The sequence below is a fragment of the Sinohyriopsis cumingii genome, chromosome 1 (assembly GCF_028554795.1).
Source record: "Sinohyriopsis cumingii isolate HCF-2022 chromosome 1, ASM2855479v2, whole genome shotgun sequence".
Classification (NCBI taxonomy): Eukaryota; Metazoa; Mollusca; class Bivalvia; order Unionida; family Unionidae; genus Sinohyriopsis; species Sinohyriopsis cumingii.
The window spans coordinates 118356860-118501038 of NC_142961.1; the positions used below are offsets into that span (position 1 = coordinate 118356860).

The following is a 144179-nucleotide window of genomic DNA, read 5'->3' on the forward strand; positions in this document are numbered from 1 at the left end:
TGGAGGTATAATTCCTTCAGGGAGAGAAATTGCGATAGTAAAATCAGTCACGGGTATTAAAGCGTAAATCGACTGTATAGTTCTTTGTTACGACCAGTACTACTCGAGCACACCACCTGAAACAATGAAACATTAATGGCATTACTACGTTTTCTGACGAAAATGTTCTGGACAAAAATATCTCAGACCCCAGGCAAGATCTTTGGGTATCACTGGATACATTCGGTTGACGCTATGAGTTATGTAGACGGGTTTTTAAATTGGTGTATACGGTACGTACAGTAAGCAATATAAGTCCATATTCCGGAGGACCAGTCGCAGGTATTACAAACAAATCCGATATACGCTGCATCTACTTCCAGAGAGAGTATTTGTGTATTGATGGGATACTGCCTAACTGCATGGGGAGAAGGGCGAACGATTTACATCAGATTTGATCCACTCAAGTGTCACTCATACAATGTACTGCTCAGTCAGTAGATTTTCTTGGAGTAGCTTCTTGTAACATTCCATGGGGTTTTATTGGGTCTCTTTATTTTTTGTTCATATTTCCATTTTCAAGTTTGGAGATATATTTCGGGAACTGAATATAGGAACATTCTGTGGAAATGTGTGCCGTTTGCATATATTGTGTTCAAATTATCCATTTTGGCAGTATACCAATTTTTAATTGAGTGAGAGAAAAGGTGAAATATTTTGGTTTTTTTATCTGTCTCAGTCACGCTAGCTCAGTAGGAGGGACATATCTATTTTTTAACATGCACCATTGATAGTCATTCCAACCGGTGTGGAGCTTCAATTATTGGCATAACCGATCGTTTCAGCGACAGCGATCGTTATACGCCAACGTGACGAATACATGCCTCAACCGAATAATTAATTCACAAATTCTTGGATAGATGTGTATATAAATCAGCGCGGACCGCATTTAGTCCGTGTTGATGTCGCATATGTGTATGTTTCCGGGAAGTGAATTTTAAATCTGTGTTACTTTTACTATATGGAATATCTAAAATATTATTCAAAACACCTCAGTTATATTGATGTTGGATAAATATTTTGAACATATATATTTTCTACATCCATAAAAACTTACGTAAGATGTGAAGATGCTATTAATGTGTCCTGATTCTGACACCGGTAGTCGGCGTCAGCGTCGGCGTTATTCCGACATTTTATAAAAACATGTACAATGCAGTGTTCTGTTACAGTACTGACCAGTCTGCTACTAATGCTCTGTCACGTGACTGCCTGGATGGTCAGCAATGAGACCGGCCTTTTGGCCAGGGAGAAAAGAAGTAAGTAAATTAATGCAATAATAATAATAATAATAATAATGATAATAATTTTTATTATTATTATTATTATTATTATTGTCATTATTATTATTATACATGTCAGTAACCATATTAATTTTTGTTCGAAAGCAGCATATATATATATATATATATATATATATATATATATATATATATATATATATATATATTCTGTATGTACCTTTATATCCGACTGACTCTTGTAGGATAGATAGGACCTTATGAATATGTATATAACTACGTTCATCTACATGTATTGTTTTTCTTTCCGATGTGAAGAAAATCTATCTTCTATACCTTCCCTTATATATACAGTTTTATACTTTTGATACTAGCGTTTTGTACAGAAGAAAATATGCTTCACAATATTGTATTATACTACAAATGACCATGCATAGTGCAGTTTTCTAGGATGGCGCTTTGTTTCTTTGTTATAACATAACATACTTTATCTTCTTTTACGCCCCATTACGGGTTCTTTATCACACACTAATGATATTGAAGAAGTTGCATTTTTATACATGTCATGTTAAATTTTTAGCTGATTCCATTAGGTTCCACTATTTTGTTACTAATTAAAAATTTATACTCAATATATAGGCCTACACAGATCAGTCATTTCGAAATAAATTTGAGATTCCAGTTTTTGAGTGGAATTTAAACAAAAATGATAAAAATTTTGCCTAAAATTTGCCTAATTCCAAATTAAATTAAAATATATTTTTCTATTTGTACTGTCATGTGGAGTTAGAGAATGATTATCTTGTTCATGAACGGAGAAAGTTAATGATATCGCCTTTATCTTCTCTGTGTCCGTGTTGCTGGAAAGCAATATTTAGAAACATCGATAGAAAGTATTTTATTTCTATCTGTAGGCACGCTGTATGCTACGCTATCCCAAATTTATTATGTTCCCTTTGTCAAACCTAATACTTACTCTAAAACTTAATCATGGCGGTATCTTTTTTTAACATTTTGCTATCTCTCTATTCATTTCGAACAGCTACAACGTCATTCTGTCTACTTATTAGGAAGCAAGAAAACCTTGTAAAATTTTTATATTGGAATTCTATTAAATATACATGTATAAAGACTGCATTACCAACAGCTAATTACGTTTTAAACCTAGCCAATAACTACCAATCCGTTTGTGGACCGAGTTATGCATTAGATTGCTAGTGATGTGGACATTTTCAATCAAACACTGCCGATGAGCGAAGAAAGCAGACGACAAGGTTCCATACCGCATACAACCAGTACGAGTGCCAGCTCTCCTGTAGCCAATATATCATAGCACAGTACAGTCTCTTTTGTTCTTGTTTTTTTTTTTTTTTTCTTCTTAAAGTTTTCCTCTCGAACTAACAAAATATTCATCTACTATAGAATTAAAATTTTGGATTAGAGCTCTTCTCATTCTATGTGATATGAGAAAGTGTTTGTATTATTTGAAGAAAAATAATTAATTGTACAAATATTTTAAGAAGAAATAAAACTCCTTGCTTTTATTTTGGTGCATCAGATGGTTACTTCGTGTACATTTTCAAACTCCATGTGTCCTCCCCCCAACCCTAGCGTCACCATCGCTGTCGTATATGTTCGCACATACTGCAGCTCGAACTATTTTAATAACGAAAATTTATTAAAGGTATGAAATTGCATTTTAAAACATAAGCACGTATACTGTTCATAGTTTTCACAGCATAAGCTAAAATAACATATTTGCAAGGAATACATCGACAGCTATTATTTTAAAAGGCTACGGGACAAAAATGAATATTGATCATTTTCCCTTTGAAAAAAAAAACAAACATAATTTCAATACATATGTAAAAAAACGGTCAAGTACAATACACTGTCAAACTACTTTGTCCATCATGTGTTTAGACCACCCTTGATTTTTTTTATATCTTCTTTATAATGTTGGGCTGTCTCAGTATTAATTGATACCATGGCACGATACCGACTTCTTAAATATTTATTTTACAAGATGGGATTTATCTGCTTGAGTGTCAGATAATGCTTTAACTGAACCACACAATGACGCCCTCTAATCAGAATATTTGTATAAATGACGGTTCATTTAATTATTTTGGTAATAAAAGAGCTGCGAGTATACATCCCTGTCTCTTTTTAGATCCTAAAGATATGTGTCTCTCTTTGGAGTTCTTTATCAAAGGAATGATGCGTCAAAATATATTACACTAGTGATTAGTGCAAATTAAACTATGGTACCAGTCGAATAATATTCGTCTTGTGCAAGCCTTGTAGAGTAGATTATCGAACTTGTTCCATCGTGTTTAAAAAAAAAAAAAAAAAAAAAAACGTTTACAGTGAGCATACATTTACGGTTATTATATCACGTGACAAGAAATACCCCTGATTTTATTAAACGAAACCGCGAAATGTGAAGTGGCTTTGAAATGTAATTACGATTCCTCGGCTAGTGTACCTCTGGCTTCGGCCTGAGCTGTTACTGTACCATCTCAACTTTGACACTAACCGCACCCGCACCCCCACCCCCAACATGTATTCATTTTCAAATTTGTTTGAGAATGATTCATTAATCAATAAACAGATTGGCATGGCAAAATGTATCCTTCTGTAATTACCTCCTTTTATGATTACCTCTTTAGAGCCACACCAACAATCCTCCCCGCAATTTGTAACATCCCAACAAGTCTTGAGATTTTCAACTCTGTGAAGAAACTACACTGAACAATATCGGAGGTAATTTATGCATAATATGGTGAAATTGTATTACTTTTATTAAATAGTAAACCGACCACGTACAAGCCGATTTCCATCTAAATCGCAATGACAATTTCCATAAACCCACTAAATCAGAACTATCAGAAAATGGACAGCTACTCAAGTACACTGCAGGAAAAAACTCCAACCCGGTCAGTGTAAACATATTTCTTCACTTGAACTGTCGCCGTGCGCATGCATGCAACATGCAATCATGCATTTATAAAACCGCTATAATTGACGAAAGAAAAACATGTTGGGATAAAGTATGGCTGTCTCTTCAATCCAATATTTACCCTATTGCATAATGTCATCGATATGAAGCCGTTTATTGCTATCTTTGTCATACGAGTCTCGTTCGAACTGAAAGCTCGCATGGTACCGTGTGATCTACCCCAAACTTGGAGATCTCTCTAAGCCGTGCGAAGGCCTGGCAAGACGAAACTATTGCATCTCATAGCTCTGTATGGCCATTTTCACGCTCTAAACTTAAGAAGTAGGATGTATTTAAAACAATCGGGTGTAATTTATTTTATTTATTTATTTAAATAGTACACTTTCAGAAAATAGTAATGATTACACTGTGAAAATTCGTTTATGCATTTTAGGAATAGTCAAAGTTACTTTCTCTTGCTCTGTTTCACGTTCATTGTTTGCGTACACAGAGATACCTATTTTCGTAAGCAGCCACATTCGACCTCAGCATCTAAGAATATTGGGATAATCACACTGTGATCACCTCAGACTTAGTCAACGTCAATTTTGATACGGTAAACATAGCTGTCTCATAACAACAAACAATCACATGCCTTGCTTGTCTAAACTTCAGCAAAAACTTCATCTTCGGAAACGATTTCCTTCCGTCATCAAACTTGGTTATTTAAATGAGAATTTGTATTAAAAAATCTTATCGCACCGTACAAAACTGACTTTTCGTCGGTTTTTCAACAGTACGGTGGTCTAGTAAATTAATGTCCATCCGACAACAGAATCTCTTTCGTACACATATTTAAAAGAATTGCTACCAGGGATCATTTAAGTTTTTGTTTTTCCATTTATTTTGTATAACTTCACACACTGTTCACCGACAACGTTGTAGAGATAATAAAAATGTCAGATCGGACAAAAACAATCGGAATACATTGATGGTTCTTTTACCGTGTCTGTGTGCTCAGTGCAAAAAAAGAAATGTCCGCGTTTGAAGTGGATCAACCAATTTCTGAAGTTTTATTAAGACACTAGAGCCCATGGCAGAGAAGAAACTGTCATGCGCAAAGCGTTCCTGAGCAATCTTGGAACTAACTTAACACCCAACAGTTTCATTTAAATCTGAAACATTCTTAAGTTCACAAGTAAACGACTAAAAATTATATGGCAGTAAATTCGCACGTAAACTGCGCATAATGTGATTTGAAACGTCGTGAATAATTCAAACCAACAAAGGAAAAAAATGACTAACATATTTTGTGTCTTTTTTGGTGATAGTTACCTGTATCCACGTTGGTATTAACCTTCCATATGGAAAAACATAACATGAGAAAATCATCTTTTGTCCAACCCGGAATGCGACTAATAATAAAGCAAAGCATGATTAATGAGATCACGTTAATCTTAATGCGGCTAAGAGCACCGCAGATTACTGTTAGATCACACGAATATGAATACGACTAATGAAACTACAGACCAAGACTACCGTTAGATCACACGAATCTGAATGCGACTAATGACACACAGACCAAGATTACTGTTAGATCACACGAATCTGATTGTGACTAATAAAACAGCAGACCAATATTACCGTTAGATCATACAAATCTGAATGCGACTAATGAAACAGCAGACCAAGATTACCGTTAGATCACACGAATCTGAATGCGACTAATGAAACAGCAGACAATATTACCGTTAGATCATACAAATCTGAATGCGACTAATGAAACAGCAGACCAAGATTACCGAAAGATCCCACGAATCTGATTGTGACTAATGAAACAGCAGACCATGATTACTATTAGATCACACGAATCTGAATGCGACTAATGAAACAGCAGACAATATTACCGTTAGATCACACGAATCTGAATGCGACTAATGAAACAGCAGACCAAGATTACCGTTAGATCACACAAATCTGATTGTGACTAATAAAACAGCAGACCAAGATCACAGCTAGATCACACGAATCTGAATGTGACTAATGAAACAGCAGACCAAGATTACCGTGAGATCACACGAATCTGAATGCGACTAATGAAACAGCAGACTAAGATTACCGTTAGATCACACGAATCTGAATGAGACTAATGAAACAACAGACCATGATTACCGTTAGATCACACGAATCTGAATGCGACTAATGAAACAGCAGACTAAGATTACCGTTAGATCACACGAATCTGAATGAGACTAATGAAACAACAGACCATGATTACCGTTAGATCACACGAATCTGAATGCGACTAATGAAACAGCAGACCAAGATTACCGTTAGATCACACGAATCTGATTGTGACTAATAAAACAGCAGACCAAGATCACAGCTAGATCACACGAATCTGATTGTGACTAATGAAACAGCAGACCAAGATTACCGTGAGATCACACGAATCTGAATGAGATTAATGAAACAGCATACCAAGATAACTGCTAGATCACAGGTATATGTTTGCGATAATAAAACTGTCGACCAAAATTTCTGTTTGATCACTTGAGTAATCATAGGCTATGTTTTATCTGTATATGTAAACGAGCTTCCTTCCCGGAGTTTACTCATCTGCTCCAACTATTCAAACCACAGGAAGTCATGTCAAAGGAAACAAAACGTCGTCTGCAAGCGCTACTTTTCTTCTATTTCTGCGCCATCCTAGCATATCAAGTTGATCAGAAAAGGAAGGAATCATATGTACCTATGATTAGTTTTGTGGGTTTAACATCATTTTCAGCACATGGCGCCCAGTATATTTCCTGGAGGAAGAACCAGAAAAACTTCGTGAAGAACCACCGACCCACGGGAAACTACTGGCAAGCTCTCTCGCATACCAATCTTGACCGAGCCGAAAATGACTCCACGCGGACAGATGTGAGTTGTCAGTGATTGTCAGTGATATTTAAAAGCTAGTGCCTTAGACCACTCGGTCACCCGAGACCTCTCAGTGCAAATGAAAATGATTCAGATGGCGATCAAACCAAATAATGCGCAAATAATTTTTGTTATAGTAAGAGAGACTTAATGTTCGAGGTCATTAAAGAAACTAGTATACATAGTTCGCATTGGAATTAGAAAAACCTAAACTCTGAGTTCAAACATCGTCTTTAAAATATCTTTAAAACACGCAAAATGGACAAAGAAAGTGGCTATCAAAGTGGTGAATATTGACAGTTTAATCACAGTTCCTGTGGTTTCCAGCAAATTAGATATCCTTTTGTATATTTAAAAAAAATGTAAATGATGAAACCCTACTGTGTTTGTTTAACGTCAACCCTTGATGAAGAAATGACAATTAATGAATATATATTTTCACAAACACCACATTAGTGGAGGGCCATGCCTAGGAATAACGTATTTTTTTGCCGTCGTCGGTTACAATCTGTCAGTCGCCTCGCTTGATCTAGAACGCATTTGCACACCACTTCATCGATGCTGTTTTATTGTAGACTGCTTTCAATCAATTAGATCTGTTCAGTGGCAGTCGGCTCTCCATGACCAACGTTTTGTCTTTGCATCTGAAAGTCAAAGTCACGTGTCGTTTTATGTCTTCATCTTTGTTGTATCATATGAACAAGAAAACAACTTATTGATTGACCAACGTATAAAGTCGATATCAGAATGCTGCCATGGACTTTTCTAAAGCAGTAATAGGTTAATCTAGTATCAGGTTCGCATTCTTTCTCGCCTTTGTTAACAAAGTAATCACTTTTGAAACAAAAGGGAGTGTAATATTTTTTAAACATAAGGCAGAATCACAATGCAAGTGGAGTTGTTGTACCTGGGCTACGGACAATGTACAACAACTAGGACGAACTTACAGGGGTCAACAATGGTCAGGGGAATCCTTCGCCCTTACAATTTGTAATTCATAGGGGTCACTTGAGAATTTTTCCTAGGTCTTGCAAATCCTGTCCGTGGCTCTCTGCTGTACTAATAAATATATCGTCCATTTTTTTAACACTGCAGAGGATATACTAGATGCGAAAAGACTCCATTAAATTGCGTTGCAACGAATTTTGTCTGTATCGTTTGCTACCATAACTCATTGTACTGACCGTACCGTAATCAGGGCATGTCACAAGAACGACAATGTACGTTACAAAAAAAGTTGCTTTGAAGAACACAATTTAAACTATCCCTTAGGGCAATTATTATAACTATGTGCTCGGAAGAGATTTTATATCAGATAGCCAGCGATTTTGCTGAAGGGTAAGCTGCTTTGTTTCAGAACAACCAACGAAAAGGTGGGTTTTTTACGGTGGGATCTGTTTTAAACGAATTTTATATCGAATTCTTTAATGCTGATGTTTAATGACGGGAGAAACTTTGATGTGTGCCAAAAATAGCATGGTATGTGATAGTGTTTTAAGGCAATAAATATACCGATTACATGTTCTCCTTGATTTAAAAGGATATGTTTAGAGTTAGCCGTATGAAATACACGTTCACTAATACAATAATGTGGATGTACAATGTGATCATACATGTCTGCACTACATGGTTTGTTGTGTGCAAACGTTTGTGGGGGCACTAAGGTCGACATTTAAGCCAGAAGCCTTTTTATTCCCGATTGCTCCACAAAAAAAACCGAACACAACGAAACATAGTCCGATAAATCTGCCCCACCCACCCACCACTGTACTGACAGACCTGTTTTGATACTGATGGACGTCTTAAGGTGCGATATCACATTTTAACAAAATCGTGCAATTGACGGAGACATTACTCCGAAACAAAAACGTCTACATTCTTGACACTAACTTATAAAGCCACCTGGAGTAACATCACCATTTTAAATTTCACGTCTTCTTAGTTAATTTCACACGTCATTAGTAAAAACAAAAAACAAACAAAAAATAAATGGCGGATGATATTTGCTGAGTCGAGTCACGTTACTAAAGCAATCAAATTTTGCAAGCGATCGAATGAGTGAAAACTGTATCGGTATCTGAAGAAATAGTCGAAAGTAGCTTTGAAATTTAAAATGGTGATTGGAGGTAGGGTTGTGTTTGCACATGGACTTATAAGTTGTTAAAAGTAGAATTTGTTATCGATATATATAAGTTCCATATAAAAGCCCTTTTAACAGACCATAACTCGGGAAGGGCGACAAATACAGGTAAGTGTCTAAAAATGTAGACCTTGTGATGCGGAGAGGTCTGTCTCCGTCAACTGCATGATTTTATAAAGAGGCAATATCAGACTCAAAGCGTCTGATAGTATCAGAACGGGGGCGGGGGGCTGATTTATCGGACCTAGACAAAACCGTATATGATCGTCATTAGTACGGGATTAGTAACCTTCATGAGCACTTTTCAACAACAATCAAACAATCACCCGGAAAACGAGTCGTTTCGCACTGTTCACATAAAAATTAGACCACTAAACTATTAGTTGATCAGGGAAAGTCGATACACAAGCGTGACTTAAGCGGGTGATCTTGCCTTGCATTCAGTCTTATCTGTTATCACATACCCCTGTCCCAACAAAATAGTACCTTGGTCCACTTAGGCTAAAACATCAACTTCTTCTCCACCCTACAGAACTGTCGTCCGTAATTTACTTGAAACCGCCTCAGTGTCGGTATTAGTAAAAGAAAAATCGTGTTCACACAATCTCATACTTTTCTCACATTTGGAACATCCTTGGAATGTTCCGTTAAGTGGATAAAGAATCATCAGATATAATTTGCCGCCATTGAGAACACTATTCGGACCTCATTTTCTTCAAATGAAACAATAATAGGGCGGTGAAAGAAGACGATGTCACAATTGGAATATCTTCGGTTATTAACAGTGTGCACTCCGCTAGGAATGGATCACCAAACACATCACATTTATGCATATTCCTACAACAACGTGTGAGGTTATTTTTGGGGGCTAGACGGAAATGACTGTTCTAAGTTCCGAGTGACTCCTTACAGTGGGTTAACTCCCTTTGGAAAGAGAGCATACCACTGCCACAGTACTGTAAATTGGGTGATAAAATTCTACCTGTGGAAACCGTACACTTTGATAACTGCATCACATCAATTTACACTGCATTTTCTGCGATTTTTTCTCTACGTGGCTTTAGTGTAGCGTGTTACGATTTTATCTAATGTGCCAGAGGAAACATTATGGAATTCTTTACTTGTATGTATGGGGCACATGAATAATAACTTTACTAATTAGCACCCAGCAGACATCACAATATAGTACCATCACATCACAATGAACCGCGTCGGGATTTTTAATCCTTAGTTTTCATGCCTGATATAAATATATGATTAGAGAAGGAAGGAAGGTAGGTTCCAGTCTATATACTCGAGTTTGACTGCGAGGAAAACATGAACCAAGGGGTCAAAACAGTCTTATGGCTTCGATGTATTCTAAATGAGTATGTGCTGCGATGAGCGTGGCGTAAACTGTTCATCAAACAATGTCATAAACATCACTGCTACCTACACAAACCTTCTGACCCGGATGTCAGCCTCGTTTTGAAACGTCATTTCTGCTGATATTTAAGCAATGAATTTTTGACGTAAAGTTCGATACATTTAAAATGACGGCGATATATATGCTAGCTTAAATATTGTGATAAAAAACAACACAAACGCCGAAAATTCTGTGCGACTAGTTTCGCATTTAATTTATGCTTCTTCAGGCACGAAATGTTTTGAAAGTAACGGATGACGTCTTTTATTTTAAAACAACAATTACGTCATTACGTAACGTTATAAATGATATGCATCATCATAACAATTATATATGACATGATCTTAAAGATACACGAGTCTCTAATGAAACTTGAATTAGTAAAATAATAAAATAAAATAAAATAGAGACAAACAGTCATAATTATATTGTTATAAAGGATATACAATATATCAATTTAAATTATACAATTTTATATAGTGCATTAGCATTAAGTCCATTAGGATACAGAGTATCTAACTTATGAATCCAATAAGTTTCTTTTATGAGTCTATTCATGTCACCATGCACAATATCTATTGGCATGAAAGAAAAATCAAGTAGAGAGTGATTATTGGTGTTAAAGTGTGTTGAAACATTAGAGGAAAAATGAGGATCTCTATAATTTTTTTATATGAAAGCAATGATTATTCATTCTCTTAGAAACTTGTTGTAGTGTTTGTCCAACATATAGCATGCTACATTTTTTACAGGTTATTAAATAAATCACATCAGTTGATATGCAGTTAGTGTTATCGCGTAGAGAAAATACCTCTTTTGTATTAGTACTACTGAAAGAAGTACTTTCTCTTATGTTTGCACATTGAGAGCACCGGTGTCTGTTACATTTAGATGACGAAAAGTGTATTTTTTATTTTCTGTCTGTTTAGTTCTGATTAAAAAATCTTGCAAAAACAAATGATTGCAAGATTTTTTAATCAGAACTAAACAGACAGAAAATAAAAAAAATACACTTTTCGTCATCTAAATGTAACAGACACCGGTGCTCTCAATGTGCAAACATAAGAGAAAGTACTTCTTTCAGTAGTGCTAATACAAAAGAGGTATTTTCTCTACGCGATAACACTAACTGCATATCAACTGATGTGATTTATTTAATAACCTGTAAAAAATGTAGCATGCTATATGTTGGACAAACACTACAACAAGTTTCTAAGAGAATGAATAATCATCGCTTTCATATAAAAAAATTATCGAGATCCTCATTTTTCCTCTAATGTTTCAACACACTTTAACACAAATAATCACTCTCTACTTGATTTTTCTTTCATGTCAATAGATATTGTGCATGGTGACATGAATAGACTCATAAAAGAAACTTATTGGATTCATAAGTTAGATACTCTGTATCCTAATGGACTTAATGCTAATGCACTATATAAAATTGTATAATTTAAAATTGATATATTGTATATCCTTTATAACAATATAATTATATGTATGACTGTTTGTCTCTATTTTATTTTATTTTACTAGCTTAAATATAACATATAGAGGTCTCTGTTTAACCTTTATTTACGGACTTGAGACTAGAATACCCATATGCGTTGTTATTATACATTTATATTGCTTAGTTTACAAATAACTGCGTCTTGAAGTATGACCTTCACAAAAGTTGATAAGGTATCAGTGTTCCTGTTATGTATGTGGAAGTCACGTGTTACTAGAAACAAGCACTCGCTAATGTCGTGATTATTGTGTTAGCAATTTGCATAATAGGTTATGAAATGAACAATGATCCTGTGGAAATTAAAGAAAATGAAACGACTACTGATACACTTAAGGTCAATACGGTCATCTATATATGGAGAGAAAACAAATGATGGCAATTGTTGAAAATAACAGGTTCGTACGCAGATGCGCGGTCCCAGCGCAATTGCTAACATTTTTATTTCATAAGCCATTCAGAGAATCAATGTCATATCCCTATTTGGCACCACGTTATAGACAGTAGCTGTGCGAAAATTAACTTCACTTCTTTGAAATGATGCATGGGTGACCTCACACGCTTTATATGTAACCCCTATGCTCCCCCCAAAAAATATTTCGCCAGGCTTTACTTGATATTTGCAGCTCTTGCTTCCCATTATTAGACTATAAAGCAAATATTTAATGAAGATGTGTTTGCAATTTAAATTAGTGTACACTTTGATAGTATGCAAGGTTATTTGTAAATATTCATTGTCTTGATTCCCACCCACCCACCACCTACAGAAGCACACATAGTTTTGCCCCGACGATTGCTTAAATTATATGTCAAAATCATGTTTTCAATGTTTTAAGGATTTGTGATGATTTGGCCATCGTGCTATATGCCTGGAAAGATTTATAATGAACAACACAATACTCTCCAGTTGACACAGTAATTGGTAGAACCCTATTATATGCGTCTTTCTTCATTTAGTAAATGTAAAGAAAGAAAAAGACTGTCACTTTCTCCTTTCTATTGCATTTTGTAACTGCATACTGCAGAAACTTACATACTGCACAAACTTTGTAATTTTCACTTGATATGATCTTGCAACCAGTACACTTCTACATTTGAAGCTGATCGGTTGGTTTTTACGATGACCACAGAAATAACAGCAAACTGAACATTAATCAAGGGAAGTAATGCAGATGCCAGTTATAGACAATATCAAACTTCACCAGAGCCGGATTCTTTTAAACCAATCACTTCTATTTAGACATTATGGGATTGCGAACTACAAGCAGAATTTACTTAACCCCAAAATGGAAGACCTTTCGTTTAGTGCAAAACTACGCATCTCCGAAAATTAGGATTTAACAATAGACGTGTTCCAATAGGCATGATCAATTTTACGCTTTGCAAAAATACAAGGTCAAATAGTGAAAACCTTTTCGCAAGCATATGGCAGACTTCTACTTTTGCTGCCGGCATTATCAGAGCTGTAGGGAAAGGTAATTCTGCGTGGAATATGGTTTTCAGTGCCGTTTACGTCACAAAAATACCCTAACTTTATTGAAATCCTTTTTCGAGGGTCATAAGGGACTAAATAATATTTGGTAATTTATATATTTTCGCGCTAAAAGCTTTTTTTGCGATACATAATAAACCTACCTGACATATTTGCTGTATTATTTTTGTAACGGCATATATCCAATTGTTCTATAACATTGTCCAGTTTAAATGTTAAAGCAACGATACAAATCTACCTCCCAGTAACGGCTTAAACTAACGCGGGGCCTGATTTGGATAATTTTGACAGGGCCCCACTGGATTTACGTGCGGTGTCCCCCTGTGAGCATGACATTTGGAAATAAACTTTTAAGCAGGTTTTATATGATGTTGAACTTAAAGTTTTTTTTCCATCGCTTTAGAATCGCTTTCTCTTTAATAATATATTTTTTTGAATTACTAACGCGCGGAGCCCCTGTGAGCGCGGGGCCCGATTCTCTCTCCAATGCTGGAAAGAGCAAGACAGGTGAATACTTTTTGACATTTTAAATATTTAACTTCGATGGATTTCAACAATGAAACCATGTAACGGAGATTCCTTTTTGTTGTTGGTTTTATTCATGAAGAAAAAGAAAGGGCCACAATAAAAGTCATTAGTAGAAGTAAGGGAATTCAAAAGAAATGGGTCACGTTTAATTGTTATGCAACGTGCGAAATGGCAGTGAACCTACATTAAAACAGACTGCTTTAGAAAGTACATTGCTCATAATGAACCCTTTGGTATACTGGAAGGCAATCACTATTTATTTGTCCTTTATATAAGAAACGCCCTTGACTGTTTAACGTTAACAGCGGGCTTTCTGTCTCAGTAATGCATTGTTACTTTTGTACTTGTTGCACTTGTATCGAATTTATTTTGCAAACATTCAGGTCTTGCAATGAAGGTGCTGCACAATTGCACAATAAAATATGAATTCATATGGGTCTTCTCTTCTAAGACCTAGAAATTTTAAATTTATTTACGGATGATTAATTATTGTCCGTTTTGTTATGAAGGCCTATATTTAATAGAAATATTATCCATACGTATTTGAGCGCTTCATTTTGACTAGAACATAGTCTGTTTCAGGAAAAATTTTAAAAACACTTGAAATTACAACATTATCTTTCGATCCTTTTCATTCCAGTTGTCCTTTTATCCATCGGTAAATAAAAGTTGTCTCGAAGGACCTTGAAAACGCTCTAAAGAACGAGTTTAAAAAGATGAATAAAGTATTAAAAATATATGGTATCTTTTGAGAGCAGGTTCTAATTAAAGATACAGGATGTCAGTTTGTACAGTTGTTTTATTCGATTTGATTTACATAAGAAAATTATATTATAAATATTTTTTCTCTCACTTTGTGCACACTACAGTTATTGTCCCTAGATTCTTTTTGATTGTAAGTTGACATTCGGATGGTATACCCGACTCAATTGTCAAAGTTATTATGGGGATAATAAAATAAATTGCAAAATATTTTTAGAATGCAACTTCTATAAGATATAACGGTGGGTGAAACCTTCCTTCAGAATTCTTTTATTAGACTTTTCAAGATTGTTTTTCGCTGCCAATAAAAAATAAAGAGAATTTAACACATTCTCGAACTGTCGACTTAGTTTTCTTTATCTTGACATATTTATTTATTTATTTATTTGCCGAGTTTTAGGGCTAAGTAATCTCGATCTATTTATTATGATAAATGAAAAATGTTGTCGAAGTTTCAGAACTCCATGATTGATACAAAATAAGATGTCTTATGCGAGAATTACAATCACGAGTCATGTGGTCTAAGGCGCTCGCCTTTACCAATTACTGCCAGCTCACCTCTGTCTGTGGGTTCGAGTCTCAGGCTCAGCCAGTGTGGATATGTGAGAAAGCTAGCCAGTAGCTTCGGTGAGTAAGTAGTTCTTCGAGAGGATTTTCCAGGTCCTTCCTCCACTATATATACTGACCGCCATGTATAACCTATTGTGTGCTGAAAAATGGCGCGAAGCCCATAAACCACATCACTATCATCATGTATGACAACCCGGAATAATTGTGTGACGGATATGCAGTAATCGTGCAGGCACTCACTATAATAGAACATATAAACTTGCACTCAGTCACGAAGTACACACTTCGTAATTGAAAGCATTTTACGCTGTTCTGTTATAGTGTAGGCAAAAATAGTTACGAATGTTTCAAACGGGAAGTATGGAGACGTTTCTCACTTTGGTAAAAAAAAAATTGTTAATGAGCTAAGCGGCATGATTGCATGTTTAGAGCTACAGATAAAATCAAATTTTAAAAAAAGGCAATGGAAAACCGGAAAGCTTAGTCTTGTGTTTTATGGCTTGCCTGAGCAAATAGGTGGGAAAATGAGTGACACATAACTACAGATTAGGGATTAAATAAGCTAGAAACTTGATATGAATGGATCAGGCATTTTAATTGACAAACGGACTGAAGTCAAAGTAAACATCAATACCAGCTTTCGTGCCACTCGTGCGCTGTATGGATAAAGAACAGGCGTTAGAATGATGAAAAGAAAAATACGGTTAAATGATTCAAAAAGAGCGAGATAAGATGCAGGAGCAGGAAAACAATGAGAGCAAAGAAACTAGGGATAACCCTGATGCACTACATCTCTTGGAGCTAACATGCTCATTTCTCAAGAGTCGGACGTCAACGGTCAACGCTTTATCCGTTCATTATACAGTTGCTCGAAAAAGGTCATTTTGCGTATCTCCGAAACCATAAATTGACTCTTTTATTAAACGGGTCCAACTGCAGCGGCAATGGCCCAGATATGATGTCGCATCATGCGCCGGCAGGTCTGGGATTGTGCAATTTGTTAGGAGTAATCAGTAGAACAAACAACATAGACCTATATCTGCAGTCGCATTATGCTACGGCGGCTCAGAATCTATGCTGCTTTTAGTTTGACTTGACTTAAAAGCGAGTATATGTGGTAATCGATAACAAGAAATAATACCCAGACGATGAAGACAGGCAAAGCGCTATCCTCTCAAGCACTCACTAAAGCGTTGTCCTCTCGAACACTCAGTAACAGCGTTGTCCCCTCAAACGCTCAGCAAAGCGTTGTCCTCTCCAACACTCAGCAGTGATTAGGAGGAGGCTTATGGAATGCTACTGATTATGTATCTGATAACATCTAGCCGTTCGATTTATGTTTGACTCATTTTTCTTTGCCAAAGACATTATCTACATTCCCACAGTACACTTTAACGTTTATTATAAGAAGTACGAGGCGCCGTAGCGGACAAAATCTCGTCCAATGAGAAAATTGCAGTTGAAATTTTGATGTCGTATGTCGAGAAATCCAATATCACGTGTTGGATCAAATTGCATGTCCTTAAAGGTCCATTTTTTAGATCGAGATTTTAAAGTTTATATGTTGAATTTATACAGTGGTGGTTTAAATTTATATTTCCTATGTCGACGTTTAACAGTGTAGGCCTATAGTTTGAATAACACAGCGATGGTTGAAATTTCAATATGATATGTTGAGAATTCCTAATTCACATTAGAGGCCGACCGAAATTCGGTTTCGGTTTCGGCGCCGAAAGTTGGCAAATTGCCTCTTCGGCATAGTTTCTGTTTCGGCCGAAGCCAAAAAGTTAGCTTTCGGTTTGCTTTCGGTTTCGGCCGAAACGGATATTGACTTTCGATCATCAGCCGAAGATCTATTTTAACTTTCAGAATGTAACGCTAGTGCTGCGTCTATTACTCTGCTTGTCGGCCGGTCAGTCGGCACTAGGCAATTCTAGGCACTGTTGCATTTCAGTCTACTCGCGTGTTGAATACAGAGATTTCGAAGTCTGACAATATTGATAATTTCAGTTAGTTAAACTGTAGCGAATTAATCTGTGTAAAGTTGAAAATTGAAGTTCATAATAAACGGATTAGTTAATCACCGCAAAGAATGTCGAAAAATGCAGGGTGAAATTACTTCACAAAAATCGATTCTGATGCAAGCAAGGCGCAGTGCAAAGAATGCAACAAACTGTTATCACTTGGCAGTGATAACCCAAGACTTCAGACAGTTTCAGGCTTGAAAGGTCATCTGGCCAGCTGCCACACGGAGCTCCATGGTACGTATCTCAAGAGGTCCATGAACGACGGAGCAGAGCGTGCCTCGAGAAAGATGATGATAGAAGAGAAAGCGACTAAACATGCATTACAGAATTTTGTGCAGACGTCCTTGACATCAATGGTCGAGAGCAGAATGGTCTGGCCTGATGACCACGTTGCAGTTCAGCGAATTGATAAGTGCATCATGGACTTGATCGTTGTCGACATGTTACCCTACTCAGTTGTTGAAGTGTAGCATTGCATCATGACCCAGGCCTATTTAATAAATCTTGTGTTCGGCAACTTCGGTTTATCTTTCGGTTTCGGTTTCGGCCGAAGGTGTAGTTAAACTTTCGGTTTCGGGCAAAAGTTAATTTATAACTTTCAGTCTGGTTTCGTTTTCGGCCGAAACCAGAAATTTAGTTTCGGTCGGCCTCTAATTCACACATTGTATGCAACTATTTGTGATAAAAGTTCCATTTCTTATGGTAAGTATCTAGATTTCATCTGTTGAATTTCACAGCAACGAGAAGCAGCCTCCTTGCTTAAAAATAACGCGGTCCGTTCACGAGAGCGACCTCTAGCGAAGAAATTCATTGTAATTCTCGACCTGTGAATGATAACTTTCAAACTGTAAATGCATGAAATGTAATGGCACCTCATAATTGAATACACGAATGATGTATCTTAATACTCAATATTATTTTGAATTGTTAAAGTGGATATTGTGTAATGTTACTTTTAACACCAACACATCATTTCGCCATATAAAAATAAACAATTCTGACAAGCACAATACAATGTCCAATCACCGCTGTGTAATTCAACTGATACAATCTCAAAACGCAACATACAAAATGGAACTTTCAGCACAATCAATGTGATTCAATATATAAAACTGAAACTCTCGACATATGATTTTAAAATTTCAACAACCGCCGTGTAATTCAGAAGATGCAATCTAAAACTCGACATTGAACATCGAATTTTCAACCAGCGCTGTGTAGTTTACCAGATAAAAACTAAATACTCAGCATATGAAATGGAACTTTCAACATAAACACTTTGAACCAATACGTAAATTAGGAATTCTCGACGTATGTCACTGAAATTTCGACACAATCTAAAACCTCGAATTAGAAAATATAACTTTAACCACTACTGTTTAATTCAATAGATGCAATCTAAAATCTCGCCTTGAAAATGGAACTTTAACGACTATAACCTTTTATACAACACGTGAAATTGGAATTCTGGACATATGACATTAAAATTTCAACGGCAACGTTCTGATTGGAGAAGCTTTTGTCGGCTACGGCGCCTCGTAAAGAAGCCGATCGCATGTCTGACATCAAAGTCGCTAACCCTTGCGTCATATTGGAGTGTTCCAAAATTAGCTCAATCGAATACTTAGCCTGACTTTATTGCTCATGAGAACGGTTTTGATAATTATAACATACAATGTTTAAATGTTTTTACTTAGGGCCAATGTGGACTGACGGGACTAAAATCTGTAACGATGAATTTACTTAGATTTTCTTAACTGTCAGGTGTGAAAAGAGCAAATGACATGTGTTGCGAATGAGGACGTTGCAAGTTACCTCTTTGTGTATATCATCAACTAATTTAAGATAGAAGAGATGCCTGAATCAATGCACCTATGTAAAATTTTCATAGAATTGCTATATACTGTATTGAAAATACACATATGTAATATAAGGAAAATGTATAATCATAGAACATGATAGTATAATAGGACTTACGTAGACAGGGATATATTAAGTTGCTTGCCAGCTAGGTATTTTCCATATAGATAGATTAATGATTGAAAATTTTGAAAAAATAATCATAATGCCCTATAAACGTTTCTGCAAGTTATATACAAAGCTATGAATTATATGATTTTTTATATATAAAAACCCACCCCAAAACAATAATCCTGTACAACTTAGAAATTTTAATATATCGGACAGATTATAGTTTTGATTTGGTTTAAATTGTAGAATGGTCAAATGTCAGCCCTTTAGTGCACTTAGAACATTTTACACAGCCAATTCTATAGAAACAAAGAAAGAAAGTCGGCCCCACCCACCCACAGACCACGCAAGACTACATTTTGAGTCCCTCTCCCAATAAAAATAAACGTTTTTTAAAAGGGCACTTTTTGACGCCACGGGTGTCTTCTCCACTCCCCCTCCCACACACTGGTTGATTAGGTGGGTGATTCGCCATCACAACAATGGTAAACAAACATGTTATTTAGCATGAAAAACATTCAGGGTTCAGGAGTGGGCATTCAAACAGCTGAGAATATATTTACTTGATACGCTTTAGTTCGTAAATATGTTATAAAACCAAGAGGTAGATATTATACATTCATTGTTGATGATGAGAAAGCTTTTGAGAGAATAAATCGTTGTCTGATGTACTACAAACTAATAACCGAGAACACGAAACAAAGGTGTTAATAATGCAACGGACGATTTGTAAGCGATGAAGATTTGTGTTAAAACACCCATCACTTTGACTTATTAGTGCGATTGTCCGTCATTAGGTAAACAGGGACGTGTCTTATTTTCTATTCTTTTCTCGTTATTTCTAAGTGATTTGAAAGCAAACAGTTTTGAAATATTCATGGAGTTTTACTTCGGTATGCAGTACCGCTCTCACGTGCTTACGCTGCTGACTTAATTCTTTTTCTTTGTTGCCGATACTGTTGCTGTTGTTGTTATTGTTGCTGTTACAGGGTTTAAGGCCATTTTCAGCACAAGATAGGCTATACATGGCGGCCAGTATAAATGGTGGAGAAAATCCCGGGAAATTCCCGGAAAGAACCACCGACCCACGAGAAGCTACTGGCAAACTTGCTCGCGTACCCACATAGGCCGAGCCGGGGAATCGAACCCACGCAGACAGAGGTGAGATGCGTAACGGTGAGCGCTTTTGGACCACTCGGCCACTAGGGGCCCCTGCCGATACTGTAATCCAGTTACAGTCATCATTGAATAGGCTTTGCGATAATACATTTTAGATTGAGGCGGGCTAAAGCAGAAATGTAGGGGCTTGGGGTTGGGTTAGAACATGTGGTGGTCGGCTATTCATTTTTACGGATGTTGTCCAAAACATGTTTAGAGGGAAGTCCGGGAGGGGGAGAAAGAGATCCCCCTTGCCCCTATGTGAGGGCGCCAAAGAAGATTGAAAAGTAACTCCGATAATACTAGAAGTGTTATTCAGAGACGGTGAATACTTCAGTGAATATAAACATTAGCAAATACGTAGCAACCAAATAAAAACAGTTTCTTGTTATAAAGTACGGGTATATATTCCAAAATCTTCTCTTGTTATAAACTACGGGTATATATTCCAAAAACTTCCTGTTTAGCTTATTATGTGTGGAGATGTATGTATAATAGATCATTTGACTGACAATAAAAATGCCCTTTCTGTGATAGAAGATGGTTGTACTTTTTAATTCTTTATGCAGTGTGCAAACAGCTTTAGAAATTGTATTTGCCTTCAACAGTATGCACATGATCTTATTATGAAAATGTTAAAAACCACTTGAAAAGAAGCGATAACAATTAGTGTCTGTCTCCTTCATAATCTGCCTCCTTTACTATTGAACAGGATACAATGTGGGCTATGTTATAGTGAAAATAAAGATATTACGACTACGATGATGATGATGATGATCATCATCATCCTTATTGATATTTCTTTAGAATTTAATTGCCGAGGAGTCTCGATCATTTTGCTATGATAAATGTACAAGTTCATCAACATTTAAAAAGCCATTTAACCAGCAACACATGCAATGTGCAGAAGAGATCATCTTTACCTGCAAGGAAGGATGTATCGAAAATACTCATAAAATTAGCCAGATTTGCTTATCAAGCTAAGGACAACTCGTTCGAACGTAATACTGTGTAAATATCGATTGCTTAATTTGCTTTTTTGTGTGAAAAGTTACACTTTGTATTTACGTATGAGACGTTAATAGTAAGTTGCATAATAAGTTTGGACGGTCATATTGTGTATATTTCGTGTCGTAAATGTTCATGGTGTAATTTTAATGTATTATTTCAACTATTTACCCTGCTTATATGAATGTGTGTGCCTGTGTGCTGCTGCTCTGTGTGTGTATGTGTGTGTGTGTGTGTGAGAGACAGAGAGACAGACAGACAGACAGACAGAGGTATACTTGATGTAGGTTAAATTTTATTTTGCTAAAATTAACTGGATTTAAATTTGTTGCTTATCGTTTTTATTTGTGTCGAGGAAAAATAAATACACTTGAAACAGTATCAGAGTGAGGTAGTAGAAAAATAGATGGAAATTAACTCTTTCAAGGAATTGGGTCAAAGAAACTCATATGTGGGTAAGTTACACTGGTCTTACATCATTTTATAATTAAATTTAATGAATTTAAAATCGAAATTCTAGAGTTGGTAGTATTTGGCCGAGGTGAGAATTCCATCGGAGGATTTGCTTGTGCATTTATAACTAGTGTCCCATTTGTAGCTGGTGATCATGATATAATAAATGACAACTTTAACAACACGAAACAACCTCTCGCCGACATTTATTAATTGCTTGAGGTTAAGAACATCGTTCATGGGGACTAAAATCCGTGTTCTTCATAATCGTTCACTAGTTTGCCTTCATAATATATTGACCTCCAACACTGAAAACTGATTTTCTGAAGGCGAAACAAGGTTTCTTGTCCGCCAGACGGCGGCTGAAATGCTTCTTTGCCATTAAAACCTAAGTTACAATAATCTCTCTGTGCTAATATGTTGTTTTTTTAAATACAAAATTATAATCAAAAACGTGTCTTGACGGTACCAAGTTTAAAAATGAAGTTAGATTTTCACACCGGACAAAGGGCCGTTTGTAAATGCTTTTGCACCAATTTAAAGTGTTTCATCTTTCTCATAAATTGGGTGGGGGGTGGGTATACAGTTTCAGCGTAGGCATTTCTTTGAAAGAGAGAAAGAGAGAGATGGAGGAGGGATGACATAATTATCTTATTCGCTAAACCTTTCATATACTTTTATGATGGAACAAGGTGATTTTCAATATACTTTTAATGTCAGCTTTAAAAGTATCTGGAACCAGTCTTTCCAAAATCACATATTTCGATTATAATATCATACAAAATGAAAGTTAAAAATAATTTTTTCCAAGGCTCTCGCTTCCACGAAAGCAAATGTCAAAATATGATCAGTTGAATCTATCAAGTGCATATTCTTTTTAGGGTAACTTTAAAGGAGCATGAATTGAAAATTACGTAACTCCCATTCTCTAATCAGATGGATTTCAGTTTGATTGACCAGGTACTTAATCTCAGCAATTTAAAAAAAAATATTTATAAACAAACTTTCTACCCAGGGTAATTTTAAATTTCTAAACACTGTAGAGTCAGTGACAACTGCGATAATTATTTTCGTACATAAGTACTTCTTAAAAATACGTAGTATTTTATCCTGTAGTATGACAGTGCAGGTTTGTCTTGATTCTTCTTGGTACTGCCGTCTCGGAATAACAATAGCATTTCCATGGTTCGACAATTACGGTATTATAACAATCTTCTTGTCAATACATTTTCCTGATGCTCATTTAGTGTCATGTCCATGTTGCCGTCGTTCACATAATTATCTGCTATTTAAGATAAGCGGAAAATGAATAGCGGTGTCGTGGTATTGTTCGTGATTTTATGGCTTCATAAAGGATGTAGTAAGGATCTGGTTTGGAGTGAACAAGAAACAAAACTCATTTGCTGTTCGTATAGGTAGGTGTACAACATTGCTTTCAATAATCTCAATTCTAAGTCCTGTATTTTTAGGTAGCACAGACCAAAAGTGACATAAGGTATCTGATACATGTTCACACATTAATTCGAGAAGAAAAAAAAATCTCCCATGAGTGGCTTTAGCCGCAATTTGCTTTAATCCCATACCTCCGTTAATTCGTTACATTTATTTGGTTTACGTCTGTGGCAGTATTATTACTTCCTTTTATTCATGTTTCGCTTTTACGCAATTTAGGCATAATTACAGATTTTTTTAACGTTTCTAACGTGCAACTAACCAATACCATGCAATGAAACATGAAAAGACAGACAGACAGACTGAAAGAATATCAGTTATACCTAAAGGCTATTCTTCTGCCTCTAACTTTCAAATGTAAATGCTATGAATCTTGAAAGAAAGGGAAAAACAAAGCAGAGAGACGATTCAATATTGAAACAGAACTCACGCATTGACCTTTGTATAAAAGATACAGAAACGATTCAAATGAACGTATTAAAAACGGAGAAAAGTGTGCTGTACATTATGTCTTTCAAAGGTTTTCCTCAACATAACGGGTGTGTACTAAAGACTCTTTGGGCCATGCAAGACACTTATTAATTACGTGATATCACATCTTCCAAACGATCTTGCCGGGAAGATGTAAAATCATGCTTGCACGATACCACTGCCGGTTTCATCAATCTGGTTACTTGTACGGGCGTAACCTTTCTTCCAATATATGTTGTATCATAAAGAAAGCTTGCGGCCAAGTTCAGTAACCTCATACCAAGGACAAACCATATTTACATGTATAGAATCAGCTGCTAAATGGTAGCATGAAATAAAGACAATTTTATCTCAAGTTGTGCCATGTTACCATGCGGCATGTCTTCGCCAATTACCGGTACCAAATGTTTGCGTTGACATGCGCTAATTACATCTATGCACCATTTGGAACAGCATAAGAAAGATCAGTATAGTCGCCTCCGAAAAGATTCCGGGAATGTTCCCATTGACTAATACATAGTTACCAAAACTACTGCCCTAGATAACACTGGGGAAAACCTGCAGTACTTGTACATCTAGTTTGGCTCTTGTGTCACATCGTTTTGAGTCACCTTCGATGTTATTTTTGCAATACTTTTTGACGAGAAAAAGTAGATAACGAAGTATAGCAGTACTATATGTGAAGGGTAATTTTTTTATATCCTCCATTACTTTTATATATATATAGTTTTAATTAATTTCCTAAAAACTAGGGAGAATTGGGGAAAATGTGTTTGTGCAAGATTGTTCCAGAAATAATTATTATGTGTGATGGTAAGGGCGATTTAAGAGAAGCGAGGGCGCCATCTGGGGCCAAGTTTGCATATTTAATCTTAAAGCACTCATCATGGTTCTAACTCAGCTTATATAGTAAACGTTAGGAAGCACCATGATATTAAAAATTCAGTAGCTTTAACTTTCTGAATGCTGAAGATCAAAAGAAATATTTCTTAGAATAGACCCATGCTTGATGCAAGCTTCAGTGTAGAGATAACCATATAAACAGCGGCATTTGTTTGATAAACACGTGTTTGAAACCTGTGATTTCAGTTCAGAATATACAGAATCATGTGCTAAGTGTATTGGTAGATTCTCCAAAGTCATGCCAATAAACGCAATCAAATTCATCAATAAAACATAATCCATATTTTTCTAAATTATAAGTAGAATGAACTAGCAGAAGAAAATTATTTTTACTAAAATTGTACTTTTTATTTTCAGCCAGTTGTGACCAATCGAACCCATATTATTTCCTATCGGAACATGGCTCGGTCAGTTCCTTCGTGAACTAACTAGTTGTTGTAATACACATAAATTTGGGGGCCCCGATTGGCAGAGTGGTCGACAGCGCTCTCCGTTACGGATCACTGTCATCTCACCTCTGTCTGCGTGGGTTCGAGTCTCGGATTCGGCCAATGTGGGTATGTGAGAAAGCTTGGCAGTAGCTTCTCGAGGTCGGTAGTTCTTTCCAGGGATATCCCGGGTTCTTCCTCCACCATTAATCGTGTGCTGAAAAATGACGTTGAACCCTACAACAACACATAAATTTGCTATATGAACATGGCTCGGCCATTTCCGTCAAGTCGTGAAATAACATCGGAAGTGGTTGTAGGAATACACATCAGTTTGATCTGTTTGGTGATTCTCCTCTGGCTGATTGCACCACATATGTTACAACAACAAAGGCTGAGATCTTTCCAATTGTGACTTAGTCTCTTTCCGCCACCATATTATTCCATATGTACCAAAGTAGTTCAAAATATAGTTCTAAATAGCGACGAATTACATCTGATGTTTCTTTCTCGATTTAACTGAAAAGTCCGAGATTGTTATGATTATATTTGAGCCACACCCATCTCGAGACTGGTTCACATTTTTGCACATAATTCGTACCTTGAGTCATATAAAGAAATACAGTAGCCTCCGCGTAATAGGGCACTGACACTTCATGCAATGGCCACGCGCAATGTTTTATATATATATATATATATATATATATATATATATATATATATATATATATATATATATATATATATATATATATATATATATAGGGCCTCGGATGCGGGAGGTCGTGGGTTCTATCCCCGGCCGAGTCATACCAAAGACTTACAAAAATGGCGCTGCCTCGCTTGGCGCTCGGCATTAAGAGGCCAGTGTTAGGACTGGTCGTCCTGGTGTCAGGATAATGTGACTCGGTGGGACATCATGCTACATGTCTACGGCATGATGCACCAGTGCTAGACATTACTATAAACTGTTACACTGCAGACATCGTAGCGATATGACTGAAAAAATTGTTGAAAGCTACGTTAAAAATCCAAATCACACACACACAGACAGATATATATATATATATATATATATATATATATATATATATATATATATATATATATATATATATAAGGAATATCCTGATTTAAACAGCATCAGCCAATGTATCACTGGCATGACCGCTCTGACACTCCACTCTATAGTACTGTATCAAGAATAGACGACTTTTTACTAGTAAAGATCCTGATATATTCTCTAACTCAAGTAAGAGGCTAGTGAAAGAAAAGTTCAAGCTGCCTAAAAGGAAATCTTCTGATCTGGTGACAGAAAGGACTTTATTTACTTTGTCAAATTTACATATCGATAATTTCTCAACCATGTTCATTTAAACACACACACACACACACACACGCACACACACACACACACACACACACACATATATATATATATATATATATATATATATATATATATATATATATATATATATATATATATATATATATATATATATATATATGAGTACACAAGAGTGTGAGAGTTGATTTCTCATAAAGTAACATGTAAAATATGTTGTTGAGGTCCACCTGGGTTCTTTATGACCAAAGTGTTATACTTTTCTCAAAACTTGCGTATGCTTTTATTTTACAAACAAAAACAATTATTATATACAACATTTTTGTTAATAATAATAATAATAATAATAATAATAATAATAATTATTATTATTATTATTATTATTATTATTATTATTATCGCAAAGAAGGTAAACTTTAAGATTTCTTTGCTTGGTTCACAGCTAAACTTTAGCTTGCCTTCCAGTTAATTTTGTGTTTGTAAGTAGTTCGTTGGAAAGATATCGGTTGTTTAATGTTGCAATCGCTTCGCAGTATAAACAATAACATACAATTCACAGAAAAATATTCGCGTCTACTAACTATATAACCTTTTGAATGAGACAACTCAATTCGGCTTTCTTTGCATGTGCCTATATTATCCTCTTTATTTGTTCAGATCAGTTACGTTTACGAAATATAAAATTGAAAACAAAGATGGCGATTAGGGCTGTATAATGATTAAAAATAACAATAAAAATGTATTAGGTTGCTCCTATAATATTTGTCCCGAAATAACGTTCATGTGATCAATTTCTACTTGAAGAAAAGGTTACCAGCAAGAATAATTTCATTGTTTTGAGCAACTACGAATCATATGCAATAACTGCAGATTATACCTTTCCAAAGGTCTGGCGCTTTTTTAATAACACTTATGCTGGAACGATTGGCAATCAAATTTACGAAAAAGGTCAGGAAAAAACATTATATCATTGATAGCTTGCCATCAATCAGAGCCCATATTTCTGCCCATCAGTGCAATTGAAGTGATGACTTACTCTGTGTTTATCCTATATGAATCTTTACATTGTTTTTGCTGCATGTAATCCTTGTACATCGTCATTTTCATCCGGGAACTACATTATGCCGTTAATATAATATAATATAATATAATATAATATAATATAATATAATATAATATAATGGCATGGCATGGCATGTTATATCATATCATATCATATCATATCATATCAAACTGAGAATAGCTACTTTAGGCCTTCCATTCTAGTGTGTAATGACCGCTCCGGTGGCTTGGTAGTTAGAGAGCCTGCCTCGCACGCGGGAGGTCGCGCTGGCCGAGTCATACCAAAGACTTGTTAATATGGTACAAGCAGCTGCCTCGCTTGGCGCTCAGCATTAAGAGGTTACTTTTAGGAATGTTTAGCATAATGTGACTGGGTGGGACATCATGCTACATGTCTGCAGCATGATGCCCCATTACTAGACATCATTATAAACTGTCACACTGCAGACATCATGGCGATATGACTGAAAAATTGTTAAAGCTACGTTAAAGATCCAAATCACCCACACCAGTGTGTAGTATACACCGTCTGTACTCGCTTGTAAGTCAAGTCTAACTGCAAACAACAAAGATCGTGATCTCCCGTATCATAATGCACCTGCAGATTAGGGTCTATGATGTTTCTTTTATTGATTAATGCTAACAATCTACACAGATCTATATGTGCCCTTTCATTATGCTACGTCAGTTCTGGGTCTTTGCAGTTTGCAGTTGGGCTGGTCTTATAAGCGAATACGCCGTACCTTGGTTCTTGGCTCATATTAGCCGTAGTCCCCTAAGAACTAAGAATCATAGTGTGGTCATGTATATAATCGTAATATTTATGACTTATGTGATCGCCAGTGGACAGATTAATTAGTTTTTATCGCCTACCGAAAACACGAGCAAAGCCTCTGTACTAAATGGACGACTCAGAAATATACCGATTGATCAATATTTTTGATAGTAACTCCACAACTCCTGTTCGCCTGCGGCCTCAGCGATGTAGAATAACCCGGAAGTGCCCTCCGGCATGTAGACTCAGAACACAATTAATTTGACTATATAACCTCTACCTTTGTTTCTCTGCACTGAACTTTCCACTGTGCGACAATCAAAACAGATCATATGTTAATATAAAATACCTTCAGAGATAACGGGGAAGTTCTTGTGATAGGTGTAACGTCGCCCTCTTAGTAAGAGGGGTGGTTAATTGGGTTTGGCTGGCGTTATCTATATTAAAGCCCGGCGGGAGTGAAAGAAGAATAAAATTTCAACAGAAAACAGAGCGAGAATATTGGAAAGAAATAAAGCAATACGAGCCCCCTTTCACAAGAAAATAACAAATTTAATTAGAACAAATTAATAACGGCAATTCCAATTCAAGTTAGATTATATCAATAGAATTTAACCGGTTTGTCTAATTTGGATTTATTCATCCTCATAACGAAAGGTGAAAAGAGCGCAATGTCCACGATTGATTTACATCACCTTCCTCTCTTTTTGACCGTATATCAACGTCTCCTAGTTCATCCTTCCTAAGCTCTATGCGTTGTCCCTTCATGGACTTCCTGGTCCTTTTATTCTGACCTCGTCCTTCGTTTTCCTCGGACTTAAATCTTTGGACTGTCTCGTCTCTCTATCAGAAAGCTGTTCCTTATTGCTGTTCTCTTTCAGAATTTGTGCGTCTCAGCACTAAACCATGTCTTTCTTTTTACAAGACAGCCACCTGGTCCCTTTCTTGATTAACGAGGAAATCACTATTCTCTTTAGGCTTTCCACGGAGTCGACTACGTTTCCTCTTCCAGGAAAGTTTCAGGCTAAAGAATATCGACTAAGGTCGTCACTTTAAAGTCTGATTGCTCTAAAGTGTACGCCCAAATTTATTCTGCCCAATCGTAGGCAGCGGTCGCTAATGTTTCCCAAAGAAATAATTCATTTCATCAGGTTTAGACAGCTCTGAATCTGTGAATGAAAGTGCGTGACAATTTCCTTTTGAAAAAAATGATAAGTGGAGATAGGTTCCTACCAAGCAGTTAGTGTTGGTAGCTCAAATATTTACTTTCTAAGGACCGTGTTAAGATACCCCGGTCAATTTCAGTGAGTTGGAATGCTGCCCCTTTGAAGTTTACACTGATATGGGGGGTTGGGGGTTGCGTTGAACAAAGAAAGGTCGAAGTGCCCCTTCACAAAATCTTTTCTGGCTTAAATGCGATACAATTTTAATGATCAATGCATTCAGCTTTAAAGTTCACTGCAATGCAAAATTCGACACTTCACAATATGTTCACCGGCATTTCTCTGAGAGGCTGGACTGTAAACAAAGCAACGTGCAATGGAACACATATTTCACTTCCGGATCATCATCAATACCTTTTTACTCACTGTGCACTGTCACCGAAACACACACATACAACCACACCATAAGCTCCTATGCTAAAGAACAAACAATTACCTTTAAATCCATACCAAGAATGCCTTCATCTAACTCTTGAATCACCACCAAAAGTAGACAGGCATAAAAGTGTTCTAAATATGGACTGGGACTTAATTCGTGGGTACTGAACCGGAACTAATAGTTGTGATCTAATTCCATATCGGACGAGGCGACTAATGGACTAATGTTGCCCACAAGTCGGATAATCTCGGCTATTGATGCCATAAAAAAGAAAACATGCCATGGATGTATATCGGCGCAATAATTTACAGAAAAAAATCATACATTTTGTTCACTGAAAATAGCTGCACTAAAAAGAAACCGCAGGTTATTCTGACTGTTTCTACGATTGCATTGACTGTAGGCTCGATTGAGAAGGTGCAAATTAAAAAAAAATTGTTCGGTACCTTCGCAACTTCTCGGTCAATTCTTGTGTTCTATGTACCCGATGTGGTCCCAGTTGAATCTATTTGTGTACATTCTAGTTACAATCCACGTGATTAACCTCAGAGTTTGGAATGAGTTGCCGGGCGATCTCAGTGGTTAGTGAGCCGGACTCTTGAACGAAGGAGGCGGGTTCGAAGCATACTATTGGCTCCACATGGGCCGCACTCTGTGGCCTTTACTCGATCTAGGTACTTCACAGCAACTGGCTTTTTCACAAAATAACCCGCAAGTGTACCTGTGCCGCAAACACTAAACAAAACCAAATTAATAACTCCTAGAAGAGCTGGCCTTTGAGTTATAAACTTTTGAAACGGAGAATGATTTTTTTGCTGGAAACTTCATTATGTAACATTTTTCAGGGCAATTCATTAACTTTTCATTTCTATCTAACACCTGTGAACTGTATACATTGCAACTATACTAGTGTAGTTCCTTACATTTTTTGTGTGAAATCAGTGCATTATCTGTAGGTGCAGAGGAGTCAAAAAGATCTTACTTTTGGTAATATTGTAATTTCTGGAAATAGTTGCATTTGAATAAATTTTTTAATGAAGATGACCTTTCCGGAACCGGATGAATCAAACCTGTTGAATTTGACATTGTATGCAAAGGCCGAGATGCCGAATTCAATAAACCTATTTATTGTTTATTTATTGGAAACTCTGACAGTACATGGTCTGGCTCTGATTCATTAGTTTCTTTAAATGTTCGTTAATTACATATCGTTTTGTAAATCGATGGAAGATGTAAATTCCTCGGAGAAAAGGTTAAACTACCCTTTTATACAGGTCAAAAGAACCCCACTGTCGCTCCTTTACTCTCGCACCGACACTGGGTTTTGAAGTATTTTGCAATAGATCCTTTTGAAAGAGATACAATTAATATAGTTGTATTATAGCGTTTTATGGTGGTCTACTCATGCAGCTTACAAAGCGAGGACCTTTCAATATTGAAGAGTTTCGACAAAGGATGAATGCGTCCTTTATTGAAGCAATAACGACGGCTCGTAAACAAGGTCTGATCGGTTAATGTCAGACCAAATTTATTACATACAGCAATACAACCCCCAAAGCTGAAAACTAATTTTCTACCTCATAATTTGAGCCATTTATTATATTCCCGCACTGTTCGACAACGGCTACATGTTACACATCTGCACCACCTTGCAAATGACTCTTTTAAAATGTCTACAACGTGTGGGGCTGGAGTACGTTTAGAAAGCAAGTAAACCCATCAATACACGGTAAAAAGAATTAGTGCTAACAAGATTCGTTGGGGTTGTGTGTACTGCATAGCAAGGCGTACAAGCTGCACTTTTTAACACTTGTTGCATATGAGTCCTTCATCTCGTTATTCCATCACCATCTCCACCAGAACCGCTTGCACAGCTATAATTGACACTGATTGTGACCATGCTTCAATAAAAAGAAGATAAAAAAAAGACAGAGCGTCCAATGGATCTGTGAGGTTTTCAGTTAAAAAATGAATGTTTGTAATGTTGATATATACTTGTGCTCCGTTGCACATTAGATGCCTCTGCTTAGGAATATTATTAGTGGTACTTACCGAGCCAAGTCTATTAATGGACTGAGTCACAGTCTGACTAGCCCGTATGCTCACCCCCCACAAATATGCAAGCCTGTCAAAAATTTGAAATAAAATAAATACATAATCTGCGTGAGGAAAAACCTATTTAATTAATAATCTTTAAATTCATTTACAATTAAAGATACAGTGTATTACATGCCAAAGATTTGTATTCCATTGATTTCGTATATACTGATACACTTACATGTACAAAGGATCTGAAGCACACACACACACGCACAAACACACACACACTCACACATATACACACACATACATGCATACATTCATACATACATACATACATACATACATACACACATACATACATACATACATACATACATACATACATACATACATACATACATACGTACGTACGTACGTACATGCATACATAATGGAGTTTGCACTATTTACGAAAGACGACTATCAACGTGACGGTGAATATAGTAGCACTTGGAGCATCGCGGATCTTATACGATAATTTCTTAAGGTATTAAACTCAAATAAATGTCTAGTACAATTACAGTTCCTATTACATTTTGGAATTGCTCCCACGAGAAATAGATTTAGCTTTCTGTTTGATGCGTGCAATATAGTATATAGACCTGTATATGCTATATACATTTTGAACGTATTAAGTTCAAGAAAAGAGTACATTCAAGCTTGGAATGATGGGTAATTTTGAAGTTTGCATTTTCTCTCCTATTTTTACAAGATACAATGCTTTGACCCATATTTGATTAGGTGGCCATGGATATAAGTGCAGTTCATGCGCGTCAGTCGTGTTCTGTTATTAGTAAAATGTCATGCAATAACAAAACAGTATTGCAAATATAGTTTGCCTTGTCTGTAGGGTGAAAAAAAATCAAAATACAATATAAGAAGCAAGGTCGGCATCCTGTGGCGCGAATTGGGGGAGATTAGCCCCGGGCGCCAGGTCAAGGGAGCACCGTCGGGATTATTTTGTTTGTTATGTTTTGGCAGCTGAGATTTTCATAGCATTTCACTTTCACCTTGGTGTAACAAACGCAGTTCTTCACAAAACTTATGTTTAGTAGCGATGAGGAGGGAGGGTAGCAAATGACATCAAAATATTCTCTGTAACCAGGTACTGACGCTGCTAAAGAAAATTGCCTCCGGGATCGCCGGCAGTGGTTTCACTAAAGAACATTGTGCCCGGTCGATTTGAACCTTTTGTCAGTATGGGTTACAAGTAAGACCAAATGTATAAAATTAGCTCGCCACTGGTAGAAATGGGAAGTGTTAGTTTCAACGTCTCCCTGGCAGACTAGGGGCCCCGAGTGGCCGAGTGGTCTAAAGCGTTCTCCGTTACGGATCACTGCCATCTCACCTCTGCCAGCGCCGGTTCGAGTCTCAGATTCAGCCAATGTAGGTATGTGAGAAAGCATGCCAGTAGCTTCTCGTGGGTCGGTGGTTCTTTCTGGGGTTTTCCCGGGTTCTTCCTCCACCATTAATACTGGCCGCCATATATAGCCTATCGTGTGCTGAAAAATGGCGTTAAACCCCACAACAACAACAACAAAAAAATCCCTGGCAGACTACCTCTTAGAATCGAACTGCATCATATTCGTACCTTCGAGGTCAGTATTACGGATCACACTTAGAATGTAAACGGATCACACTTCAAATGTAATGCCGATGGCTGCCTTTCGGACCACCACGGCTATTAACTAACCAAGGATTGCCAGAAAAGTTTCCAGTGCATCGAACTATATTTTCATATTGACCTTCTGGGCGAACCCTACCTTCAATCAAATCGCACAGTAGCAGAGGTATTCCGAATGGGTTTCTTTATATATCAGAGGAATATACTTTTGCACCACGGAAATAGCCGAGGATGCCCGAAAGATTGTACTAGCTATCAGTTCGATGGTCCCGTTAGAAAATAATCCGGAGTGGTATATCTGATAAATCTAGTTCAGTAATAGAAGACGCCCCGTTGAGATGTTAAAACAGAGATCAAGGGCATCATTAAGAATTCTTCGTTTAAGTGTGGTTTCCATAACATTTATGACCAGGCCAATTTTTTTCAATCAAAATAGTTTGTATTATCACAGCTGATCTCACTCTACACTAAGAGATAAATTACATTAGTTTTAAGGTGCATCTGTATTCAGTAATTCCAACAAATAACCCACTTCATAGTGTTGATATCAGTTAGAATATTAACGCTCTTACTTGCTTTTCTTTTTGTTTCTTTGTTACCCTTTTTGGTTTGTTTTTTACTTTCACTCTCTCAGTTACCAACAGTAGAGAAGAATTCAATTGTTTCGGCGGCCTAAATGGTTACAGCGCCTGTCTCGGATACGGGAGGTTTCGAGTTCGAACCGCGGCCGAGTCATACCAAAGACTTATAAAAATGGTACTAACAGCTGCCTCGCCAGTCGCTCTGCTTTAGGAGGATAGTGTTAGGGCTGGTCGGCCTGGTGTCAGGATAATGTGACTGGGTGGGACATGAGGCTACGAGTCTGTGCCACGATGCCCCAATGCTAGACAATATTATAGAAATGCCACTTTGTTGACATCGTATAGATGTGGCTGAAAAGTCGTTGAAGCTATTCTAAAAATCATACGTACCTACTTACATACATTTTTGTACCTTTGTAACAAAATTCTTTCTATCACGATTCAGCAAAACCAACATCAGGTGAAGAAATTATTTTTTTTATTTATATGTAGATGACCTGATTATATTTTCACGGCATTATATCATTGGTCCTAATGTTCACATGTTTCTCTAAAATAATCTTTTTGAGATTTTATGGGTTGAAAATCTTGTTAACACAATTAAGCAAAATCACTCTAGGTAGAGAAATAAAACCTTTTCTATGCGTTTGTAAGTATATATAGATGACACAATTAGATGTCTGAGCTATTTTCAGCGGTTTGACCACCTTTTATCATTTTTTAACTTTCCTGATTTAAATATTACTTCCGTTGTGCGAATGTACGTGTTGTACATATGCATATCGAGTGTTTTTATTTTGCTTCTGAAATATTTTAAAAGTATTTATATGTTTTCTTATCCTTTTGTATTGTAGTTTTAACACTGTGTACTTAATGCCGCCTATAGCAAATTAACGTGTCAAACTTATTCCCAAGTGGCGCTTTTGCTCCTTTTGAAACGCCATTGCCACCGTAAGTTGCAATCGTCTAGCTGCAGTGCCTGCTCATAGGTTTAGTTAATTTTTCAAGGACTTGCAAACAAAGAAAAGGAAAATAGGGAAATCTGAAACCTTTTCGCAACATCTCGATCATTTTAAGTAATAGCTCACTTTCAACCTTTTCTCGCTACAATTTGACGCAAACAATGACTGACATGATAACTCAAAACGAGGCTGACCCTGGGGTCAAACGGTTTGTGCAGGTAGTATCGTGTTTGACTGAAATTCTGTTCGCCGAATCTTACTCAGAAACAATTTAAAAAAAGAAAGAAACAAAATAAAAAAATCTCGTACTCTATTCGAATCACCTTTGCTATTTATGCTATTGGTTGTTTTCACAGACTTCACGATTGAGTACGCAAATACCCAAAATGCAACGAGCGCGCTCCTTGCGCCGCCATTTTGAGTCCCTAACGAACCTTTGTCAGCATTAGTCATCACGTACCTTCAGTATATTAATCTGATTTAACTGTCGATAAGGACATTTACTTCATCGAAACGATACATAGATTATACTTGAAATTAAGTGCCCTATAGCACCAAAATAAAAATAAAGCTGGAAGTTCCCTTGCTTATATCGAAAGACAGAATAGTGAATTTGAACCGTAATCGTGTATATTGCTATCAAATAGAAATGCAGTTATTTTTTGTACAAACGGACACTAATGACATTTTTAAAAAGTGTTTCGTATCATATTCCTAAGCTTGTCATCTTGAAACAGTATTTCCGGACAATGATTTTCGGGATATTAATATCAGTTACGAATTAAAATTTCAGAGCATGTGTTTTATGCCAGAACTATTATGTACAAATACCTTTCGCGTCAACAGGTGTTTGTGCCAAAGACAGTTGACAAACCAATTTAATTAGTATGGTCAAATACTGTATTTATGGTGGAGATGAAGGACGAAGGATGATATCGAATGAAAGCGATAACCGTTCAAAGAAGTTTCATTTTCAGCGTATTCAAACGAAACATCTGTCTAACGGAACATGACTTTGTGTCGAATGTCAAAACTAAATATTCCTGAAATACTTTTAGAAATATGAAATTATATATCAACAATTAGCTTTTTAACTTGAACGATAACCAAATTAACAGATTTCAGCCTATGAAAATTAAAAATCATTATATGTTTCTATTTGTTTTTGCATCCATTTGTTTATGCGTTTGTTTATCGATCGATCGATGTTTATCGATTTGTTTATGAAAGAATAACAAAGATGGTTGATATTTGCATGTTTTACTTGAAGAACACAAATAGAAATGTCAGGCATTTAGTCTCGTGCGGTTGACATGCACAACAAAATGTGATGTATTATTATATTCATACGCACAAAATTCGACGCACCTTCGTAACAAATTATGCTGGAAGAACAACATTATTAGGTGCCGGTTTGCGGGGCTAGGGACTCAAAACGGCGGATATGGAAGTACGCACGTTTTGTGACGTCACGTGAAAAGAACGGATTGGACTGACTGTTGGATTAACTGCATTTTTAACTTCTCGGTCAATCCTTGTTTCGTTAATAGACAAGGTGGCCCGAATGGTGTCTGTTGAAATACGTTCGAGCTATATAGTACGTCAGAATGATCATGAAGTTGTGAATAACGCTAACAGTTCGTTGTCGACACTTGGGGCCTATACGTTCATTATAGTCTTATAAAAATGAAGGAACTGTGTAACATTATAGGAATGTAATGTTCATCAGAGGAAAGATTGTGATAATATGGAACAATCTGCTAGAGTTATAGTTGCCGTAATTGTTAACTACACCATGAAATCACGCTTATTAGTGTTATCATCATCATCCCACATAGTTTTATCGCTAAGACGTTTACAGTCATTCACGACTTCCAGTCCATCGCTTTAATTATGTGTATGATTTCACGCTGTAAGAAATCTAATTATTTTCAGTGAATTCTTGCAATTCAGATTTAATATCTGCACATATTAGTAACTCTTTTGGTTGCATAAAAGCATATGTTTACGAATACATTACAGAAAGAAATAATAAAACATTTCGAGAAGAAGAAAAAACATCGAAAACAATCCCATCCACCCAGAAATGTCTCCTATGATTATTGCTTCTCCGTGTAAATTATCACCTTAAATTAATAAAGATAAAAATTACCAGGAAACTGAAGCTATAAAAACGTGGATTACATTTTCCTTAGGTATTTGTATACCACATAATAGCTAACTGTATGATTTAGACAACAGTTTTCCAGTACCACAGTTTTCAACAAAATTGGTAATGAACAGTGTAACCAAGACGAAAAGCTCCGAGTCCAGGTCGGAAACTGGTGGCACCGGAATGGGACGTTTCACCGTAGAGAGCTCTGGTGCATTATTTCATTTCTCGTAAGATTAACGGCTCACACGTGAAAGCTGATGTCATCACACATAACTGCAATCTCATCGCCTAGACAATAAAATTGAAAGCGCATTATTAGAGATATATTATATTAGATGACAGGCTAAATAAAACTCTTTATTATCGAGCTGGGAAAGACACATCTTAAACGTAGGCGTTGGGATTGACCACAAACACTGAAAGCAGTCATACAGATCTCCGATTGATAGCCTTGATGTCTTCCGTGACGGTTTAAATGTCAGATTTATGAGAAAACGGAATATTGTTCTCACTCAGACTAAGCATGAGTCATTGGATTAATTCTGAGTCAGACAACATTCATATGTGATAGTACTGTCCTGCTATTTCAATGTCAAGGATATCTATTTTGTAATGTTGATTGAACAGGAAAATATGCCTTTTAGGTTGGAGCTTCTACATTATTCAGATCCTGTCTTGGGATTGCCGTTGCGTCCAGACACACACACGCACACACATACCTACCTACCTACCTACATATCTGCATATATACATACATACATACAGACAGACAGACATAATTACATGCATACATACATACATACATACATACATACATACATACATACATACATACATACATACATACATACATACGTACGTACGTACGTACGTACGTACGTACGTACATACATACATACATACATACATACATACATACATACATACATAGATACATACATAAACTCACTGTTGCTATCCATTGAGAGGTTAGTGTTAGGACTGGTCGAACTGGTGTCAGGATAATGTGACTAGGTGGGACATCATGCTACATGTCTTCGGCATGATGCCCCAATGCTAGACATCAATATAAGCTGCCACACTGCAGACGTCGTAGCGATATGACTGATTTTTTTTAAAAGTTACGTTAAAAATCCAAATCACACACACACACACACACACGCACACACACACGCACGCACGCACACACACACACACACACACACACACACACACACTGATGCTATCCTATATATTTTCACGCGTCCAAGTTGTTATTCCTCTTCCGCGTTTTCAACGCTTTTGGACAACACTAGATATTTATGTTTAAAATCTACAAAGAAACTGAAACTGATTTTTTATAACATGAATTTAAGAAAAAAAATATGTATACCACGATTCTTGTATTTTATAAGTAAATAAATCATGATATAACAAAGGGCAAATATTTTGTCTTAATATGGTTAAAAACTTAACGAATGCAAGATTATATTCAAGATGGAATTGATGTGAACATTCAATGCCTGATGCAGTCTTAATATTAAAGCTCTGCCGGGCAATTGACATGCATTGATCAGATTTTCGTCAAGATTTTGATCAGTCTGATTTCAAATTTGTAAAATCAGCGTTTTGTACTTTTGACAAATATCCCATGACTTCAGCAAGAAATCGATTAGAAAGTGGAATATTGAAGAAAATAAAAACATTTAACAAAATAAATTCACTTTAACATCACCATAAACAATTAAAAAATTTTTTTAAAAAAAATAATAATTACTGAGTTCCGAATATCTGAAATGAAGAAAAAATGTCTATTGAACAAGTTTAATATCTTGAAATATACAGAGATTTCAGATTGAAACGCTCTCTTTTAAGATAACCTTCAAGAGTAAATGTAAAACTAGACCCTTATATGACACCAACAAGTTTATAATTTCTGAAAAGTGTTTATTTTCATCATTATATATTGAGGGCACTATTTTTATATCCCTTTCCCTCGTGCAAGTTTGTTTGCATTTTGTAAGTAAGTTTGTTCTAGTGTAATCAGTGCCTTGAAACCAAAACGATCGCTATTATGGTATTTCGTTTATTTGTTTGTTTGTTTTCTGGTCATGGTTTACTGTTGGAATGGATGGTGGGTGGGTGTGGGACTGCGACACGTCTGCTCAGTAGAGCCTATATGGTGATGTTTGTAATCATTGGGCGGGCATGTATTCTTGATCTGAAGTTGTACTATTTGTTTGTCTCCTTGTCCATTCCCGCCTTCTGCTATGGCCGCAGTATTGTTTGATTATCTGATTGTTTATTCCTGTCGTCCTCATGGGCCAACTGCAGTATTGCTTCATTTTCTCTTTCTCTTTTCCTACCGGCTTAATGTGATAGATGTAGTACTGCTTATTTCCCCTTTGTATATTCCTACCATCTTCATGGGCCGGCCTACTGCAGTACTACTTGGGTTGACTATAGTGCTGCTCCATTTTCTCGCAGTCTATTCTTGCTCTCCTCATGGGCCGGCTTTAGTACTGCTTAGGCCAAGCACTGCTTTTTTTTTCGTTGCCTACTTTTGCCGTCCTCGCAATCGGCTGCAGTATTGCTTCAGCCGACTTGCTTCTTTTTCTCGCTGTCTATTATTGCCATCTTGCCATCTTCACGGGCCGGCTGCAGTACTGCTTGGATCGAATGTTGTACTTTTTTATTTTCTCGTTGTCTTTTTTTTTTTTGCTGAAGTAATGCCTGGACCGACTGCAGCACTCTTTCATTTCCTCGTTCACTCTTCCTACCGTCCTCATCGGCCGGCTGAAGTTCTGCTTGTCTCGTTGTCTTTTCTTGCCGTCTTCATGAGTCGGCTACAGTGTCATGGTGAAAATAATTGATAGAAGACGCACTGATGCACTGAACGTAATTTTAGAATGTATGACGTCAGATAATAATGTCATATTTCAGACAGTCTTAAAAGGCAAGACATTTTAGAACTGGTTCTGATCACCTGTGGCTTAGTCTGACCGCTTTGAGCTTAAACGCATTCACTTTAATTACCTAGGTATAAATGTTTACATATCTGAAGAAAATACATGCTTCATTGAATACTTTTGAAACTTTATCCTGAGTAATGTACCATCAGTTACAGAACTAGGACTGCAAAGTAATTTTCGAAACTTAAAAATCAATAGAAAATTGAGATTAACTTAAACATCAACCCATTGAGGAATCACCATTTGGAATATCTTCGGCCTTTTCGATCGCATGCTGAATACGTTATTCGAAAAATAGAAGACGATATTCTGAATGAGGGAATGACGTCAGAATATAATGATGCAGAAAAAGCCTGGCGGTGGTCAGTCCAAATTTACCGTTTGATGACTCAGGAATACCATCATGTCTTATAGAAACTGACATTGTTTGATGACTCAGGAATACCATCATGTCTTATAGAAATTGACATAGTTTGATGACTCAGAAATACCATCATGTCTTATAGAAACTGACATAGTTTGATGACTCAGGAATACTATCATGTCATATAGAAACTGACATATTTTGACGTAAATTTTGTTTGTGCCTTCCAATGCATCGAATATATTAATATCATTCCTCTCATTAATCTACAGCAGGTACGTCTTGTACTCTATCCATGAATGTCACTAAAATTATAAAACTTCTCCAATTACCTACATTCAATGCATAGTACAAGTAAACCCTGTCTTTAGATCACTCACTTTCATTTTGCTTGTGACTGATTGCATGTAATTTAAAGATGTATTGTTTTTGAGTCGTTCGAACAGGAGGTTTAATTTGTTTTGATATAGTTATCATATTTTTTAAGGGTTCGCTCAAATATTCTCTTTTGACGGTGTAATAAAAGCAGTGGAGAGAAAACTATTCATTTTTCCTGCTTTTCAGGGATTCATTTTGAAGATAAGAAGACTATATACCAACAATAAATTCCTCTACCTCCAATCCCCTCTTTTTACGCAACGTTTGTTACTTTGTTAAACATTGGAAGTATTTCACTCATAGTGATATATTTTAATTAATTTAGTGTAATGTTTTCCTGTTATAAAGCCCTGTTTGGCAACTTGGTTTTATAATGCTGTGACAAAAATAACAATATTGTGTCTGATCCCCTTAGTGCCTGTATGACTGGTACTTGACCAGAGTAAAGAGGGAATAAAGAAATACAGTAAAAGAAATGTATGCGCTAGAAGCCGATTAATTTACAGACTGTATTGAAAAACTGCAGTGTACCAAATGTGCTGGACTTTCACTACTTAATCTACAAGAATCTGATGCACGGTGACAAATACGCACATGGTAGCATCCAAAAGATAGCTTGCACACTAGTGTCAGTTTTATTAATTTCGGTATATTTTATCAAAATAATAATAATTATAATAATTTACATCACTTGTTTTTCCTATGCCATATCAGCAATTGAAATTATATCTGGGAGAGAGACGAGGTGAATCAGTCCAAGGCAAAAAAGAAGAAAAAAGACCTTGTAGAAATTCGTGTTTGTTCACCCCTTCTTAATTTTAAGAAATTCCCGTCGCAAATAACAAACATTCTCTCTCTCTCTCTCTCTCTCTCTCTCTCTCTCTCTCACGTCTTGATTAATTTTATTTGCTGTTGACCAGCGATGTGATTAGGTCTATTATATGGTGTCACGGATATCATCCGCAGCGCATTCTTTAGGCATACGTGAAATATTGTATTGAAGTGAAGGTGCAAATATCCCCTTAATTTAATTCGGGTCGTTATTAATATTTTCCTTTCTAACGTGCGAATGCATGAAGCAAGACAAATGTCACCCATGCGGTCCAACTTGCAATTAATTCGTCTAGAGCCAAATTGTCTGTGTTACAAGCCTTGTTCATATTCAGAAATGAAATGCTGGTCACTTTAAATTATGCAAGAGAGATCACAAGTCATTAATTTTAATATAATAATAGTAGTAGTTTCTGGACTTTCAGAGTCATTACATACTTTGAAATAGGGTAAGAGAACAGCAGTGGTTAGGGGTAATTGTTTTAGGAATACAAAAGTTTATGCTTTAGTGGAACCATCCTTTACTTAAATATTGTAGTTGTTTTAATATTTCATGGTGTATCATGCGAAAATTCTTCCAGATCGGCACAAGGTTTTACTGTGTAGTATACAGGATTCGAAATAAAGTCTAGCATACTAATATCAGTGAAATGCTTCAGCAAGAGGTTTACAAGAATTGAACAACAATATACATGCGAAAATACAAAAATTTGTCTTCATAATTCACGTTATTTAGCAGCTATACTTGCAATTTTAAGGTCTCCTACTCTCTTTAATCCTGTAAGTTTATTATTTTTATTGGTACATGGGAATGAACATTAATTTTTCTCGCCCATGGATAAATGTTTGAGCATGCGCATAATAATCCAGGTTGCTAAGAGGTTTGTATTTTAAAGCACTTGCAAATCAAGGAAAATGATCGATATATACATTTCAAATTGTGGATATATCGAATGAGTTACGATAGATTGTTTGTACCTTTTTGGCGGCACACTGAGATGAAGCTCGTGTTAAAACATGGGCATGGTAACTCTATTTCATCAGCAATACCTGCTTTCGTTTAAAATATTAAGTCCAATAAGAGGTTTTGACGTGTGTCTCCAAATACGTATGCAAACCGAAATGGTTGAGGCTGAAGAATCTGTGTTGAACACAGCTAAGTTCCTCGTCTCGAAACACGTAGAAAATGGACGTGGATGTGGTAACGGACCGCGTGTCATTGATTAAGACGCATGCAAAAACAAAATGATAAATATCAGTGCAAATACCGACATTTTACATTTGAAATTCAAAATACATAGGCGTGAATAAAAAAAATTCAAAAGACACTTCCATGAGACATACAATCGGTTTTTCTAAATTCAGCGTACTTTGGTGTTTATTGTTTGTCTTGTTTTGGATTGTCTTTGACAAAGACTCACTGCAAGTTTAAACTATTTATGCTTGTTAATACTCGCGTTTTCACTTTTCGTTGTCAGTGTGTGTGTGTGTGTGTGTGTGTGTGTGTGTGTGTGTTCTTATGTGCATAAAGAATGCTCTGAATAAACTCGTATCAGGTCGATGATATCGCGTTTATTACGCCTTTCAAGCTTAGCCCTGGCAAATTCTTGTACACGCAACTACTGCATTGATTTATATCATGGCGACGCAGACAGACGCATTTGATTGGGGGACAAGTATAATGCATCTATAACGAGCAATTATTATTGATGGTAAACTGTATTTTGTACAGTCATTTCTTGGGGCGGGTGGGTGGGTAAAGTGTATACAGATGAAGAACCTTAGTAGAATATTTTGGTAGAGTTATTGAAAAGTTAACTTTATTTGGTAAATAAATATTAAAGAATCGATACTACGTGACTTTTTGAACTAACTAAAGAATAGCGACGACTAACAAAAGTAACATGTGCTCAAATTTATGACTGAATTAAGCCAAGGTAAAAACGGCCTCATTATTACAGCAAATTTTCTAACATTTTCTTTGTAATCCTTTGGAATGCCTCTGACAATGTCGTCTATAATTATATTGTTAACTTTTTAGCTTATGGGTTGTCTCTAAAGGGTATAGTTTCATCCTCATTTCCTCAAAAAGGTTACCAGTTAGAACAATTCTCACGGAAACGCCATATGTATAAAGTCTGTACTCGAATTTTCTGTAAAGAAGTTAGTAAATCGTTAGTAAGTCTGACAAGTAGTTGTTGAGAACCATAATTACATTAACCGTCCTGTGACCAACATCTCGCCATACTCTGTTATTATTCACAAACCCATGGCATCAGATTTCCTTTCAACTAATTCTCTACATTACGTTCAAAGTTGTTGACTTTTCGATTAGATAAAACCATATTTAAACTGTACGTAAAAATCACTGGACCGTCAGCGTCATAGGTTTCCGGAACGTGGACACGTGTTACGTATGTATTCTTATAAACACGCTTTGAAATAGACTGCTTATCACCAGAAGTAGAGATATACCAGCTGATACCATTAATTTTATACCAGATCATAGGTGATTAGATTAATAAAGAATTAAAACAGGCCCTATGGTAAACATTTTTGCAAACAAAAACAAAATCAAGAAATTTGTTGTTTTCCTTCTAATAAATAATCACAAGACAGGGAAAATATCCAGTATACAATAATCATCACGACAGCCGAATTGTAAGCAACACCTATTTAACTGGACACCATTTATGTAACACCTTTTACTGGACGAATTAACTTTCATTTATTTAATTTTATGTCAGTTTTTTTAAAAAAAAACAAAGTTTGAAGATGTGCTAATTTTGTATTTAATTTCCCAGACAAAAATGTATGTTACATAATCGTGGAAATAGCCTTGCCATACGCACTGGCTAAGAGACACCATTCAATAATGACAATTTATTTGTATTTGATGCAGTAGAAATATCAACTTTCCTGTACAGGAACGATGTCTGGGATATATGACTATTCTACTGTACTAAATATGAAAGAGACGTTATATATAGTGTTCGGCTACGTTATATTTCCTGGTGGTATTCGACTTGTACACATTCGTGTGATAGGTATCGATTCTACTGACAATACGCGACATACCCTAAAAACTGTCGGGAACAAGTTTTGCACTCTCAGATATCAACTTTTTAATATAATTTTTTACGTATAGAAGACTGCGAAGATAAGCTAGGATCGTAGCATTTTATAAAGATTGAAACAAAACTTTACGTGATTGACATTTCTCACCTAATTTGAATTTGTCTCAAGGATTCGGCTGACCACTCAGATCTTACTCAAATTTCCTACTTTAGTTGATGAAATCCGCATTTAAAGAAAATGGGAAAATTAAATTTGTCGATAAACCATAAACACAAAAAATATAATTTTTACTTTATTTTCCAGTTATTGATCCCTTGTCTTACTAGATTCTTCATATCCTACACAATATTCAACAATTTACAAAATAGTAGTTTGGAATGATATGGTAATTTTACACGTATAATTCTGAGTTTTTAAAAATCTGCATACCTGCAGCTATGACGAAAAATCTGCATAATTCTAAAATATTAGTTTATATGGTGAGCCCTATGACTAGTTTAATAAAAGGAAAAATTATACAGCTCCATAAAATATGGGAAGCATGGAATTTTATTGAAGTCTCAAAACCGCTGACTTTAATCTCCATCATGACAATTAATGGAAATTTAGATAGCACCATTCGATAAACCATTCTCTTGTTTTCAGTTAAGAGAAGGTATGCAAGGAACATTACGCTAAAAATGTCCCTGCATTATTCTTTTAATTTTTTGTTGCAAAATCAATAAAATTATGTGGTGCGACTGGCAGTATAAGAAGCGGACAGAAAATGGCAAGGCAAATTTTAAAAAATCTAAGCTAATAAATAAAATCTCAAACAAATAATGAAACACTCACTGTGTTGCTTATCACAGTATATACATGTGTGTAAGTCGAATCCAACTGCAAACTGCATTGACCCAGATGTGTGTCTATGTAATTTGCTTGGGGTAACCGTTAGAACATCCACAATGATATGCCGAAGCATTATGCGACGGTAAACTAGTATCTGTGTTGCTTGCTATAACCGACTTTTTGTATGCTTAGAAATCTCGCTGCAAATTTACAAAATATTTCAAATACAGAAGCTAAAATTGTATTTCATTCCATTGTATCAAAGCTTTTATCCAGAAATATTATAACACGTGATCAGAAACTGTCCAAGGACTAACTAAAATCTATTACTTCAAACTCCTAAAAATATATAATTCTTAATGTCCATATAACATATATATATATATACTTTAAAGATATAAACCAAGCATTATCCTGTGTGTGTGTGTGTGATTTGGATTTTTAACGTAGCTTTTTAAAAAAATTCAGTCATATCGCTACGATGTCTGCAGTGTGACAGTTTATAGTGATGTCTAGCATCATGACGCAGACATGTATCATGATGTCCCACCCAGTCACTTTATCCTGACACCAGGCCGACCAGTCCTAAAACTAACCTCTTAATGCTGAGCGCCAAGCAAGGCAGCTGTTAGTACCATTTAAAAAAAAAAAGTCATTGGTACGACTCGCCCGGGGATCTAACCCACGACCTCCTGCATCCGAATTTTTGTTTTGTGTAAAATTATTCCAAGCTTTTGAATATGAAGAGAGAAATCAAATTTTGCGCTAGATAGATTTTTGACAGAGTGAAATAGAATGCAACTAATAAAGCAAATTGTTGTCATATATAATTTATCCCATTTATACTTGTAATTCGTTGACATATCAGTTAATTGCAACTCTTTGTACAATTTTCGTTTAAATGTCGTTTACAATGTTTGTTCCTCTCGAATATCTACCTCCGTCACATAAAATACTCAGGGATACCAGTATTCGGTTATTTACGACATCCATGCGATGACAGCGGTAATTGGTAAATAGTTTAGAGCTCCAAGTCTCGACATCGTCAGGTGCGTGTGGCCGTCCAATTATCGTGTTAATGACGAGATAATACGACACAGCAAGGTGGTTGGATATCGAATAACAGATGATTACCATTCTCAACGCAGACGTAATTTATCTGCAAATCACCTACTAATCATAGCCAAAACATATTGATACGGGTGAAGATATATCGCCAAGGGGAAAACCAGAACGACATCAAACACAAGAGACATTGTTTAAACATCTTTGTGTGGTTGCTGTTCAACAGTTTTGATTATTTTTACAGAATTCTGTAGTAGGACAGGTTAAACAACGACTCCTTTTGAATGTCGTTTACATGTTCAAATGATTCTTTGCGCCGGTTTCTGCTAAGCGTTAACAAAGGTTCACTTCATTAGCAAGGTTCCTTCAAAAAGATGAAAAGTGATTAACAAGGTATGAAGAAAAAAAAATAGGCAACTTAATTTGAAATCTGATACAAAGCTTGGAATGAACCACGCGGGTAAATTTTTCACGAATTTTTTATGTTCATGGAATTCCAGCCAACAGTTCATAGTTTGTTTCCTTTTATCAATGATTCTATGATTATCTTTGTATAATGCTGAGGTAACTCACTGACTCCATATTGGATTCCTTTATAACCATGTACAACATCAATTAAAAACATTAGGCTGAGACAGAAAGAAAAATACTAAATGGAAGCTGTGGCATCTCTCTCTCTCTCTCTCTCTCTCGATATGCGTGTGCATGTCTTTATAGAAGTTTAAAATTAAAAAGACCCAAGGCACATAAGCACATTATGTACTACATTTACAATGAAAATGTGGGGAAAATACAACATGCATGTATTTTGAAAAGAACAATATAAAGCTGAAGTAGGCTAGTCTAGTTATAACTACATATAGTTTCAAGAAATATTTAAAAAGTATCATGTACATTGGGCCATACTAAAAAGAAACATCACAGATTTGAAACATCTCAGATAGTTATATCCGTAGTAAGTATTGCATAATTTAACTGGATATATGAAACACACACAGACGTACTCGCGCGTACGCGCGCGCGCACGCGCGCGCACACACACACACATACACACACACACACACACACACACACACCGTATATACTGCAATATAAATCGTGCACAACGGCAAAAACATAGACCAGGAACTGCCTGCGCATTATGTTGTTTATTCAACAGATTACTCCTAAAAAACTGAAAATATCAAGATAGTACAACGGCAGATCTGAACCTGTGCAGTTTGCAGTTGGACTCAATGATAACACACATCTTACAGTAGCGTACCCCAAAGGCAATATAACAAAAACTATTGCGAATTTCCACCCAGCGTTGTTAGAAAAAGAGGTGATTACGTACAAACTGATGGACAAGAGGTAGGATATTGCAATATCCCACACTAAAACGGAGTGATAATAAATCCGTCTGAATTCTTTTCATCAGGCATAATGATAGACGTTTGAAAATGTGTGATACAGAAGTCCACTGCAATTTTCAAAGTGTGAATTAATATATGCCCAGTAACTGTACATATAAACTAATACAAAAAAAGAAGAATAAAAAATGGTTATCCATTTCAAGTTCTTGCTCACCTTGTTTTCATGGTTGACTTATATTTCAAACTGACAAATTTTAACGGAAAAGCTGTTGTTATTAACGGATATATGCTCACTGCATGTAATTAGCGTCGTTATAATGTAATTCAGTATCGGAAATTGAACGTACTTTTAAATTGATACATATGCTTTAAAAAAATGGCATCATAAAGTTTTCGGACAAGGTTAATGTCAAATGTAATCGTCGGATAGAGAAAATATGTTCATGAAATTCTTCATACATCCATTCGCATGCATACAAAGTGTTCATATATCCATTCGCATGCATACAAAGTGTTCATATATCCATTCGCATGCATACAAAGTGATAGTATTTGACGTGGCCTTTATCTTACACAATTTCTTGACACCCGCTCATTGTAAAATTCAAAGTTTGTTGGAATTAGACTGTGTATTTTTTCAAACACGGCTTAGTTTCAAGTCTGGCTTAATTTCGAATTTTGAGGGACATTTGACTTTGTAAACCTAATCGTCTCATTCAAATAATGCAAGAAGAGACAAAGTTCCAACTATAACTTTGTCCTGTAAAATAATAACACGATATTCCCTATAATTTGGTAATGTTGTTCTAATTACTGAACTACAACTACTGCTACTACTACTTGTATTATTATTATTATTATTATTATTATTATTATTATTATTATTATTATTATTATTTTAATATTCTAATTATTATTATTATTATTATTATTATTATTATTATTATTATTATTATTAAACCAGCCTGACCCGTAGCTTTTGTGACTAAAAGACGCAAACAATGGGAAGTCACAAAAACTAGTTATGGGGGAAATGTTCACGTTGAAGCTGGAAAACCCCCACAGATGATTAATGCTACGTTTATTAAAACTGATACGCAGATTAAAGTATTTTCTCGCAAGAAGTGGAAAATGTGACGAACCTATCACATAATGACTTTTGACAAATTTATGTTTTTTAACAAATAAGACTCGTGCTAACAACGCTTATAGGATACTAGTAGACATAAGTTGAATTTCTGTAATAAAGAAAATACGCAATCAATCAATCAATCCACAATCCATCCATCCATCCATCAATTTATCAATGTATCAATTTATCAATCCATCCATCAATTTATCAATGTATCAATCAATCAATCAATCAATCAATCAATCAATCAATCAAACTAACAACATTGACAACAAGAATACTACTACTACTACTAATAATAATATCCTATATTCATCCAAGGTGACATAACTAGCTAACAGCCAGATTACATTGTGGCCCTGTAATTAAAAGAAATACATAGCAAAGATACATATCACTTTTATAAAAGGAAACAAATATCGCAGAAGATAATGCAAATTATACAAAGTTAACACATTGTTGTCACATAAATATTTTACAGCTACCGCTAAAAACGGTATGCGATTATTATTAATTTTTAAAAGAAGGAGTTCTCATTCAAATTTTTATAGAAGTTTCATATCTTAAACGTTGAAACAGCGAGTTCTTGTATGATATCATGCTGAAAACTAGTTCGTAAAAATCTGTACCGGATTTCTCTGTCCAGTTCATTCATCCGTGCCCTCCAGGTTCTTATGTTCCTTACAAACTTAGAAACGTTGAGATACTCTTCAGATAAACTATTTAAGACCTTTGCAAGTAAGAACAGCGTTTCTAAACATAATATAATTCTGAATTGGCTCCCATCTTAAAGTATTGGAAGCAAATGTTTTATTTAATTGTTTCTTTATTTATTATTACGTTACAAGAGTTGACTATCTATATAACGTAGGAACTCAATCAATCAATTAATAAATGAATTACTTCGTCAATCAAAACAAATAAAAGTAAAAGACAGACAGTCAGAATAAATAAACTAGAAGACAAAGTGAACGCGATGGTTACCGTCCAACCTGACAGCAAAAATTCAACTATAGCGGTTGTTTGCTTAAGGAACTATGACGTCTAAGGGATGTTTCTTATTAATTAATCTTTCTTGCAATGTAAATTTATTTCCTCTTTAGGTTGCATTAACGAAAATTTTTGCGTCCAATAATCTTTTTTTTTTAGCATAAAAACAGCACATAACATTCTCCTATCAAACAAAAATTAAACTTTTGGCAATTATTTCTCTCTGCTGTTTGTTTGGCTGCCAGTCTCACTCAAGGAATCCAACTCTACAAGATACGGCTTCATTTTTGGATTCGCAAGAATTATTACTATTGCTTTGAAATTCTTGTCTGCCATTTGCCATGATATTGCCTAAACAAAATGACTGTATTCCCCTTTTAGCCAGTAGGATGTTAGAAAGACTTGTAAACGTTTCAACACTCCTGCAACATTAACAACCAGACAAAGACCTCATAACGGGGTAAAGTTTACCTTCTTAATGTTTCTAGCCCAGAAAACAGTGACTTTACATCTTCAAGTTGTCTTTGAAGAATCCCTGCAATGATCCTTTGTGGCTGGAATCGTTTCCTATTAGTCATGGCGCCCGCCGGGCAGAGCAGAATTTGGCACAAGTAGACACGGCCACGGATTTGAGTTACGCTAATGGAGAAAACAATTACTCGCTCAGCAGACAAAAGGGAGGAATCTAATGATTCTGAAACATTGCGCGGATATTTCACATCATTACAAGCTAAAAATAAGCAATACTGATTTGCATGGGAAAGCGAATACGTGTCAAGTAAAATTATTATTTCTTTTCATTGTACCGTTAAAAACAGGCATATTTGGCAGTCGTCTGCTTAAATGGAGTACCCATGCATCCTTTCGGCTGAAAACTGCACCAAATCGGTTACCTTTATCTTTCCATGTTGATTCCCATTTCAGATGTAATATAGGTCGGTGTTACTTCTCTGATGTTTTCCAAGTTTCGTTTTAAATCTGCTTGAAGTTTCTAACCAGAAATCCCCAACAATAACGATATCCTTTTCGCTTACTTCTGACAAAAATAAATAAAATAAAATATGAGAAGCATGGGATATACAGATTACTGTATTATCTTTGTATTATGCGCACTTATTTGCTAATAGCTTTGACCCATATCGACTGTTACAGAACGCAGCTGCAGATCAGGTTCTCTGTTCTACAAATGATTTAGAGCGTTCACTGTATACATCGACCTGCCCTGATTAGCATATGATACTGTGGCAGAGGTTGCTTCCAGTTGATTTAAAATATAATTAATTTAAATGCCTTGGACATTCTTAAAATCTTGAAAGAAATCCTGAAAGAAAGAAATCCTGAAAGAAAGAAATCCTGAAAGAAAGAAATCTTGAAAGAAAGAAATCCTGAAAGAAAGAAATCTTGAGGGAAAGAAATCGTGAAAGAAAGAAATCTTGAAAGAAAGAAACAAAGAAAGAAAGAAAGAAAGAAAGAAAGAAGGAAATTAACTGTGCCAGTTAAAGACTTGGGCTAATTTCTACGACCGATGACTATGAATTGCGACAAATTAATCCCCTTTCTAAAACCAACAATGCTCTTACACATTTAAGTTGCGGTATGATAAACATATCGATCGACTGATCAATAAATTAATAATCAGTCAGTTGGCCAATCAACGAATCCATCAACCAAACAACCAACTAATCAATAATGTAATACATCAATCAGTCAGTCAATCTGCGAGTCAGTGAGTTAGTAGGTCAGTCAAACAACCATTGAGTCAAAGAGAGAGTTAGTTTCTTGGTTACTTATTCCGGGAACATTTTTATCGCTAGAATAAATAATACACGAATAAAACTGGATGACTTAAAATTCGCAGCCAACAAAGTTGTACGCCGTTACGGATTTTGAAGTTCGTATACAGTTTAAGGCAGGATAATCACTCGTCCTTTATGTTACACATAGATCTGATAAAGAATTTATTTTAAATGTCTTCTTCACTTCTCTAATACTTTCAATAATTTTACCAGCCATTTTTTTCGTATTCAATTCCAATAATCCGTCTTCACTTTCATTATCGGTATGAAATGGAGATATTGCACGACAAGTATTATACAGACGAGTTTTCGTAATTGATTACAGACCAGCAGACTCTACCTTTTGAAAAAAATAATTACAATTTTACATGGTAGCTTATATTTTCTTTCACACTCATCCGTCAGTATTGCCTCGCGTCAAGGTGATTTGAATTGCGGTGTCTACGATACGACAGTTGGTAATTATCTCACCTTTTTTAACATGAGACAGGTAATAAAATCTTCACGTACATGATTGGAATTGCCATTCTGGTTTAATGGGCTGTCTGTCATTCAAAGGTCATCAATATTTTCCTTGAGGAGATTCGCAGACATTGCGATTCTCTTGATTGCCGCGGTTTAATCACACAAGTTGTAAATTCTCGTCTGGTGGATAAATCATATTCCAAATGGCCAGTCGACAAAGTAATAAAGCTGTTTAAAGGGTAGGATTTCAAGAAATATAATTTGTGCTTGAACGGAATGTAATGTCTGGCGTAACATATGAATGGGAATGATCTGATTTATTCATCGTTTATTACTATAGTTCTTTTTACGCTCTTATGATCGAAGGTTCTTCAAGTTCAATCTCTGAATAATGCATCCTGTCCCCTGCCAAAAACAGAACTATAGAATAGTCTTGCATATGAGCAAAATAAATTAGTTTAAGGAGGAAAGTTCCCTATTACAAGTTTCCTTTTACAAAGGAAGCGGTGCTGAAGTTAGAATGAAAACGTATATGGTCTGTCTGTAAGGCTGAGTAATTGATAAAAAAATTAAATATCCAGAAAATCAATTAAAATAGAGCATTTTGATCGCAAAAACATAGTATCCCCATTAAAGACGATGAAATATCTACTTGTGTGCAAGGTGAGCATTTCATTGGTTTATTTTCAAATATATTTCCATGTTATGAATTTGGTATGATCCATCCACCTGTTGATTAGTTATATACTTGACATTTGATTTGTTTTTGTTTTGTTGGGTTTAGCTGCAGAGAGAGGGTGTATCTGCATCTGAGATTTAAGGACCGAAAAGGAGGACGTGACCTCAAACATTCCGTCTCCGCATCAAGCCAGAGTTGGCGAACATAGTAAAAACATTGGTAAATTAACCGGAATCTTTGGTCTCACTGGACAGTTTATCTGGTGAAGTTTCATCCGACAATGACCAATTACAGAAAAATGAGAATAATTTTACACTGAAGATACAAATAAAAACAAACTAATGATTTTTGTAGAAAGCATACATGTGAGATTTTGACTGCAGTAATCAGGTTAATTCCTGATGCAACTGGTGGTTTTTATACTGAACCAACACTGCCACCAACCCCTAAATTTTACATTCATTTTTGACAAGAAATAGCTATTTTGAATATTTTTCTGTGAAAGGCAGGTAAAGGAATCAGTATGTGCCTTATGCATGAATAAAGTTCACTAGTACTATAACACATTAGCATACTTTTCATCATCCCTCAACCATCTAGATTTTTAGATATTTACCTCTGTAGCAGACACACATAAATACGTAAGCCAAGTCGACAGCTCATTTGCAGCCCAAGTTACGCATTTGATCTCCAATGCAAATCTAACTGTGACAGGCAGTTACCAACAAGCCAACCTATTTCCAAGCCTAACTCAAAGTAAGTCTACATCACATTATAGATTTAGGTTATGTGTGAATTTGTAAATGCTAGGCTTGTGATAATTAGGTTCATGCCTTGTACCTTAAAAGTTAGGGGGGTGTCAAAATACGAAACTATCCAGTGAGACCTTTGCAAATGAGCAAGCCTCTCAAGTTAGCAGCTTCTGACTAGTTGTATGACCGCGACAATGTAATGATACAATTACAGATTTCTGCTTCAGTATCTGTTTTGCAGGTCTATCGCAACAGGTCCCCTCAACCCCAACCCCCGAACAAACTGCAAATTTGAATTTTCAGAAAAAGGCAGGTGTTGTTCATAAGGCATCAAAGTTGCAATGGAAAGATTGTCCACTTTTCGGCTTAAGTTTTAACTGCTCAACTCTTTGATACACAACGTCGTGTTATTATACGTTTACATGAATTCATATAAGAAAAATTACACTTTTAAACAGCAGACTAAAGCTATGAAATCAACTGGTATTCACATTATAAAGAACATTAGAGAATAAATTTGTTAAAAAATGCCATAATTTCCTCCGAAATTTGCAAAGTGACAGTTTTTCCAAAAATCCGAAAAAGCAACAAGATGTTGCAGCCTGTCAAAATAATATATATGCGAGGAAAATTTAATTCTGTCAAGTGATTAAAAAATCCTTGTCATTGTTCTATTAAAACTTTATTAATGCTTCATTAATCGAATAAAAATACTTCTTAACTTTTCTCATTTTCTTTTTAAGTTGTTTGCTTTTACATTTAATCATTTGCTATGGCTTGATGACAAAACACTCATATTACACAATACAACCATTTTCTTTCTAAATATTTAAAGTGCATTTGCAGGTTTCCCAGGTTTAGTGACCAAATGTATATGCAGTTGCAGTTGTGGGGTTTAACGCCATTTTTCAGCACACGATAGGCTATGCATGGCGGCCAGTATTAATGATGGAGGAAGAACCCGGAAAACCCCGGGAAGAACCACCGACCCACGAGAAGCTACTGGCAAGCTTTCTCACATACCCACAGCGGCCGAATTATATGCTCGAACCCACGCAGACAGAGGTGAGATGGTAGTGACCCGTAACGGAGAGCGCTTTAGACCACTCGGCCACTCAGGGCCCCCAAATGTATATGCACGAATGAGCATTGGCGTCAGTTAAAGAGGTATATACAGGCCTCTCATGGATAACAAATCCACGTAATGAGCAGCAGAAAAACGGTACAAATTATCATAAAAAAGAATTCAGATGTATCTAGTGCACGAGTCGTTATCTCTCTATATATAATTTGCAACCTACCTACCTACCCACCCACCCACGTACGTACGTACATACATACATACATGCATGCATGCATACATAGATACATACATACGTACGTACATACATACAGTTTAAAGTGATGTCTAGCACTGGGGCATCATGCCGTAGACATGTAGCATGATGTCCCACCCAGTCACATTATCCAGACACAAGGCCGACCAGTCCTAACACTAGCCTCTTAATGCTGAGTGCTAAGCGAGGCAGCTGATAGTACCATTTCTGTAAGTCTTTGGTATGACTCGGCCGGGGATCGAACACACGAGCTCCCGCATCCGAGGCGGACGCTCTAACCACTAGGCCACCGGACCGGTCGAGGGTATATGGTGAAGTTGTGCGTATCTGCTAATTGCACAACAGAAAAAATGTTAAAACACTTCAGTTATACTTTCATACACTTTCTTTATACATGTGTGTGTTCTTAGCGAAACAACGAGATGTCTAAAGCAGACAGCTAATTCAAATAACCGATCTCGTATCTCGAGAAATGAACTTGAAATACTCCAAAGTACACTAACTTTATCACTTACTGAAACAGTAAAAATCAATTTACCAAAATAGTCAATACTAACTTCTGAAAGTGCAATGAACGAATTATAAAATACCGGAAAAAACAAACATACGTTATCCAATTTACCCCTGATGTCCAGAAACAAATATGCGCAGCTCGTGCCCCTTTTGAGGGGTTCACAAATGAAGTAACGATGTATAGATGCATGCATTATAACCCAAATTGCATCCAATGACCATACATCCAAATAAAGGGAAATAAAACTTATTTTATCAATACCTTACATCTGTAAGTAATATAATTATTACATTTTTGTATGTTAAAGCATGATCTCGCTGCACATTCAAAGTCATTCTTTAGAGCACGATCACAATACCAAACGCGCGGGATATTACATGAAGAGTCTTGTGAAGGAAACACAATTTTTAGCATGGTATGGTATGTTTTTTTTTGCGTGGAATAAAGACAACTTTGTCTCAGAAAACAGTACATCGGACCTCAATCGCATCCTTGACCTGTCTGTTACTTAAAGTGGGTTAGAAATCTAAGTAATTATTAAACACCGATTGGAATGTTAATTACGTCTTATTTTTGTAATTTATCAAACCCTAAATTCTTGAGCTTTTCCACAGTTATTTCAATGTTTGTCACCTTTCTGCTTGACGTAATGAAAGAAGTAACTTGAACATGTTCAACATGAAGGTATATACATTTAAGACGGAAATTACTTGATGTAATATTTGTTCGGGTTGCATTCGAAATACACTCCACAAGCCTTGTATATAATGTACTGCACGCGTATGCTGAGGACATATCGCGTTGTCCTTGTGACAAACTTCGAACGCGACTAAGCCATACAGCTGCAGAGCAGAGCGACACTACTTTGGTGACAACAGCGACAGAATCATTTTGGTTCCGCTCTATAGTTCTGAAAAATACTTTGAGAAAATAAATTCCCAGGTTTTCCTCACCGGTTAGCCTGGCTATTTTTTTATTAAAAAAAGACCTTTCATATGTCAGGTATTGATAAAATAACTTTTATTTCCCTTTATTTTGTTGTATGATCATTGGATGCAATTTGGGTTATAAAGCTTTCATCTGTACATCGTTACTTCATTTGTGAACCCCTCAAAAGGGGACGAGCTCCGCATTTTCGTTTCTGGACATCAGGGGTAAATTGGATAACGTATGTTTGTTTTTCCGGTATTTTATAATTCGTTCATTGCACTTTCAGAAGTTAGTATTGACTATTCTGGTAAATTGATTTTTCCTGTTTCAATAAATGTTAAAGTTAGTGTACTTTAGAGTATTTCAAGTTCATTTCTCGAGATACGAGATCGGTTATTTGAATTAGCTGTCTGCTTTAGACATCTCGGAAAGTGTATAAAAGTATAACTGAAGTGTTTTAACATTTTTTCTGTTGTGCAATTAGCAGATACACACAACTTCACCATATACCCTCGACCGGTCCGGTGGCCTAGTGGTTAGAGCGTCTGCCTCGGATGCGGGAGGTCGTGTGTTCGATCCCCGGCCGAGTCATGCCAAAGACTTACAGAAATGGTACTATCAGCTGCCTCGCTTGGCCCTCAGCATTAAGAGGCTAGTGTTAGGACTGGTCGGCCTTGTGTCTGGATAATGTGACTGGGTGGGACATCATGCTACATGTCTGCGGCATGATGCCCCAGTGCTAGACATCACTTTAAACTGCCACACTGCAGACATCGTAGCGATGTGACTGAAAAATTGTTAAAGCTACGTTCAAAATCCAAATCACACACACACACACACACACACACACACACACACCATACACCCTCCCCGGTTTCAAAAGTACACAATAAGCGTAGAGCTTTGTAGTAGGTCAGCCACATGGCACAGAACCTCAAGGACACACACGTGTCTGTGCAAACGTTGATATTGGATCTTTACGTCAGCCTTGCTTAGCAGTTAACACATTTATCTGGTAAACAATGGCCAGTGGAAGGACTGTCTATTTAGGCCTTGTATGGATAGTTGAATCATGTCATATAATGTGGGTCAGCCAGTGGGAAATGCTCCCAACAATAGACTAAAATCTAGGTCATGCATGGACAACTCCCGTCATGACGCGGTCCGTATAATTGATTTTTAAAGCAACAAAGTAGGATGTAAATTACTAGATAAAACCAGGTCAAATGCAATATCCTGTCCGCGGGCCGTATTTTACCCACCCATGGTCTAGGAAGTATGTAGTAACATCGAACCAAAATTGTATCGAGTCTAATTTTTTTTATTTTTCTCAATTCGTAATTGGTCTTTCTTTGTCTGTAATGCTGTAAATTTCACTTGATTTGACATTGTTGTATCCAACACTTCATTCAAGTGTTTTAAATTTGATGATTAAATAGTTGCATCAGCTAAAATGTACTGGACGAGCTTTTGAAAGCGAGACTACATCTAAGCAGTTAATTTACTAGCACAGTCATTGTACCAAATATTAGTAGAACCAAGTCGTTAAACTGATTTTAATCTGGACTTTTTAAGAATAAATTTTTTAATTATATATCTTACCTGCATTAAGAACTGACAAACATGCCATTCAGTGATACAGTTTCACTCAACCCGAAATCGTGCTAAAATTATTATAACCAATCAAAATACTACATTTTGTCAGTCTGGAGTAAGATTTTTCCAGCCTGAAGTAACATTTAGCACTTGAAATACCGAGTACAGTTTCAGGACGAAGGGGTCAGGGCTTTTAGATGCTTGCTGGTATCGTACAATATTTGAAAAAGCGTTTCAGTAATTATGATGCATTCATTTAAATGACTCGTAGATGCTTGTGTATTCAGCACACGGTTCTGAATTCTCGCATACATGTAGATACTAGTTTATATATACAACACCAGAATGTTAGCGAACAGTATGACGTTTTTGTTTTACCTGTCAGTGCATATTTTGCTCTCTCCCACCGGCAGTAGATGCTAGGGAAAGGAACGTTTCTTGTGGAAGAAAATGTTTGCTGTTGGTAACTTTATCAGCCGTCTGTCTTCCTACAGGGAGGTTGCCCAGGGGCAATATACTTGCAATATCAACAAATGATACTAACTAAAACGTTGCCTCGCTTGGCGCTCAGCATTAAGAGATTTATTGTTAGGATTGGTCGGCCAGGTGTCAGGATAATGTGACTGGGTCGGACATGATGCTATATGTCTGCGGCATGTTGCCACATTGCTTGATATCACTATAAACTGCCACAATGCAGACATCGTAGCGATATGACTGAAAAATTATTAAAGCTACGTTAAAAATCCAAAACACACACACACACACACACACACGCACACTTGCGAATAGGCAGGGACTTCGCCAAGTTGTGACTTGGTGGATGGAAGAGGGGTTCTTGTGCTTAAAAGTTCAAAACTGATTAATGTCACACTTTATTCTGGATTAAGGTTGTTTCGTGCTCTGGATGCATTAGCCTTGTGAATTATTCAACTCGACAGTTTTGCATTCAAAGTATCCTGTTGATTCGGACGTGGTATAAATTCGGTCTTTATCGTTATGGAGATTATCAAACCCAATGTATTCATTTTTGGAATGGAAACTAAGTCGTATGGCAAATTAGTCTACAGAAATTGGTACAGAAACACATCGTCTTTCAAATTTTAATATGAACATGTTTAACGGTGAAGACAAATGGTATGTTTGTTTCAAAGTTGTGAATACATGGCAACATTTTAAAATTCTTTTCTTTCTGGTGAACGCTTTTGGGAAACGTTTAAAACGTGATGGCTTCCATCACTATCACCTGATCTAGATATAGCCAATCAGTTACTTGCTAGCTGAACCAAGAAAGAAACGCTCGAATTTTATATGAAGGTAAAGAGGCACACACAAGAAAGAATAAGCAGGTATACAGCAGATTGAATTATAACAAACATTGCAGTGGTTAAAACCTCATTTTTTCTTCTTCTTGTAGAACATGACTTATTTTATGTGCACATAGTAGCATTGTAATGACACATGAAGGCAGAACGAACTGTGAACAGTTTTTTCGGACCCAAGTGTTGTGTTCTCGGGATTTCAGTTGTTGATGCAGTTCTTGTGTACATCTTATATACTGCTCAAGAGCACATAAATGGAGCCCATAACTGGGTTTTCGAATCAAAAGCAGCCTGAAGCAAAGATGCTATGCACGGTCTCGTTCATACGAATTTTCTTTTCTTTTTACGTGAACCACGGAACTTGTAATATCTACCTAACTATAAGCCCCCACCTACGTCAATCCTTTATTTACCTACGGGCCTTCCCATTTACCTATATTATATGCACTATTTAGAAAATTATATCATATTATATTTTCTCCTGATCCATGGAAGTTTCTCGTGTGGCCTCATATGTATGATCTGTCCTTCCCGAAGCGTACATTCAACTAAAAGTGTCAGAAATTGATTTCATAGCTGCATTTAAACAGTTAACAACTAGTGACCCAGCTAATAATTAGTTTTGCACTCCATAGGAGAAACGTGCATTGGGTTGCACAGTCAGTAGTGATTTGTTTTTGTTTTTTTGGAATAAGGCCAACAATTCTGCTGGAATGTTTTTGAAAACGATCTTTACATAATTCCAGTCCTGGACACAAATAATAAACATATTATTCTTGAAAATTAAAATAATTACCGGACACCTGCGTGAATGTCAATATATGCTTATCCTTGATTTATTTTAAAATGTAAATGTTTTCCCTAATTACAGCCCTGACATGAATAGTACCGTACTGTTACTTGATAAAAGATACCGTTTGCTCGTTTTGACCCCGATGCATGACATGCATCGTTCAGAGTAACTATGTATGTATGTATGTATGTATGTATATATATATATATATATATATATATATATATATATATATATATATATATATATAGAGAGAGAGAGAGAGAGAGAGAGAGAGAGAGATGAAAAAATTGCATGTGTATCAGGAAGGGCAAACCTACATTTCCATTTCTCACTTTGAAATTAGGGAAATAATCTGCATTGTTGCCACGTTTCCTGCAAGTATTATTCGATCAAAGGGGTCACACGTGGCACAGGTGAGAGGAAGTATTAAAAGGAGAATATTGCTCGTAATTCTTCTTAATCCCAAAGTAGCTGCAATACCTCAAAGCATATATATATATATATATATATATATATATATATATATATATATATATATATATATATATATATATGGTAATTCATTCATGCACCATCAGGCGCTGGTATTGTCTAGTCTGGAAAAATTAATTTTTCTTATTTTAAGAACTGATGAAGATAGTATACTGTAGACTAATTCAGGTTGACTTTTTTAGCACATGGAAGCAGTCATTTTGGTTTGCTATGCGCTTTGATTATATACAGTTTTCAAAAGTACTATATCCAAAGATATTTCAGCCATAGTATATGAAAGTAACATAGAGGTATGCCAGCATTCTCTACATCTTGCATGTTGGAAATGTAAATAATTTCACCTTACACCTGTCACTCTCTGTCTGAAGTTCACAATATCTTTAGAGCGTACCCGTTAGTATTATGCTACATTTAGGATACTGATATCATTGCCCTCGTAAGCGTATTGTATGCGATCCCCTGCAGTTGATTTTTTTAAAATTACAAATCATTAGTCTAAATACCTTGCTTCATCGATAATAAACGATTCCAATATTTCTAATCACAATTATTAAATAATTCAAAGGTTTGCTCAAAAGAGTCGCAGAGCAACTTCGATAGTGTTTTACCTAAAATTCTAATGCTTGCCATTTGAATTTCTTAGGATAAGTCAAAGTCTGTAATTGCATGTACTTTACTGATATAATACGACACCCACCCACACCCAACCACAAGTGCCCACACACTCACCACTAACCCAACTTACTTGTGGCTTTTTTTCTTCAAGTACGCGTAATTGTTGAAAATATAGCGTCAGATCAACCGTTACATTTATTAATATAATTTTCAGTTGTGTTTGATTTATTGAATATTAGTTTAAAAAATCTAGTATCTTGCATTAACGAAATGTGTGAAATTCTGAATTCAATAAAAGTAAAAACTAAATGTGAAACAATCCAAATATAATGGATCTTTAATGAGCGAGGGAGAGCGAAATTAGGAATTCATGGATCAGTCCGGATATAACACTATTACTTGTGCTTATTATATATTTGCTTTTAAAGAACAACGGTTATAGTGTGACATATTCCATAAGAACATACGTAATGTGATTGGACTAAGTAATCACAAAGGTTGTGGATTCGATGTCAACAAGACAATAACAACCCCCAGACCGTCAAAGCTAGGTACAGAAAATTTGGGTCAATGATAGTCTTATAAATTAGTGTTTACGTCCCTGGGGTATTAGTACCAGGGGGTTATGGGGTGTTTTTGCATCAATTTCAAATTATCACCTGAATTTTTTGTCTCACAAGACTGACAACTGGCATGACAGATTGGCACCTTAGGTCATGCTCCGAGACTCCCCCAGCCCCCTTTCCAGGGACTCCTTCACTGTATCATAAGACAGGAATATTTGAGATCCACATCTTAATATATATAAAGCATTCAGATATGAAAATGAAATTGGCATCTAGACCTATTCTAACCCAGTTGACTTAGACACAAATTTGGTAATTGGGGTTAATCAGAGATATTTGGGGAGATGTGTTTTACAAACCCTCTTGTTACATCGAATTGATATTTGGGAGCTGTCAACATTTACAGTATGATATATTTGTGTAACTATAGTTGTTATTTGGCAAATTTTAAAAACAACTGTCAATAAAATTAAAACAAATATATCTTCAGTACCGGACAAAGACGTTGAATGTTTATATTTATTAATTTGTTTGAAAAGGAAGCAAATAATTTTTGAATGAAAAACTTGTTCCAATATAATTTTAAAACAAATATTTGATGTGTCGGGTATTTTTTAGTCTGTAAAATTGATTTCTTTTTCGTATAAAAATCTAGATCGCAATACAATGTACACATAATTTGAAATAAAGGATATACATAGATTCTTTCGAAATTCGTTTTCGATTTTGTTGTTTGTTTGTACGGCATTTTTAACACGTCACTAGCTAGATGACACTGTGAAAATGGGTTCTAAGTCCCTTATCCAATGACATACAAATGCAGCCAGGGATCGTACGGGTCCAACGTGCTTCCACCTGAGTTACCGTCATAAGATGAGATAGGTACAGCGTTCATTCATATAAGAAAGCAAATGGATTTTTATAGCAAAAATATACACCACCAAAAAAAAAAAGCGAACAGTCGTTCTAATATATCTTCTTAAATGTAAGTTCTACAGTTTTATGAAGAAGGGGTGTTGCAAATAACATTTATCTTAGCCTAGTTTGTGAAACAAAGAAAGAAAACGACGAGCCCAAAAAGGAAATAAATGAGGGCAGATAGAATTCAGGATATCCACATGTTTGAGATAGATAGAACAATTTTGTACAAATAACTTTCGTAGCTACGATATGCTCTGAGAACAACTTTGTTTTGAAAGAAAGAAAGAAGGAAAGGAATGAAGAAAGTAAGTAAGTAAGTAAGTAAGTAAGTAAGTATATTACGAGCATTAATTTACGAAACACATTTAACGACTTAGTTCAGGGTGGCCAACATCCCTGTCAAAGATTCTATCCTTATGGAAACTATCATGGCGTGAAGATAGCATTAACGTTATTAACGTCATATATGAAATGATTATATGGCTGCAAAAGTAATAATTTCAGTACCGTTGAATGACCCCTTCCCTCCATTTTCCACTATTTATAGTTTTCAACTATTTTATGTCAGATGCAGTAAAGGTTTTGGGTTCATCTTACACGTTCTACAGTCTCTGACATTTTTATTTATTTATTGCTTCATAATAAACATGTTTCGCCAGCTTTGTTTGCTGTAATGCTAAAGTTGCATTATCTTCCATAAGGCGGCCTTTATTTTATACTAGCGAATGCAGTCGGGGCATCCTTTGGTTTTTCCGTAAAGCAACATTTCAGATATGATTTTGAGGCAGCCATTTTGAATTTCATTGATAAAAACGAATATGTCACTGTATGCATGCAAACTAATGAACCGAGTCCTTAAAAACTAATATTTAGCAGTCACAGTCAGTTAATACAATTTATCTGGGGGACAACTGATAAACAAGCTAGACATACAGTAGAAGATATTTCAGTTATCACGGGTATTAATTCGTCAGCTGTTTCTCATATATTGAAGACTGATTTGAACATCAGACTATTAAAGCTGTCTTCATCTCCGCGCGATTTTCTTTTGCTTTCACTCTATCGGAAAGTGTATCACGAGAAGACACGGTAGCTCATTCGCTTAGACGTAGCGACACGTGAAAGAAAGAGTCTGGTTAGATTCCCACAAACGGAATAGCCCATATAGGTTATCGATATGTGTCCTTGGGCAAGACACTGTACGTTGTTGCTATGGCGTAAGACACCAAAATCTCTAAAATGCAAACAAATCCACCTGATGTCTCATACGTGATCAGACTTTCTTTTTTGCAATGAACTTGAACTACACTGCTAGCTGACATAAACTTAGCAAAGTTTTACTTTGTACGTTTTTAACAGTGAGTGTATAGTTTTCAATTTTACCGGAGTTATGTTCTGCAATATTCTAATAGTAGAGCAGAATCTGGTATCGTTCAGGCTGATTTTCCTTTTGGAGACCATGTGTTACCGAACTAAACACATTGCAAAACTGGAATATTAAAGGATTTTGTCGATATAGAGGAGTACGATTACAGCTGCTTATGTGGTGACATCCGTTTAACATACACGTTCAACCCTATTTCTAACCTCACAAAACGGTTGATACATTTTTAATCATATTTACTTGAAACATTTTTTGTCAGAGTATGATATATCAATTTAGTTTCTCTCTCTCTCTCTCTCTCTCTCTCTCTCTCTCTCTCTCATATTAAATACATATGACTAGTTTTCACCATCACTACTCACACTACGTCAGCAGTCTTCTGCAAGATTCTTTTAGTTAGTGACTTGGTGCAGGAATTTTATCCATTTAAAGTATAATTTTAAATCGCTACCACTTCCAGTGGCGTTCTAATGGTCAATAACGCCTGGGGCCAGTGGCTTAAATGGCGCTCAGGGCGAATATTATGTCCCCAAAAGCCAGAGTACAAGGCCCGAGGGACCGATCCCTGGGGGGTGTTCTTTGGAAAGGGCTAGGGTGTGTGTTGGGGAGCACCTAGCTCCCCCAGCAGGCCGGGGGCGAAGCCCTGGCCGCCAACACCTTTCCTGCAATTTAATGCCATTTAGTGGCTTTTCGTGGAATATAAATTCTATTATTCACAGCAGTTTTGGTGCCCCAAGACCACAAGCGACCGGGGCAACCGCCCCTTCCGCCACCAGCCTCACGTTAGTATCCCCCCCCCGTAGTATGGTACTGACCACTTCGGACAGGTTGAGTTTTTTCAGTAATCCATGAATTACCTTAAATTATACGCAGTGTAATATTATATAATCTCCAGATAAGTACAAATTTGAAATGTTGATTTAATTCCCGAATCACATAAACATACAAAGTTAAAGAAAATGACAAGATCATGGAAATTAGTTTTTTAGCCGGTGTAAAAATCAATGCCATATTATTTACCGGTGTTAATACCAATACCATACCATTTACTGGAGTTAGTATGAATATCATACCGTTTACCGGTGTTATTGTCAATACTATAACATTAAATGAGTTTCGTTCAGCTACGTTTAAGTGACTTGGAGACAACCAAATAGTGCGTATCTATTTGATCCAGTTTCGTTGAACGGCAACGACTCGGTGATTGAAGAGTTGACTTTAGGAAAAAGTGTTATCCATCATAGAAACTCTTCATGGACTCGTCTCCTTCGGGATGTGTCTCCAGCAGAAAATAACTGGAATTCGAGATATCCGTAAAATCGCTTTACAGTTTAAAATTTAATCACATGATATGTGTTTAAAAATTATGTGCGACAACGTGATTGCAACTGTGTCTATTACAGTTGTATATTGGTTCATCATGCTGTATGGTTAGATACAACTCAAAGTGTACCTCAAATACATTTTTACATCAGAAATATGATAAAAACACTAATTAAAGGCAAATCATTACAAATCTTTCGAAACTCCTTTGTAGGGTACGACCATTCTACTATCGTGCTGTTTTAAGGTCGAATTTTCCCCCGTTTAATGTTTCCACCTGTTGCACGAGTGGCCACTGTTTTTTGTTTTCTTCTTTAATCTACACACATATCGATTTAAGGAATCGCTCAACACCTGCTAGAACTTACCATAATCATATTCCATTACGCTCTTGAAAACAAGTGCTTATTCCATGCTTAAATCAGACCAACGGTTGATAACATGAACATGTCGACCATTATTCACAGAAATATTGTACTCCCATGTTTATCGTTCAATTCTTATTAATAAAGATATTTATTGCATAGCATTTTGGCAAATTTACATTCCATCTCAATTTTTAACTATGGAAAAGTGAGCTATTAGCAGATAGTAGTAATCAGATGGTCGTTGCTGGACCAGTCTTGATAATTTTTTATTATTATGGCAACCCTACATTAAGAATATTACAAAGGACCAGTCTTGTTAATTTTTATTATTATGGCAACCCTACACAAGAATATTACAAAGGACCAGTCTTGTTAATTTTTATTATTATGGCAACCCTACACAAGAATATTACAAATTAAAGCTAAAAGTCAGTGATATTTTGACTATCAGTTTTTGAAATCACGCAGATTTTTGGATTTTTAAAATCACCAGAATCTATAGACAACTCAAACTATCAAAGTAATTAGCAAAGCACAACATTCATGAATATATTTTACAGAATATAAATAATGGCACAAAAGCTATGTTGTGTTGAATTCAACAGTTTTCAGTGAGTGAGTATATGATTTTAACGCGAAAACAAGAATATCGGTATCAATAAATAATATGTATTGTTTACAAGTTGGCATGGGTTAAAAATGTGGTCGAAGTTATTTGCTTGATAAAATGATATAAAATTGAAATAAATGTTGATTTATAAAATGCAAAAGATATACTGTATTGCATTACGAACGTGTTGATTTACTCTTTAATTTTAACGAGGAGCGTAAGGCAATCGCCAATCTGATCACCTCCGTTTCACCTCTGTCCGCGTGGGTTTGAGTCTCTGGCTAGGTCAATGTTGGTATCAGAGAAAGTTTGCCGGTAGCTTCCCGTGGGTCGGTGGTTCCTTCCATGGGTTTTCGGAGATCTTCCAACAACAGATGAAATGATAAAATGTATAACCTGTCATATGCTAAAAAATGGCGTCAAACTCACATCAGCAAGATTTCATGAAGATAATATTAAGACAAACCTCATCTAGCTTGACAGCAAGATGGATAAAACAGTTTGATATGAGAAAGCAACAAATTACATACTTGATGTAACACCGATTTTTATTCGGCTAAAGTTACAGCATAATTTGAAAATCATGTAAAGTTCACAAGGTCATTTTACGTTAAAAAAACCGGAAAATTTAATGAGAACACATTTAGATTGAAATAACAGCCGGTGACTAAATAATTTGAAGTAGTTATTTTAGAATGGCAAAACTGTACACAGATCTGAGATTGTACATGAAAGTACCGAAGAACGTTGCAAATAAATTTAAAAGTATCTGATGTAGATAACTTTTCTTTGGGCTTGTTCTTCAGACTTCAGAATTGGGTTAGGAGGCATAAAATAGATGTTTGTTTTCTTTAAATTATTTTTAAAAATGCATTTCTCCGCAAGACATGCGTGATAAAAAAATATTTAAGAAATTTTGCCACGATCAAGCAAGACCATTTACTTACAAAAATGTAAATCATTGCGGAAACAACTTTAACATGTTAAAAAGGAAAGAAAATATGCAGAAAAACCTCCACAGAATGCTTAACCACAATCAATCACGATACATATATACGAGATGTCTCTTCGCCAAACGAAGGTTTTGTTTAAATCACATATTTTTGCCCCCTCCCCAATGTCCCAATTATTGTGTGCTTGAAAGGAAAAGCTCTGCTGCGATGCTTGTGCGCAAGATTGATATTATTTTTAGAACACACACACGCACACGAACGCACACACACACACGCATACAGAGCCACATTGTAGATAACGACGATGACATTATAGGTTATCGTCAGTCGTTTTCTGAATTCGACAAGAACCACAAATTTTTAGGATTACAAGACATGCTGTATTTACATAAATTAAGTTACATCCGTATTCGTTTATCTGTTCAACTCTAGGAACTAGTCCGTTTTGCGGAATAATACAATGGTTAGATTAAATAAGGATATTTGTTGTTGTGGTTGTTGTTGTTGTGGCGGCCAGTATTAATGGTGGAGGAAGAACCCGGGAAAATCCCGGGAAGAACCACCGACCCACGAGAAGCTACTGGCAAGCTTTCTCACATACCCACATTGGCTGAATCCTATACTCGAACCCACGCAGACAGAAATGAGATGGCAGTGATCCGTAACGGAGAGCGCTTTAGACCACTCGGCCACTCGGGGCCCCTAATAATAATAATTTGGAGGCGTGATATTTAGAAAGCCGGTATGTGTGTATGTGTATGCCATACATATAATCGAACTGATTAGAAAGTTACAAATTGTTCAAAGCGGAAATCACATTTGCTCTCATTCACTGGTCATCAGTCTCGGTCACATTCTCGTGCTAAAAAAAAAAAGAAATTGCGCGAGGTTCACGGAAACCAATAGTCGTGGCATGCGAAGGTTAGCAATGAGATAAATGCACAAAACCACTGGATTTCTAAATAAAAATGATATGCATAACTATACATACATACATACATACATACATACATACATACATACATACATACATACATAGATACATACATACATACATACATACATAGATACATAGATAGATACATAGATACATACATACATACATACATACATACATACATAGATAGATACATAGATACATACATACATACATACATACATACATACATACATACATAGATACATACATACATACATACATACATACATAGATACATACATACATACATACATACATAGATACATACATACATACATACATATATACATACATAGATAGATACATAGATACATACATACATAGATACATAGATAGATACATAGATAGATACATAGATACATACATACATAGATACATACATAGATACATACATACATACATACATACATACATACATAGATACATAGATAGATACATACATACATACATACATAGATACATAGATAGATACATAGATACATACATACATACATACATATATACATACATATACGATAATTAATACGCAACTGGTGAATATTCTTCGAATCTGATAAGTATTTAAAATGTATATTCCAGCTATTAATCGTATTTTATTTGATGGTTTTGAGAACAGATGTACAACAGGTTACGTTTATATGTTTCCGGAAAACAGCAGCCTCCATGAAACGAGAAATGAAAGAAATCATTATTCAATCGCATTTTGAAGAAATAGATTTTCCCAGCAGGTTAGAAAGATCAACCATATTTCTTCAGTTTTAACAGATGTTTTATTCTCTTTCCGGGATATTTGATGAAATTTTCATGGGTAAACCTGAGGCTTGTGTTTCGCATCACCTGTGAAAGTCAGTTGATATAAACAACACCTGGATTTTACTTATCTCCAACAGGTTTCCGCTTCATTAACAATTAATATAGTATTATATGTGTTGTTATGTCTTAGGGCATTAATGTGAGCTTCTAAACTATTAATTATATTGAGAAACCCAGCTTTGATTACATGCGTTCCCAGTCAGTAACTCCACTTGAAAAGTAACACACACACACACACACACACACACGCACACACGCACGGACGCACGCACGCTAAACGATGCACGGAAAAAATAGATCGATTTATTGGAAACAAATAGAAAAGTATTTTTTTCTCATTTTCCAACAAGACTGTTTAGAAAGAAGAATTCTTCCCAAAGGGGCTGATTTCCATATTTAGCGTGACAAACATCAGCCTCCGGGTTTCGTCATACCTGAAGATTATCTATCTACACGGAGATAATGTAGCCCAAAGTGAGTTTATTAAATACATGAAAAGTTTTATGCCCTACTAAATTACGGTGGAATATCACCACATAACAGTTTATATCCGCGCATGACTTGTCTTGGATTGAAATATATAGCATTTTATAAGCACAGCTATTCCATTGCTGTTAGACCGGTGTCGTCTTGGCGAATCAAAATTATTGCATTAATTGTGAGCCACATGACTTTTGTTTACATTTATGCTTGTTGATCATATGATAGTTTCCGAAGAATTGTCGTCTTAACCACGGAAGGAGAAGAAGAAATCTCGTGGAATAAAATCGATACCACACTAATTTTGTTATCATATATAAAGTCACGTGCACTTTGATTCCTGAAGAATAATAGTGTTAAAAGATGAAAGCAAAAAACTTCGTTGAAGTGGAGGTTGGTGGGTTTATTATTATGGAAATTCCTTTTTAAATGTTAGAAAATAGTGTAAACCATGACATAATTCCTTGAAAGACATTTGACTTTCATGACGATGAATACAACATAATAGTGAGGCCCAGGAGGTTCAAGTCCATATATAAAAGCTAAGGAGTTTAGAAAGAAAAAATTCAAGAGCCATATGCTATCAACAGTCCATATTCGCTAGCTAAGGTTCCGACATGTTAACCTATCTACACTTTTGCCCTAGCAACATTTATTGGATTCCATGAGTTGCCTCCCATATTATGTAATTGCCAACTTATGAATGGCGTGCAACAGCGGTGCATTGTACCTCGGCCGAAAATGGTGGAGGAAACTGACTTCAACAGGATACTTTGCAAGTTTAACATCGATGGTATGACGTCGTACGAGAGAGTTGAAATCGCTTGTTGATGATTCCTTTTCTTTTGTGTGCTTCCCTTGTCTCGATCTTGTAGGAACAGTGTTCAAATTTGAACAACTTGATTTTCATTGTATGAGGTGGTTTGCCTCTTCATCCAATGAAATTCGTAGACCCGAAGCACCGAAATATCTAATCGATCCGTCAAGGTCTAGATAGGTTAACATATCGGAACCTTGGCTAGCTAATATGTCTACAGCTCGCAAGCCGCATCCAGCCGGCGACCAGATTATATCAGGTTACATTTAAAGCATAATGTGTGACTCAAAAATCATTATCCTGCCCGAGCCCTGAAGGAAGTGGCACATGCATATTTCATGAATATCCGGTGCCCCAAGATATAGATGATTATAACATTTAAGTCATCATTTGAATAAACTACACAGACACATACTTTTAGAATATTAACTCTGTATTTATCTCAGCAGATTCTCTGATTCAATGGACAAATAAGACTGCAACCATGGGCGTCTGCGGGATGGGGTGGGTGGGGGAGACATTGATCCGATAAAACAACTGTGCATTAATTTTGGCTTCAATCCCATTCACTTCCACCCCACCCCCGGAAAAATTCCTGCTGACGCCCATGACCATGACTGCAACACGGTGTATTTTGCTTTCGGTGAAATTTGTGTCTTGAAGGGCATTTAATTTCCCTGATGATTTAACCCTCATTTTAAACTTGAGGTGCGCAGTATTACCGGTATACAGGGGTATTTTTTTAGGTGGTACCTACTACAGTACTTTTTCACTGTATCAGTACTTAGGTAGTGTCTGTTAGTAAAGAACGTACGGAAATTCGCGAGTAATCTTGCTACGAATTTCACGTTTTCATTTTGCACAACAAAAGAAGTAAAAAAAAGTATTTTTAACATAGCAGCTGCATTTGTCTCAAATTCATTTTGAAGATTACATACATGATTATAGTCTTGATCGTTTAAATACATGTATGTTACGTGTCACGAGTGCAAACATGGTGCCCGATATGCGATGTCGTGAATTACATTTGGGCCAAATCAAAAGTATGCAAAATTTCAGATTTAAAAGATAATGCCATCTTCTTGTTATTTACTTACGTATGTTTATCAGTCAAGTACATAGATGTCTTCGTAAGATCAAAAATCATCCAAGCATTTTCAGGAGAGTAGTTGTTTTCTATTCAAATTTTACGGAATTTTACAAGCCTAATAAATATTTTCTCCTTTGCTGAGTGTTTTGTGTTTACCGGACCTCTCTGAAAAATATCTTGCCGGGTGCTGGCATCACACTCAAAATTCCGCTGGCTATCAATACAACAGTGTAGCAAACGAAGATAACGAAGACAATTTGGGGATTTTATGTCATGTGACTGCGTGGACCGGCATCGTTCATTTTAAGCCCTATTATATATTTAAGTCAATGATGTTATTTTATCATAATCGGATATCATTAAATGTAAAAGCATCATATCAAATGTAAGACATGAGTGACATTTACGTTTTTCTTCTGCTCTGTTATTTTGCATTCTGCGTGAAAAAAGTTGTTTATTTATACCGGCAGCATGTAATATACGGTTTTATGAGGGGACCATAATGCATTAATACAATTATATTTTTTCTTCATGTTAACTTATCTTATGGCACTACTTTCGGTGTACGCCGTATTTGTTTTTATGCGCGAGGTTGGAGAGGGATGATCTTTGAGCGGATGTGGGCTTACTACTAGAGACTAATGCATCTTTTGGCCTACTTTCACGCTATTTTTGTTGTGTCTTAATTACAATGAAATCAGGCATATAGTGATTTGTCTTTTTTTTCCATCCACTTCTCTGCCAAGATGCAGCCTGATATTTGTATATCAGATCTCGAAGCAACAATATCATACAGCGACACCAGTATAAAAGAGCCACCGTTGGGGTGATTAAAACTGCCTTGAATATTGGAGCTGGCTATTACATGGTGGTTGAACTTATATCACATATAATGTTTTATGTTGGAATTCTGAGGCTAGATTTGGTTGTAGTTTCTGTTAAGTCGGTTCAAGAAAAGACTGCAGGGCTATGTGCGTTTTGTGAAGGCGACTGTTTTATAGTTGTGTTTTGTTGCAGTAGGTTATAATGTAATTGACATTTTTTTTGCTTAGATCAGAACACGAAAGGAGTGCATGTCATTTCCACCATTACTGCTATTCTACTGCTCACTGTTTTTTTTTTTGGGTGGGGGGGTACTCGTCATCGGCAAAAGTGTTCAATAAATAATTAGGTAATTATGATCACGTGACTTCTCCATCTACGAAGAGAAACTCAAAATGAAGAACAAATGAACTAGTGAAAAAAGCTAATCAGGGACCATTGGCGACCAAATATCTGGTACAAAAACTGTTTGGGTTTTGTTTAGCATTTTCTATAACACGCGCAAGAAGTAGTTACAACAGCGTTTTTTGTTCTTATCGAAAACTGTAATTCCAGTTTGCCAATAAAAGTTGTAGAGACCTTAAATTCTTGCATGTGCCAAGTATAATGCTCGCTGTAAAAGTTCGCATTATGAGAATAGGTCCATTCTGCGAAATTATTAGGATGTGCGAAGACTCCACATGCATATAGGTGCAATAAATGGCGGCCAGTTTTGAGATTAATTTCTGATTACAGGGTTTATCATAGTAGATGGCGAGACCAGAAACATGTCATAGCTCGTGCAGTGCGACCTCCTCCCCCCCCAAAAAAAAACCCAAACAAACTAGCAGCCCATCTTTTTCTTTAAGACTGCAATAAATGTAATGTGGTTCCTTCGAAGACGAGCACTTCCATGTAATTAATTTGCAAATAGATTATATATCTGATGCTATTCAGGGATGTTGTGTTTGTTGATAAAGACAAAATACATGACTATCGCTGAAAAATGCAGGTATTAGATGATATGCCACCAATTGTATTGCATATATTTAGTACATAAAACTAATTTTTGTTGATGGAATTATGATGTGTATTGTGTATTACCTTTCGTCTGATTTGTTCAATATTTGAAAATGCATGCCAATGTTAAAGCGTCGTTCCTTCTCAGTCGCCATAGGCTACTGTCTGCAGATGTCATAATGTGTGTATGTATTAATGTTGAACGGCACATCATCACAATAGTGGCTATATGGTTCGAATTAAAATAATATTCGAAATATGGATAAATGAAGAAATGTACCAAATCTCAGGTGGTAAACTCTTTCAGATAAATATAAACATGGAGTACAACACATACAATATAAAAGGTTAATTCTGCAAAAGGAACAGAAAAGAAAAGATAAAGTTCAAATATGAAAACTCCTTAAAACAAATGGTCGTAGTTTGTTAATTGCGTTCGCCATAATCTGTTGCCTGTTTATGTGTAAGCAATACAATCAAACGCTATGGAAACGAAAGGGGACTTGAACTCGAATGTTTGCAGATGTCCTTCTAAACTCGGCTATCTCCAAGATTTCAATTGTTAGAAGTGGTATAGGGCATTATCGCAATTTTACTTTCGTTTTAAGTTTTATTGTAGCGACAAGAATCATGATTATTATCCTCTTACCATCAAATAATTGTCAAACATCGGCATTTCTTGTGAGATTTGTGTGCTAGACTAAAATAAAGACGTGGACACATTGTCAAAGTTATGATGGAAACGTGTTGGAGGCCATGGCGTTGGTAGGTTTTGATTGTAAATAACTTCCATTCGAACTTCGAGACCATTATAATTTTATAATGGAATCACTTCTTTTGCAATGGCATTATCTGGAATATGACTCTGGTTTCAGGGTTTAATACAAACTGTGCATCATCAATTATCTTCCCCCCTCCCCCACCTCATCGTGAACAATTTCTTCCTAAATCAGTGGAGTCACGTTAGCTCTGTTGGAGGAGCGTCGGACTCGTACTCCAAGGGTTGCATGTTTGCTACCTGCCCAAGTCAACCCATGTGGGCTGCCTCAGTTTTGTCTACATGATCTAGTCAATAGCATATTAAAAGTGCTGTTAAAAGAAAAACAATTTGCAACACCCCCATCTTTCTTAAATCAAAGGTGATCTCCCTTTGTCTCACAAAGGGAATACATTATGCCTGGACGAGTTGTCTCCTGTGTCGAAAATTTACGCCAATTCTCATCGTCGCAATCCAAGACAGAATTTCTGCAGCGCTCTCGTTTTGCCATTGCGTGGTCTGTGATAAGATTTTCTTATTTCTTATTAATAGGCTTAACCCTGCTTAGTCAGTCCATTCCAGCCAGAAGCTTGACCCAACATGATCTTTCAGTCAATCAGCTTTTGTCTTGCAAACATTTATCTATCGAAAAGAGGTCACTTTTCTTGATGTATAAGAGCTTATTTCGTTGGCTCGTCGATAAGACAGTTATGTTTATTTAGTCACAAGAAATGAGGGAAACAATAAATAAATAAAATACTAAATAAATAAATAAATAAATAAATAAATAAATAAATAAATAAAACAGGAGTCTAGTACAATTACACTGGACAACAAATTTTTACAAAAGTCATGTTACTGAAATAAAATTAGTCAATTCTTATCAATTTTTATGTGCTGAACACGAATATGACAGTCAAATTGCAAAATTGGCTCTAGTTTTTTTGTAATCTGCAAGAAATTAATGTTTACATAACGAAATGCATTCCAATAGTAAGAGGTCAACTGTAATAGCCTACCTATAAAAAATCAAGTCATTGACTACATCTTAGATTTCTTCGCCTGCCTCTTGTACAGCTGTTCGGGAGCATCTCTGAGGAGTGTCCAGCAGTAGTCAGCCAGCATTGTAGTGGACCATTTTCCCTGGTATCTTTGTTCCATTGTTACGATATCTTGATGAAAACGTTCGCCGTGTTCATCACTAACAATACCACAGTTGCTAGGAAAGAAATCCAAATGGGAATGAAGGAAGTGAATCTTTAGAGACATATTGCAGCCAAGTTTCTTATACTTCATCAACATGTCTTCTACTAGTTCCTTATAGTTTTCTGCCCTAACATTTCCGAGGAAGTTTGTAGAAACTAGGCGAAAAGCATTCCATGCTTGTTTCGCATCACCTTCCAGCAAGTTGTTGAACCGGTCATCTTTGAAAAGCTCTCGAATCTGAGGACCCACAAAAACTCCCTCTTTAATCTTTGCTTCGCTGAGTCGAGGGAATTTTTCATGCAGGTATCGGAATGCTGGCAAAGTCCGGTCAATGGCTTTCACGAAGTTCTTCATCAAACCTAGTTTGATGTGAAGGGGTGGTAGCAAGATTTTCTGAGCCTCAACCAGAGCTGGGTGTTGGATATTCTTCTCTCCAATGGCTACATTCTGCCTGTGAGTCCATTCCTTCCTCATGTAGTGCATTTCCCTTGCTCGGCTATCCCACTCGCATAAGAAACACATGTATTTTGTATATCCTTGCTGCAGTCCCATTAAAAGGGCAACTACCTTCAAATCACCACAGAGGTGCCAGCTGTACTTGTTATACTCAATGGAATTCAGTAGCTGCCTTAAGTTATCGTATGTCTCTTTCATGTGGACAGCATACGCTACTGGAATAGATGGAAGAATGTTTCCATTGTGCAAAAGCACAGCCTTGAGACTCAGTTTCGAAGAGTCCACAAATAGTCTCCATTCTTGTGGGTCATGAGTGATTTTTAAAGCATTCATGAGGCCCTCAATATCGGAACAGAATATCAGATTACTTTCCTTTCTGAAGAAAGGCTCCAATTGCTGGTGGCGCTTTCGATATGCAGTAATTGTGACATCTTCTTCTAGAAGATTCCATTGTTGGAGTCTTGATCCTAGCAATTCTGCCTTGTTCTTTGATAAGTCCAAATCACGAATCAGGTCATTTAGTTCTTCCTGTGTTATTCTGTGTGGGGTTGATGATGCACCACAGTGAAAATCTGGATCACTGCATGCTGATGGACCAGGAGAAGAACAGGTCGACTCACCTTTGTCTTCGTCAGATGAATCAAGAGAATATTCTGCTGGAGGTTCTGGAATAGGAAGTCCCTCACCATGTGGAACTGGTCTCAATGCAGACGGAATGTTTGGGTAGACTATTCTCGACTTCTTTCGCTTCGTTATTCAGCCAGAAAGAGGAGGAACCAAGCAGAAGTAACAGTCATTTAGGTGGTTGCTTGGCTCTCTCCACACCATTGGGACTGCAAACGGCATTGATGACCTTTTGCAATTCAACCACTGTGAAAGCTGTGTTGTACATGTAGCACAGCATATATGCGGAGCCCAAGGCTTGTCTTGGTCACCAACCTTGCATCCGAGGTAAAGATGATATGCCTTCTTCACTTGAGAATTGATACTTTTCTTCTGGTTGGCAAATGTCACTTCCCCACAAATATAGCAAAAATTGTCCGCGGTATTAACACACTTTCGAGGCATTACTGTTCTTTATTGTACGTAAATGGATAAAATAATAAGTTTTATGTAACAGTAGCTTGAACTGTCTCGCACAACGTCTAAAATATTTTAAATGCTGAACCTATCTGATTGGGCTTTATATAGTACACTGCTTACGTCAGCTTCAGCAGCCGCCTGGCATTAGTATAATAGGCCTACACATGTATAGTACACTGCTGACGTCAACTTACTTCAGCAGCCGCATGGCATTAGTATTGCATTGCATCAGAAAATGATGCAATCAACTGTGGATGATGTGAGCATGATGGTATTATGCAATGTTACATCATTATTCCGGATGTTGCTGCAGTCCTACTGGAGAAATTTACACAGTGAAACATAGAAAATGAGGTATATGAATATCTTCAAAACGAGAGCCAATACAAATTTTTCACGGTTATATTCGTGTTCGGCACACCAAAATACTACAGATTAGGGCCTTTTCAAGTCAGTAATGATTTCACTGTTGACCAGTGTTATAGGTGTAAATAAAAATAAACGTAATCTTAAGTTTCATACCTTTGCAATATATTAATTTAAAAAAAATAAACGAAAGAGGCAATGCTTAAAGAAATAATGCATCAAAGTCAACACACAGTGTTAAGCCCAAAGTCTCTCTCAGTCAATTTTAATGTCATATTAGGTTTCCTCTATGACAATATGGCCGATGAATGTGCTGACTTTCTAAATAACTAAATAAATAAATAAGCAAGAAAATAACTGGCACTTTAGAAAAGTAGCAAATGATGACAGGAGTGAAATCTTGCATGATACGTAAATGCAACCAAAAAGAACAATTTTCTTTTCTGTCACGTCTATAATCGGTAACAACTTTGAAGATTTGGGCTAAGAATGAACTAATAGGAAATTTTGTTGTACGATGTCTTGCCAACTTCGCCTGTATTGCACATGATCCAAAATATTTGTATAGCAAGTTGATAAGAAAAGTAGATCATTACAATCACAAGTTAAATTTTTTTGGTGTTAAAATATGTGAAAAATGTGAACGCATACATTAAATTGCATGAATATACAGGCAACAGTATTTAGAACACTGCGCAACTTTCTGTACGGCGAGGGTCGGATAAATGATTGTTAAAGCCACGCCCTATAATGAAATTAAGTAATAAATCAGGTCACGGGCTGGATGCGCATGCAGATCGTATTTCGCCCACCTCTGGTATAAAGCAACTATAGATAAAGAATCTCTGTTGTACTGTTTATTGTATATATATATATATATATATATATATATATATATATATATATATATATATATATATATATATATATATATATACAGGGCCGTCTTAACAACATTGTAGACTCTGGGCAAACCAATGCACTGGGGTCCCCTACCGGCCCTACCCACCCACAGGAATTCCTCTAGATGTCACTATTTTTTAAAACTGGGAAACGTGTTTCCCACTGCACTTTTACAACAAATTAAATTGCCAAAAGATCTTTCAATATTCATTAACAATATGGGTAGCTAGCATGATGCTCCTAGAAGCGTGAGGTCCTGGGCAACTGCCCAGTGTGCCCATGCCTTAAGACGGCACTGTATATATATATATATATATATATATATATATATATATATATATATATATATATATAGAGAGAGAGAGAGAGAGAGAGAGAGAGAGAGAGAGGTGGGGAGCGTTGTAGCGTAAAATTTTAGCCTGCAACATCCACTAACTCCCACGATCTCATTACACAACAAAGGACTTGCTTTATCGTTTGAGAATCAAAATTGCATAACTCCTTGGAGGATACACTCTTTTGTATTTAAACATTAAAAAGTCTTTCATTACCATCTAATTAAAGTGAAAAGCATCTCGAAGTCTACCCTCCTTTCGCGCCTCAGACGACACATGGAGGCATGTGACCATGTTGCTCATAGCCTAAACTTTACCTTCTTTAAGTGCAAGTGTCAGTCGTTAATTTTTGAACATTAAACACAGTCCTGATTTCACAGTTGGTCAACACTTTGAATCGAACAGGAAAACAAATTCCCTGTAAAATTGATAAAAATGTATGAAAACAATGCACCTTGAAACGTCGTCGCCAATTTTAGGTGCTAACATTAAGAATGATATTTTCTTTGGTACAAATCTATTTTGAACCGATCCTTAAAGTGTAAGATGTATTTTGCGCAGACACTATGAAACCATGCCCATCCTCCAACTCCGCAATGCATGCATAAAGTAAGTGGAAAGTGGACATGATGCAATCGATATGGATTCCTATTGTGTATACTATTTACTTCAGGAAATAAAAATCCAGACCCAATATACTCACACGTAAAATGTAATAAATAAATAAATAAATAAATAAATAAATAAATAAATATTAATAAGTAAATACATTTTATAACTTTTGCATTTGTATGTATATTGGTTGAACTTTTGTAAACTTGTCACTTGCTAAAACTTAGTATATCATTCTCTATACAAATAAAATCGTATTTATTTTTAGTGTATATTTGAACAAAATTAAATTTTGTGTCGACACTTCATTCACATACATAAGAATATTTTTAAGCGGGATGTTAAACATAACTCGTAGTAGGTCCTCACACATTGGGTCTCCTTTGTTCTACATTAATTCCGCAGTCTACGGGTGTGTGCCCGTTCTTAACCGAACATTAGGATCCACTATTTAAAAAGGGAAATAAATCTGTAAAAACTTGGTCAAATTTGTTATGGTTATTTCCCATTGTGTGACAAAAGAATAGATTTTATATGTTAGTACAACTTGTCGGTATAAAAGCGCTTCAGTACAATACCTATTAAATATAGACCTTAATTAGAAACTTTTAAATACATTATTCGACTTGAAAAGATAAATATTCTTTACTTACTTAGGGTGGATCCGTAAATGCTAAAGTATGATAGAAACGAGTAATTATCATCTACGGCTTATTCTTCGACACATACGAGGGTAATAATAATAATAATAATAATAATGATAATAATCATCACAACAACAACAACAACAACAACAACAACAACAACAATAATAATAATAATAATAATAATAATAATAATAATAATAATATTATTATTATTATTATTATTATTATTATTATTATTATTATTATTGCTGCAATTTTTTAAAACTAATTTCTTATGTAATTTTAATACATTGATCCCTTATTTACTCTTAGTTGCAACTATAACCAGAATTCCAGAGCCATAATCAAAATATTAATTCATTCCTCTAGATGGCGGTTATCGGTGACCCAATTGTCTGGTAATAATGTAATTTACAAAACAACGCTAAATAGGACATCGCATTGTCCTTGTATGTGACATACAGAGGGTACAAAGAGAGGCAATAAATATTACGAGTCTTTTTTAAAAATATTTTTAGTTATTATAATTCACAGATAATCAGTTACGAAAAGTTATATATTTTTGTTGCAACCTTCATCGACATTGCACGAGACTTGATGTCTAGATGTAATTTCCCATCCTTTCTCCTTAAGCTGAAGTTGTATACAGTCCGATTCCAGAACGATGTCGATTCCGCACTCGTGTTGGGCTAGTTATGGTTTTATCAGGCATTGAAAATGAAACAAAGGTTCTGGTTTGGGTAACATTTATAAACACAATGGAAATGTAATGAATATTTAAAAACGTTTGCGATTCATTAGTCAATGCGTATACATTATATACTTTAAGAAAATAATATTGTAGGCTTTGGTAAGAAAATCTGGAGCTATCAGAGATCAAAGCTGCTGACTGATTTTTTTTCCCGCATCTTGCGAATCATACGTTATGATCATGCAAAAAATAGTCTTAAAGTTGTAGAAGTCATGACTATACCCATGTGTTATAAATTATATTAATTTTCAGTTTCTTAGCATATTATCACCCAAATATATGTAAATAATGGGATAACGTTTATCGTTAATCGTACACTGGTATCAGGCAATTCATTTAGTGTAATGCAAATTGGTGTCTTATGTAATTCAGGCGCAAAGAAAGCTTTATGAAGTATGCGAAGGTCCCTGAATATTAGTTTATTATCTCCTAAAGATATGTAACTAATTAGAGAACATTCATCCTTAATCGTATACCAGTGTCACGCATTTAATCAAATATAATAAAATATTGCTTCATTACATTACGTAAACTGCAATCGCAGTCTTAAGAAAAAACCTATTCAAGTATGTGATAGTACCTGAAGATGATGAAGATGCTATGCTATTCTTATACTGTGCATTCTTCTTCTTCTTCTTCTTCTTTTCCTTCTTCTTCTTCTCCTCATTATTATTATTATTATTATTATTATTATTATTATTATTATTATTATCCTCATTATTATTATTATTATTATCCTCATTATTATTATTATTTTATTATTATTTATATTATTTTCATTATTTTCATCCTCATTATTATTATCATCCTTATTATTATTATTATTATCATCCTCATTATTATTATTATTATTATTATTATTATTATTATTATTAATATTATTTTTTATTATTTTCATCCTCATTATTATTATCATTATTTATTATTATTATTATTATTATTATTATTATTATTATTATTATTATTATCATCATCATCCTCGTTATTATCATCCTCCTGATTATTATTATTATCCTCCTAATTATTATTATTATTATTATTATTATTATTATTATTATTATTATTATTATTATTATTATTATTATTATAAACTAAAATAGGTAATACATATTATGCTATTTTAAATATTACATACAGATTTCTTATTAAACAGTATAGTAAGAGAATATTCATATTATCACACTATTATTTACTGGAAACTAATATGTCATGTAAGAAAATGATTACTAATATTTAAGTGTTAGAGAAAAAATTAGATGTCTAATATTTGTTCTAATGTAGAGAAGTTTAGGATTTAGTTTAAAATTCAATATTTTACAAATACTGAAGAATGAATGAACCTCATCTAATTGGAAATATTCCGATGGCGTATTATTGGTTTTGCTTATATGTAGGACGTCGGTGTAATCTCTGTCAATGTATTTCGTGCCAATTTTTCGTCTGAGAAACAACACGGTTTATTTGGAAACGAGAGATTGCCTAGGTTACCCAAAAGAGTAACAGTTCCCAACCATTAATGATGACGAACTCGTGAACTTTTGACTTTTTCTTTGGAGCCCAATTTGCGGAGCCAAAATAAATTTCATCCAGAACTATATCAAAACATGGAAATATATGTTATCAACATTTTGTGCAATTCCGCCAAATGTAAGAGAAGAAGGAATGATGGATCTTTGTAGGGACACACTTATGTACAGCACGAGGACAGATGGACTGACAACGGTTTTCAAAATAACCCTTCAGTCTTCTCGCAAAACCATCAATAATTATTATAAATAACATAGTAATTGTTTCTTTTATTCTAAAAATAAAAAAAGCACAAAACAACCACATGACAATCGTTTTGCGAGAAAGGTGAAATTATTTTTGTCTGTAGAATATATGGAGAAGATATATATATAGTACGTACGGTGATTCAGTGATATACCACGAGAAATATAATGCAGTTTTCATTAAAAGGAAACTAGGCTTATCTATTTGAGATTATGTTTATCACATAGTTTTTATTTGAATGGATTTAGGAGTGAAAGAAGAAGAAATAATTTTATTCAATCTGACTCGGATGATGAACCCATCATTTGTTGCACGTAAAAAAGTAGTCCCTGGCATTTTTTGCGGTATTCTATAATTAGTAAAATTTATTTGTTTAATTTTGAACACAGTGTGATTGAAACAGCAACTGTCCTTCCGAAGAATAAGAATATTTGACTTAAACAACGTAGTTGTTCAACAGAGAATGCTCAGTATGATGTCACATAAAGAATTTATAAAGCGACTGTGACACACTCATTTTCACTTCTAAGCATTCGAATTGTTGGATATGTGATGGGATGATTATGGATGCAGATATTCCAGGATTACAGTAATGCATTTGTGACCGGACAGTTTGCCTTACTCGATTTTGGAACAGTAGACTATAGACAAATTCGGAATTGTATCACATGATATGAGATACTTTACGGCGTAAACATGCTGTGGTTGGCTAATGTTCTTTCAGTTTGAAGGGCGTTTTATGTCCACATTGTTCTGTGAACAGAGGTGAGTTTATTTACTCCAACAAGTTAACATTTAACCACTCTTGTTTATAGGGTGGATTCCATTTTACAGATATACCCCACCTCTTTTCACACACGTTGTAAATTGATCAAGCCCGTTAGTTCTATTTTGTTGCTGTTGGTGTTGTTACATGTTTAACGCCAATTTTTAAGCGCATGATAATATATGCTATGGTTGAACAGAATTGAGTTTATTTATCTGCATAAGTTAACATTTAAAACGCATGTATATAGTATAGATTCCATATTACAGGTATACAACCAACCAACCCCTACCCTCATGGCAGATTTCGTTTGACCAATACCCTTAGTTTTATTTTATGTTGTTACTGCTTTGAGGTTTTACGCTGTTTTCTGCGTATGATATGTGCGGTAAACTGGCCATATGCAGAGAGACATGACCATTTTGTCCCAATTTCTTTTGGGCAATCGATTCAGAAATGGCCACCAAAATGTTGACAGTAAAAATAAAACGTTGAGGAAGGCGGGTTTAGCAAAATTCCCAGCCAGTCAGTAAAGTGAATACTGCGCAAGAATTCATATGCTTATTTGGACCAATCAGCATCATATAAAGTGATGTGTTAACTTATTGTCATATTAAAAATATTAAACTGTACACACTATATTTAACGTGTATCTACTATGTGATAAGTATATCTCCATAACAAACTAAATTAAACAAGTTATCATGATATCTTTCTATAAAGTGATCGCTAAGCAACAACAGCCTATTCCTCAGTTGTTTTAAAGATAAACATGTCACATGTTGTGATCCACTGTAGTCACTGAAAACTCCGTTCCCTCTTAAGCGTGCGGCAATGGTTTCATAAAAAAAGACAGCAGCTGTTACGATCGATCTGAAATGATAATGAATCGATACATATTTGAAAAACTTGCTTGTCCTAAATGACACCAGAATAGACAAAATATTGGTGTTGTTTAGTTGTATCTTGAACAATCAGTCAAGGTCAAACTCATCTGATGACGATGTTTTTGTCAGTTTTGTTAAATTTGCTTTATTAAAGAGCACCGTGCAACAAAGCCGAGCACGTTTACTCTGCAGTGAACATATTTGACTATTGTGATAAACCTTTTTCAAAAAGCTAATTAATAAATTCTTCAAAATTAATCAAAAATAGCATTGGGAACATACCTCACGTATAAAACAAAAGACAATCCACGGTATCCTGCCACTTTAAAAAGCCTTACTGTTCTTTCAGTAATGGTTCGTAATACTAATGAAGTCTGGAGTATTACTATAGCGAGCATTACCAATTGCATGTATCTTATTCGATCGCCTGACCAGGTCCAGTTTTCATCGATATGCGCGCCCACACCCACAGCCACACACAAGCGAAGAAGTCCAAGATAATTGCGCAGACTTCAGAAGTTCCTGTTTTGTTTTCGAAAACTGAGCACTTCTGTTTAGGTATTATGGGATAAGGAACTACAATCGAGATTTGTTTACCTTCGAAACTGAAGATCTTTACAACTCGCAAAACTTCTCACCTCCGAAAATGAAGATTTGACAAGGGAAGTGATCGGCAATTTTAAAGTTTGCAAAAACACATACTGACACACGTTTTTGAAAGAACTTTGCTTAGATTAAAATTACTTCCAAGAGATTAGATTGAATTCAGTAGGTCATGAAATGTAACAAAGTAATGGGGACACATGATTGGAACTAATTTGTTGCTCTTAACATACAAACATGACCTCAGAGCTGGTTAGCGTGGGGATAATATCTAAAACTGGAGAATAAATCGCCAGAGCAGAGCAGACAATCGCGTGCGAAATGAAGGAAGATGAAGTTTCCTCCCTGGGAAATAATTTTTTTTTACTGTAGGTGTGTGTGATTTGGAAATTTAACGTAGCTTTAACAATTTTGTTCAGTCATATTGCTACGATGTCTGCAGTGTGGCAGTTTGCAGTGATGTCTAGCACTGGGGCATCATGCCGCAGACTTGAAGCATCATGTCCAACCCAGTCACATTATCCTGACACCAGGCCGACCAGTCCTAACACTAACCTAATAATGCTGAGCGCCAAGCGAGGTAGCTGATAGCACCATTTTTTATGTCTTTGATATGACTCGGCCGGCGATCGAACACACGATCTCTCGCATTCAAGGCGGACGCTCTAACCACTAGGTCATCAAACTATTGTAGTTCATCCAGTACAACATGCAAATATTCTTGGCAAGGGAGGCATCCTAATTTGGTTTTTCAAATGGTCTTCTAGTCTTCATGTGATTATATTTTATTTCTATGCTGTGTTTATTGAAGTTCCATATCAACATTTGTAAACACGAATGATTGAAAATGTGACTTTTAATCTGCTGCTGTATTATTTCATCAAATATATGTTTTGCATTTTAGCTATTAATGGCCAGGACCTCACCTGCCCCATCGGCTGCACGGATTGCTCGGAGTACAATGGTTGCACGTCGTGTCTGTCGAATTTGTACTTGCTGTTGGTCCGGAGCGGCATGCGTCAGACGGGAGAATGTGTACATGCGTGCCCTGATGGCTACTATGGTGTTAGACGAATCATATACAACAGATGCTACAGTACGTCCATAAACCTTAATTATTCAGACATTTTAACTGAGAGACGGCGAGTAAGCCATCATGTCAAAGGGAGACGGAGACTCAGATAAAGATATTGACACTATTGACACGTGCTTTTACAGATACATACATACATACATACATACATTAATACATACATACATACATACATACATACATACATACATACATACATACATACATACATACATACGTACATACATTCATATATTCATCCATCCATCCGTGCGTTCGTGCGTGAGTGCCTGCGTATGTATGTATGTATGTATGTATGTATACATGTATGTATGTATGTATGTATGTATATATGTATGTATGTATGTATGTATGTATGTATGTATGTATGTATGTATGTATGTATGTATGTATGTATGTATGTATGTATGTGTAAAAGCACGTTTCAATAGTGTCAATATTTTTTTATCGGAGTCTCCGTCTCCCTTTGACACATACATCCATACATCCATCCATCCATCCATACATACATACATACATACACCTATCTTGTGCTGAAAAATGACATTAAACCCTACAACAACAATAAAAACAAACAACAACAACAAAAGCAGCATACATTTACATCCTTATGTGGATAAGTTTTTATATGTATCCATCAACACCATTCATCCCGAACTACTTGCATACACCATCCTAATATGTTGTATAAGCCAGGGGTATTTGATTGACCGAGCGTTGTCAAATTCTGGCGCGATTCCGATAGAAGTCATAAGTTTACCCCCAGTTTCCAAAGACTTCCATACAACTTCAGTTATAAAAATTAGAAAGCCCAACGGGTCCATTCTATACATAAATGTTACTCTAGTCAATTCAAGACCACAAATCTCACAACTTTCCAATTGTCTATCAACCGCACATCTGCACGGTTTCTCTTCATCAACTTTCTGTAAGGTCAGTATTTCACGCCTCAAAACTACAAAACTTCCCAAAACACAGGGAACTATGTTTATCTCGCCACCTTAGGCCAGTCGAATCATGGTTTCGGGTCACATTTCGCCTGTAAATTGCACCACATTTGCCACCAAGACGACATAAACATGCCGAGTCCCTTCCTGTTTATTCCACTGTGTAATTTACCGGTCTCCTTCCTTAAATACTGCACCTGCAGTCACACAACAAAAATACACCACTTTATTTTAATAGGGACTATGGAACGACAGGGACACTCATGCAGCTCCGACCTGAATTCACCAAAAGTAAACTCACTAACACTTCGTCACTCCGTGACGTTTGCTCCTTGTAACTGGCTAATTATTTCGGGGGTAAGGAATATTTCCACTGGACAGAGTTCCAATATTCAAACAAGTATCCACAAAAATAAAAGAATTTCTTAAGACGGGGCGCTATAACCAATAGCGGATACTCTCATTTTATTACTTTATCTATCTATCTATACATCTATCTTATGTATGTATGTATGTATGTATGTATGTATGTATGTATGTATGTATGTATGTATGTATGTATGTATGTAGCTATCTATCTGCCTGTATATATATATATATATATATATATATATATATATATATATATATATATATATATATATATATATATATATATATATAGTCGGTCATCATTGTGCCGCAATAATTTGTCAGTCAAAATGTAAACTGATTTCTGCCTATTTCAGAATGCCATACACCTCACTGTGAATCCTGCTTTAACAAACAGTACTGCACACGTTGTGCGTCACCATACATCTCCTTTAGAGGCCAGTGCCTTGGAAAATGTCCGAACAATCTCCACTATGCCAAATACTCAAAAGAGTGCAAGGAAAAGGGTGAGGATATTTTCTGTGAATTTTTTTTACTTTTAAAAATTGAGGGATAGTGATATCTTTGAGCATCGCTTACCCCCCCCCCCCCATCATGCTTTTTAATGACTCAATATCTCTCTAGTACAAAAAGTAAGATATGCACTGAAAAATAAATTGCATGCAAAAATGTCAAATGGACTCATTTTGTGAATTGTTTGTTTTCGTAGGAAAATGTTGACATGTTAGGAAGCGGAATTTTCGCTTTCATTATCTTTGTATTTAGGATAACTGAAGATCCACTATTCACATGGCAAACAATGAGAACTACAAATATTTTTTTTTTTTAAACGGATAGCTTAAAGATCAATAAAATAATATAGTAGGAATAAACTAATTTTGTATGAAATATGAGTTTTTGTATCCCCACTGTCTAAACCCATGGATATCGTGACTTGGTTTTGTCTGTCCCGGAATTTGTTAGCACTTATTATGAAAAAGCGACATGAAGTAGGTAAGCTTATTTTTTGCCTATTTAGCCGGTTTAATAAAATCTTCATGCCATGTTTCCCATGTCTTTATGTTTTTAAGCGGTTTAGACCTTTTTGCGATGCCTTTTAAGCATGAATTGTGTTCCGATTTCGGTGATTTTATTCAGGATGTTTTTTTAGATAACCTAATAAATGTTGATTTCATTTAGGATATTTTTTGGATAACCTAATAAATGTTGATTTCATTCAGGATATTTTTTAGATAACCTAATAAATGTTGATTTCATTCAGGATATTTTTTGGATAACCTAATAAATGTTGATTTCATTCGGGATATTTTTTAGATAACCTAATAAATGTTGATTTCATTCAGGATATTTTTTAGATAACCTAATAAATATTGATTTCTTTCAGGATATTTTTTGAATAACCTAATAAATGTTGATTTCATTCAGGATATTTTTTAGATAACCTAATAAATGTTGATTTCATTCGGGATATTTTTTAGATAACCTAATAAATGTTGATTTTATTCAGGATATTTTTGAGATAACCTAATAAATGTTGATTTCATTCAGGATATTTTTAAATAACCTAATAAATGTTGATTTCATTCAATCAATTTTTGCAAACACATACCTAGTGAACTGTAATTTTAGCAACACATTAGTTAATAAATTTATAATTACAAATGTTTTACTAGTTTTACTAGACACTTCAGGTGACGTCAAAAAAAAACGATAAAACGGCGAAGAATTATATGCGTCCTACGTCAGAATGTCGTTCCTTTATCACTGAATAAATGTTTATGGATATATTTGAAAGCAAAGATAGTTACAATCAAAGGAAGACGTCGAAAAACTAATCACAGTGGTCCAAAACAAAGTCATAACCATTCCCATTTGAATGAAAATGAAATACCACGTAACATGGCAATTTTGAAACATGAATATAGAACTTGTAAAGAAAAATGAAAAGCATGAAAGGCAAACGTTAGGTTCAAATCTCCCTCACAAATAATACCAAGTTCTTCAGGGATTGGAATATTAGATGTACTGTATTTCTGCACCTATTTACCAAAGAAACATCATAAAAATGATTGGATGAAAAGATAAAATCTTCTTCTACCCGTGTTATTTCCTCTTGCAGTAGTGTCAATGTGGTATTATTGTTTAACCTTTTTGTGTTTGATATTGGTCACATCCCTCTTTTCCCCATGACTTTACGGCGAAGAATTATATGAAATACGTGCGTCGTTACGTTATCATCGAATGCAGTATTTACGAAAGTGCGTAAATCCATGCTGAGCCTACCCCGTGGGCATACATAAGCGAAGTTACTGTATTAGTTGTCACAGTAAGGCCAATACACAGATGTAGCTAGAACTGTGATTACAAACTGCAACTATACTGCATCACAAACATAGTATGTTGTGATTGTTTTCTCTGTGAGAATATATATCAAGCCGAATCTATCTATCTATCCATCCATCCACACACTCATCCACCCATCCATCCATCCATCCATCCATCTATCTATCTATCTATCTATCTATCTATCTATCTATCATCTAATATGTAATATATTTCATACAGATTGTGTGAGAATAAATTATATTGGAGAATTACTGCGGTATATAAATATAATGGCAAAACTACCGAGATTGATGGTTACATCTTATTTTTATATATACATAATTTTTTTAATAGGATTTATCATTGTATCTAATACTTACATTATCCGAAAAATGGAGCGTTTGTAACGCCACATACAAGATCAAATCATTATTTCGCTTAAATGCTTCATACAAACTTGTTAAAGAGGCTAAAAATATAGAACTATTGTATGATTATTTAAATGCGTAAATTAATTAACTTAGAGATTGCATTAGAACCATAACGAGTACATTTTGACAAGCCTATAAAACAGAGAAAAGTCGTATGATATTGTGTAAGAAAATTATAAGTTGCTGACGTTAACTAGGCCACCAAATGTAGATAATGAACCGAATAGTGAGCACGCCAGTGATGGCACTGAAACAATTCGTGAATATAATAGCGGTAGCTAAAATCATTTAGGATACGTTATTCAGAGAGATGCATTTAACATTATAATGTATGGAAACATTAACGATACGTTATTCAGAGAGATGCATTTAACATTATAATGTATGGAAACATTAACGATACGTTATTCAGAGAGATGCATTTAACATTATAATGTATGGAAACATTAACGATACGTTATTCAGAGAGATGCATTTAACATTATAATGTATGGAAACATTAACGATACGTTATTCAGAGAGATGCATTTAACATTATAATGTATGGAAACATTAACGATACGTTTACCCGAGTATAAGAAGTATTTGGAAACGCAGGAGTCTAATCGGCAGAAGTAATGGCAGGAGTTTTTCGAAATTCACATGCAAAGACACAGAAACTATGGAGTGCAATCAGTGCAAGACATTTGATGTCATCGGATTTCATTGTACAAGCGGTGGCACAGTCAATTACACCATCTGTAAATCAATTAAAACAATCCCCTCGAGAACGTGGAATATGATCAGGACTCGTCCAATCGCATCCTCATCATTCCAATGGCCACGAGGATTGTAGTATATCGTGGACAATGAAGTTACGTTTATTTTTATCCATGTTGATCATATTACAGTTTCGCTTCTAATGAGAACTGTAGGCTTCATGCATCCTTTGATGATCCATCTAGCGACATTTTCTGGGAGTGTAGGGTTGATTGCATTGCAAGTCATGGGCGAGATCTATATCAGCATGTTGACGCGCACTGATATCACTTGATGCCTGTTACTCAGGATTATGTCGGTAACATGCAGCATGGGCACGATTTATAGGTGTTTATCCAGGCTTTGATTGGTTGTTAGAATCGTGTCTCATACCCAGCCGTTATCCAGGCTCGCAATAATTGTATCCGGTCATATGTATCTCACTGGAATATTGATCCACGGTGTCCGGTTTAGCTTTGTTAACGCGGTAGCGATATCACCGCCGACTTATTTTTAGACTAGGAGGTTTCAACTCTGCTAATAGACTTAGAAGGTCTGACAAACGTGAACTTCTTTGCACCACACCGGACGAAAATTTTAGCGATCGCAGCTCGATCATTACGTGATTTAACCCCATTCTGGATTTGCAGTAAAACAAATTATGCGGCATTTCAATCAGTATGAAAGCATGATTGTGTTATATAACAATCGATATCTATCACTGCATTATGAAAAAGAAAAACATGTGTTTCAATGGAAAGTGCTTCAGAGTATCAGCACCCATCATCAGTGTCGTGGTAAAGCTTCGACATTTTGTTTTATTTTGACTGGTGCGGGCCTGCACTGCTACTTGAAATTCTTGATTATTTAACCCAAGCGGTGGATGACGACCACCATTTGAGTCCACTCTCCCGTTTCATACACGGCTAGATGGCCCTATATATGAAAATTTTACAAATGAGTTTGCTGGTGCATTCACCAACAATACGCACGTTTCTTCATTTTACACTGTCACTAAGAAAGTACGCTTAATAGCATATAAAATGCCTATTTAGTTTTACGGATTCTACTTATTCCAACGCGGCGCTGATGTGGATCTGTGTTGGTTTGACATCAAAGCGGATTTGACCTTTTGAGTTTACCAGCAGGGTTGTTGTTGTAGTTGATCTTGGCGAGCATGCATTTTTCCAGGATCAAACTAGAAAACTTCAAACGTTAAACAAGTATATTCAAGATGCTGTTTTGAAGTTGAGATGACTCATCAAGAAAAACCCTGCCTCAGATCAACGAAACTTGGTGAATAATAGCTTATTAACCAAAGCAGGAGAGTAATTCTCAAAAGTTGTTTTGATAAACCTAAACCTCTCATCTTAAAGGTGCGCAAGTCCGGATCATACTTGTTTATTTCAACCGGATTCAAACGCTGGCGAGGTAGAATGGGGACACTGATAGCATCTTGTTAAATTTTTGATAAAATCAATTTCACAAATTGACATACCAGACGATGTTGTTGCAGAACATTTGTAATATCAATATAATTTTTTCGCAGGAGATGAAATTCAGTTTGATGGACTGTACGTTGATCTGGATGCGTACTTAATGACCTTCGGAGTTTGTGTTTTTAAGATCAGATTTATCTATACGTATAAGTGATAAATTCTGACCGCACTGATTCGGTTGAGGAATTCACCGACGGCATGTTGAACCACCTAACCTGCGATGCCAACATCGATAGTGATTTTGTTCCTCTTGTCGATGTATATCTGAAATATTGCTAGCAAATCCTTAAATGAACTGAAATGTAATTTAAGTAAGGATCAAATGGAAATGAACAGTTCGGACCACATTGGTGTGGTAATACCAACTTGAAGCCACATTATAATCATCGCACTAGCACGCAAAAATACATGGTCATTGACTGCAACACCGGGCATGAAAATACCCAGGAATTGTTTCTACAACGATGATGGTGGAATTCCCCTGCTAAATCGACCCCGGTTGTATTCCCAGTGGATTATGTTGCACTAGCAATCAGTCAGCCAAGAAGGGAAATTCTCGACTGTTATTCAGCAGGGACTTAATTGTCCATGTAACATTTTTTGGACGAAGACGAGAACGATCGTTTAAAAACTATTCAATGGCGTTATCAGTATGGTTTTATATGAACGTAACACCAGGCTCCAAGAACGCATAGCGGCCGAAGACTTATGGGATGACAGTTGTAACAGTAAAAAAGAGTAATTGGTTAGAAATACTGTACGTGTGGCTCGTGAAGGAGGAGAAATTGTCGAGCAATTACATTTCTCGATCACATTATTATAGAAGAAATGTGGTGGACACCGAAAGTTGCCGACGTGAGAAAATAATCGAAGCGAAACAAATGCGAGATGAAAGCATCAAGAGAACTGGGCTGCTTATGAAATACAAATGCGTGTGTTTTGTCACTGATGCAGTTTGTGGAATCGCCGTGGTAACCACCGTTGGTCTGAGTGGGTATAACAACAACAGCGACTATCATATCGGAATTGGCATCGGGGTTATATCGATAGTAACCGGTGTCTGGCAAAATAATTTCGATACAGTTGCATTCAAGAAGTGTTTATCCGAAACTTTTTGCGGCAGCACAAATTTGTCTTAGGACGATTCATAAACTCTACTCGAGGTGTTTCGAGGATAAAATAATTATCATGACCGAGTTAGAGACCATGTTCGTGCGCAGATAAGGAACCGAGGAGTTAGCGACCAAAACGTTGTATTGATTTACAGGTAATGAAAATCAAGTAAATGTTTGACAGTGTAAATTGTTCTGCTCCGTTGTGTATTGTCCTGACGTTTGTACCTAGCACAGTAACTTTTCTTCTGAGCGTTCACAGGTTGGGGTTGTGCGTGTGTGGGGGCTGAAGTTCACCACAAGTTCGAGGTCTTGCGTAAATTATGCACTCACGTTTGATTCGAGGGTAAAGCCATGGGGTATAGAAGACTTTCCGTAAGATAAATAATGACAATGCCGCTGACTTGTACACCATTACTTTGAACCTGCGAAAATAGTCGATGTCTATTCAAAAGATAAATACTCGTAATTTCACTAAATATTCCAATGTCTTGAAGAATATAATTTACTTCATTTTGGCTAACCAAAATTCCACGGAGGTAGTAGGTTCTATAGACTTAGCGAGTATGTCAGAGTTTGTAATTGTCCTGTCATCGCTATTTTATGTCGTTCCTGTACAGTGCACATTCACACTTATTTCCTGTTTGCCTTCAAGTTTTATTCATTTCCCCACGTGTGATTGGTATACAAATGTAAATAAAATTATTGATTCAAATAGGTCAATCAGAGTAGGAGAATGCCGTGCAGACGTTAACTGCCAGTCCCTATTCACTTGTCTGAGACGATGCATCATTTTCAGGGTGGAATTTAGAATATGTGTGTGACTTGGAGTTTTAACGTAGCTTTAACTATTTTTCAGTCATATCGCTACGATGTCTGCAGTATGTCAGTTTATAGTGATGCCTAGCACTGGGGCATCATGCCACAGACATGTAACATCATGTCCCACCCAGTCACATTATCCTGACACCAGGCCGACCAGTCCTAACACTAACCTCTTAATGCTGAGCACCAAGCGAGGCACCTGTTAGTACTAATTTTGTAAGTCTTTGGTATGAATCGGCCGGAAATTGAACCCACGACCTCCCGCATCCGAGGCGGACGCTGTAACCACTAGGCCACCGGAGCTGTGTGGAATTTAGAAAGAATATCTGATAAAGTTTTTCAGTGTATGGCAGATCTATCAGAGTGTAATATACTCGTTGGATTTAATCCAGAAAAATGCGAATACAACACTTCATGACCGAATCGGGGTTGGGTGGGGTTTCCAACCCCCTCCGGCTAAATAACGTACACACACAAATGTACAGTCGCCTGTCACTTTAAATTTTACTATCGTTTTATTCTTGCGCACGTTTTTTGGGTATGATGTACACTTTAAGTTAAATTAGACATATACTATTGCTTTTGGTGTCCTTTCGAGGAAAGTCAGCGCCATTTTGAAATTTTAGATACTTGACCTGTTCCGGGCCTGCGTTCAGTATGGAAGGGAGAATTATCTGCCCATATGAATACCGAAGGGAAATAAAGATATCGACTCTCCGTCTGTGTCTATATTTCCTCCAGAAAAAAATGGGTACACCATCTCGTATCAAGCTCATATGTCCAGTTTATCTGGGTAGAGACTATGAACACTTGTGTCGAATTTCACGTGTAGATTCTTTTTCGGCTGATAGGTCAAGATTTTTACGCAATTGTAGACATTTTTTCTAATGACCTTAAACTTTTTCTTTGACGTTTCTTTGCTTTTATTTTAAATTACCTCTTTTTTATTTGGCTTTTATTTCCCTGACTTTGATCGGTTGTTGTATCAATAATTTTAATTGGTTGTTTGTTTTAGTGGATTGCATGGTGGGCCAATGGGGACCATGGGGCAGCTGTACACGTGACGGACGCACATGTGGTTACAAGTATGGCATCACTATACGTACAAGGGAGGTCATCGAATACCAGTCCCCAAATGGGGAACTATGCCCCTCCCTTCTTGAGAATAGGTGTTGTAGAATGGCAATGAGACATTGTTCAGGTTTGTATCACCAATGTTCTGGAAATGCCATTGTCTTTTAAATTTTTTTAAATAAAAACTTCACGGTCTCGATACATAAAACGAGTCTATCTGCTATATTTTTCATCTTATTGCCAATACAGAGATGTCAAATTCTAGTTTTGCGTCTTAGCATATTGATTTAGTTATCGAAAAATTAGGAAGAAATTTAAAACCCAGTAGAACTTTTGTCGTGATCAATATAAAATGTGACTTCAAATGTTTTCAACCTTTGAACTTTAGACGTTTAATCTGTTCTACAGACGGATAAAGTTAGGATAGATTTGTCTGACCTGTGCATACAATCGGATTTATAGTTTTACGAAAACTTTAATTTCAACATCTTTTTTTTAATGTCATGATCCAGATCATAAGTATTTCATTTTCATATTTAATTTAATTTTGAGAAGTTACATACTGAACATAAAATAATTAAGTGAAAAAAAACCTTTTTTCCTTCAGAAATCAATAAGGCACCAAATAATTACATAACAATATACGGGTCCTTTTTCCTTTTTTTTATTACTGAAAACCGGTTTTAATATGTCTAAATTTACATTATGCAATTTATATTACAAATATCTATGAGGCAACACACACGTGATAACATTAAAACTGGTAGGCACAATTTATAATATCAATTATTTCTGGTACTGGTTTAGTTTTGGTCACAATCTTGTCATTCTAGCCAGTGGCGTAGCTAGGGTACTTATGATGTGTACGCAGGACATATTTAAAAAAATGAGGATGGGTTGAAGCAATATATTTGCGATGTAAATTTTGGCAACACTGTGTACTCACATGAATACCTGAGTATGCCTGGCTACGCCACTGCACACATTAGTTAAGAACGGATATATGACAATTTTCGTATCTGACATATATAGAATACGATTTTATTCGTGTCATGACTGAATTTGAATAAATAAAAACCAAATTTGTTTTAACAGTCATATATTTGCTCACTATCCATGCTTTATGAATTATCCAGAAATTGCGACGATAAAGTTTCAATTACACGCCAAAAATTTCATATTTTCTTAAATATTTCTATATTTTCTCAACAACGGCGGATGCAAGACAATTGCGCATTCCGGCCTGCCGATATTTCTTTGTTTATTTGGAGAAATTTATTCCACCATTTTGTCGGTGTATCAAGTGTGAATTTGTTCGTTCACCGTGGTTGCCATTTGACGACAGCCTCTGCTGTTTACTTTTCCAGATGTGGCAAACAATAATTCTGATCTAAATGACGTGAACAGAGTAACCCGTGTTAATCAGTCAAGCAGACGACACAGAATAAAGAAACGAAAACATAGAAAGGACAACAAACGCAGAAAGAACCGAAAACATCGAGGGAGACAGGACAAAAACAAAAAGAGAAATAAAAAGAAAAATAAAAAGAGAAATGAAAAGCGAGCCTGGGGGCGTATTTGTCGAGGCAACGTCGTTTTTAATGATATTAATGAAAATGTATATTTATTTGACTAGTGGTTGTAGGACTTTAGACTGTGTTCTGTGACAAGTGATTCTTAATGTCACGTGATTGACACGTGCTGGTGCTGAGAAGACTATTATTGTATATTATTCAGGTACAAGGTCTTCTGAAAGGTCTGTACCGCCAAATCATGACTCTGCTACAAACAGTACTGTAGACTCAAATCACGAATCTGCCTCAGACAGTGCCCTGCAACCAAAATATGATCTATCGCCGGACAGTGATGTCCAAGAAAACGAGGATTTGTCTTCCTTTGATCCAGACAGACACCCTGGTGGTATACATCGTATTCGTTGCAATTCACGTTCTCAGATTCAAGAACTTGATCCTACTTGAAAATGGCGTTAAATATACGTATTTTACGACGTCGACACATCATTTTTCACATTCATGATGCTTCATCACCACGTGGTCAGAAAGGTTTGGAATGCATCACGTTAAGTTGTCTCAGCATTTCGGTGAAAAGGAACCGTGGAACATCGAGCCGACACTGTCTTCTGTATATGACCACCAGGAACGTACTTTACAACTATTTTCGTCTGCAACCAAATGATCATGGAGTCATCCCCAGTAGTAAGGCATTTTTGTGTACGCCTCTTTCTATACAAATCAAAGGCGACACATTAGTCTAGCATCATCTTTAGCTTTTTGTATCATGCTTAAAACTCCCCACTGTGGAGGACCATTTGAAATGAATCAAATTCTTTGGAGATGAAGGAACAACAAGTAAAGTCAGTGCTGAGTTTTGTATGGTGTATCAGTTATATCCAGCCTCTCTCCTATTCACATAATATATGTACTTCATCTTTTCTCAACGAAGTACACATTTTCTATGACTAGCAACATGTATGTTTTAAAAACAGAGGAACTGTTTTAGAAAAAAAGTGTTTTGAGCGTCTTTTATTCTGACAAAATTTGACACTTCTGTTTTTACGACTTATTTGCAATGTTTTAATTTTGCGCTGTTGTTCGTACAACGTTTCTTCTTTGGGTAATTGTATATTTCATACTGGATGAAATTGTCACGGATATTTGGTTTTCTTTTTCTTTTCACGGATGAATAACCGATTGTAACTATATATAGAAAAAAAAATTAAAACCACCGCTAAAAAGTTATAAAATTATTACTTCAATTTCTTTTTTTTTAATAAGCACTTACTGCGTTTTATTTTCTGTTATATTAAGTATTTCTGTTAAATTTTAAATTGTATATCAAACACCATTTCACCTAGGCCCGGCAGACTTTAATTGTGACGATTAATTTTATTAGCTGGTGTAAGTGAGCCCTGTACACTAAAAAAAATTTGGTAAAGAAGAAACTCGAACTTAGGCTCAGAGCCCACAACGTTTAACGCATTTTTACGCAGGTGTTTATTATGGATTCGGATTAAGCGTAGCTACAGCTTTCGGGGGTGTTAATTTTTTTTGGTGGTCAAATGTGAAATCGACAACTCTGAGCGACCATGCTATGTCTAGCGCATTTCAAAGAAAGTAGGATTATTGACACCTCTAACTAATAATAAAAATCTAACTAGTCTGTGTTAGTACTAACCGAATATTCAGCGTGCATGTACGTTTGTCTTCATGATAAATCGGCTCAGCCTGACAAAATACAGTCTGTTACATCGTGAGAACTTTCACTTCATGGCTTCTACCTGTAATAGGAGGCAACTCAAAGTATTCACAATGATTGGATCATCGTTTATATAGTGTGGCTCGATATTTTTTTGGGTGGGCAATCTGAATTGGTAGTAGCTAAAATTATAAAGCTTGAGGGACTCACTTTACTTTGTATTTTTCTTGCAACGTAAATTTTATTGACATAGGTGTTCTCACACCACTTTTTCGACACACTTATGTGGGATGGGGTAGGAGGTAACATAAATTCACGAGTTGTGCCCAACACATTTTAGGCATATTGACAACAGTGTGCTGTTTTAACTTCTTTGGGTTATGAACTCGAAACATGATTGATCTTATGGCGATTGCATGCTGGCAACGATTGAAGAATATTTTGAAAAATATTTGAAAGTAAGGATTTGTTATAGTACATTTCAGGGGAAAACCGTAAGCATCTCATTTTTAAAACGTATTCCGATGACTTAAAATTCTTCATAATCGACATTGATTACCGCATCTATGGAAACCAAAAGCACTGATAATCTTTGTCAAGAAACAGAACAAAAGAAAAGGTTACGTATTTATATTTGTTATATCTGTAATAACAACTGATATATCGTAATGCTGCAAAACTACTCAGTCAAATGTAAACAAGTTCTTTTCATCTCGGTACTATTTGTTAATTGCAGAGACTCAAGTAACATGTATTAAATACGCGTCACTGTACTGACGTATCCGTCTTTTAATGTATCACTCTTTGAAACTCTTTGACCCAGTCTGATTAAAATCAGATCTCCACTTTCTTAAGTGTAGATCGGACAGCACCCGCTTAGGGGTCATGTTCTGGTGACCTATGTTATTATCATAATCACTAATTTTATTAGCCAACCAGATGAAGTCATATGTCTTTGCGTTTGAGAGACTGAGCAGTATGGCTTAAGCACATCAATGTGTTCCGAACGATTTGGTTCACTTTAAGATTTTTGAAAGCTTCATTTCCATTGGCTAATTCAAGGGTCACCAGAACATGACCCCTGGGCGGTCGCTGTCAGATCTTCACCTAGGAGACTGGAGATCTTATTTTTAATCAGATTGTTCTTTGACCAAGCATTACAGTATGTGCTGTTTGAATTTATTTACTCAACGCTTGTACATTTGAAAGAAAGAATGGTAATGGTAAATAGGTGATAATCAAACATGTACTTAAGAAAAGATGGAGCGATACTGTTGATATGTAATGTGTGCTTTAGGGTACGCCATTTTCTTATATTTAGCTGTATATATTTTGTTATATTTTGTATTTATATCAACAGAATTTGTCATCTGCCTCTGGAACAAATGAAATTTTTGTACACTTGTGAATGTAACATATGTATTGTGTTATATTTTATTGTACTTCACACGTTAATTTGTGATATTGTTGATACAATTATATTCGCTTGCTTTGCACTCCCAAACACATTTTTTTTCTGTCAATATATTTGTAACACCAGACCAAAGACGAAAAGCTATGTACTCGTGTATAGGGGTGACAGACAGAGTCTCTTTGTTGCGGAATTCGCGTTTTAGCATTTGGCTATAGGAGTCACATGAACACGTTTCACGCGATAGTGATACGTCTCAGAAGCAATATCACACATGTGATGTAACGCTATTTGCATATTCTTAGCTTGTTCAGGGATGGGTTGAATGACGCAGACATGGGTTTATATACGCACTGGCAACATTCGTGAGAATCATGAAATTTGGTTCAATTTTTGTTTTAATTGTTCAATAAACATTAAAAATGAAATGTGTTGTTAGTATTAACTGTGACGTATATTTGTAAATTTAGTTCCGATCACAAAGCCATGGAATTGGACACAGACGGTAATTGCCCCCTCCTCCCACCCCTGACTTCCAAAACAAAGGGAACTCAGTCTTCAATGACTAATGTTCCCTATTATGTTATCGGATGGCGTGCTTCTATCTGATATTTGTTCTGTCATACAAAACTGAAGCAAAGTATTTAAACTCATTGTCTATGATGTAATTCTATAATTATTATTATTATTATTATTATTATTATTATTATAACTGTTCCGGTGGCGTAGTGGTTAAATCGTCCGCCTCGGATGCGGGAGGTCGTGGGTTCGATCACCGGCCGAGGCATACCAAAGACTTACAAAAATGGTACTAACAGCCGCCTCGTTTGGCGCTCAGAATTAAGAGGTTAGTGTTAGGACTGGTCGGCCTGGTGTCAGGATAATGTGACTCGGTGGGACATCATGCTACATGTCCGCGGCATGATGCACCAGCGCTAGACATCACTATAAACTGTCACACTGCAGACATCGTAGCGATGTGACTGAAAAATTGTTAAAGCTACGTTAAAAATCTAAATCACACGCACATTATTATTATTATTTAATTAATTTGCAGTAGTGGGAGCAGTAGTAAACGTACCTTTTTCAGGTGCCATGGGTGGCCAACTGGTCTAAGGCGCTCGCCTTTACAAATCACTGGCATCTTACCTTTTCTGCGTGGGTTCGAGTCTCTGGCTCAGCCAGCGTGGGTTGCGAGAACGTTTTGCCAGTAGCTTCTTGTGGGTAGGTGGTTGTTCCCAGAGTTTTCTCCACCAGATATACTGGTCGCCATTCTTAGCCTATCCTGTGCTGAACAATGGCATTAAGTCCACAACATAAACCTATTTATTTCTTCGAAAGAAACTCTTATGGGTTTTCTAAGCATACAAAAATGAATTGTCTGTCTGTATAGAACATGAAGATTAGCGATGATAACATTCACTAAACGCTGCATAAATTTGGAGTCGCCTCTTTCAACCAGACTGACGAGAGGCATATTTGAACCACACTGTCGCGAGGCCTCGTTCAACCAGACTTACGCGAAGCCTAGTTCTACCAGTTTTAGCGTTGTCCTAGTTAATCAGAATTGCGCGTGGCCTAGTTCAACCGGACTTACACGAGGCCTAGTTCAACCAGACTTACGCGTGGCCTAGTGAACCAGATTTGCGGGAGGCCTATTTCAACCAGACTTACGCGTGGCCTAGTGAACCAGATTTGCGGGAGGCCTATTTCAACCAGACTTACGCGAGGCCTAGTTCAACCAGACTTACATGAGACCTAGTTCAACCAGACTTACACATGGCCTCGTTTAACCAGATTGAAGTAAGGCTCTAATCAATATAACTACACATTTGTGACATGTCTTTACAACACGCGTTTATATGAATTCAAACCGTCATGTGACGCATAATACTATACATTATTAGTTAATAACATCAGAAAGGAACTTCAAGTGTATTCATACACCCTTTTGTGTGCTTTGACAATATTTGTAACAAGTGGTTAAAATATAGTTGTATCATTTATTCCTGTATATTCATTTTTATTTCAAGAACTGTTTTGTAATTATCATAATTAAATTTCACATTTGGTAGAATCTTTCGTTTGAAAATCGATTCCACGCGTTGTGTGAATATCCTACGACTGTTCACATAGTGTGCGATCTATTTTCAAGCCTCACGGCTTCACGATTGCTATAAATATGATTATCGTTCCTTCAGTGCCTCGTATAGAACTCCCAGAGTCACGCGAGAGTCTGGAAATTGTCTGAGCACAAAACTGGGACTCGGATTCAAAACTAAATCGTACTTACATGCTTTCCATCATTTGAATAATTCCAGCCCACTTGCAGCAAAGTTATAGACGATCCAAAACTGATGAACTATGATCACAGATTGAATTTTTGTGCTCAGATAGTTTCGTGGCTTCGGACCTGGTTAACATATTCAAGAACGAAGATTCTTCAGTGTGCTCCTGATGGCGTGGAATTAAAACAAACGGCGTCTCAGTACAATCTTTGCAAATTGTTCATGCACTTCTCAAAATGGGACAATTATTTTTAAAATGAAGATATTCCGACGCCAGTGATCAACATAGTCTAACTAATAATTTCCGAGGTTTCACTTTGTAATCGATTGTGACAAGTTTTAGCTGATTTCAGGAATACAACTTGGTGACTTCACCCGACAGTCTCGAACACTAGATCTTCACATATCCGATATGAACCGGGTTTAATAGTACATTTGTGATTATTAATTAGATACGTTTATTTTTGTACTTGCAAACAACGATCATATACAGTTGTATTTTGGGTTTAGACATTTCCTCAATGTTCCGGGAAAAGTTTAAGACTTGTCAAACCATGTGTAATTTATGTATCTGAGGCACTTCTCAATTCCCCAAAACGTATTTGCTTTCTTCTAATAGACATGTTTACCTGTATGATTTCTCTATTTGTGGCAGTTGTATAGTCCTCAAATCTGTTTGATTTATTCTAAATCACAGGTTTACGTGTTTGTTTTCTATATTTGTGACGGTTCTCAAATCTGTATTTGCTTTACTTTAAAACACGTCTGCGTGTACTGTTCTTAAGTTCTTAAATACGTCTTTGCTTTATTTTAATATCCATGTTCACGTATATATATATATATATATATATATATATATATATATATATATATATATATATATATATATATGGGAGATTGCAAATCCTCAAATCTGTCTTTGCTTTATTCTAATATACATGTTCACAGTTCTGAAGGTTTTAGTCCACTGTTAGCTCTATTCTAATACAAATATAACACGTGACCCTGCATAATAACATTAATGGATTCATTTCTAAACGATAGATTTGCATATTTCTCAGGTCATGGTAATGCGGAGTGCTTGAATCAAACATGCGCAAGGTCAATGTTAATGTGTCCTCAGCTATAAGAAGAAAGTGGGCTAACCATCACGGATGTAATGTTCAAGCGAACGTGATGTTACAGATGTTATACTACAACAATCGTTTTTAATTGGATTGTATTGCTAGAATTATAAATTGGCTTTTATGGCACCGAATGTTCTCTTTAACGTTTTGAAATTACTGTAACTGTTTATCATGGTAAAAATTGGTAAATTTTATAAAGAAATGTAGCTTTTAATCTGTAATGGTTCAAAATAACAATAATTACATGTATTATTTTTTTAAAAAAGGAAGTGAACATGAAAATAGTTCCAGTCGTGTTTGCATTTGTTTTAAAGCTGATTAAGGTGTACATCACAAGTGCCAGAATAACGATTCTAGCTATGCCTTCAAAATTGACGTCATCCTTTGTATTAGTAATAAGATATCGACATTTTTTTCTTCATTCGAAACATGGTGGTATACTCCGTAGTAAAGCGTGAAGATCCTTGAACGTCATTGACAAGTCCACTCCTGAAATGACGTTACTTTTGGTTTTTAGTGGAAATATGTATCATCAAAAGAACTTATAATTTGATTTCCTTCGATTTTTCCCGTTTTAGTTTCAAAATAATTGGGAAATACTGAATTTAAACAAGTTACCTCTGTAACTATATAAAGTTCAGAATAAATAGGACTGATCGGAAACAGAGATTTGATCCCGTATGTGGAGGTTACGGATTATAATCAGATCCGTTCCTGATACGGAATTTTTGAAATTGAGTTTCTTGACTAATACTTTAAGTTGATTTTTATTTGCATCTAGGAACCAGTAATAATTGGTTTTGTTCGTCCGTTCAATCTTCAAAATTATGTCGTGTGAAAAGAAATTGTAACTCTTATTCGAGAACTCTCTCGAATATTTAGAACAGATTTATGCACGATTTCCTGTAAATATCTAACAACATTAAAATATTACCGGGTCACACGAACCTAATAATAATAAAACTAATTCCTTTACAGAAAATAAGATATAAGTTGTATCTTCCACTGTACTGCCGTAATGTTACCTAAATAAGTGAATAGTGATAATAACGTACATCTTAAGAAAGAACATATAGTCTATAATATAGACAAAGTAAAGGCAATTATTCTAAAACAACAATTCCTACAAGTATATGTCCACGTCACCTTTCTCATTAACTCGTAAGGTAGCAAGCTATGAGACTATCAAGCCCATAGTCTTTAAACTATCTTAATGTAGAACTCGTCTCTATATTATCAATTCTTTTCGAAAATTCCGTTGTTGAGGGTAAGCTGCCTATCTACTGGAGATGTACTGCGGTTGATGTGTTAGGAACACGAGCACGGTGAATAGCACATTATACTCCAGGCTGTGTATAATAGTGTTCTGTCTAGACACTAGTAGGAGCATGGTTGACACTGGAGATAATTGACCACCGGGTCTCAATGACCCGGAGCTAATGCAGTTTTCAGCTAAATATAATGTGCATGCATCATTCATTTTTATTACCGTAATGTGACCATGACCTCTGATCTTAGAACTTAGAAAACTATAGGTTTCTTTATTACACTAAATGCAAGACACACATTAAGTGTGATCAAAGAATGTATTAAAGAATAAAAATTTATTCTGCCAAGCATTTGTCTTCTTTCAGTAACAGATTGGTTTTCGACCACGTGACCTCGAAATAAGTATATTCCTTTCTTACCCGACGTGTAAGTCATCCACAAAAATTGGTGAAAGGACGTTATAGATAAGTTAAATTTGCATGCAGAAACGATCTTTTATGTTAGTTGCACTGACATCGAAACTTGACGCTTTTATTCCCTAATCACCAGGTTTCTTCCCTACATGAAGTTGTCCACGGACCTTAGTTCAGGATTTTAATGTAGAACTAATGCTTTTATGAGGTGAATGTTTTGTTTTTTTCTACCTTCAGTCACAGTGATCTTGAACTTCGACCTTTAGACTCCTAAATCAAAAGACTTCTTCTTTTTTCCAGGCCCATGGTGTACATCCACTATTCTTGTGCGAAAATTAATTTATCTTCTTTAGTCATAGTGATCTTTGGTTTTTCAAAACTCAAATCATTATCCTCCTAACATGTCACAAGGGCAAGTCATTCACAAGGTGTTCATGTTTTTAATGCAGAACTGATGTTATTACGCCAAAATCAATTTTCATCTTCGAACTTTTGAACCTGAAATCACTAGGCCTCTTTCTTACTCAAGTGCACGCGATCCACAACATCCTGACAATACTCTCCTCCTTATAACGGAGGTCTTACAATGATGACAATTCAAGCTCAGCAGCAGCAGAGAGGGTGCACAGACAACTTGCTGGAAGGCCCATCTTTGAAAAATAAAGCTTCCTACTAAAACGAACAAACGTAAAGTCAATAACGTCAAACCTAAACCTCTAACTTACTGAGAGGTTCTTTAACTGAGTTACTCTATCTTTGTCGTTCGTGTTTTTTTAAAGTTTTCAATAAGAAAATGTTGACCTGTTTGTGATGCTCTTAAACGAAAACTTCAAGAACGCCAAGATGCGCAAATTGATTATGCAGAAGGTACGGAGTTTTTTTTTAAAAACCTGTTACAAAGGTTACTGAGAGAGTTGCAGAAGCTACTGAAGGTCTTCTTCCGGCAGGAAGAGAAACTGCTGAGCAAACTAGAAAGAAAGCAAGAAGAACCAAACGTATGGAAATAATTTTAAGAGATCTTCCGGGTGAAGTAGCTGCTGTTGGAGGAGAACCAGGATGCAAAATAGAAAGAGTTGAAATGCTTGATAAATTTACTGAAGAAGCTATTAAAGAAATAAGAAAAAAGCAAAAGGTATCAGATTTAGCTGCACCTGCTGATGCGATTTATGGTTATAAGAAAGATATTTAAAACCTGAATATGGTAATAAGCCGGTTTCAAAAGACACTTTGTATATATAGATATTTCGAATAAATAAAGAAGATAAGAATCAAGCGAGGTTAAGTGATTTTGATCATATTGCATTTATGACTGAAATAAATAAATATTTACCGCTAGGGCAACAATTTAGAAGACGCCCTAAACTTAAACCTGAAGTTACTCTTCAAGATAAATTCACGAAGAAATGTTTTAATGCTATCGCAAATGCAAACGCAGAAGTTTATGATATTGCTGCAAAATATAAAAATATAGGTAAATATGTAAGAATCAAATATGCTGGATCTTGGACAAAAGATGGTTTGGTTAAAGATTTATATCTCAATTCTACTAAAGAAGGTTCTCTCAAAGCCGATGATTCCTAGTTAAAAAATAACAAGACGAAGCAAGAAAAAGAGAACAACCTCAACAACCACAAATTGTAACTGAAGATCAACCACGATCTCCTCGTCGACATCTTCCTCAAATTCCTCAACCAAAACAACCTGAACCTGTATAAGAAGTTGTGAATTAAGCTATCAGTAAATGTACACCTAAGGCTTTAAAAACTATCAGGGACTCAGATTTTCCTGGGACAATAGATATTGCTGCAAAATGTGATGAAAGAGATAAATATTAAAAACCAGAATATGTTGGCTCTTGGTCAGAAAATAATTGGATTAGAGATGTAGTTTTCGTCAGATTTGATTATGAACTTTTAGATGATAATGATTTTATCCAAGCATATGTAAGTAAAATATATGAAGAAAAAAAAAATAACAATAATTACAAGAAGAAGATATACTTGCTGAATTACTTAAAGAGAAGCAAAGCTATGAACCGAAAACAGGAAGCAGATAAGGATTTTGTCCTAGATGTTTTCTTGCCGATGTTGAACGATTATAATTTCCAATTAGAGGAAAACACGCAGGAAATAATTCTCAAGACATTATTAATGAAATATCTTATATTTGTCGAAGATTATTTACAGGCGGTGTTATGGATCGTAATGTTTATCATTCTCTCATTAATGAAATTGTTGGTGATTATTACAGCGACTGAAAACAATTTATTAATCAAAATGTAATTTTGAAAATGATTATAGATTATGCTTAATGCGCGCCTGTAATAGTTAGAGTAGTAAATTCGCGATTACCAGCACACAAAGCGATTTACGGAGATGGACTTGGTGATGTTGTTCAAGGTTTATTTAAGAGAATACCTCCAAATGCAAAACAATTAGGAATGAAAGCTATTGACGCTATTCGCGATAAAGGTATCAGTGTTGTTGGTAATGTTGCCGGTAAAGCATTTTCAGTAATCAAAGAAAGATTAGCTCGATTGGTACGAAGAAAACCACAGCCAGTAAATTTACCCAGTACTAAAGATATGCATGCACATATCAGTAAAATATTCAATCAAGCTGCCAATCAGAAACTGGCAGAGTAGGCTGTTAATGAAGTCGTTCCTATAAAGTTGACTAATGAAATTATGCCGGTAAATACAATTATTTTCTTCAGGATGTGGACTTCGTGTTAGACGATATTAATTATAATACAAATATGTAAGCGTATATTCGATCCAGCGTTTGATATGGACGCACCAGTTCTCAAAGACGCATCTATACACGATTACCAATATTATTCTTATGACGCACATGTACCAGATCAATTTGGTCGAATCGAATTACAAGTTCAAGATACAAGCAGATATTTCTTACTTGCTGAAGCATTTATTTAAGTAGAAGGATAAATTATGAAACTAGATAATAGTGAATATGGAGCTGATGTTAGAGTTCGTTTTGTTAATAATGGTATTATGGCGTTGTTTGACAGCGCTAAACACATGATTGACGGATTAAATATTGAAACAATTTAAAAATACGTTGAAGTTGCTTCAACGATATTAAATCTTAGCAAGATATTCAGATGATTATACAAGATTAACTGGGCCGTCAATGATGTTTGTAAAAGATTATTTTAATAGCTCTGATCACATAGCATTTTTAAAGGTACAAGTGCCACGGGACACTGCAACTGTTACACAACCAGATGGAGCGATAGCCAGACCCGCCGCTGAATATTTGATGTTACAGAACACCAACGAAAATCATAACTTAGGATTTGCTACACGTGAATCAATTTTGCAAGGTGATCGTAGACGAGATTCATGTGCAATTCTACTGTCTCATATCTTTGGATTTTGTAGAAATGTCAGAAGAGTTATCTTTGGAGCTAAACATACATCGTACTTATAAGAAAAACTGCTGATGATGATAAATTTAAACATGTTGCAGGAGTTGATCCTGCTGCAACTGCTACACTTCATCGAAAAGTAGTAATAACAAAACTTTCACTGTGGATGCCAGCAATGACTCCAACAATTGCTGAAGAAGAAAAGATACCTTTAATCAGCCAATACTAGAAAGAAAGATATCTTACTACGAGCATTTCAAACAGCAATAATAAGATATAAAGACATCTTACTAAGAGCATTATAAAAGCCAAATGCTTGATAGAACCACATGATATTAAGATTATTTCGAACAGCCAATATCAGATAAAAGTACATATTAATAAGAACATTTCAAACAGCAAACACTAGATAGAAAACGCATCTTACTAAAAGCATTTAAAGCAGCCATCACTATATAAGATCATTGTAAAAGAATTTCAAACAGCCAATATCAAATATAAAGACATCGTTCTAAGTGCATTTCATACATTTAATACGTGACATGATGACATCTTACTACGAGCATTTCAACCAGCGAATACTAAATAGAAAGACATTTTACTACGAGTATATCAAACAGCCAGTACTAAATTGAAAGGCATCTTACTACGAGCATTTGAAAGAGCCAATACTAAATAGAAAGGCATCATCCTTTTTGAACTTCAAGCAGCAAATAATAGATATAAATATATCTTACTAAGAGCATTTCGAAGCGATACTACTAGATTGAAGAAGCATCTTACTACAAGACTTTTGAACGCCATATTCTTGACCGAAATAAAAAGCCAAAACTTGATAGAATGCCAACTTACTAAGAACATTTCAAACGGCCAATATCAGACAGTAAGACATCTTAATAAGTGCATTTCAAGTACACAAAACTAGATAGATGAAACATCTTACTAAACGCATTTCAAACAGCTAATACTAGATACAAAATATTACTAAGAGCATTTCGAACAGAATATATCAGATATTAAGACATATTGCTAAGACGATTGCAAAGATCCAATACTAGATAGAAAGACATCTTACTAAAAAGCATTTCAAACGGACAATGCTATATAGAATGATATCTTGCAAAGAGGATTGCAAACAGCCAATATTAGATAGAAAGACATCTCAATAAGAGCATTTCAAAAGGCCAATATTAGATATAAAGACATCTCAATAAGAGCATTTCAAAAGGCCAATATTAGATAGAAAGACATCTTAATCTTAATAAGAGCATTTCAAACAGGCAAAACTAGATAGAAGAAACATCTATTAAACGCATTTCAGCAACAAGAACCAGAGCGCATTTCCAACAGCCAACATTAGATATAATGATTTCTTACTATGTGAATTTCAAACATCAATCACTAGTGACATCTTACTAAGAGCAGTTCAAGCATCCAATACTAGACAGAAGAAACATCTTACTAAAAGCTTTTCAAACTCTAAATACTGGATAGAAAGACATCTTATAACTAGCATTTCATAAAGAAAATACTAGATCGAAGGACATCTTACTAAGAGCATTGCAAACAACCTATACTAAATGGTATGACATCTTACTAAGATAACTTCAATCAGCCAATACTAGATAGAAATATATTTTACTACGAGCATTTCGAAGAGACAATATTAGAACAAAAGACATCTTACTAACAGCATTTCAAACAGCCAATACAAGATAGAAAAAGATTTTCCTAAAAGTATTTCGAGCGCTAAATGCTTGCTTGAAAGATCTCTTACTAAGAGCGTTTGAAGCAGACAATACGGTATAGAGAGACATCTTAATAAGAGAACTTCAAGCAGCCAATACTAGATACAAATCCATCTTACTAAGAAGCATCTGATTAAACGCATTTCAAACGCCGAATGCTTGATACAAAGACATCGGAAAAGGAGCATTTCAAACAGTCAATACTTGAGAGAAAGTCATCTTACTACGAACATTTTAAAACGATAATACTAGATCGAAATACACTTTGCTAAGAGCATTTCAAACAGTCAATACTAGACAGAAGAAGCATATTACTAAACGTATTTCAAACGCCAAAATGCTTGATAGAAAGAGCATTTCAAGCAGCCAATACTTGAGAGAAAGACATCGTACTACGAGCATTGCAGTCAGCCAATACTAGGAAGAAGATGCATAATACTAAAGGCATTTTAAACACCAAATACTAGATAAAAATTCATCTTTCTACAGGATTTTCACACAGAAAAAACTAGATTGAATTACATCTTACTAAACGTGTTTCCATCAGCCAATACTGAATAGAAGTATATCTCAGTAAGAAAACTTCAAGCAGTCAATACTATACATAAATACATCTTACTAACAGCAGCTCAAACAGTCAATACTACTTAGTAGAAACATCTTGATAAAAGCCTTTCAAACGGCAAATGCTTGATAGAAAGTCATCGTACTAAGAGAGTTTCAATCAGACAATACAAGATATAAAGATATCTTACTAAGAGCATGTCAAACAGCCAATTTTGGATAGAAGAGCCATCGTTCTAAAAGCATTTCAAACGTTAAATGCTTGATAGAATGACATCAGACTAAGAGCAATTCAAACAGCCACTAGTAGATAGAACGACATCTTAATACGAGCATTCCACACAACCAAGACTAAAATAAAAGACATCTGATTAAGATCATTTCAAACGCCAAAATGCATGATAGAACGACATCTTATTAAGAGCATTTCAAAGAGACAATATTATATATGAAGACATAATAATATGAGTATTTCAAACAGACAACACTAGATAAAATAAACATTTAATAAAAATCGTTTCAAACAGCCAATATCAGATATAAAGACATATTACTAAGATCATTTCAAACATGCGAACACTAGATAGAAAGACGGTTTACTAAAAGCCTTTCAAACAGCCAATGGTAGATAGAAATACATCTTAATATGAGCATTTCAAACAGCCAAAAGAAGATAGAAGAAACGTCTTAGTAAAGGATTTGAAATACCAAATACTAGATAGAAAGTCATGTTATAACCAGCAATAAAAAAAAAAAAAAACAAATTCCAAAAAAACAATACTAGATAGAAAAAATCTTACTAAGTACATTTGAAGCAGCCAATGGTAGATAGTAGAAACATATTATTACAAGCATTTCAAACGCCAAATGCTTGATAGAAAGAAATCTTACTACGAGCATTTCAGACAAACAATACTAGATAGAATGACATCTTACTAAGGGATTTCAAACAGTCAATATGAGATAGAATGACATCTTTATAAGAGGATTTCAAAAAGCCAATGCTTGATAGAAGAAACATCTTACTAAAAACATTTAAAACACAAAATACTATTTATAAAAACATCTTATAACTAGCATTTCCAAAAGACAATACTAGGTCGAAAGACATCTTACTAAGAGCATTTTAAACAGGACTATACTATACAGAAAGACATCTTACTAAGGGAACTTCAAGCAGCCAATACTAGATAAAAATATATCTTATTAAGAGCATTTCAAACGCCAAATGCTTGATAGAAAGAAGTATTGCTAAGAGCATTGCAAACAGCCAATACTAGATAGAAAGTCATGTTACTACGAGCATTTGAAACAGAACAGAATTAGATCGAAACACATCTTGCCATCTTGCTAAGAGCATCTCAAACATTCCATTCCAAACAGAAGAGTCATCGTACTAAAGGCATTTCAAACGCAAAACGCTAAGTAGAAAGACATCTTACAAAGAGCATTTCAAACACCCAATACTAGATAGGATGACATCTTACTAAGAGCATTAAAATAGCCAATAATAATAATAATAATAATAATAACAACAGCAACAACAACAACAACAATAATAATAATAATAATAATAATAATGAGGACTTTGTATAGCGCCTAATCTTTAGAAGCTCTAAGCGCTTTACAACATAGACAACACCTTTAACATGAAAACATGTATAATTATGCTTACAAATTACACGTTAGAGGAGTCAAGAAACACGAACATGTGAAGTTATGAATATAGGCAGCAGTGTCCTTAGAACTGAAACATCATTCTAGTTTACGCCTTATGGCACCAATAAATGAAAATATGTATTTATACAGAATATCTGTGAAAATTCATCCTTAATATGTACATGTAACACTTTCTTCGGCCAAATATGATTTTTAACGAAGTATTTCGGTTTATTGCATTTAAGACTTTCGAATAGAGTAATTTGTTGTCCGATGCGCGTTACTTTCGAAAAAATGAATCTTGTTAGTTTTCGAAGTTATATCTAAATTTGCGTGATCCATTGTAATCCCAAACAAGGTTATCACCAGATCATACATAACTTTAAAAATGTCCACACCACTTCGAAAGCGACCGTAAATCTCACGTACTATGTACTGGATAGTGTTGACGTCGCATGTGAATATGTAACCTATGTTGATATTGTCATCACGATATATCGATATATTGTCCCTTCCAAAATTTCGAGTACTCAGTGATAAGTTCGCCTGAGTCACTACTGGAAGATTTTAGTTCGAATCCCACCATCATACCAGCCTGCGTTAGCTATCGTGGTGCGCCCATGACACGCTTTTGACGTTGTTCCGTAAAGCAAGAAATCTGAACCTTAATAAAATGCAACAACGTTTTAAATATGAATTAAACGTCTTGAACGGGTCTGGATGTAAAGAAGGAGAAAATGTTGCAGCAAAATCTATTTGTATATCATGCATACTATCATTATAAGTTTATCTGAAAATAAAGCCAATGTTTGCCAGTATATCGTGTGAGCCACACATACCCGCTGTGTTAGTTCGATCAACGTTAGCTGGACATTTTCACAACTATGTATAATTTACTAACAAGTTTCAAATGGATAGTAATGCTAAATGGAAAATACATACGTCCGCAGGGAATGCAAACGTACAAACAAAATATTTGCTTTAAATCAATGGCTTAGAATTCGTCGTATAAATATGTCTAGATGGGATCTTCTGACTTTATATATCTGTTCGTATCTCAATATTGAATAGTCCGTAAATATATCAATCTATTTCTAATTGTATCATTGGGTGTTTATAAAAAATATGCGTTAGTTCGAAATATATTTCTACTCAAGGAAATAAACTTGTATACTCTCGGCTAAAGCTTTATAAAACAGAGTGCATTTTTATCGAAATTAATCAGATTTTACCAATATGTTTTAATTAAGTGCAAAATATTTCCTATGATTCGTAAAAGAGATAGCTAAAACGACTTAAGGATAAATTGTCGTCTTCGCATGATCAGAAATCATTTCTTTGCCCACAAGGAACACGCAAATTTACATAGTATTACATAGTATTGTTGTAACTCAACTGTTTTGTAAACTTCAGCAAATAGTTTACTTAGGAGGAATTCAAAGTCGAAAGGTAGAAGGAGCTTGCATTATTTTGCAGTAAATCCCATAAAATCATACAAGATAAATCACAAGTCCAAAATTAGTGTTCGCATGGCATTTCAGGTGTGTTCTGAATTTAGGTCTTTTATCTGCTGATGCACCAATGGCCTTTATATATTACAATAATATCACCTAGAAAATCTCTGAATGAATTCACAATAACCCCAAAGTAATGTCCGGGACCGAAATGGCAAAGAACACTTTTGTAATTCCAATAAATAATTCAAAGAAATGAATCCTCTTAAATTTTAACTGGATACAACTAATATTAAGATGAAATCGACAAATTGTATTTACTAGTGAACAGTATATAAATCATAATACACAGCAATATGACCAAACCTCGGGTCATTTTCCCATCAAACTCGTAAAGAATTTCACTCCTGGAATGTTCTAAATTGTTTTAAAAAAGGTGTTAACGTGTCGTCAGGTATCAGTAAGCAACATATTTATAACTTACAAACAATGCAAACAGCAGGTTGACCATATAATTTCCAATAGAAAATCCAACCTCTTTCAATCAAATCCAAGTTTATTTTCAAAACTAACATTAGTCAGATAGGCTCAAGCTTTTACTCTGAGTTCCGTAGAATGGTAAAGCACACAATACGCATCAAATCTACATCACATATATATGAGGATTTCAGAGCACTGTAGGCTAACCTTATCGGATACAACAGTAGCATTAACAGTATATTTCAACGGTATTCAAGACACATTAGAAGACTAAGCATTATATATCATGATGAATCATCTGTACCTTTAAAGAGAGATTAACAGTTTTGTGTACTAATACTAAACTCGCTGTTCAAATCACATAGACGAATATAACTGAACTATTTGATGGGTCAGAATTTGTTTGCAAACATTTGAATAAAGGTTATAAATATTTAAGGGCTGTAATATCTTCTAGTAATAACCTACACAGTGTCAACGTTGGATTCAAGGAACAGCACGTACACTTTCACACCGGTTGTTGATGGTAATTTATCCTATAATTCCAACATTGATATCATTTGCAAATTGGGCTATCAGCTGATTGGGAGTCCGTCAGATCGGTGTCTAAACACAAGTCAGTGGAATGGAGAATTAGGAAAATGTGAATATATGCATCAAACTTAAAATATCTTTTAAATGAAACGTTTTTCTAGCGTATACAGTATCAAATATATAATAATTATTTGTACAGAATGTCCATAACAAGATGTTTCAGTACATCTAAAAAATAAATTTGTGAATACTTTGCTCAGATTGTCACGCTGTTTTGTGAATAATATAATGTTTAACATGAAAGACTTTCGAGAACCACTGTTTGTCGTTAGATGCACGTCTCACACAGTTCAAACAAAGATATTAAATTTACTTATCTTTAGAGCAGTTATGTCTAAATATGTGAGGATGTCTGAAAACTAGGGCAGTTATGACATGTAGTGCATGCGAGACACCTATGCTCCTTACATTGTTTAGATCTATTGTTCTGGATTTGATTTAAAAAATATGTATACTATAATAACACATATGGTTGTATTACGTAATGTGTGTGTGTGCGTGTGTGTTGTTATGTATATTTGGTTCAATTTATATTTTATTTAATCTAATTGTAAGTTTTAGTTTATTTTTGTTTCACTATTTGTTATTGTAATGTAACTTTATTTACTGGAATATAGCTCAGGTCTGATTCATTTTTTTTATCGATTTTGTATATTATTTGTGACGTAAGCGGCTTTATAAAAAATTTGGACATAATGATGTCATAGTTCCTGACCTTGATACAGAACCAGTGAAAGTTTGTAGTAAACAGCTTTTTTCTTTTTTTCTTTCTCAGAGTAAGATCCCTAAAGTGATGTCGTGGCCATACTTGGAGTACATGAAAAATAACATGTAGCAATTGTTACAAACTCCATCCGGGAATCTTCTTTGCGTCGTAGTTAGACGTATTACTGATGTTTTGAGAAAGAGTAGTATTCTTGCCTTAACACTTGAAAAGTTAAAGTGTTTTATGTTATGATCAGTTTTAGGCTAATTATTTTGATTTCTTCAATTTGTTTGGATTCCTAGTTTGATTTCCGTGAAATAACTAGTGTTCTAAATTTATTCTTGGACAAAGGCATTTATCGAAATTTACACATAATTCAAAATTTGGAATATTATTTTCTATGATTCAACAAAGTACTGTTGACAGATCAGTACGACGCTGACCGCTAAATACATCATTTCCTTCCATTTTAGATTTCATCTGGATTTGGACTCAGTTCCATTTAGGACTTTTTAATAATAGGACTTTTATTTGTTAATTCTTAGATTAATTTTAGATTTGATTCGTAAAACAGTAGGTTCGTTTCCTCGTTTTTACCTTGCCTTCTAGGGAAATAAATTATGTATTAAATTTACAAAGCTTTTTGTCTTTACCGTTTTCTTGTTACGGTTTGTAAGAGCCTACTCGCGTAACAGTGTGTGTGTGTGTGTTCGTGCCCTATCAGGGAAAATAGAATCCTTTACAATGTAAGCAATCCTTACCGACATGTTTCATGGTCACTTAGTCATACAATACTCGCATTACCAACATATTCCATTAAATTGCAAACCTCATTCGATATCCATATATTGTAAGCTTTTTTCTTCAATATATTTAGAAATATGATTATAACTTTTGATACTAATGACAAAGGCATTGATTATATTGTATAACCTAATTGCAAGGTTTGCATATCTTTTACAGAGAAGATTACATTTTATAATACATATTAGATACATTTTAATATATTACAACATCTTTTAGTCATAAGGTGCCCAGTGCCAGATATTAACACGACGACAATGTGATGTGATGTGATTTGGATTTTTAACGTAGCTTAAACAATTTTTCACTCATATTGCTACGATGTCTGCAGTGTGGCAATTTATAGTGATGTTTATCACTGGGGCATCATGCCGCAGACATGTAGCATGATGTCCCACCCAGTCAAATTATTCTGACAACAGGCCGACCAGTCCTAGCACTAACCTCTTAATGCTGAGCGCCAAGCGAGGCAGCTGTAAGTACCATTTTTGTAAGTCTTTGGTATGACTCGGTCGGGGATCGAACCCACGACTTCCCGCATCCGAGGCGGACGCTCTAACCACTAGGCCATCGGAGCGGTTGATACGAGGACAAGTACGTACACTTTTTAATGGGTATTGATGGAAACTTCTCCTAAAATCCAAAAAGTTGATCAGTTGCAAAATCGGCTATCAGCTGATTGGACATCCGTCAATTTGACGTTTAAACACAAGTCAGTAGAATGAAGAACTAGGAAACTGCCTAGGTATGGGTATAGGTAGGCGCATAAGTAGCAATGAAAGGTCATTATAGTTTATAGAATATCGATGAAAAAGATACTCCAGTATGTCGATAAAATGACCATTTTAATACTGTATTCAGAATAACCTGTCTTAAGTGAAGTATCTTATACCATGATACTAACAGCGTTGATTGTCGCATGCGCATACCGTTTGGAACAAAATATATTAAATTTGTTTAACTTTGTCGTAATTAGTAAAACATTTGTGAACACCAATTTTGTATTTAAAACAAATTCATCGCGAAAATCTTGCATACCTCTAGGAAGAAGGTAAATACTTCGAAAATCGAAGTATATTTCACTTACTATGAACAGGATAGTATTTACGTCACACATGAATGATTTCTGTAGTTCATCACGATAAATCTATTTGTTGTTACATTCTGAAAACGAAGTTCCGTTAGAAAGATAAATACAACATACAGATATTGCCTGGATGTAACAAATGGAGAAGGTGTTGTAGCAACATGTAAACTGTTACTTAGATTAATGCTGGCTGTATTTGTGTACAATATGTAAAATTAACTAAAACACATCAAATGAGTATTGTTAAAAATACATCAGTTAAAAAGTTAAATGATTGAAATAGAATGACTATGTACAATTAATGGAATATTTATCTGTTTGTCTGTCTCTCTTTATATATATATATATATATATATATATATATATATATATATATATATATATATATATATATATATATATATTTATATATCGGTATAATGCATTAGTCTATTTACATAAATGTATGCATACATGCATACATATATAAATATATACCTACCTACCTACCTACCTACATACATACATATATGCATACATATATGCATACATGCATATCTTTCTGCTGGTGCGGTTAAAGTCTCAGTTAAAACAGGCGGTATAATCCCAATTCTTTCAGCTTGACCAGGGTTAATAGCCGTTGCAGCACCAACCATTGCAAAAACAGCTGCACTTGGTGTTTTAAGTTGTGTTGCTGGAGATACTGGTAATAAGCGTGCTGAAAAAACAGTAACGAGGTAGAATAAATAAAGAGGAAGAGGCCTTCTAGGAACTCCTTATCGATACGGTAAAGGTCTGAGACTTCCAGGAACACTTCGTTAATCCGCCTAATGTTTAATTATGATTTAATCGATTTAGTTAATAAACTGAAAATAAAGATCTTTAGAGGAGTTTTTATGCGTGATCAATTATTATAAGAACCAAATAATATCGAAACAGGAATTATTAATCTTGATAATAATTATGGGTCTGATACTCATTGGGATGCATTGACATTTGATCCGAGTGATCCTATTTATTTTTATTCATATGGGCTTCCTCCGCCTATAGAATTTTTAAAATGCCCCAAAACCATTCCATTTTGGTATTCAACATTACCAACACAAACACTAAATGATTTGCTAAAATGTGGTCATGAAGTAATTAATGTACTCGACGCTATATCTTTATCAACTTTACCACCTCATAAAGTCGTGCACGAGTATACAAGCAGCCGTTCATCGTTTTAAACAGATCTTAAATTATAGTGGTGGATATTTATGTAAGATCTTCTTCTATCTAAGAAAAAAAAAGATGATACTGATTTGTCCAATTACGCGACTAAAGATGAGCTTGCGGATATTATGAACCTCTCTGGAGTTGACCGAGATGATGTTGTTATTTTGCAAGATAAATACGGTGTTTTATAGACGAGTAATATCAAATGGAATGACATAATTGGTAGTTCTCGGTTCTACTGCGGATAACTTTCCAGTATTTACTGACAGTGGTAGAATCAGAGACTCAAGTATACCAATCGCAAATGACAGGTGAACTCAGCATAAATAGAAATAAAATAATTTTTTTTAAGAGATCAAACATCTAATGAAGATGCATATATGTAGACAAGAACTATAATGCAGTAGATACTAAATTAACCACGCTGCGAGCTGAGTATTAAGTTCACGTAAATATGTTCACAAATCTTCTTTTGAAATTTTCGAAAAATTAATGAAATTGCAGAGGAATTCTTTGGACGTCCGTTGACTGTTGACGTAAAACTCGTTGATATTAACACAAATTTCGAATATATTAAAGCAGCTATGTCAAATATTGAAACTGTTAATAATCGATTTGGTATTATCGGAGATCCTACATCATTTTCAGAGTTAATCACGATAGCGCAGAGTAATATCGATGATATTAGAAAAGACTAGAAGATGTTATAAATGGAATATCTGATAGCAATAAATAAAAAAATCTGATTAAAATTCCACACAAGCAGATTATCAACGTGATATATACAATAGCGTCTGACCAAGCATTATGGTCACCACTCAATAAAACCTTTAAACATCGTGCTGAGGTTACCGTTATATACAGGCTCTCATTATCGGTGTTTTGACATTTATAATCTCTGCGACGATTTCACGGCTTTATCCACTGACTCCGTCAGGTGGATCCCCTGGATCTATGTTAGTGATGTTAGATCAAAACGACGAGGAAACATTTATTGTGGAACCCGATGATAAACATCTCGGCCTGATTTGTTATTGGTGTCTTGAATTAGTAGTTAAATTCAACGATTGCAGTCAATCTTGTAAGTAATGCTATTGATTTTTGTTATCGGAAAGATCTTGAAAAATCTAATCAAGCTCAAAAACGATATATTTTATATACGTTTACACCTCAAGTACCTCCTGGATATTTGATTGTGCAAGAGCCTATTAATCCCGTTTACCTGTGTTGTCATAAGCCGCTATTATCAATAATACATTTCAAATTTACTGACCAATACGGACACTTAATTGATTTAAGAAATGAACATTTGAATATAAATTTATATGTAAGAGCTCAACGATTTTTGATCATGCAGAGTGTTTTACAATTAATTATTTAATCAAGAGGTATTATGTAATATACCATGTAAGAGTTTTCATACACGTCAAATATATACTTGAAAACGCCATAAGAACAATAATGACACCGCCCCCAGTCAGTACAGACCAATTTAGTGTTAATATAATTATTAATGAATACGGCAATGCAAAATGTTTGTTGACGCAGGAACAATTAAATGAACTGCAGCTAGAACATATTTCTATGATTACATGCGATGGAGATCAGATTATGAATTATGCACATTCTTGTACTGAAAGATCAGCTTAAACTATTGTCTAATTCTTCAGATTAATGTGTATATTACCTTAAACGGAGATAAAAACAATTGTACAAGTCAAGTCTTTATTTATCAGGTAGAATAAAAGTCAGAGGACAATTAACCACGACATTGCCGTTACTTTCATTTTCATCAGTGACATTGTTATTAATACTTTCATTTTCAAAATCCTCTTTACAGTTTTCACTTTCGTCATTAGTTTGAAAGTCTTCTTTACTATTTTCATTTTCACGATCTGACATGAACGTTTTTAACCGCCTTACACGCTTGTTAATGAATTTCTTCGTTTCGTATTCGTGAGCTAATTTTTTAACATCCCTGTTTTTTACAGTAGCCAAAGATTGGAACATAGCTTGCTGGATAATCTTCATGAACCTGTACTCTGCTGGTAGTGTATATATATCTTCAAATTTATGCGTTTGCAGCTTAAAAATATTGTCTAATTCTTCAAATTGATGGGTATATTACCTTAAACTGATGATCACAGATAATTTTACCAGTATAGACATTTTATTGTATCGGTAATTATAGAAAAACGGCGAGTACTGCCACCGTCGACAGTATGTCCAATCAAGGGTTTCGAACGCCGACCCTCAAGTATGACAATCAGCCGCCTTACCACTGCGCAATTCTCTAATCGTACTGGCATATGTTTCAGAAACTATTATAAAGTTACCTACACTGGATGTTCCTACAAATAACCACTTCGTGGATTTATTTTCCGCATCGTATTAAAATAATCTTATATTGCATATATTTCAGCCTTTTACAAAGTCAGACTTAAAATAACAGAAAGATCAAAACATAACTGAACTGTATCGTACATGTGACGGCGTGTGTGACCTGTTTTATGCCTTACGTATTCAAGTAAAAGCACCCTTCTACTAATTTGAACTATTATACAATTATGTTATTCCACTTACATTTATTAAAACACGGATGGTTAATAATTAATTAAGATGATAAAAAAATAAGATCTACCGGAGAAAGATATGCTACAGAGTTATGTCCCTTCTTGAGATCAATACGTAGAAACAAGCAAGGTAACTATTGAATTACTCTGCTGGAGAGAGTTTTAGCTTGACATAGTTATCTCTCTTCAACAATACTAATCTCACAACGAGTATAATATTCTTTGTATTGTGGCATTTTTAAAACACAAAACTACCTATACACTTTGCGACTGAACAAACGGGACACAAATTATAATAGATAACTGTCCATTTTCTCATCAACGATAGAAGATACTGATTGATAAATTGACAGTTGTATCATGACATGTTACCAGATACAAAAATACCTTACATAACTGCGACTGGGGAAACTATCCAAAATATTATATTACATATTTAATTGTACACTTTCCACATCATCGATAGAAGCGTTAGATTGATAAAATAACTGTTATAACACTAATTATTATAACAATGAATATAATAACACAAAATATTAAATTAAATAAAAAATAATTTAATATTAGTAACAACACTAAATTAATCTACTGGAAAGCGACAGATTTATCTTCTTTCAACAATAATGAAAAGTTATATTTTGTTTATATTTGTTAGAGAAAGCAGATTTGTATATTTTATCAGCTACGTTTATTCATTGAAATATCATTTCTTCGCCAGTCTCTGTATTTATAAATGTAACCGCCCTTTTTGCAATTGTTTTATGCATACCAGTTACACCAAATCTACAATGTTGGCTCTGAGTAATGGCTCGTAAATTATATAAAGAGTTTTTTTTTGTGTGGATTTGAATCAGTAATGGTCGATCACACGTGAAAATGAATGCTGACCTGTCTTGAATGTGTTAGTTTACAGGCGTGAACGCGGTGGTTATTTTGTGTCTTCAGGAATTACATGTAATTGCTCGCGTACAAATCCACGTTGAGGAGCAGTTGAATTTAATCTATAGATCACAGGTCTACCTGTGGATCTTACCACGCTAGAAATTGTATATGTTGTAATACTCCAAATCGGATAAGTCGCTCTTTTTTGACCACCTTCAAGTTCAACAAGTTCATATAAATATCTTACAGTCACATTACCTAATACCCGTTGTTTTGAGAATTCATGTCATTGTATTGGCATGTGTTTGTTTTTGTAATTGCAATAATGGGTTTCATGGCAATTGTTCAAGTAATTTCATTATTTAAAGCAGCTATCACACTTGGTAATCTTGCAACCCATTCACGAGATCTCATATCGTTCTGAATTATTTCCTTCGTATATTGATATCCAAATAGCCGCTCAGCAAGTGTTCGATTAAATCGTTCAAAAATTGCCTGATCATGATGAATTGCGGTATGTCCTCGTCTAATTTTGACACTATGTTTCTTCATCAGAGATGTTACTTTCCAGGATCAGCCTGTAATATTTGTGGCCATCGCAAGGGTCCTGGTTGATAAATTCGTTCAAAAGCAGAAGAAACTTCAAATTGCTGTTTAGTTGATAACGGCTCTGCTTCCTTATATCTACTTGCAACGTCAACGACAGTTAACGCGTATTCGTATGTTAATTGATGTCTTTCAATTTTAATAGTATCAAGTGGTAAAAGTAAAATATATGCTTGATTAACTTCATTAGGAGTGCTAACATCAAAATGTGCATGCGGAAGAATTTTAGGTTGTGGTAGTTAAATTCTCCTTTTTGCTTGTCGTGCTACACCTTTTGCAGCAACAGAACGTGTAAAATTTGCTGCATCAGCGAGTTTACTAATCGCTGCTCTACCTTTCCAATATCCTCTTGGGCTATAATAAATCGATTCCATTATTTTATATAATGGGTTGATTAATTACCGCGTCATAATACTAGTTTACCTTCCATCGCAGATCTTAACAACCAATTAGTTAACAATACTCTGAGATATTAACTTTTTTAAAAAAAAATATAATTTTACGCATGAATCAACTTCACATCTGCAATATGTCGTTGTTGTAAATCTTTAGTTTCATAAGCTACATCATGAACGTGACATGCTTGATCAATAGCATTTATTTGATAATTTCCAGGTCTTTGTTGCTCTAGCTTGTCAAATCGGATATCAAGTCGGGTTCCAGGACCCAATACTTATATCCAGGAATATCTTTTTCTCCTGGTTATTTAACCTATGGAGTTCCTGGTAATTTTCCTAATGAAGTATCGATATCATTACCAATTTTATTATTATAAATAATTTATATTTATCTGTACCACATTGTACATATTTACCTGTAAGTGCACACTTTTTATTTTTTGTTATTATTGTTGTTAATCCACTTGTGGGAGTGGATGCTCTATATCGAACACAATTTAAATCCGTATTATTTATTATATTTACACAACATGAATGTCATTGATTTCTCAGCGACACGAAAACAAGAGCCAGTAAAACATATTTTAGTATTACCGAATTCCATCAGAATGATATTAATAGGTCCATCTGGATCGGGTAAAACACAATTACTGCTTATTTTGATAATGAGATGACTCAAGTGGGATAAGTTTTATTTAGTAGCTCCGTCAATTGATAATCAGAGATGTTACGATGTATTTAAAGATTTTAATGAAAATGCAAGATTGTTGGACGATGTTGATGATGACAATATTAATTTTATCACCGATATTGGCTAAGCCCCAACTGTAGATGACCTCGATGGATTTAATAATAATTTAGTAGTACATGACGATGTAATGCTGGAAAAACTATCAAATCCGGCTTGAATATTATCAAGTGCTAATGTGCAGAGCATCAACCACGGTTACAATTAAGATACGTTGATATTGTGGCTGTTTGCCAGTGCAATCATTTCTTTGCTGTTATACAATCGCGATAATGCTGCCGATGGGGTGGTCAAATCATCCCCGCCTTCTCCAACCCTGCTGTGCCATGTGCGTCGTTTTTGCCTCCACACGATTCTAAATGTTATATCTAATAAATTTATTGTCGTTCCCCACATATATAAGATACATAGATGGGGTAGCCAGATATCATTCTAGTTCAAAATTGTATTAATAATAGTCAATCGTGCAGGGAATGGTGCGTTCGATACACGTTGTACTTGTCGACACTGATTTTTTTTCGGTTTCATCATGTGTCTTATCACCCACGCGTCTCTCTCTCGCTCTCTCTCTCTCTCTCTCTCTCTCTTGATCGATCGATTTTGCACGACAAAATGCAATCATGATAATATTGTTACAGTCGAGCAAATGATTACCAATCCCACACTCCTGTGTATCGTACAGCCCTGCGACATAGATGATGTGACTATCGATGAGTCGAAGAAGATATTTTGGGTCTCGTCCGGTAGCTAAATGTTCTGCATGCCACGTCCTATAAACACGGTAAACTCGTCTTTGGCATCACGAAAATTCTTTGGAATTTTCACCGCGGCTCAACAACAGGTTCTATTTGGAATTGTTTGGAACCATCTCGGTAGTTCCTCTGTGAGGATAATATTGTCAATTTTAAGCATGAAGATGATTTAATTGGAAGATAGTTAGAAACCAAGGGTGAAACACTACGAAAAAGTTTCTGGTATGGACGAAGCAATTATCTATCGGTCTGCGACACTCATTATTTAGTTAGCGGAATTTTTTAATAAAGTTTAATAGAAAGGTTTCTAAAACAAGGAAACTTCCATTTATATCCAACAGTGAAGTCATTATTTCCTAAAGGCTTCACTCTGTCATATGAACTAATTAAATGAAAATATTTCTTAAATGTTATATTCATTCATTAAACATAGTGGGTTTATCCAGACCTTTTCATGTGAACTATTTTAATCTGATTTTTAATTTTACAAGCTTGAACAAATTAGACTTTCAATTCCGACAGCATTTCAAAAGTATGGACACATAAATGAAACATGCATGAGCTTACTGAACGTCAACAGACAGACACAGCATATCACCATTTATTCCTCCTTCATAAAACGTGAGCTTGAAAAGAAAACGGGTAATTGTGAAGCATAAAAAACTTTATTCAGAAATTAAGCGAACAAAATAATTACTAGTAGCAACAAGAAGAAAAACTTTGTTCTGCAACACATTTCTCTCCATGATCCATTATATTTCAGCTGCATCATACACTATTAAACAAGGCCGTGCCTGAAAACCAAAATTCTAAAAATTATCAGGGTACAACATATAGGTACAAAACTTATGATGGCACCATATTCATTAACTTCAATGAATTCTTTCTGACTAGAACTAAAATAAAATAACAGAAGGAGCGCGTTAGTTAACAAGATATATACAGATATAGAGGAAAACAAATCAATCAAACATAGAAAATGAAGTTGCGATGATCATTTATGGCATAATTCGAGTTTCTATCCTTGAGATATATTCACATATCAATTTTACCTTAGTTTTGATATGTCAAGATGTATACATGAACCAGTAGTTATGATTGTTGGCGAAGTGTCCAATATAATACAAGTGTAATCAACACCTGAAAAGTCAATGAAACAATAAAATTGTGTCAAACTGACAAAGTTTTTGTATGGATGTGTTATTTTTTATCGAGATGTGTTCAGACAACAATTTGAAGAATGTTGATTTACAGAGTCCAATATATTGAGTGTGTAATGAACAGTTGAAAATATAAAAGTCATTAAATCATACAAATTAGGTCACAATGACCAAGTATTTGGTATAATTGTCACTTTTCGCAAGATTTATCTGCATACCAACAGTCAAAAGTGTATGTAAAGCATGACTCAAGATATTGAGTGTATAATAAACAAATAGCTGACAATAATTAAGTCACTCAAGAATGAAATTTAAGTCACTCTAACACAGATTTAATATGCTTGGCTGAGTTACTCATCCTAGGATGCATGCACATTTCTGTAGGTGTGTATGTAAGAAACCAATGAAAAGACAACATACATATAAACTGGCAAAATCCATTATCATCCTATCTCAACTTCATTTTTCATTAGGATTAGGACTCCTGCGATTGAAATATTGCAAGTAATCTCCGTAAGGTAAATAATCATAATGTCTAAAATATAAAATATATTCCATTACAACATTATGCCATATTTGTTTCACATCTACAAAGTGCGCTGGTAGAAAGTTGGATATATTAATCATATGTGGTACACATTAAAGCTCAAGAATAATAAGTCTCACTTGCTCAGAGAATGATAAATCCTGTAAATATTGTGGGGTGAAATGTAAGCTGTAAAATAAAGGGGAGACCACCCAGGAGCCATCAGAAAGTTTTCAAACATTGAAAATAAACATCTAAAGTTGACAACTGTTAAATAAGTTTGATAACTTTAAAAAAAAATATTTTAAGAATGAAATTTCATGTGTATACGCATGAAACAATATATGTGAAGAAATTGACCCCAAAACCCACATCATTGTTTAAGTCTTTTAGGTCACCGTTACCCATTCTCAAATTTCATGGGTAGCAATACCTGAAATCTCAATGCACAACAAAAAACTGTAATAACGTGTATAAGAGTGTCTCAGAAATAAACCTTAAAAAAAATTCTTAAACCATAGTAGCTTGAGGTAAGTTATTATAGCTTCATATTGGTTTTTGTGAGATGTATCTCAAAAAAAATACCTAAAATAGTCATGAGCTAAATGTGGAAAGTTTCAAAATTGTTAAAGTAAGAAAACAGCTTTCATATTTTATGTTTATGTGCAGGTCCTATGACAAGTCTACACATGAAGCTTCATGAATGTATCTGCAATAGATTTCAAGAAACTGAGCTAACTGCCAAAATTTGCCATCCTGATACCAAGAATAATAATACTGTCATATAAGTACTACCTTTATTTCACTTACATTTGATTGGCATGAAAGAAAAAAGCAATCAGAATACCCTCACTATTTTCTCAATATCAGTAAACAGTGTGCATGTGCTGCCTCTGTATTGCTGCAATCAAATTTGTTTTGTGAATCGAATATTTTTAATATTATCTCCTGCGAAATCCTGAGGAATGTTATCTGATATATTTCATAAAGCCATAAACTGAGCTAAGCATATAATGAAAAATGAAATAAACTTACCAAGAAAAACAAACATAATATCTGTGCAAAATAAGAACATAAATTTTATTTTGCCTGTGAATAGATGGTTAAATTATCCAATAAATTTCATAATGAAGTGGGTATGTGAGACAGCTTGCCAGTACCTTCTCGTGGATCGGTGATTCTTTTCGGGGTTTTACTGGGTTCTTTAATACTGTCCACAATGTATAGCCTATCGTGTGCTGAAAAATGGCGTTAAACCCAACAACAACAACATCATCATCATCATAACGAAGTCTTATAATTATTATTATTTTTGCATCATCTGACTGACTTGCATAATGAAGAGCTTACTACAATCAATATAGGCGGGACAGGCTTGCAATATGTGGTAGTATAGGCATGTTGATAATTTTTGTGGTATATACATGTTGGTAATTATTGGCTGTATAAGCAGTCTGGTAATTTCTGGTAGTATAGATATCGTGGTAATTATTGGTAGTATAGGCAGTCTGATAATTGCAGGTAGTATACACATCATGGTAATTATTGGTTGCATAGACAGTTTGGTAATTCTTGGTAGTATATACTTGTTGGTAATTATTGATTGTATGGGAAGTCTAGTAACTAATGGTACTATATATATGATGGTAATTATTGGTTGCATAGGCAGTATGGTAATTCCTGGCAGCATACACATGGTGGTAATTACTGATTGTTGCATTGGCAGTTTGGTAATTACTGCTAGCATATCTATCTATCTATCTATCTATCTATCTATATATATATATATATATATATATATATATATATATATATATATATATATATATATATATATATATATATATATATATATGTTGGTAATTATTGGTTGCATATGCAGCCTGGTAATTCCTGGTAGTATAGACATGTTGGTCATTATTGGCTGCACAGACAGTCTGGTAATTCCTGGTAGGATAGATACGTTGGTAATTATTGGTTATAAAGGCAATATGGAAATTCTTGGTAGTATAGACATGATGGTAAATATTGGTTGCATAGGCAGTTTGGTAATTCTTGTTAGTATAGACATATTGGTAGTTATTGGATGCATATGCAATCTGGTAAATTCTGGTAGCATATTCATGTTGGTAATTATGGGTGGCATAGACAGTCTGGTAATTCCTGGTAGTATAGACATGTTGGTAGTTATCGGTTGCATAGGCACTCTGGTAATTCCTGGTAGTGCAGATATTATGGTAATTATTAGTTGTATGTCTGATAATTCCTGGTAGTGTAGACATACTTGTAATTATTGGTTGTATCGGCAGTCTGGTAATTCTTGGTAGTATTGACATGTTAGCAATTCTTAGTAGTATATACATGTTGGTAATTCCTGGAAGAATTGGCAGGCTAGTAATTCTTGGAAGCATAGGCACACCAATTGCGTATTTTATTAGTACTAATATTTCTAACTCTCTTTTTCTATCTATCTATCTATCTATCTAACTATCTATCAACCGACCTACCTATCTATATCTATATTTATCTGTCTGTCTGTCTGTCTGTTTATCTATCTATATGTCTATCTGCCTGTCTTTCTGTCTGTCTGACCATCTATCTATCTGTCTGTGTATGTGCGTGCGTGCGTGTGTGCTTATTTGTTCCTCATATAGTTTACCTGTTTCGTTTTTCTTCCGACCCTGCATTTGAGTAGTAAATCATGTACAACTTCGAGGTCTTGAACACAGTAAAAATGTTTAGACCTTCGAAATTGTCGGGTAAACGAAATTTGTGTGGCCTGTCTTCACAAAACCGTCAAATTGATTACTCTCAGGTTCAATGTTGGACTGTTGGTTCTTATTAAAGTGGTTGACAAAACATTTCTGAAATTTGCAGTTTAATTACTCTACTGTATCGAATATTTAGAAACTGATTCAAACAATCAAGACACTATGCTAGTTTGAGAATGCATTCTAATTGATGAGTTTCATGAAAATGGGGACCGACTCGTGAGTGGTCATTTTGAAATGTCATGCCAAGTATAAATGAAAGAATTGTAAATGTACTGGTCGACGGCAACAGTGACAAAAGGACATGCAACTGCAAATTCTTTTCTTTAAATTATAAAGACATACCATTATTTCTATCCAACAAATTATGTGCTGTTATAGATAAATTATTATTAAAGCGTACAATTATAGTAAGGAAACGGTATAACTAAAGTATGATTTAAGTGTATCATTATGGTAAGGACACGGTATAAATAAAGCATGATTTAATTGAACCATTATAGCAAGAACACGGTATAAATAATGTATGATTCAAGTGTATCATTATGGTAAGGACACGGTATAAATAAAGCATGATTTAATTGTACCATTGTAGCAAGAACACGGTATAAATAATGTATGATTCAAGTGTACAATTATAGTAAGAACACGGTATAAATAATATATTATTTAAGTGTATCATTATGATAAGGACACGGCATAAATATAGCATGATTTAAGTGTACCATTATAGTAGGAACACGGTATAAATAATGTATTTTTAAGTGTATCATTATGGTAAGGACACAGTATAGATATAGCATGACTGAAGTGTACCATTATAGTAAGAACACGGTATAAATAATGTATTTTTCAAGTGTATCATTATGGTAAGGACACGGTATAGATATAGCATGATTGAAGTGTACAATTATAGTAAGAACACGGTATAAATAATGTATTTTTTTAAGTGTATAATTATGATAAGGTCACGGTATAAATATAGCATGATTTACAATTATAGTAAGAACACGGTATAAATAAGGTATTTTTTAAGTGTATCATTATGGTAAGGCCGCGGTATAAATATAATATGATTTAAGTGTACCATTATAGTAAGAACACGGTATAAATATGGTATGATTTAAGTGTACAGTTATAGTAAGAACACGGTATAAAGAATGTATTTTTAAAGTGTATCATTATAGTGAGGCCACAGTATAAATATAGCATGATTTAAGTGTACCATTATAGTAAGAACACGGTATAAATAATGTATTATTTAAGTGTACGCTTATAGTAAGAACACGGTATAAATAATGTATTTTTTAAGTGTATCATTATGGTAAGGCCACGGTATAAATATAGTATGATTTAAGTGTACCATTATAGTAAGAACACGGTATAAATAATGTATTTTTAAGTGGATCATTATGGTAAGGACACGGTATAAATACAGCGTGAATGAAATGTACCATTATAGTACGAACACGGTATAAATAATGTATATTTGTTGTTGTTGTTGTTGTTGGGTTTAACGCCATATTTCAGCACACGATAGGCTATGCATGGCGGCCAGTATTAATGGTGGAGGAAGAACCCGGGAAAACTCCGGGAAGAACCACCGACCCACGAGAAGCTACTGGCAAGCTTTCTCACATACCCACGTTAGCCGAATCCTAGACTCGAACCCATGTATATTTAAGTGTATCATTATGGTAAGGCCACGGTATAAATATAGTATGATTTAAGTGTACCATTATAGTAAGAACACGGTATAAATAATGTATTATTTAAGTGCATCATTATGGTAAGGCCACGGTATAAATAATATATTATTTAAGTGTATCATTATAGTAAGGCCACGGTATAAATAATGTATTTTTTAAGTCTATCATTATGGTAAGGACACGGTATAAATATAGCATGATTGAAGTGTACCATTATAGTAAGAACACGGTATAAATAATGTATTATTTAAGTGTACAATTATGGTAAGAACATGGAATAAATAATGTATTTTTAAGTGCATCATTAGGGTAAGGCCACGGTATAAATATAGTATGATTTAAGTGTACAATTATAGTAAGAACATGGTATAAATAATGTATTATTTAAGTGTATCATAGTAGTAAGGGGGGGGGCACCCTACGTACAATGGGAATTAGCATTACAGAGACCCCTGGGTCACTCTACGTACAAGGGAAATTTAACATGGCGAAAAATCGTGGGTCACTCTACGTACAAGGGGAATTTAACATGGGAATAAATCGTGGGTCACTCTACGTACAAGGGGAATTGAATATGGCGAAAAATCGTGGGTCACTCTACGTACAAGGGGAATTTAACATGGGAATAAATCGTGGGATACTATACGTACAAGGGGAATTGAACATGGGATTTTTAAAAAAAAAAAAATTAAAAAAAGGGGTAGGCAATTGAAAGGCTATCTCTTTTCGAGAAATATGGGGGCCCTGAAAAGGGCCTTTGGGTTTTTCTTCTTCTGCTTCTAAGTTCTTCTTTTTCTCCACCAACTTCTTATTTTCTCACCTACACTCTTTCTCTTCTTTTTCTTCTCCTCCTCTTCTTTCTTCTCTTCCTCTTCCTCTTCTTTCTTCCTCTTCTCATTTTCTTCTTCTTTTTCAATTTTTTCGTTCCATTTGCTTATTCTTATTCTTTCCTCTTCATCCTCCTTCTCCTCCTTTATCTCTTTCATGACACCACTGATCATAACCTTTGCTTTTCTTAAATTGTTAATTTCCATTTTTACTCTATGCGGACTATAAGAATAGTGGTCTTCATTGAGTCGTACGAGCATTTGTTCTATCATGCCCAAATTGTCAAGGACGTCTTGTAATGTTTGAAATTTATCGAGGTGGTTTGAAGCCATCTTCTCTGTAGAATGGTTTGAACGACGAATACTGTGGGTTCTTATACGAAAAGCGCGGACGTGATGGAAAACATCCCCCTAAAACATAAAATGGATCTTACCTAGATCATGATCTAACAACGCGCGGACGTGAAGGAAAACATCCCCCACTTTTCTCATTTCATATAATAAAACCCAAACTATACTCTCCACATACGCTAAGAAACAATAAAAAAACCCATAATCTACTATTCACACAAACTTACGCAAGCCCTTACAAACACAAACACACAAACACATACACTCACACTATGAATAAAGAGTTAGTGTTTATTTTCACACTACTCTACCTACACACATTGGCAAATGGATCGTTATTTCTTTTCTTGAGTATTGGGTAGCCCTGAAAAGGACTGTTTTTGGAACTTCAGAGGCACCTGGCTAATGGTGGCACCTTCCGGGTCTGGCACCACAGACACAACGCCTACTCCAATCATTGGTCCAATTGACTGAAGTTGTTGGAAGAGCTGACGAGGGTTGAGTGGCTTCACTATCCCACTCCTCCGTTTGCGGAATAGTGAACATTTCTTGTTCCCTTTGTCTTCTTTGTCTTCTATTCCTCATTCGAGGAGGAACAATTGGTCTCCTTACCTCTTGTGGGTCCTGTACTTGTTCTTGTTGTGGTTGTAACTGTGGAGGTTCCATCACCCAGGGCTTCACCTCACATTTCTGTATCATGAACACGTGAGACCTTATCCCTCTCTTTTTTTCTTCCTCTTCTTCCTCTTGCTCTATCCTGGCTTCTTCCACAAGGGCCTCTGCAGCCAGCTCATTCAGGAGGCATCTGGCATACTCCAGATGCATCTGAAGTTCCATTAATTTAGTCAGTCTGCTGCTCATTTTTTCTAGTGTTGATCAATCAACAAGGGTAGCTGGACTGACGAGTGACTTTTAATTTATACTAAAAGCGCGGACGTGAAGGAAAACAACCCCCTAAAAAGCATAAAATTGATCTTACCTAGATCATAACCAAAAGAAACAACGCGCGGACCTAAAAGAAACACTCACTCACTTTTTTATGCTACCCATCACTATTTTAAATTTTTTTTATAAATCACTTCAATTGACTATCCACATACGCAAAGCAATCCAATCTAACCCCCAAATATACACCTCAAACACCAAAAAAGACATCATTTTAATTTACTATCCACACCAACTTACTTAAGCACTTACTAACACAAACACACAAACACATGCCCTCACATTTTTTAAAAAGAGTTAGTGTTTATATTCACACTACTCTACCTACACACATTGGCAAATCGATCGTTATTTCTTTTCTAGAGTATTTGGGTAGCCCTGAAAAGGGCTGTTTTTTTTTGTTTGCTATGGCATTCTTTTTTAGTTTCTAAGAACGCGATGTCCTCTGAGGATAGACTTTCTGGCGATAGGTCTGCTTCTTCGGAAAGAAAAGAAGAACTCTTTGGTGTCGATACGGCAATCGACAAAGCCTCTGTCAGCTTCAGGTTGCTGCTGCTGTTGTTGTTGCTGCTGTTGCTGCTGTTGATGCTGTTGCTGCTGTCTCTGAAGTCTGTACTTCTCTGTCCATTCTTCTTTTTCCCTGTTCATTTCTTCTCTGAAGAGTTCTTCTAACAGGTCTTCAGTGATTTTTAACATTCTCACATTTTCTATTTCTTCTGGCTTCGGTATCAGACTGTGTCTGACCCTATGCAAATTCACGTAGGCTTCGTTGAGCTTAGCTAGTTTGGAGCACATCTTCTTAGGAGGATGAGTCGACAATGGATGGTTAGACTGGAAACAACCCCGGTTCTTAAAGTCAAAGCGCGGACGTGAAGGAAAACATCCCCCACACGGTTTTCGAGCCGCAACGTTCAGTGAGTGTCATGAGAGGGATAGTAAGAAATGAAAGAGCATCAATCCAACATTCTTATAGCTAAACAAAAGACAAAGTCATTTTTTTCATAACACAACATTTTTTATTCAAAAATCACTTAACACTAACATTTTTTAACAATAATCCAACAATATAACATCAAACAATTTTTTCAAATCACAAACATTTTTCTCAATTGACAATTTACTTTAAACAGGGCTGACAACGTTGTGATTTCCACTGTTGGAAATCATTAGGCCATTGATGGACACTACGTTTCCTAGCTTGAGACAAAAGATAAGCATAATGGTCACAGAACCATCGATCTACTTTCACATCATTTCTTGAAGAAGAACGAGGATCAAAATGAGTCACTAAATGTTCTAATGAATAGCCCAGGCTGCGATGATGCAGAAAATACACACAGTACTGTCCACACACCAAGGAATCTGTGCCTTGTAATTTCACATTATTGAATCGGGTGGTTTGAGCATTTCTTCTCATAAAGTCAATGATATCGTCTTCCAAAGGGGGCAATCCGTACGAATCGAAATATTCCACACATCCTTCTTGAGGAAAGTAGACGGCTACCCAGTGGGTTCCTGGGAGATGACTTTCGTCCGTGTTGATCACGTAAGCTTGATGGTCTTTAGGTTTGCGATGAGGGAGTTCATCTTTAGCACAGACGACAGGATTCCAAGAAGCCGTATACGAACTGTGGTTCAAAAGGTAATAAAGTTCCCAGGTATCCATTGATTTGTGTGTGCTTTTCTTCTTCTTCTTCACAGGTAATAATAAGTTGTCAATTCGATCCTGACTTTTTGCTTGAAAATGTCTGACGAATAAACGGTTATTCGTTCTGTTTCCTCACTCTGATTCAGGAGAGCTTCGATACGATGGATCTCTTGAGTGGTTAATGGTGGACAAGAATGTTCACGCAAGTCTTTATACCACTGGTGCAACACGTCTTTGTCCGAGATGAGACTCCAAGCTTCGTCCAGATACTCGTCCAATTTTTCTTCTTGACTTAACATCAGGCATTTATCGTGTTGAATTTGACTGGGATGATCGTTTTGACATCCATAGCAATTTTTCTTGATTAATTCCGTCATTTTTTCGACCAAGTGTTTGGCAAAACAGGAGACTAAATGGGCTTCTTGTTCTGGCCATCTCGATTTCATCATGATCACTTCTTCTTTTTCCACGGTCTCCTCACATACCATCTTTAAAGTTTCTCCACTAGGTAAAGAGGGATAACAGTCTTCCATGGCTTCTAATAATCTAGAATGACTTCTCTCAAACTGTTGATTTCTATGGTATTATCGAATTCTGCATACAGGATGACGTTCACTGTCTTGTCCAGTTTATCTGCAAACTGAAGTTCCACACGGATCTGGCCTGATTTTATAGGGTGGAAATGTCCCTCGTCGCTGCCTTGGTCTGGAGTGAAATCGAAAGCCCACAAAGCATAGCCTCCTGCATAATCCTCGTACTCAATGCCGTGACTGGTGTTGGTTCCTAACTGGCCGGTGGCTTCGTACAGGGACAAGTACGATCTCAAGTAATTGTTCTTGGCAAAGTCAGGTTCGAAAGGTCGGGTACACAAGGTCTTGCCATCACGACTGACTTCGATTTTCTTCACGTTGAAGTGTTGAAAGTTGAAAGGATTTTCAGGGAAGGCTCCGTTGAAGGCTGAATTCGAGACCATACCAAGGATTAAACGCTTGGGTAACTGTCCTTGAAACAGATGATCTTCGATCATGGAATGATGTCCAGCAGGAATGGTGAACGTTTTCACTTCCACACGTCGTATGGGATACTTGGCGGTCGTTCTGCTCAACGTCTGACTGATGTCGTTACCTACTTTAGGTAACACTTCTACGCGTCGTACGTAGAGTTTGGCCTCCTCGATTTTGCTTTTAGGATTGCCAGCAGTTTTATCAGCCAGCAAATGGAAAGCGGCACTGCTGCGATTCAGTCTCAAGCGGACATTCACCCCGTTCAGCAAATATTTATCTTGCAACCACATGTCCAAATGCAAACGATCCATCAGTTCTAAACTCCTCTTGTTTAAGATTTTCTCTTCTCTTGCCTGAAAGGCGGGATTGCTTCCATCCATTTTTTCGAACTTGCCCGCTTCGTCAGATACCCACAGCACACAGGCATTGAGATGAGTATCCTTGGCATCTATTCCGTACGTCAAGAGATTTTCCAGGTAGGCACGGTAAGGGTATGTATCCATGCTGCTGCTGACTAGTTTGTTATTCAAGTACAAATCCACTGAGCTGAACAAGGAATGCATGAAATTGTTGACGGGAGCTATATTCTCACTGTCTTCTACTTCACCACCATCCTTATCTAGAACTTGGACTTTTAAGTACAAGTAACTGCTATTCAGATCGATGTAATCTTCGGGCTGTCCTTTGATTTCAAACTCGATGGGAGCGGAATCGGCCAATGAGGAGACGGGATGAAATTCCACCCATTGGGATTCTTGCATGGTCATCATGGTGGGGGGCATGGCAAACAGATCCAGTTCCGTCTTGGAACAGGCGCAAGACTCTCGGTGCATCATTTTTTGTTCTGTTCTTTCTCAATAATCGAAAACGTCTAAGTCTCGAACGGTTCTTCTTTTCTTGGCCTTTCTCGCTTGAAGTCTGGTGAAAGGGTGTTTTCTTCGTCGTCTCTTTCTGCCTTGTCCTTGCTGAATGCCTGACTCGGTAGCGTGCAGGGCATTTATAGGTGTGTCTCGGCGACCCAAAATGTCTTTACCCGTTTGCAGCAAGACATTTTTGCTTGCCCTCATGAAGGCTTCTTTAGGGTTTTGTTTGTCGATGATGACATTTTGGAGAAATTCTTTGCCTTGTGTCAGTGCCGCATCTTTCAAAGCGTGCAATCCGCGTGTCACCATCGGTTTCAACACCGGGGCCACCGAACGAAAGGCCGATTTTAACATGTCTCCTAAACCGTGTCCTCGCTGTCGAGCAACCCCTCGGTACACTGGATACATGACTTACTTACGAATCGTGAGAGAACCGTTTTCGAAAATGGAGTTTCACCGTGACTTTTCCTTTGATGAATGGAATATTTTGTCCCAAATCTCCTTTTATAGTAATGTTGACCGTGTCCAAATACGACTTGCTGACCGGCAAATAGTGAGGATGGACAAATTCGCGGTGGACGTGGTAAGTGTTTCCACCTTCCTCGTCAGCGTTCGTGGCAGAATCCACTTTGAAAGGAATGACACGCAGTAACGGCACAGAGGTGTGTCCCACCACGTTGTACTCCACCACATCGGAATACACGAACATCAAATTCAGTCCTTGGTTCAGTTCTACATGGTACGAAATAACTTGCTAAAAGACTCGTTGTCGTAAACGATGGGTAATTCGTTGTTCTTGAGTATGGTCATTCTCATGTTCATGTCTCCGCCCAACATGTCAAACAATTCAGGACAAAATAAAATGGACACGATTTTACTTCGCTCAAATTTCATCAAGAAGCGACGAGCTACTTTGTGGTACTCCATGGTGACACTTTTGTTCTTGACATTCTCAAAAGCTTTCGCAAACACGCCATTAAACTTGGAGGCTATGGCGCTGACCAAATGATGACCACTAAAATAATAGCCTGGGGGAATCAACAAGTTGTACGTCCACGTTTTAGTGCTTTGATCATAGGTTTTCTGGTCAAGTATGGCTCTCTTATCCAACTCCTGTTGCAATTGCTCGTCATTAACTTCCACCGTAAAAAAAGTTTGATTGGGAAGGACATTGAGGACTTGGGTCGGGTGAATCATTTCTACTAAAGCCACTTCCCAATGGGCTTCGTGATCTAAGGGGATGGCCTGAGGTAATTTGGCCGTGTAACAGCACAACGTGTTCTTGGGAAACACCTCCATGGAACTGTCACTGGGTAAAGTTAAGTAAAATTGGTTTTGGTGACTCATAATTCCAGAGTTCTGTGGCTGTCCGAGGGGTTAGTGGACGTCAGAGGCGTGTCTCCGCCCAAAATGGGGTTCTGGTTGTGGTTGGAGTGGTGACTGGCACTGGCACTGGACACAAGGTTCCCGTGGTTCCCGTTCGAGGTGAATTTCAGGGAGGGATTAGGAAGCAGGTAACCGATGCAACTGCTCAATAAAATGGTCCACAATTGTTCGTCTCCTTGTTGCAAACTCAAATTGGCAATGGCTGCCCCGATGACACAATACACCACGAAGATTTGGCAGAAAAAGACGATTTGCGTTTTAGGCACACGTTCTCCACACCACACCCACAAGGGTTGTTTTTGTAAATCTTGCACAGAAGAACTGGGTGAAGAAGGAGTGGTCGACGTAGCTGCGTCTGTTGTGTGAAAGGGCATGATGGTCACTTCTTTTTATAGTCGATGACTTGCGAAGCGTCGATCCAAGAATCGAAACTGGGTGGATATCCTTTCCAACGTACTTTGACTTCTTTGACACGTCGTTTGCCCACTTTACGGGTTCTGCGTTCGAGAATGCTTTCGATGTCGTACACGTCGTCTTCTTTTTTGGTGACACGTTGTAACTCGGGTAAATAAAACGTTCCTTTGAGCACTTCTCCGTTCATGTCTTCCAATTTATAGACGGCAGGATGACGACCATGCACTCGTCCAGTGACGCGAAACAATTCGGTCGTCCAGTTAGGTAAGTAACCTTTGTCAAAAGTGCGTTTGGTTTTGCCAATGCGCACCCAATCTCCTACGGTCAACTCTCCACTTTTCTTGGGGACAGCCCTCGTCGGGGACGTACCAAACAGACGCTCAAACACCAGCACTTCGTTGTCGGGAGTCACGTCTTGCGGGGCACGTCCGATGCTTCGATGGTAAGATTGGTTGTACGCTTGCACCAGGTGCGGTAAGATGTCGATGTACTTCAGAGTGTGGTGATGCGTAAAATATTTCCACATGCGTTCTTTCAAAGTGCGTTGAAAACGTTCCACGATGCTGGCTTTGGTTTCGGGATTCTCGGTGGTAAAAAAATGAATGTCACGCTTCTTTAATTCTTTTTGGAAAGCTTGGTTCAGAAATTCGGTGCCTTTGTCCGTTTGCCATCGAAGAGGGTGACGACCGCTTTGTTTCAACACCCGTTGCAGGGCTCGCACTAACTCGCTGCTCGATTTGGAAGTCAAGGGCACGACCCAGGCAAATTTGGAAAAGACGTCGATGACACAAAACAAATATATATAGCCGCGATTGTAGCTGGCCAAATGAGAGACATCGGCTAAATCGGCTTGCCATTGATGATCGATGCCTTCCACTCGGGTGCGACTTCTGGTAAACTTGCGTCGAATGGGTTTGTGTAAAGTGTAGGTAGCTTGTTCTTGTAACCATCGTTGCACTTGAGGTAAACGGAGACTTTTCAGTCGAGTTTTGGCAGCACGATACAATTTTTGAACTCCTGCGTAACCTGCAGGATGGGAGGGATCGTAGTAAATGCTGGCTAAGACTTTTTCCATTTTTTGTGTTGGTTGGTTGGTGTGTTAGTAAGGCACCCACTCTTGGAGGATGCTACTCTTTTTCTCTTGGGGTATTTTCTTGGATTGCAATGCTTTGCGTGTGCGACCGGCAATAGGTGTTGAAGAGGAGGATGTCTGAGCGGGGGATATCGGTTCTTGTTTCACTTCTGTCTTCACTTCTGTCTTCACTTTCTTTTTCTCTTGTGATGAAGAAGGGGTGGTCATCATCTTTTCAATCCATCCAATTCTGGAGGTAGGTGGTGTTGTTAACTCGCGTACTTTTTCTGGTGGAGTTTGAAACCCTTCTTCTTCTTCTCCTTTTTCTGTCTTGGTCACTGGTTGTGGTGGGACTGGTACTGGTACTGGTGATGGTGCTGGACTTTTCATCAAGGTCTTAAAATCTTTCAGAGTGGGTAGAGCTGTTTCGTCTAAAGCTTTCTGGTGAAAGAGTTGCAGTCGTTGCAAGAGTTGACCGTACTTTTGCGATTTTTCTGTTTCGGACAAATCTTGGCGATCCATCAAGGACTGCAATTCGTGTTGTAACTGGGACATTTCGCTCAAATTGGGATTGGGAGGTAAATGCGGGGTGCGTTGTTCTTGCCACCGATGGTATTCCATCCATCGTTTGTAAGGCACTAAAGCTAGTTTTCGTCCTTCCATGGGGTTGTCAGGGGTCGATTCTGAGATCTTGGGACTTCCGAGGGCCTTTTTATCTTGCTCCCACCAGTCCTCCCAACATGGTTCCCAAGACTCCTTTCAGTATGGGGCCTAACAAGAGAGGTAAAATGCCTCCACGTTGCACTAACATCTTCTTTTTTTGACAAATGGGAATTTTCTTTTGAACCATTTTCCGAAGAACGTGACGATGTTTGCCTAAGCATTATTTCTGGTGTTTGGACAAAGGGATCGTGCCTTTCAAAACGTTCAAACAACATTCGCACACGGTATCGATGACCTCTTTGGAGGCCGTTTGAATGAGTTTTTTTCGTAGGGGTGGAGAAGCTTTGGACAGGACAGATAACATGTCCCCATGTTTGGCTAAACGTGGTGGCAGTCCTTTCCTTTTCTTTCCTTGGGGTTTTCTGGAGGGTGACATCTTTGAGTCTTCAGGAGCACCAAAAAACACTGATGCCCTACTTGGTCACAGGCCTTTTTTATACTGGAACGCGTCGCCACTGATTGTCTTTACGTCGTATCAGTTTGAGGACAGGCATGACACGTCGTGCAGGAGTACGCAACGGACTAAATCGAGCCAGTTCTTGCTTGGACAAATCCAGTAAACTTTGTAACATGCCCGATCTTTCATGGACTTTGATTTTGGGAGAAGGTACTTTGTGAGCAGCAGCCACTGCCGCTAAATTGGAGGGTCCTGCCACTGGGGAAGTTCTTTTGGGGGTCATCAACGGAGATGTTCTTGGTGTGATCAACGTCTCCAAGTACTCTTCAGTTCCTGGTGTCATCAACGGAGAAGTGGACAAACGTGAGGATGCCGGAGACGCAGTCACTGCCGTGGTGGCAGATCGTGGTTTGCGAGTGTAAGGTTGCGTCCTGGCCGAAGTGCCTCTCTTGCGACTAGTTTTCTTCTGTGGGCTTTTCTTTTTCTGGGGACTTTTTTCTGTTTCTTTTTCTGGGGGCTTCTTTTCTTTTTCCGGGGTGGTGGTGTCTGGTCAGAGGAGGGTCCCGCCACTGGAGAAGTTCTTCGTGGGGACCTGGTCTTTTTCTTTTTCTTCTTGGGGCTTCGATGGACTTTTGTCTTGGGGATAACTTTGGGGGCATTAGGATCCCATCTTAAGAGTGAGCGAATGATGACCCCTCCTAGAGTACCGCTCCCTCCAGGTTTCAAAATGATTTGTTTTTTGGTTTGAGTGTCGATGCGGGGATCGGCCAGTTGGACCAAAGGGACTTTGTTTCGATCGAAAAAGCGTTTGGTTTGATGAGGAATCTGAATGATTCCTTGGAGTAATTGACGTGCCGTCACCGTGAACCATCGTAAGACTTCTTTGAGACTAGCTTCTAAGACACGAGCTCGTGTTTGTGGATTTTTTTCTCGACTGATGCCATACAAGGCACGAATCAATTTGACGGGAAGATGCGACTGAAGAGACGCCATGTTCACACTGTGTGAGACAGACGAAAAAGGGTCTGAGGTTTTTATAGATTTTTTTATGGGGAGTGAAATGAAGTCGAGGACGGAGACGTGTACAGGACAGGCCCTCCGTCTTGGCACCAGTGGTGAAACAAGTGGGTACGAAATCGCAAATCCTCGGGGTCGTAGGTTTCAAATCGACGAGTAAATAGGCGTGTGGCGTTTGAGTGGCATCGTCGTACGCCTGAGTCAGCCAAGGCGTTCCTAACTGTTTGGCTAAGACTTGCACTTGCGATTTATCTCGAGGGCTTTTAAACAAGACCACGTAATGCGCATTGAGACTGATGGTGCGATGGGCTTTACTTTGTTGAAACAAATTTTGGGTGATGTAAACGACACTGGCATTACGGTGATGCCCTTTGCGCGTGAACCACAATTTAATTTCTTCTTCGTCTTCTCCTAACATGTCGTCGAAAATGACCAAATGGGTTTGACGGGAGTCAGAGACGATGCCGTCGTCTTCTTTAGGAATGCCTTCCACAAACACGATGGAATCGCCTTGACTTTCTCGCAAGAGGTTGTACGCCGATTGCCACTCTTTGTAACACCACACGATCCGTTGAGGTGGCCGATCGATCAAATGATCTTTATGTTCGATCAAACGTTTGACGAATTCGGTTTTGCCTGAACCGCTAGGTCCAGCAATGAGCATGTTAAAGGGATGGCGAAGATACAAAGCCTCCCAACTGGCACGATCTAAGTGTTCGTCGATGACTTTGACAGTAAAGGAAGAGGGAGCAGAGACAGCAGAGGTAGCCATGGTGTGAGAAATGTCTCTTGTGACACGAAAAACAAACAAGACAAGAGTTTATATACTTTTTTCAGAACACGTTTATTGAATGTTTTTTTTCAAACATGAATACGAAAGACAAAAATACATAAAAGCCAAAGGCTTAAGTACAAGGATAAAAGGCACATGATAACTATGAACGTGGAATAAAAACAAGTGTCTGTACAACATGTTTTGGGTAATGTTCTAACCAGTTCTATAGTAGGGGGTAAGGTCACACAAGTGTCCTCCCGAAAGGGTCTTTCAGGTCTGTCCACGACAGTCCTGTCCTGGGTGACGGGTTCTTCTTCTGGCACCGTCACTAACACAGGTTGAAAAGTAACTTTTTTCCTTGAACAACTCTCGTGCATACTGGGCCACTTCTTGGGTCCAGGCCTCAAAACCCCATTCTTTCCAGGCACGGACATCTGTCCAATGGGGATGTAAGTTACAAGCTACACACACATCGTCATACACGTCTTGGGTAGCTAAAAGTTGACGAATCTTTTTTTCCTGTTGAGGTCGAGAAGTATCCAGATGAAAACGCAAGGCTTTGAGCAAAAGGAGTTTTTCGTGACCATTTAAGGCGATTGAGGTGGTAAATACTGATCGTAAAGAGTCCACAAAGAATCGGCTGGTAAACGAAATCCCAGAAAACAAGTCACTAAGACACACACCACTTGTCGTCCCAAATTGAATGGATACAGTTCTTGTAATAATCGATGGTAATGATCCACGGTTTGAATATGGTCATTGAGTTCCTTCCACGGAATCTGTTGAATGATATGTGACATAATCCGTGGCATGGCAACTTGATTTTATAGTCTCTTTGTTTCGGAAGCAATAAAGGTAATTTCTAACCAAACACGTTCGTTCTCCAGTAGGGAATTTAAATGTTACATACTGTAACTGAAACGTCAGAGTTTGTCTAGATGTTTCGTCTTTTTCTAAGCAGATTCCATGTAACAAATGTTGGTAATCCTTTAACTCGTCTTCCTCAATACGTTGCAGTAAGTGAATCTCGAAGTAACCAAAATTACGAACGTCTGGTCCATCATCATCATTCATACACTGAAAGTGTTCAACAAGGTCTGACCACTGAAAAAATTTCTGACGAATCAGTCCTCTTATACCATTCAGGTACCAGTGGTTAAAGATCTGGTGACGTAACGGATGCAATTGTTCTTTACGTTTCACTTGTATTTTGACCAGCTCTCGGTAAATCCTTTCTCTCAACTCCTCAGGCAAGCCCAAAATGTTCTCTTGTAAAGTATCCATAAGTATATACACTGTTTTTGGAATCGTTGGGTGGTGGCCAATAGCCTCGTTTAACTTTGTGCCTAATGTAATATCCACTCATAATCAGTCTTCTTGTACTTTGGAACATAGCATAATTTAAAAACGGATGAATCACTTTGAGTTTGCGTTTCACTTGTATTTTGATCAGTTCTCGGTAAATGCGTTCTCTCAACTCCACAGGCAAAGCACGAATGTTCTCTAGCAAAGTATCCATGAATAGGTCATACTAAATCCTCTTTCGTCTGACACAAGAAATGTACTCTTTGCACAAACATGGTTTTACTTCAGTGTCGAATTTAAATCGTTGAGTCACTAATCTACACATTACAATTCGTTCAGAAGTTTCCTCTTTC

At 36.0% G+C, this 144179-nt stretch overlaps 1 protein-coding gene and 1 long non-coding RNA gene across 3 annotated transcripts; one reads left to right on the forward strand and one right to left on the reverse strand.

Annotated features, from left to right (window-relative positions):
• Positions 1-297: 297 nt before the first annotated feature.
• On the forward strand, positions 298-105225 carry LOC149807729 (R-spondin-2-like). 2 transcript variants are annotated; one of them, XM_089969925.1, is made up of 5 exons: positions 298-1298; positions 86056-86247; positions 87920-88069; positions 95509-95694; positions 97305-105225. In XM_089969925.1, the coding sequence occupies exons 1-5, from the start codon at positions 1193-1195 to the stop codon at positions 97544-97546; spliced, it is 876 nt and encodes a 291-aa protein (XP_089826051.1). In that variant the 5' UTR covers positions 298-1192; the 3' UTR covers positions 97547-105225. The 2 variants fall into 2 exon arrangements, with proteins under 2 accessions (XP_089826051.1, XP_089826042.1); XM_089969916.1 differs by having other exon boundaries at positions 312-1298; positions 96935-97441.
• Positions 36702-51221, reverse strand: LOC149807730 (uncharacterized). The gene is made up of 2 exons (XR_016416607.1): positions 51059-51221; positions 36702-37900 (listed from the first exon to the last, which is right to left on the reverse strand). It is a non-coding gene; the product is annotated as an uncharacterized LOC149807730 (long non-coding RNA).
• Positions 105226-144179: the final 38954 nt, after the last annotated feature.

What these genes read in the sequence shown, in the direction of transcription:
- LOC149807729 (XM_089969916.1), top strand. Translation starts at nt 1,193, where the DNA reads ATGCAGTGTTCTGTTACAGTACTGACCAGTCTGCTACTAATGCTCTGT. An exon ending in AAAAGAGTGCAAGGAAAAGG is followed by an intron (nt 88,070 to 95,508) that starts GTGAGGATATTT and finishes TGTTTGTTTTAG; the next exon opens with TGGATTGCATGGTGGGCCAA. An exon ending in GGCAATGAGACATTGTTCAG is followed by an intron (nt 95,695 to 96,934) that starts GTTTGTATCACC and finishes TTACTTTTCCAG; the next exon opens with ATGTGGCAAACAATAATTCT.